This window comes from Perognathus longimembris, chromosome 3 (assembly GCF_023159225.1).
Source record: "Perognathus longimembris pacificus isolate PPM17 chromosome 3, ASM2315922v1, whole genome shotgun sequence".
NCBI classification, from domain to species: Eukaryota; Metazoa; Chordata; class Mammalia; order Rodentia; family Heteromyidae; genus Perognathus; species Perognathus longimembris.
In genome coordinates this window covers 116,924,182-117,045,542 of record NC_063163.1, presented here as the reverse complement: position 1 = coordinate 117,045,542, position 121,361 = coordinate 116,924,182, and the positions used below count along the sequence as shown (strand labels likewise).

Sequence of the window (121,361 nt, the reverse complement as noted above, 5' to 3'; positions counted from 1 at the left end):
TGCCTGTCATCCCTGTATGCAGGTGGCTAAGGCAGGAGGATTGCCAAGTGTGAGGTCCACCTGTGCTACGTAATGACATCTCCCTCTGGAAGTGGTAATGGGGAGAAGCTAAAGTAGAATCTCCTTTGGACCTTAGATGTGTTCCTTCTGTGCCTTATCACTACCTTTGCCCGATGGAACTGCCACACTGGCGGAGGGCCTCTTTTCTCCTGGTTCAGACTTCTGCAGCTCCCCAAGAAAGTTCAGCCCCCAGCAAAGGTACCTCGCCATGCAGCCAGTAGGGGTAGGGACAGAAGGAGCTGGCTGGAAATAGGTCCACGGTAGACCAATTCTGGCCCCCAACTTGGGTGGGAGGAGAGCTGTTCTGCTGAGTTCAGGAAGGCTGGCTCCTCTTGTGCCAGTGGAATGACACGCTGGCTGTGGTGTCCGTGGAAGACACATGACTCCCAGCTGACTGGAGAAAGGTCTGCCAGGGTGCAGCCAGATCACTGAGCTGGCCTTGTGTCAACAAGCAAAACATTAGTTCCCTCGGAAGTTGCTGTTGAAAAGAGTCACTCATTTCTCCTCCATCTTTCTCGCCTGAAGCGATGTGACATGATGTGTCAGCAACTTGCCAAGCCTCATCAGCTAAAACATTCAGGGACAGTTCCAGGTCCTGAACTCAAGCCCCAGAACAGGCATACACCCCCCAAATTAGTATGACTAGCCTTCTGTGTCCATGATTTCTTTATCCACAGATTCAACCAAGCACAGTTGGACAATATTTATGAAAAAAGTGTATTCATAATGATCACATACAGACTTTTCCTTGTCTTTGTTTCCTAGACAAGTCCTAGAGCACTTATTTATAGAGCATTTACATTGTATTAAGCATTCTAAGTACTTGAGATCATTTTAAGCATAGAGGAGGATGTGTGCAGGAAAACACCCACATCTATGTATATAAAGATGCCCGTGGATGTAAAGGACTTGGGTATCTGGGGGTTCAGGTGTCTAGAATTCCTGGACCCACTATCTCCTGTGGCTATCAAGGGATAGCACCATGCTAAGTAAGTCCCTTTCCTGGGACCACACAGGGTGCTGAGGACCCACCAGCCATGGCATCAAAGGAACCCAGGTCCAGATCCTGGCTGTAGACTCAGTGGCTAGAGGCCAGTGTAGAGGCAGGTAGCTTAGACTCCGTGAGCCTCAGTTTCCTTAAAGCGAGGGTGATCATTCTCCCCTCTGCTCACCAGGGGGAAGGGCCAACTATGACAAGGCATGTGAGATTCAGTATTGGGTCCAACACGTGGGGGGAAAATAAAGCCCCGGCGACTGTGGAACGACTTCTTACCTGTGTGTAATGTTTCTTTCTTCCTTCCCTTCCCGCACAGCATCCGGTTCGGCCCTCTCTCAGCTCCGATCCAAGTCACCCGCTTGAAACACGGTCTGCTGAGAGAACTCTGGAAACAGAGCCGACGCTCTGAGGAGAAAGGGCTTCGTCTTCCCTCGTCTCGGTAGTGCTGGGAGCCTGTCCTCTGTCCCCCGCCTCCTGGCTGCCCGTGGCCTCCGCCCAGGGGCTGAGGATGGAGGGTTTGGAGCCTGGCTGGAAGGCTGCGTGGCTGGGCGGGATGGGGGGAGAGTGTGAACGTGGCCTCGTCTGGCCAGGCCGACCGAGCCACCGCAGAGCCTCGGGCGCTATTCATGCGGACAGTGTTCCTGGGGGGAAAGCTCCTGGGACAGATCGCAGAGACACAAACCAACCCGTTCCCTCTGCTGAATGAGCGCCAAATAAATAGGCCGTGTGGAAACCATGCATTTTCCTGCCTTGGTCGCGGGGCACGTGGAGTTCGGGGGAGGGATTCGCGGTGGGGAAATCCTTGCCGGCTGTGGAGGAGGGTCACCCCAGGCGCCACACACCGGTCCCCCGGAAAGGCCTGGGTGCCCGCGTGAGGAGGGGCACATGAGGGCGGCTCTGGGATCTCACCTGCTAGTGCTTCTTCCTTCCCGCGGGAGCCGCGGGTGGCAGGCGCCTTGCCGGGCCTCCCCGCAGCTCCCCCTAGCGGAGCTCAGGGGCGGGGGCCTGGCGCGCGCGAGGTCCTGATGGAAGGGGTGACGTGAGCCCCTGGCTGCTCAGGAGCCTGAGATCTGAGGATCAAGGCTAGAAGCCAACCTGAGCAGGAAAGCCCTGGAGACTCAGGTCCACTTAGCCGCCAAAAAGCCAGAAGTAGAGCTGTGGCTCAAGTGGTAGAGTGCCAGTCATAAGCCAAAAAAGCTCAGTGCTGGCACCAGGCCCTGAGTTCAAGTCCTAGTTCTCTCTCTCTCTCTCTCTCTCTCTCTCTCTCTCTCTCTCTCTCTCTCACACACACACACACACACACACACAGAGCCATGCTCATGAATGACCAGAGTGAGCACTCACTGATTTAACGCCTGGTCTGTAACGTTAGGCTCCTTTACTTTTTGGCTATTATTAAGAGATTTGGTAAGTTTGATCCTAATTATGATTCTGGATTATGACTTCTAGCCTCTAGGGATCAGTCTAGACTGCTCTGGTCATCTTCCTGTGTCAGCCACTGGCCTTTTCTTATTCTCTGCATCCCTTTCTTATCACTTAGACATTCAAGGCCCAGGTAAGGGGTAAGTGGTCCTTTTTTTGGGGGGGAGGGCGGTGTTCTGATTTCTGAGCTGGTCTTAGGCGGAGCTACATTTTTTTTTTTTTTTTGCCAGTCCTGGGCCTTGGACTCAGGGCCTGAGCACTGTCCCTGGCTTCTTCTCGCTCAAGGCTAGCACTCTGCCGCTTGAGCCACAGCACCGCTTCTGGCGGTTTTCTGTATATGTGGTGCTGGGGAATCGAACCTAGGGCCTCGTGTATCCGAGGCAGGCACTCTTGCCACTAGGCCATATCCCCAGCCCCGCGGAGCTACATTTTTAATGCTGCTTTGAACTCTCCAGGCGTGAAGGCCTATTATGAACTTTCTTTTATGGATTGCCACGGAAAAGAATCCTTAGGTATTTTCTTCTTTGTTGTTGTTTCTGAGACAGGATCATGCTCTGTAATAGCTCAGGCTGGTCTGGAACCCGTGAACCCCCTGCTTCAGGGTCCAAAGTGTTGGGATTATTGGCATGCACTGTCATACCAAGCCAAATACTCTCTTTTTGTTCTTGGTTATACATGGAACACTTGTCACCTCTAAATAAAGGCGTATGTCAATGTGCACAGTATCAGGAACACATATTGGCCTGGCAAGTTGTGGTAGGGGGAAGGGAAGCACAGGCCTTTCCTAGCTGGAGTGTTCATGGAGAGGAAGTGGTTTCAGCTCTGGCCTGTTAAGTAAAATTCCACTTCCTCAAGTAGTACAGGCCCGGGAGAATTGACTTTAGGATTGAGAATGAGGCTGATCACGTGGTAGTTTCACACCTCTTGCTCTGGGTGGAAGAGAACCATTGGAATTGGAGCTGGAAGGTGGGTTGGGAGCTATCCCACAAGCCCTCGCTTTCACTTTGATGGTGGAAGTGGAGGCATGTCCAAACTTGAATGTGATTCCTTCGTTTGGAGTTGGGCTTCCATGCTGGGTTTCCAGCAGTCAGGGTGGAGGAGGAGGAGGAAGAACAAGCCTACCTTGTTTCCCGAACCCTATTTCGCCACGAAATTTCCTCTGCTACACCGGCATGGAGTTCAAGTTCAGGGTAGCATTTACAGCTGTCACATGCTAATTTTGCTAAAACCAAAGTAGTCCTTGAGGAGACCATGAGAGGGACTTCTTGTTGTTTCCTCTAGTCTCCAACTGTCAGCTAAACCCAGGAACCTGCCCACGTGTGGTGTAGGGAGGGGGCTTCAGAGTCAAATGGTTTAGTTTCAACCTGGCTCTGCCCCTTACTCTTCAGCCCTGCAGTACTGTTGCAACCTGTGGCGACCCAGGACAAGACAATAATGAACACCAGACCATGGGATTGAGGTTTGGGGCACCAGGGGCCTGAAGTCTTCCGCCAGCTTCAGGTGCCCTGGGTCCATGTCTATGTTACAAGACGTTTAGTGAGTAAGGTGCAGGGGCAGGCGTGCAGAACGTGAGGTCACAATTTTCTTGAAGTCACAAGCACCAATCACGTGGTATAATCAAGTGATACATAACTTCTTAAGAAGCAGATATAAACACCGAATAACTTAGAATTAGCATAGATTTTTGTCTATCCCCAGGTTCCTAGAAGGTTTGGTTTAGAATTAACCTATACTCAGGATAGAAATCTGAATTCTCATTCAGCCAGGACTGATTGGCCTTTTGAGGAAACTTCCAGTGTTTTGAGAGTTCATGTTGGGAGGAGGCCTTCCATCCTCCCAATCCTTTTGGGTCTCATGGCTCAGCTTTTGGGGCCTCTCACACGGTACATGTGATGTGGTGTGTGTGTGTGTGTGTGTGTGTGTGTGTGTGTGTGTGTGCTCATGAGATAGCTTTGGTAATATAGTGCCTGCTCTGAGCCTTCTGGCCTCTTTAAGTGTGTTCTCCCATTTATATTTGCATTCCTAGCTCTTGCCATTCAGAAACTGGTTATTATGTGTTTTTATGCAGTGCTACCAAGTCTGTGGCATTGTCTTAATGACAAAATTGAACAGTTTGCATGACAATATCTCCTGGAAACCCAATCCCCATCTCTTATTAATTTTTATTTTTATGGACAGAAAAATTCTTAAGCCCAAATACTCAAGTCTCTTCCAATAAAAAAAAAAAAAGAACAAGAAGAAGCAAAAGGAGAGTTAGGAACTCGGGCATGGACTTCACTCAGCAAAAGGCAAAGGTGACAGGCTGAAGGGTGTTGGAGCTCAGGTAACTGAACAAGCTTTAGTTTCGTTCCATTGCTCGGATTTTCAGCATTTTAAAATCCTAGAACACCGGATGCTCCTAGGTTCAGAAGTACACAGGCTCTGGCCAAGAGAAAGCCCTAGAGCAGAGATAGTGGGGCTCACCGTGAACGATGGGGAGTCTAGCAGCTCTGCACCTGCCAATAGGAAGTGGACTAGTCGATGACCCTCTTTCTAGAAGGCTGTGGGTTCTTTGTTCTCTTGTTCTTCCTCACATATTAATATTGGCAATTTTCTTAGAACATCTAACAAGTGTGTGTGTGTGTGTGTGTGTGTGTGTGTGTGTGTGTGTGTGTGTGTGTTTGGAGGAGTCAACTGACACTAGATTGCCTCAGTTTCTGCAGTCTTAGCTTTAAAGTAAGTTGTATTCCAGCACAGACCCGCGATCCTGTCCCTAAGCATAGAGGAAGTTATGGAGGAAGTGTCTTAAGACCACTGACGTGACTAGCTGCTTTGCAGATGGGGTTTAGGCTTCTTCAAGAGAGGTCAATCTACGGCCACTTCTGTAAAGTCCAATTCACAGGACACTTCTTTATTTTATTTTTTAAAAAAGGAACTCAAGTTTCTCACAAAGAGAGGACATAGTGAGAACTATGGTGCTTTTCTGGAACCTTCAAAGGCACCATATTATATATTTGTATTTGTCTGAGTTTGGCATCATCTTGTCTATCTATATCCTCACTGTTTTATTTTTTGCCAGTCCTGGGGTTTGGGACTCAGGGCCTGAGCACTGTCCCTGGCTTCTTCTTGCTCAAGGCTAGCACTCTGCCACTTGAGCCACAGCGCCACTTCTGGCCATTTTCTATATATGTGGTGCTGGGGAATCGAACCGAGAGCTTCATGTATAGGAGGCGAGCGCTCTTGCCCCTAGGCCATATTCCCAGCCCATCCTCACTGTTTTATTTTTTTATTTTTTTTTTTTTATTTTTTGCCAGTCCTGGGCCTTGGACTCAGGGCCTGAGCACTGGTCCCTGGCTTCTCTTTGCTCAAGGCTAGCACTCTGCCACTTGAGCCACAGCGCCACTTCTGGCCGTTTTCTGTATATGTGGTGCTGGGGAATCGAACCTAGGGCCTCGTGTATCCGAGGCAGGCACTCTTGCCGCTAGGCTATATCCCCAGCCCAATCCTCACTGTTTTAAATAACAGGAACCTTCTGCCTCACATGTCCTTGTCTTTCCTGCTTCCCAGCTTTGCTTTAGTGAGTCTTTGCCTGGATATCCTTTCCCTTCTTGCCTGCCCAAATCCATATTCTTTCAAGACCTGTGTAAATCTTGCCTGGTGATGTAGAACTTAATTCTTCCTAGAGGTGTCCGCACTTGACCAAAGTTTGTCACCTGTGTGTCCAAGCATGGCTCTGCTTTCGATGTTTTCAGTAGCGTTCCCATCTCTGGCCCCTTGGGATGGCTCCCCCACCCTGTGGAATGGAATTCCTAGGGGGTGGGGTGAGCAGCTTGCTGGGGGCATCACTGGCCTGGCCTGGGCCAGAGGCCACGTCCGCCTCCCCGCCACACCCCGGCCCGATGAGGTCAAGCTGACTCCGGATTCCAGCCAGGGCTTTCTGCTCCTTTCCTGGATGTGACATAGACGTTGACTCATTCTCCTCGGCTCGAGGACCAATAGAGGCTCAGGACGCCCTCGGGGGATGACACGGTCTACTCCAAGAGCTACAGTCTAGTGGGAACTAGAGTTTCATGAATAAATAATGACGCGGCTCTCAGTGCTCTTAGCATGGAGATGCAGCCAGAGCGGGACACTTTGGCTCCCATACCACCAGCCGTCGGGTAGCTTGTGCGCACGTGACGTGAATGTTTATCTCTCGGTGTGGAACTGGAGCCCTCAAAGGCAGCTGCGCCTCATCAGTGCTAGCACACAGGGCCGTGATTTTTCTTTCTGTGCTTAGCCACAGTCAACTGCAGTGGACATTATTATATGGAAAATTCTAAAAATGAATAATCCATAAGAGTTGTTCCCCCCCCCACCCCTTTCAGTCAGTTGTGGGGTTTGAACTCAAGGCCTGGGTGCTTTTTTTTTTTTTTTTTACTTAAAACAAGTGCCTACTACTTGAGTCACAGCTCCCCTTCCTGCTTTTTGATGGTTAATTGGAGATAAGAGTCTCACGGACTTTTCTGCCTGGGCTGGCTTGGAACCACAGTCCTCAGATCTCAGCCTCCTGAGCAGCTAGGACTACAGGCGGGGGCCACCGGCACCCAGCTGATTCCTAAGTTTTGCATTGAGTAGCATGATGAAAGCTGTGTCTTCCTGCGTCTTCTCAGACAGTTGTATGGATTGGTGTCATTGGTCCCTTGCACCCATGTTGTACGTGGCACCTACCTGCCCCCAGACCCGTTGGAGCTGTATCTGTTACCAGTCAAGCTTGTGGGATGGCTACCAGAACTGATGGTGTGCACCGCAGTGGAGTTGCCCTACAACACTTAACAGATCAGAAGCAAGGCTACTCCCAGGAGGAGGCGCCCAGAAAGGACAGTGCTCCCGCCTCGCCCTTGGGTTCCACGTTTGCGATGTCTCAGAAAAGAAAAAGCATGCTTAAGACACATCAAGATAAGAGAGGAAGCAAGTTTATTAGTTATAAAGCAAAGGGGAGGGAAGATAGGAAGATAATACACAACCCAGTTGTGGTTCGCGGCCCATCTGATAGCGGGTGCCTTGGGTGCTCTACCACCACGGGTGTTTAGGATGAAAAAGTAGGTTGGTGCTTAAGATAAGGACTTCCCTTTGACCTGGCATCTGGTACATTCTGTCGTGTTTACCATTGCACTGTTTGTTTGTTTTTTTATCAATCGGGCCCTGAGATCTTGAGGTTGAGCTGCTCACTAAACTTGGTGTCATGGACATTGGAGCATCTTCAAACAAAGAATGGGTTTCGCCACATACTCCTGTCATGACAGGAATCCCCCTTTGACATGGTTATCTTTTTCATGTGGTGTGTGTGTGTGTGTGTGTGTGCCCAGAAGAGTCATTTTCCCAAGCATTTTTTTCTCCCCTAAGATAAATGACTTTCTTTACTACATCATTGCTCAGTTCTCAGGGTACAGTAATTGGTTGGGACAAGCTGACAAGGTCAGAGGGAGAGAGAGAGAGACGCTCTCCCTGCTCTTTAAAAAACTGAATGCTGCAGATTATGAGGGAGTGGAAAGCAAAGAAAATAGTGTTTATGTATTTTGTTTTATTTCCTTTTTTACTTGCTGGATTTTTTTTAAATGTAGGAAAACATAATAGTGCAAAGACCAGTGTGGTTTCTAGTATTTTGCTTATGTATTTTAAATCAAGCTATTCGTAATCAGTGTTTGCATCAGAAGGAGCATGGCATAAGGTAATAAGAAGAATAAAAATAAGTGTAACTCATTGAAATGGAGTGAGAAGTTCATTTGCAGAAGAGGAAGGGTGTGATTCTAGTCCTGCCTTCCACTCAAAGCTGGGTTTTGCCTGGACATAATCGAGCCTCTGTGAGAGGCTCCCCTTCTAGGGGAGAGGGACCAACTCTAGGGAGAGGGACCAACTCCAGGGAGAGGGACCAACTCCAGGGAGAGGGACCAACTCCAGGGAGAGGGACCAACTCCTGGAAGCCAGAATTTACAGTATTTACATTTGCCTCCCCCCCGCCCCCGCTGAGAATCTCATGTGGTATTCTGTGTGAAATGAATCCCTATCTTGTAACTCTTGAGCAGGCCACTGTGTATGACCTGCAGATCAACGGGAACTGGTGTTTAGTCCAAGGCTTGTTCTCCCCCGAGCCCCCAAACTTGGCTTCTTATTGCCTCTTGCAAGCCTTTTAATATGTGTTGAAGCTGATACGTCTCAAACTTCAACATGCCCGCGAATCACCCGGAAGTCTTGTTTAAAAAATGTAGGTTCTGGGGCTGGGGATATGTCCTAGTGGCAAGAGTGCCTGCCTCATATACATGAGGCCCTGGGTTCGATTCCCCAGCACCACATATACAGAAAATGGCCAGAAGGGGCGCTGTGGCTCAAGTGGCAGAGTGCTAGCCTTGAGCAAAAAGAAGCCAGGGACAGTGCTCAGGCCCAGAGTCCAAGCCCCAGGACTGGCCAAAAAAAAAAAAAAAAAAAAAGTAGGTTCTGCAATAATAACAGCAACGATAAAATAGTAGAGAGAACCATGGCTACGTCGAACACTGAGGAAAGGGAACCAAGCATCTCATGGGTGGGATTGGGAAGGAAGGAATGAAGGAAGGAGGGAATGGATGTTCCTAAACAAAAGAAACGTAAAGTACTTATCATTGGAAATGGCGAAAGCGGCTGTATTGTTAAAGACTGTATTGTTATAGACTTCATAAGCTATGTAGAGTAGAACGACAATTTTCATCATTGTGAATGTCAAAATGTATACTGTGAAATATATGTAATAACTCCCCCCAAAAGAAAAGAAATGTTAAAAAAAAGAGAAATGTACTTGCCTTACATATGAAACTGTAACCCCTCACTTCGACACTAAAGAAGGGGGAAAAAAATGTAGGTTCTGGGCCTGGTCCAGCAGCACATACCTATAACCTCAGCTTCTCAGGAGGCAAAAGTATGAGATCCTACTTCAAAGACAACTAAAGCAAAGAGGACTCGGGGTGTGGTAAAATGCCTACTAGAGAGGGGAGGCCATCAATTCAAACCTCAGTACCACCCAGAACAAATAAATGAATAAAATGCAGATTCTGGTCCCGTGGGCTTGGGCCGGGCCCTGTGACTCTTTATTTCTAGAGTTCCCGGACGTCAGCGGGGGGTGCTGGGGTGGGGATGGGGCGCCCCCTGTGTCTCCACAGTCACGCTCAGAGGCAAACATCTGGACATCAACTGGGCCATCCAAAGGCAAAAGGCAGCTGCTCTCCCTTGGATGATTTGTGGCTGTGCTTTTCGCAGCAGGGTCGGTAATTGAGTGCGGTCCAATACAATCTCCAGTGATAAAAGACACCAGGAAGCAATGCCAAAACCACAAGGCTTCACTCCTCCCCTGGAAAACAGGTGATCCTGGTGTCTTCAGCCTTCGAAACACCTCTTGACATTCCTGCTTCCCAGATTCACTAGCTCCTAGGAAAGGCTCAGTGTTTGGAAAGCCAGGTGGGCTACAGGGGGGTTCTCAAGCACTCTCCCCCGGTGTCTGCTGGACCCCTCCTCGGGCCCTCAATGGCTCCCACGGGCCCTGGGTCCTGGGAGTCTGGGTGGGGCTGGGGCAATTCTAAGTCTCCCTACTTCATTTCTCTGAGCCACACTCTGGAGAGAAGCATTAAGAACTTCTGGCCTCGTTTCTTGGCTCAAGTAACTACAAAATAGAAGCTTCTTGACGTAGGATGAGGGCAACTGAGCAAGGAAAGCAAGCCTCCCTCCTTCAGGAGCGCTTGACTGCCTTCAGCAAAAAGAAGAGGAGGCGGCGACAGCAAACCAAAAATCTCTGGTGCGCGCACTGGGCTGAGAAGTGTCTGCGGCAGCCGGGGCTGGCGCTTTTGCGGGGCTGCCGGGGTGGTGGAGACGGGGACCTGTGAGCCGCGGTCAGCGGAGGGCCCCTCCGGGCTGGGGAGGACACAGCTGGCTTGGCGAATCCTTCCCCGGGGTCTGCACCTTCTGTGGAGCAGCAGTCCCCAGCCAGAGCCTCCTGAAGGGAGAGACCCCTGGGGGTGATCTGTGCGGACTTGGGGGTGATCTGTGCGGATCTGGGGAGGGGACACGCAGGGGCCCTTAGCCCCGAGCCCTCGGTCCCCTGGCTCATCCCTGCCTACATGACTTTGCTCTCCCTGTCTCTTCCCCTTCCCTGTCCAGTGCCTCCGTTGCTCTGGGTGCCTCCTTGCAGTCTGTCACCCTCCCCCCAGCCCCCCCCCCCCCCGTGTTTGCTCTCAGCCAGGCACTGTGTGGGACCCCACATCCTCTCTCTGCACCTTCCTTTCGGCCATCAAACTGGGGGTCTTGTGGGGGGGGGCATTCCTGGTCTCCCGGTCTGGGTGGTGAGTGACGGAACGGGGAACGGGAGGAACACAGCTTCTCACGGCGATTCCAGCGCGGTTCCAGGCCCTCCGGGGTGGACATGGGAAAGTGGGGTGGTTTAACCCTGGGAGCGTCCAGTTCATCCTTGGCATTTCAAAAAGAAAGGCAGGAAGCTGGATCCTGGTAGCTCAAGCTTGTCAGGAGACAAAGCTCTGAGGACCTGGGTTCAAAGCCAACCCCGGGCAGGAAAATCCATGAGACTGTTATCCAACTAACTACTATAAAAAAAAAAAAAGTGGAGCTGTGGCTCAAAGTGGTAGAGCAGTGAGTGAAAGAGCTCAGGGACGGCACCCAGGCCCTGAGTTCAAGCCCCACAACTGACAAAAAAAAAAAAAAAAGAAAAGAAAGAAAGAAAAGAAAAGGTAGGAAGGAAAGGAAAAGGGGAACAGAAGGAAGGACAGAAGTCGACCCCAGGGTTAAGATTAAATTGAGATATCGGGCTGGGAATATGGCCTAGTGGCAAAAGTGCTTGCCTCGTATACATGAGGCCCTGGGTTCGATTCCTCAGCACCACATATATAGAAAATGGCCAGAAGTGGTGCTGTGGCTCAAGTGGTAGAGTGCTAGCCTTGAGCAAAAAGAAGCCAGGGACAGTGCTCAGGCCCTGAGTCCAAGCCCCAGGACTGGCCAAAAAAAATAAATAAATAAATTGAGATATCATGCCTGAATCCTAGCTTCTCAGGAGGCTGAGACAGAGAATCTCTTTGTTTGAAGCCAGTCTAAGTAGATACATTTTATCTCTCATAAATAAGCAAAAAGCCAGAAGCAGAGGTGTGGCTCAGTGGTAGAGTGCCAGCCCCGAGTTCAAAGCTCCTGTGTAAGCATTACACAAACACACAGAGTGAAAAGAAGTAACAGTAGACACTGCATGGGAACTAACTGCACAGAGTTAACGCCCCCTGAAGTATTGGTTGCTCCACAGGGAATCCCTGGCCCTTCCCAAACTCATGAGAACCCCCTGTTTTACTGGTGATACCACTTCCTACTCCACCTTTCTTCTTCTTCTTCTTCTTCTTCTTCTTCTTCTTCTTCTTCTTCTTCTTCTTCTTCTTCTTCTTCTTCTTCCTCCTCCTCCTCCTCCTCCTCCTCCTCCTCCTCCCCCTCCCCCCCTCCCCTCCCCCTCCCCCTCCCCTCCCCCTCCCCCTTCTCCTCCCCCTCTTTCTCCCCCTCCTCCTCCTCCTCCTCCTCTTCTTGTTTTTGTTGCTGGAATATTTTAAAGCAAACTTTGTATATCTTATCATTTCCTGCCTGGGCTGGTTTTGAACCATGATCCTCAGATCTTAACCTTCTGAGTAGCTGGGATTACAGGCGTGAGCTACCAGCGCCAACCTAGGGTGGTGTTAGAACTTCCCTGTTGCAGCAGCTTTGAAATAAATGGATTCCTCTAACAGTTATTTGAAATCCAAAAGCGATTCCAAGTGCGGTGGAAAGGCAAGATTTGAGTGAGTTCTTATTTCAGAGGGCAAAAATACGGCAACTTAGTTCTTTCCAGAAAGACTTTTCATGCCCTCCCACCTACTTTTTGAAATCCACTAACCACAATATTTCCTCCATCCCCCTCTTTTTCCCTCTCCTCTCTCTCCCTTACACACCCCCCCTCCACCTCTCTTTTTAGCAGCCACAGATAAGTCGGCCATATTAGAGAGATGGAAATAAAGCTTCCTTAATGTTGTGCATTTATCTCTGAAGTACACCTGTGCATTTTCTTTTTTTTTTTTTTAGCATCCACCCCTCCTCTCCCAGGTCCCGGGTCCCGGGTCTGTCACTCACCCTCTCCCCTGCCCGCCCTCCGTCTCTGAAAATGCCCAGGGACGCCTGGCTCCCTGGCCCCGCCGTCGGCCTCACGGGGCTCAGTCTCTTTTTCACTTTGGGTAAGTGACACCCGCGTCTGCATGCTGGCCCGCGGGCCGCAGCTGGGGGGGGGGGGGGAGGCGACCGAGCAGCCCTCCCGGTGCCCTTGGGGAGGGAGGGGCCGGACGCGGGGTCGGGGGGCTGTGATCCCGGGAGGGGAGTTTGCCGTGGGTTCCCCCCGCGTGGACCGGCGCGGGGTGGGGCGCGGCGCAGGGTGGGCTGCCCACAGAGCCTGGTGGAGGGTTTATTTTTGTTAGTTTTTAGCTGTCGTGGAGGTGGGACCTGGGGGCTAACTGCTTCTTCACAACAACCCCCTCCCCTTTCCTCCCCCCCCCCAAACCCCAACCACAAAAGCTTCTACCAGATTCTTGGGATCTGGTGGGTTGGCAGCCTCGCGTGGGGCGCTGGGTCGGCTTCTGGAGGCTCCGCTGGGCTGGGTGGTTGGGGTTTGTGGGTGCAGGCGGGGAGCCGGCTGAGGGGGAGTCTCTGAGGTGGGGTGGGGGGGACTTTGGGAGCTGGGCCTCGTGGCGAAAACACCCTTGAGTTGGGTTAGATGCAGCGGAGGAGGAGGACAGGGGTGGAGGGATCCAGGAGCACATCCCACCCCTGGGCTGCAGGAGGTGGTGGCCCCTAAAACCAGCCCCGAAGAGGGCCCCCCATGTCAGCTTCACAGTTGATCATTTAGAGGCTTGCCCCAGGGGCATTGGGTCAAGAAAGTTGTCTTTAAGCTTGCTTTATAGATAGTTTCATTCTTGCTCCTAAACGGATTCATTCCTGGGCAAGGGAGAGAGGGTCGCAGCCAAGGATTGTGGGTGGGAAAATAGGACAAGTCTGTCTGTCTGTCTGTCTGTCTGTCTGTCTGTCTGTCTCTAGTGGGTATTGGACAGAAGTACCAAACAGAGACCTGCAGGGCTTCTGGCCGCCCGCATAAACCTTTGCTGACTTATTTAGCATCTTGAACAACAGAATGGGAATGTTGGAATTGGACCTGGGTTTAAAGCCTCATTTGTCGCCTCCTTAACAGCGGTGGGCAAGTTACTGAGCTCTGCTCACTGGGGGTTGTCACCTGTCTGGTGTTCTCGTGACCTGACCCAGAGTGAGGACCAAGTGTGGGTCACCTTTCTACATGCTTTGCACCAACCAGGAAAACATGTCTGTTAGTCCTCGGCTTCTTGATTAAAATCGAACAGTAGGTGTCACGATTATTAGTGTGGCAGGAAGGAAGCAGCCACGGGGCAGTGACGACCGCAGGACTAGCCGAAGGCAAGCTGAGATTCGAACATCCCCATGCCTGATTTCGGCATGCTGTCTCAAACATGGGGCTCTACTGCCCCCAATGTTCTAGAAATGGAACGGCTGCGCTCGTGGTCATTGACCCAACCAAGCCTGGTACGGGTCGGAAGGGGGGAGGTGAGCGGCCTACTTGGAAGGAGCCAGAGCTGGAAACCGGGTCCCTTCCTTTCGGTGCTGGGGTGGGGGGCACCCTGGGGGAGGAAGCTGAAGCTTCGACAGACCTGAGGGAGGGAGGTGCAGGGATGGAGACCTTGCCCTTGAACTGTGACGTCACCTGCTCCTGGCCCTCAAGGCTAAAGGTTTCCTGGATGGGGTGGGGGGTGTGGGGGGGAACTTGGGTGGTTGTCATAGTATTGATCACCAAGATAGAAAGAAGTCTTAAATGCTGGGGGGTGTGTGTGTGAAGGGAAAAGGCGGGGGGGGGGGGCAGACGGCTGTGTCCATGACAGAGAGACTAGATTTTAGTTCGCAGTGCTCTGGATGCTCCCGAGTCTTTCTCAGGACCACTGGCTCTGCGGTCCGTGGCCTGGTCGCGGGTCCTGGGTGGTGTCTGGAACGTGGAACCCCGCGCCCTTCATCCCGGGCCACACTGCCGAGGGGGCACGGTTACAGGCAGCAAGCGAGAAATACCTGCCTTTCTGGCAACAGAATCCTACCAGGCACTTAGCGTGCGCCGTGTACCGTTCCACGTGCCAAGGATACCAGCTGAGCAAGAACGCGTTCCCCAGAGCCTCGGGAGGCCCACGGGCATGCGCACAGACAACAGCGATGCAACGCTGGAAGAGCCACAGTGACGCCGTGACAACGGTGATCAGAGCAACCAGCTTCTGCCAGGGACTGTGCGAGCTCTCTCTCCGCAGGAGGCCCTTCCCCCCCCACCCCCCCGCCGCAGCCCTCCGGCTGAAGTCCAGTTGTCCCTCGCCTTATAGATAAGGACGCTGAGGTGCGGGAAAGTTGGCTCTCTTGCCAAACATCCTAGAGCCCCGGTCTTGATCACCTGGCCATTCTATATGGAAGAGCTAGAAACCAGGCTGGGAGAGGACGGGGTGAGAATCACGTCTTTGGGGTCGCTACAGCCGGCGTCGAGGCCGCGGTGTGGGCTGCTCTGAGTCAGCCAAAGGGTCGAAAGCCACCTCTAGGAATGGGCCTTGGTCCTGACAGCAGAAGAGGGAGCCCCTGGAGTGGGGAACGGGGGGGGGGGGGCTGGGCAGGGAGGACTGAATGGCCAGACAGGCAGGGCAGGCCTTTCCTAGGAAGATGGGGAGGGACGTGGCTCCCCTGGGGGGCGGGGCGGTTCCAGGTACTGCCTAGGTAGAATCTTCAGCAAGAATAAAAGCAGTCTACCTTGTCGATTGCTGTAAGGTTGGAAAGAACTGAGGAGAATTAACTTCTGGTGTCTGCAAGTCGTAGTGTGGGTCAGAAGAGCCAATTTTCAGGATCTCTGCAAGATGGGCCAGTTGGAACAGCCTGTGGCGGGGTGGGGGGTGGGGGTGGGGTGCCTTGGAGAAGAGGGGCTGAGCTCGCACATGATACACGGAGCTCAGACCAGAAGCACGTCCTCTCGGCCTCTCTGTGGTCAGCGTTTCCTTCCTGTGAGTTCGGAGCCACAGATCCTGGTCTGGTCTCAGTTCGGGTCCAGGGAGGATTTTAGGAAGATGGCGGCTCCCCCATAAGGGGGATCCCTGCACGGAAAGAGGGGAGAGCTGGCAGACACGGGGCTGGACCTGCCTACGGGCCGCAGGAGACCTTGTTTCCTTTGATATCTTGAAATGACACCCGCTCTCCCCCAGCTTAGACCCTTCAGTCCTGTCTGGAAGCCAGGCAGCAGTTCAAATTCTAGCCTTTCTTTTCACTTACCAGCTGGGGACTTGGGCTGTTGGTTTGATTCCTTTGTACTCTATTTCCTCATCGGGGAAGGGTTGTTGTTAAAGGAGGTAACGTGGGCCTGAATTCACCTTCCCGAAGCAGCAGAACTTACCAAGAGACCAGGATTATGCTCAGAGCTCTGACCTTGAGCAATGTTTCCTGATTTAAATTTATTACTATTATTATTATTATTATTATTATTATTGGTTGTGGGGTTTGAATCAAGGCCTGGGCACTATCCCTGAGTTCTTTTGCTCAAGGCTAGCACTCTGCCACCGTGAGCCACAGCCCCACTTCTGGTTTTCTGGAGATTCATTGGAGATAAGAGTCTCACAGACTTCCCTGCCCAGGCTGGCTTTGAACGGTGATCCTCAGGTCTAGCCTCTTGAGTAGGTAGGATTAGAAGTGTGAACTACCTGCGTCTGCATCCTGATTTTTTTTTAAATGAGAGCCTAGACAGCTGGAAGGCCCGCGGCCTCCCTCCTGAGCCCCCGAGCCTCTGCTTGGGCTATAGGCTGAATCTTGGACTAACAGCCAGAAACTGTTACTGTGGTGTCAGCTTGGCCATATTCTTGGTGTCTCTCTTATGGCCCCTCTCAGTAGGTCTACAGCACCGGCTTCCTTTACTTTGCGGATCCCTTTCCTCTCTCTGCAGATGGGACGTGATGTTTGACCTCTACCACCACTAGAGGGCACACGTGTCCCTCCTGGTCCTCTGCAGGGCCGCATTGCACCTGCCGCTGGCTGGTCAAAAAGGGACTCCCAGTGCTCTTCCCTCTGACCCGGCAGAGCGCCAGCTGCTTCAAGATGAAGTGAATTATGTGTGGTGGGGGTGGGATGGGGGGTAGGGTCAAATCCAAACGGGGTGCTGCCCAGGGTTGCCGAGGTGGGCCCGAATCCCAGGGAAAGTAGAATGCAGAACGCTCTGAACCAGCCAGTGTTCACAGCGCGCTTTGATTTGGGGAAGAGGGCCTGGGGGCAGGGGGGAGGGCCTGGCAGGGGAAGGGGCTGGAAAGGCAGGGCCTTGCTGGGGCCGAAGGTAAGCTCAGGACACAGCTCTGCGAGCGCGCCTTCCCTCAGCCCTCTCGGCCTCTGCAGAGTGGGCGGCGCTGTGCCCCTCCTCCCGGCCTGGTGCTGTGCCAGGTGCTCTCAGACGGGATCTGAGAGAGCGGGGAAGGGAACTGGGCTTTGTTCCTCCTGGGGGGGGGAGGGCAGCCTTCCTGACGGGTGCTGCTCTCATGAACACTTGCAATATATAACTGGGGGCCTTGGCCCTGCAGGTCTGCACCCCCTGTCCTTCCAGGCGGGCTCAGAGCCCTTCAGAGCATCTCCGGGCCTGAATGCGTGCTCCTTGCTCTGGCCCCTCACCCACCGGGATGGGCCGGGCAGGAGGAGGCGCTGAGCAGGCTCTGCTTCCTCGGCTCCCAGGCTTGCGGGGCTGCTGCTTCCGGGTGGGGCCAGCAGCCTTGGGCAACCATGACGCTTGCAAACCAGGGGCCCTGCACGCCCCTCCCCGGGTCAGAGCCAGGGGGGTTGTGAGGCGTTGCTTGAGGGTCCCGGGTCCAAGGTGCCTTGAGGCCCCGAGACTCCCCCACCTCTCCTCCCCAACCCTGCCTGTTCCCAAGGAGAATTTAGGGTAACAGCAGACACCACTTGCTGAACATATTCTGCTTATTATAGTTATCCTACCAGCCCAGAGATGGGTGTCATCAGCTGCGTGTCGCGGAAGAGGAGGCTGAGGCTTGGAGAGGTGAAGGAGCTTCAGCCCACGTCCTCCCAGCTGACTGAGGTTGGGCTGAGCTGGAACCCAAGCGGCAGGAGGCTTCCTGCTGGCCTCCACCTCCATTCCCTTGTGGGCAGCCCTCATCCTCCCGGGCCGCCCGGCCCGCAGGCCCCCCCTCCCCCCCCCGGGGGGGATTCTGTATCCCACTTGGAAGAGCGCATCCAGCTCTGTGGTTTGGCCTTGTGGCCTGGTCCCTGCCTCCCTCTGACCTCCTCAGATGTCTGAAGGTCATTCCAACCTAGGGAGCTGGGCCGGTCGTGTTCCTGTTGTCTTGGAACCGGATTCTTTCAAGACTCTGAATGGCTTCCTCCCTCGCTTGGGCGCTGCCTGAATGCCATCCTCTGGGATTATCTTCCCCGGCCGCCCTGAGAACAGCAACTCCCGACAGGCCAACGGGAACCCTCCTAGCTACCTTCCTTCCTCTTCTTTGTTGCTGTCTGTCCTCCTCACCAAAATACAAGCCCCACCATGCAGTGACTCTATGTCATGGCCAACCCTCATGGTGACTACAGGGCTCGGACACAGTGCCTGGCACTGAGTGTCTGGTGGATGCTGTTCCTAGACTGGGGATAGAACTCAGCACCTCCTTCCTGCCTGGCACCCCCAGCCCGGTTGATCTTAAATTCATCTTTGGGGACGAGAACCTTGGAGTCAAGCCTAGAAATAGGGTCAGGAAGTGAGGTTGCCTGGTGGAACATTTAAGAAGGGGTTTTCCTGGCCCTGAAAATAGCTCATCCTTAAATGCCATGTCCTGTGCCCCCGCCTTCCTCCTCTAGACTCTGCCCCGCCTTACATTGAGGAAGACCTCTTGGTCTCCCCCAGTTCCGGCACCTGGGCCGGGGCTCACATCGGCCCCTCATCCAGGATTCCACGGAGCCTTTGGAGTCAGGTTCTTTGCTGTGGTGTTTCCAGGCCTGGAGGCTCCAGGATGTTCTCTGTCCTCACAGCTAATCAGTGGGTCCTGGGAGTGGTGCCTTTCCCAGGGCACCCTGCCCCTCTTACTGCTTGCCTACCCTCTTTCCTGCCCATCAGAGCAGGAAATGAAGGGGCTGGGCTCGTTATTAAAGACTTCTGATGGAGGGTTTTGGCCTAGCAAGGATGATTGGCAGTGGTAGAGAGTGGGGAAACTGAGGCACGCACCATGACGCCCCCTCGTTCGGTTGGCAAGTGGCCCTGACAGGACAGGGGCGAGGTCGACAGGATGCCCGGCCGGCTCTGTGGTCATCCGATTTGATCTCTCTCCACTCACATCTGTTCTTCATTCTCCTTGACCACGCCTGGCTCCCGATTTGCTCTGCTTCCCTGCCCACACCTCCTGACTAACTGCAGATGGGGGGGACCCAGCCCTGCGCTGCCTCCCTCCCTCCCTCCCTCCCTCCCTCGCGCCCTCCCTCCTCAGCTCATGGCTCTGTCTGCAGTGCCGTCCGGCCGGAGCATGGAAGTCACGGTCCCCACCACCCTCAGCATCATGAATGGCTCCGACGCGCGCCTGCCCTGCACCTTCAACTCCTGCTACACCGTGAACCACAAGCAGTTCTCCCTGAACTGGACTTACCAGGAGTGTAGTAACTGCTCTGAGGAGATGGTGAGTCCTGGTGTGTGTGTGTGGGGGGGGGGGACCGGAGCTCTGCAGCATCAAGTCCACCTTCCCCTCTCCTGTTCTGTCCTGGACACAGCCCCAGAGGACTCTGGGTAGGCTGCCTGCTCCAGAGACCCTTTGGTACCCAGGGTGTGCCTGGGTAGGCCTGGGTAGCCCTTCTAGGGGTAACTGCCTCTTGCTGGGTGAGAGGGCTTACGGGAGGATGTGTCCCCACGTGCTTTTAGCAGCTGCTTCCTCCTCCTCCTCCTCCTCCTCCTCCTCCTCCTCCTCCTCCTCCTCCTCCTCCTCCTCCTCCTCCTCCTCCTCCTCCTCCTCCTCCTCCTCCTCCTCCTCCTCCTCCTCCTCCTCCTCCTCCTCCTCCTCCTCCTCCTCCTCCTCCTCCTCCTCCTCCTCTGGCTGTTGTTGGTCATGAGGCTTGAACTCAAGGCATGGGCGCTGTCCCTGAGCTCCGTTTGCTCTGAGCCACAGCACCATTTCCACGTTTCTGGTGGCTGATTGGAGATGAGTCTCCCGCACTTTCCTGCCTGGGGCAGGCTTTGAGGCAAGAGCCTCGCATCTCAGCCTCCTGGGGAGGGAGGATTACAGGTGTGAGCCACTAGCCCTCGGCCCCTGTCGCTTCTGGGGCATCCAAACACCTTTCTTGTCCTCTGCTCTCCCCCAGTTTCTCCAGTTCCGAATGAAGATCATTAACTTGAAGCTGGACCGTTTCCAAGGCCGTCTGGAGTTCTCGGGGAACCCCAGCAAGTACGACGTGTCAGTGACGCTGAGAAGCGTGAGGCTGGAGGACGAGGGCATCTACAACTGCTATGTCATGAACCCTCCCGACCGGCACCGGGGCCACGGCAAGATCAACCTGCAGGTCCTCCTGGAAGGTGAGGGCCGGGGGCCGGGCTGAGGGGTCCCTGGACGTCCCCCACCTGGCCGGCCCGCTCAGGGCCGGGACGGAGGCAGGTGGAGCTGGGTCTTTCCTCGGGTCCTGAGGGTCCTTGGAATGGTCTGACTCTCGCGCGCCATCTTGGTCGTGGTACCGCGGCTTCTGCTGTCTGGGCGCTTACCCTAGCTCAGGCACGGGGCTGAGCACTCCGTGTGCCTTAACGCACTTTATCCTCTTCAACGCGCCCTCAGGGAGATACCGTGATTAGCCTCATTTGACAGATGAGGAAACCGAGGTGAGGGAGAAGCGGCTTGAGGTCGCGTGGTTCCGAACTCGCGTCGTCAGGACTCACACTTGGGTCTCTTTGGTCTTCAGAGGCCGTGCTGTTAACTGCTCCATCCTGCCGTCTCCTCCAGTGGTACTGGGGGGCGGGGGGTGCACTAGAGGCAGCTTGCTCGCTTGTCTTTTATTTTGTTGCTTGTTTCGGTTTTATTTTGGTGCCAGTACTGGGCCTTGAACTCAAGGCCTCACGTTCTCCCTTAGCTTTTCTTGCTCAAGGCTGGTGCTCGTCGGAGCCACACATCCATGTCTGGCTTTCTGATGATGATTAGCTGGAGCTAAGAGTCTTGCAGACGTTCCTCCATAAGCTGGCTTTGAACCGCAGTCCTCAGAGCTCAGCCTCCGAAGTAGCCAGGGTTACAGGTGGGGGCCGGCGGCGCCCGGCCTGGGTTTTGGTTCTGACTGGAGAAGAATCACGTCGGGACCTCTTCTAGTGTGGAAAAAGGGGGGTCACTTTCCCCACCTCCCGCGCTCAGGGTGGGGGTCCGCTTCTTTCCCCTCTCCAGCGCCCCCACAGCGGGACTCCACCGTGGCGGTGATCGTGGGGGCCTCCGTGGGGGGATTCCTGGCCGTGGTCATCCTGGTACTGATGGTGGTCAAGTGTGTGAGGAGGAAAAAAGAGCAGAAGCTGAGCACGGACGACCTGAAGACGGAGGAGGAGGGCAAGACGGACGGCGAGGGCAACGCGGACGACGGTGCCAAGTAACGGGCGCCCCCCCCCCGCGGCCCCTCCCCGTGCCCCGCCCCCGCCCCGCCCTGTACAGCGCCACCCTGCCTGCCCGCTCTCGGTGTGCTCATCTCCACACGGGGCTCAGGACCGACCCGGGGCCTCCGGAACCCCTCACTTTATGTCTCCCACCCTACACCAAGAGCGACCACCTCGTCCATCTGACAACTGCCATGGCACTCGTGGGGCCCTGGGGAGAGGAGAGGGGGCCCCCAGTCCCGGAGGGGAGGCGGGGGAGGGGGGCTCCCACAAAGACAGCGGGGGAGGGGGAGGCGTGGCGGGGGGAGGGGTCAGCCACGCAGCCTGTGCAGGGCTTGGTCTGGTGGTGGTTCTGGGGGGGTCCCGTGCTGAGGGGGGGGGGGGTCTGGAGCTGCCTGGGACGGCCTTGCTCTGGCCTCGCTGATCTCCTCTGGCTCCTCCAGGCCTACGTGGCGGGCGGGGCTGAGGCTGGCTGCCTGTCCTGCGTGGGGCGTGATCAAAGCCCGCCTGCGTTCCCGGAGCCCTGGAGGAAGGCGAGGGCTGTCACAGAGCTAGGCCCGAGCCTCGGGCACGGAGCCTAGCCATTCCCCTAGGAGGGTCGTGGTTTGCGGTTGGCTACTCATCACTCGGGATGTTGGGGGGCAGGACTGGGGGCGGGGGTGCCTCACCCCAGGGACTGTTCCAAAGTGGCTCAGGGACGGAGGGCTGGGAGTGTGGCCTCGTGCTATACCTTCTTCCACTGCTGGCCCCTCAGCCTGGGCCAAGATGGCCGAGGTTGAGCGTGCAGAGGTGGGGGGACCCAGGCTGGGCGGACCTGTGCGGCTGCCCTCAGCCCAGCGTCCGTGGAGGGAAGAAAGGCCGAGGGAAGTGTGAAAGGCACAGCGCCCTGGCTCCCTGGGTCCCTCCCCCCCCCCCCCGCATCCTGCCCCTGGCTCTCTTTGAGGGACAGAAAGCAGCCCTTGAGGGGAGCCAACGTTCACTGCCATTTTACTTACATTCAATTGTTGAAGCCCGGAGAGAAGGGGAAAGACAGGGACAGAAACTGCCAACTCGGAGAACATGACCTTGGAAGGCCCTCAGAGGTCAGTAGCCAAGTCCCATGCGTCCTAGGTGGGGAAACTGAGGCTCCAAGTGGCAGAGGCTGAGGGTCCTGCCCCCTTCCTAGGTCTCAAGCCATAGCTTTCCTCTTAGAAGGGCTTCCCAGGCCCAGTGGGTGAAGGAGGAAGATGGAGGGCGCTCTGGGAGCTCCACCCTTCCAGGCTCAGGGAGTCAGGTGTCTGGGCAGAGAGTGGGGTTTGGGGAGAAGAGGGTGGGGGCAGGACGGTGACCCTCTCAGAGACCGATCCCAGCCCCCGCCCATAAGATGGCCAACGCGGGGAGGGAATCCTCGCATACCGGGAAAGAGGGCACCACTGAGCTCGCTTCAGCAACCATTGACCGAGTATCTGCTCGGTGCCAGGCTCTGTGCCCGGTGCCAGGGATGCACATAAAGCCATAACAGAGTTGGAGGCCTGCCTGCCGGGTTGGCACTGTAGGACCAAGCTAAAGTTTTTGGTGCATCTACTCCCCCGTCTCCTCACCGCCATTGCTTCCAGGATGAGAGCAGGGGGAGAAGGAAGGGACCGCGGAATGTGAACCTGGGGAAGGGGAGAAAGGAAGTGTGGGGCAGAGTCCCGGGTGTGGAGAGTCAGGCAAGGTACGCACCGCCAGCTAGAGAACCCCGGGAACGGTGAATCGAGCCCTTGGGGAGCTCGAAGTTCATTCGCTCAGTATCTAACTGCCAATCAACACACTGCCAATGGGTGGGAGCTAAGCCTGCAGGATGGGGGGGACACTGCCCATGGGTGGGAGCTAAGCCTGCAGGGTGGAGGACACGGGGGGGACACTGCCCATGGGTGGGAGCTAAGCCTGCAGGGTGGAGGACACGGGGGGACACTGCCCATGGGTGGGAGCTAAGACTGCAGGGTGGAGGACACGGGGGGACACTGCCCATGGGTGGGAGCTAAGCCTGCAGGGTGGAGGACACGGGGGGACACTGCCCGTTCTTCAAGCCAGCCAGCTGGGACCGACAGCGTGCACGGCCCACACGTGCTCTCCTCCCTTCAGGGTGAGCGAGGATCTGGCCTGGAAACCTCGCGGGGTTCCCCCGCCCCCCCCGCCCTCCAGAACTCAAAATATTTAGGTGGATGATTTGCGAGATTCCCTAGGGTCATCCCCGGAGGTCCCGAATCTCCTTCGGGAAGCTGAAGACTCCTGGAGTCTTTTCCTTCCCGGGGGAAGCCATGCCTTCCCATTGGGGTCCAGCAGCCCAAGCCAGACGGGGCTGGGTCAGGAGCCATCTCTACCGCAGGTGCTTGAATTCACACGCACTTTTCTTCTCAAGCCGTTTAGCCCCTCCTCAGGGCCAGGGAGGGTGGGAGCGACGCGAGGCGTCTGTGGGTGGACGTGGGAAGGCGGCGAGGCGTTTCCACAGCAGCTCACCGTGGCCCCAGCCCCACTTCCGGCTGCCTGCTCCCGCCACGCCGCTGCTGGTTCCGTCTGCTGCGTTCTCGGCTGCTCTCCTAGCACCCCCCGCCCCCCCCCCCCATCCATCCGTCTGTCCCTCATAATGAAGAGCCGCCGCAAGGGGAGGGGGGCTGGCTCGCCTAAGAGAGTCCGCTTATAAGAATGAAGCACATGTTGTTTTCAGGACTGAAATGCCTTGAGGTGCCTTGGAGCTGGCGTTGGAAATGGCTCTTTCTGCCCCTCTAGCAACGCACTCATCAGTGATTCCCAGGATATATAGGAAAAGCTGTTTGGGTCCCTGTTTCTTTGTGTGAGCCTCCTTAGGGCAATTAGGCTGGTAAATGTGAACAAGGTCAGGTGAAGCAGGTAGACCAATGGAAATAGCGGCCAAAAGAAAAATAAAACAACAGTTCCAGGTGACACAGAATGGCTTGGTGGAGTGAGGATGGGTAGTAAATGAGGAAATCTTTTTCTTCCTACTTGTGTCTTACGGATAGACAGCCTGTCCCCTTGCTGGTGTCTTCCTTTAATGGAGCTTGCTGATGCATTTGTACATAGCTTTTCTGTATAGGGATAGATATATTATATATACAAATATAAAACATCTCACTACACCCACCCCAAAATTACGTTGCTGGGGGACGGTGTGACCGTTTCTCAGTGTTTTGAGTTGATTCACCAAAGGCAAATTCTGGAATGTTCTTTCTGCTCTCCATGCGTGTGGAGGGGGAAACCCAGCTGCTTCACGGGCCCGAGGCACGGATGCTGGGCCAGCTCCCCCGACACGGTGGTGGCCGGCAGGGGTGAGCGGAAGGACAGAGAAGCGGAAGCGGTCCTCCAGGACCCGGCTGCTGGGCTGTGCCTACTCCTGGGAAAAGACTGAGTGTCTTGAGCAGTGTGTCCAATTGCTTGGATCTGTTGGCTACAATAAACACATGGTCTCCCCCGAACACCTCTCCATTGTGGCTTCTTTTTAAGGGGTGCAGAGCAGAGTAGGTGGAGACTTTGCTGCTGGGGAGCCCTGATGGGTGGTGGTGGCCCCATGCACTCCGCCACAGTGTTGAGGAGCTCAGAGTTCATGCCTGGTAAGGACCAGGTCCTTCATGCTGATTAAACAAACCAACCACCTTGGCAGGGCTGCGTGCAGGCCCAACCCCGGGCCTTGGGAGTGCCCGGCCAATGTGCGCCCCTGAGCCCTGAGACCTCTGCAGCTCCCCCCGGAAGCCCGCTGGGGCGCCCTGTGCCTGAACACTGCCTTCCAGGAGAGCTCCGGGGGTTGGTGAAGACAGCCCGTGGGTGTCAAAGCTCGGGCGTTCAGGCTCACGGTGGTGCGGGTGGTACTTATTCTTTCCGTGACCCGCCGGGTCGTCTTTCCTGCTCCCCGCGTCTCGTCCGCCTGACTAGGCAGACAGCTCTGTGCTGGCTATGGACTCCAAAAAAAAAAAAAAAAAAAATAGAGAACAGCTGGCCAGCGTCTGCCCTCCTGCAGCGCCAGGGAGGAGGGCGGCAGGTGGGGAGAGTCAGGTGGTGCCGGTCCCACCTCCATCCGCCCTGCTGTTCCCTATGGAGAGCGTGTGCAGAGAGCGCGAGACCAAGCTAACCTACCGGGAGGGGCCTCTGCCACCCCAAAGCCGCCCTGATCTTTTTCTCTCTTACTCCCTGTTCTTACAGTTTCTGCAACTCATTTTACACACACACACACACACACACACACACACACACACACACACACACACACCCTTCCTTGTCTAGGAGGCTTGACAGACAAGCGACACTGCAAGTTGCTAAATGGCAAAGAATCCCTAAGTCATTCGTTTCTACCCATTGGTCCCTGTGGCCCGGAGACCCGGCTAGGGGCCAGCGGGGAGGAATGTTCTTGGTGTGCAGCTTTGGGTGCTCGTCTCTCGTGTGCCTCCGTCGAGGGGAGGGAAATCACTGCTCTTCCCTGTCCTGCTGCGACAGCCGTGGAGGAACAGAAATCTGGGCTAAATGGAACCGGGTCCTCAGAGACAGGAGGACGCTATGGATCCCGGTCAAGCCTCTTCGCTGTCCAGAAGGGGAAACTGAGGATCAGAACTTGCTTAGGGTCACAGGCCGAGGTAAGTTCAAAGGCAGGCTCCTGCAGTGGGCTCCAGTCCCGCAGTTCTTCCCGCACCCCCCATCTGGCGCTGGGCCGGGCGCCGGGCTCTGCCAGCCCGGCCCTGGCTCTGGCCAGTGGCTTGAGTTGATCTCCAGGAGGTTCACCCTTTCCTGAGGGCTCAGTTTTCCAAGCTGAGGTTCAGAGGGGTCAAAGGATTTGTCCAAAGCCCCACAGTTAGCTAATGGCTGACCAGGGAATGAAAGCCGAGTCTTTCTTCCCAGGTGAAGGCAGGAAGAGTCCTGTCTTTCAGCGAGTGGGTAAGAACTCTTTTCAGAGCGCCCTGACGGCTCTTCTTCCCCTGTCCTGCGTCCTCACCCCCAAGCCCACCAGGTGTCCGTGAGTCCTGCCTTCCCGCTGATGTCCGCCTCTCAGGCGAGGCTCTGGCTGTTCCAGGGACCCTCAGCGGAGACCCATTTCCTGCTTCCTGGGACTGGGTAGGGAGGGTCGGGCTAGGACCCCAGGGCCCTGGCCAGGGAGGGTGGAGGTGAGGAGAGCAAAGTGGCCGAGGGGGAGTGACTCAGCCACTCCTCTCCTCTGCCAACCATGACCTTGAGGGCCCGGGTGGTTCTGGAGGAGGGGGGAGGGGGGGTGGACACTGGGCGCTCTGCTTGGCTACGTGGGATTCCCGAGGGGGCCTTTCCCTCCCGGCCCCTGGCAAAGTCCCCTCTACCCCAGCCACAGCCGCCTGGGCTTTGCCCCTGGGGCGGAGTCCTTGGAAACAGGTGGCCAAGGCACCGGAACTTCTCGCCTTCCGCAGTGGAGAAGCCTCCTGAGGGCTGGGGGGCATGGCAGCCAGGAGGGGAAGCAGGCAGCAACGCTGTTGGCCAACCCAGTGGCCCTCACCGTGGCCACAGGGGAGAGGGAGTAGCTTCGCCCCATTCTGTGCCAAGGCGGACATTAAGACTGGCTGGCAGCGGAAGGTATTGATCTCATGCAAGTCAGGTTGGGTTTCTTGAGGTAATGAGACCCCCATCCCGGAAGGTATTCAAGCATAGCCTGGAGGAGGTGTTGAGAAGATTCATATATCAGAGCCTACTTTTAGATGGCCTTTCAGACAACTGGAAGGACCTCTCAAGCCCCCATCTTCAGGCTCAAATGATAGAAGCAGGATCAACTCTGTTTGCCTAAACACAACCATGACTCATGCCTGTCCCTTTGCCATCTTACGCACTCATAGTTCCCAGTCCCTTCCCTCCCCCGCCCCCCCCTCCCCCGGCCATCTCGGTGCCTGTATCTAACTTTTCTTTACCTGGTTAGAATTGGTGAGAGTCAGGGTGTTGACAAACCCCTACATTCAGCAAGGAATTGGCTCTGAGAGAGTGGGGGGGCGGGGTTGAAGCTGGGTGCCAGAAGGGAGCGTCCTTCCAAAGATCAAGCCAAGTCTAACTTGTCCAGCCCGGGCAGGTAAGACTACCTGCGAAACCAAAAGCCCTGCAGGATGGCTGGCGGCTCAGGCCTGTCATCTTAGCTCCTCGGGAGGCTGAGGATTGGAGTCTGAGCCCCCGAAAAAGCTGGAAACGGAGCTATGGCTCAGATGGTAGAACCTTCTTAGCCTTGCGCGCAAAAGCTCAGGGACAGTGCCCTGGATTCCAGCTCCAAAACTGGCGCCCATGAGTGAATAAATGAATGAGCGAACAAGTAGATGACTAGCTAGATAAGTAACTCGGCGTCCTCTCTGTCTGCCACCTTCTCTTTGAGCTCTTCCAGCTTTGTTACCCCACCCCACCCCTCCCCCTCCCAGGCCACGCCATAGCGTATGACCCCTCACTTGAAAGGGCCTGAATGACAGTTGAGTAGACCAGAAGGAATAGCCATTATCTAGTCAAGCGCCTGCCCAGTGCCTGGCAGTAAGCTAGGCATTCTATCAGTTTACTTAATCCTCAAGACAGACCTCCCCCACCCCCCAACCCCTCACATACCCCAGGTATACTCTTCTCAGTACCAGGGATTGAACACCAGGTCCTCATGCACTAGGCAAGCACTCTGCGATGGAGCCGCAGGCCAGCCCTCTCTCTCCGTCCCCTTGGAAAGCGAGGTTCTGCAGTAACACGCGCATGAGGTACGACCAAGGTGACACAGCCAGAAACTGGAGAGCTGAGCTGAGACCCAGCGCCATGCGAGGCCCAAACCATCACTTCCCGCCGGGAGAAAAGATGGTGCGCTGGACTCCTGAAGGCCGAAGAAGGACTGAGGGGCGGGTGAGGGACAGGCAGCTCGGTCCCACTTGGAAAGCGACCGTGGACTGCCACGGAAGGGTGGGAGTATCCTGAAGCAGAGGGCTGCTTTCCTTGTGGTCCTCTGCTGTCCCATCGCTGCCTGGCCCGGCCCGTTGGGCTCTGGGTCCACAGCCTGCTCCCCTGACACCCACCTCCTCTTCCTTCTTGTTGACAGCCTGAGAATCCTCTGCCTCTCCTGCCGCAAGTTCCTGCCTGGGCCACCTCTCCTCCCCAGCCCAGTCACGCTCCAACTTCCAGAAGTTTCCTTCTCCTCTGGGAAGACTCCCTCTGCACCCATTCTTCTCTCATTGGCTCCTCTCTGCCTCTCCTTCCCTCTGTGGCCGTAGGGTATGACTCCTCCCTTGCTCTACACTGCCCCCTCACTTTGTAAGACACCCCCCTTCCCATGCTGACATGTTCACGGAGACTCAGGGGACCAGAATAGTTGGGGAGTCCTGCCTTGTACTCCATACTTCAGGGGCAGGACCGGATCTAGGGTTCCAGAAGGACAGCTGGCCATTTTTTTTTCTGGACCCCAGGCCGTAATGAGCGACCCATCTCCCCGTACCCCCAGCTGAACTGAGACCCTCCTGAGCCCCGACCCCTCGCAGTGACCCCCCCCCCGACCCCGAGACAAAGAGGAAAGGACTCTGGGGCATTGGGCAGGACGGTCCAGATCCTGCCCAGGAGGGCTTCCAAGCCCACCCCAAGGGGGCCCCCAAACAAGATGCCCAGGACTCACCCCGGCTCTGAGCTGCAGCCCGGGACCCGTGGGCCCGCTTCTGGAAGTGGGCACACCCCCTGTCCGGCCTGGGACTGTCCTCAGAGCACGTCTCTGGTTGGGATGCTTCTGATCCCTCCTCCCTCTGCTCTCCTCCTGCCAATGAGCTCATCTGTCTGGGGCTCCCCATCCCCCCCCCCCCCTTTGCCTGAAAGGATCTTTGGACAGAACCTGGCAGAAAACAGCAAGAGAGGAAGGATGGATGAAGAGGCGATGCCTACCTGCCTGTGCCCAGAGCCCCTAGAAAGTGGAGATGGGCGCGAGGAGATGAAGTCTTTGCTGTGGGTCAGGAGGATTTATCTTTCCACTAACTTGCCGGTGCCCCAGAGGCTCTGGGGAGCCAGGAGGGAGGCTGTAGTAGCCCCAGGCAGCACCCCCCCCCCCAACCCGGCTGAACTGCCAGCCACGTGTCTGTCCTGCGGTTGGTTTGGTGCATGCTGGCTTGTTAACCCCCTCGGCACCTGCCGACCGTCCACGGCCGCGGTGCGGGAGAGCGTGGCGGGCAGGAAGGGGCAGGGAGCCGATGGAGGTGCGCAGGGAGGAGGCACCCAAACACTGGGCGGGGGGAGCGGGGGGGGGGCTGCCCCGCCCCGAGGCTGAGCGGCGGCTTTAATGCAGAGAACCTCATGCTTGAAGTCCCCTCATCCTGGGGACCTGTTTGCAAGCGGAAGGGGAGGTCGGGGGACCCGTGCAGCTCTTGGTGCTGACCCCAGGTCCCCAGGAGCCGTGCGGTGTGGGTGAGGGGCGTGGCGCCTGCAGAGCCCAAGTTCTGGGGCTCCCAGAGCCGAGTCAGCGCAGCTGAAGCTGCCTCCGTAGGTTACCTGCAGTGCCCTGGCAGGAGCGCGAGGGTTTCTGGGAGAGGAGGGGGTAGAGGGAGGAGGCTGGCAAGGGCATTAGGGGAGGGGGGGGAGGGGGGAGGCTCCCTGCCAGGCTCCCATGCTTAAGAGGAACTCCTCTTAAAATAGCCCGGGAGACCTCAGCCGGCCCTCCCGTTCCCTTCCTCCCCCCTGCGTGGGGTCTGGGCTGGCTGGCTGGGGACAGACAGCAGAAGCAGCCGTCCATCTTCCCGTCTTGGTCACCTACAGGTCACCTACCCACCCCCCGCGTGGAGGCCTGCTGGTGGGAGGCTGAGCTTCCCCCCCCCCCCCCAGTGCTGCCGTCCCTCTTTCCTGACTCATGGCCGTCTCTCTCCTTCCTAGCTTTGGGCACTTACAGCAAGGAAGTCCTCTGCTTGATCTGGGAGAAGACGGTTGGGTTAACCGCTTCCAAGAGGACGCGGCTTCCCCCCTCTTAAACCTAGACTCCGTCTGTCTGCGCCAGCCCGGGGCTGGGACCCATCTGACAGCCCCGCGGCCAAGGCCCACACCGCCTCTGCACCCCTCCAAACCCGCTCTTCCGTGCATGGCTGAGCTGGGCCCACTCGACCTGAGGGCATTACCCTCTCCCCAGGGATCAGGCCAGTGGGGACAGGGGCAGGTGGGGGCGAGGGTGGAGCTCTGTCTTCTGACACTACCCCTGCCCTTCCTGTAGGGATGCCCAGCGGGGAAAGGGACAAGATCCAAGGCTCTGCCCGGTCCCCCACGTCCTCTGGAAACAAGGGCCACCTGACCAGTGCAAGGAGCGAAACTCCAGAGCAGAACGCTGACCTTGGGCCCTGGCGCCCTTGGCATCCCCACGGGAGCCACTCCGCTCCACCACTGGCCTGGGTTTCTGAGAATTTGCGAAGAAAATGCTCTATAAATGTGGACGTGCTCTAGCCGCGAATGCGGTCCGCAAGCGCTCTTTCTGCCCTGCGGTGGAGCCCAGAAGGCTGCGAGTGGGGGGCGGGGGGGGGGAGAAGTTCCAGCCCTGGCTTTACCCGTCACTTTCTGGGTGACCTTGGCTCTGCCTTCCCCCTTCTCTGGCCCATCTCCCTCCGTGAGTTTCTTCTAGACGCTTCTAGTTTAAAAGTCCGTGAGAAGAGAGAGAGTGGGGAGGGAGGACAGGGACCAGGAGGGACCTGGGCAACTTGGGTGACCAGAGTCTAAAGATAAACCCTGGAGCTCTGCTCCCCTCCCTCCCTTCTCTGAACTGGGGTCACTTCCGTCCGTCCCTCTGGCTTACCTCCTCTCTCACCTCGGTCTACTGCTTGTGGAAATATGACCCGCTATAAAAATAAAGCCAGCTGTGTGGGGCTTTGAGTGGGGGGTGGGGAGTTCTCAGGGGGGTGCAGAGGCCAAACCGTAGGCCTGGAGATGGGCTCGACTTGGGGGTCATGGGCCCACGTGCAAGGTGGGCTCTAATGTGCGAGGGGCTCACACCTGAGTTCCTAGCTACTCAGAAGGCTAAGAAGGCTGAGGATGGTGGTTCAAAGCTAGCCCGGGCTGGAAAGTCTATGAGACGCTAACCTCCAGCTAAACAGCAAAAATCTGTGGCTCAAGAGGTAGGGCACCAGCCTTGAGTGGCAAAGCTAAGGGACAGAGGCCCAGGCCTTGACCGCAAGCCCCAGGAACAGCACAAAAACAAACGTAAACAAACAGAGCCCACGGTGCAGTGCTCCTCCGGTCCCTAGCACCGGCTAAACCTGTAAACAATAGTAACCTCATTGCATCCGCCAAGCTCCTGCCCGAGAGGCCTGAAGCCAGAGTGAAAACGGAAACGAATATATAGATCCTAAACCAGGCTCGGTTGTTTAAATGTGCCTTTTGTCCTGTCTTTGATTGATTTTCTCTTATGATGTCCTGAAAGACCAGATCCAAAATGGGGACCCCCCCCACTTTCTCCTCCAGTCCTGCCCAGAGGGGCTCTGGCTCCAGCTGAACCCACCACCCGGTGCTCCACTTTCAGATAGGCTGAGAGGTCTGGATGCTCTGAGCAGGGAATTCCAGCCTCCTGGATGTCCCCTGGGGTCTAGGAGGCGAGGGGGTGCCTGCCTGGGAGGGGCAGGGGGGGCCCCCTCGAATCAAGAGCTCGAGCCCCTTTTAGGTGTGAGGGGGAGAGGGCACTGTTGGCTCTTGGCAACACTGGAGAAACCTGGGGGTGGGGTGGGAGGTTTGGGGGGGACTCGGGTCGGGTGGCTCTGGGGAGGCTTTTGGAGGACAGTGGCTGTGGGGAGGGGTGGGAAAACGATAAGTTGGGGTGCTGCGGGGGGGGGGCGAGGTGGGGGCTGTGGCCACAGGCCAGCTTCCTCCCCGGGCCGTGGTGGTTTTCAAGAGGCGGGGGGGGGGGTGCGCAGAAGGCAGAGGCCGCTGGCTGCGGGCTGCGCGCCCCGCACTGGGGACCAGCCGGCCCACGCCCGCTGCGGACGGTGCGGGGTGGGGGTGGGGGTCCCCCGGGGCGCTCCCGAGGCGCGGGGGGGGCGGCCCTGCCCGCGTCCTCCGGGCGGAACCAGGCATCTTCCCACGCCCCGCCCGCACGGTGCCGCTCGTGGGCGCTCGTTGGCGGCTCCGCGCCCGGGGCGCTGCGCACGGCTGCGGGCCGGCTCCGCAGTGCCCAGCCGCAGGCGCCCGGCCCGGCTGCGGAGGGGCCGGGGGAGCCCAGCCCGAGCCCGGGGGTGGGGTGGGGGTGGGGGTGCAGGGCCGCGGGGCGCGCGGGGCTCGGCGGCGGCCACCGCCCCTCCTGCGGCTGGAGCGCGTCCCGAGCGCGGCGCGGCCTCCCCCTCCCTCCCCTCCCCGCCCTCCGCCCCGCTCCCGCGCGCTCCCCGCCCCGCCGCCCGGCCTCGCGCTCTCCCCGCGAACTTTCCCGGGGTGCAGAGCTCCCCGGCGGCGGCGGGCGGGGCCGACTCCCCGACCTCGGGCGGGCGGAGCGCGCGCGCGGCGGCGCCCAGTTCCCCATCGCCGCGCTCCGCGGAGAGCTGGACATGTCCGGGGCCGGGGGCCGAGGCGCAGCGCCGGCGACATGGCTGGGCGCCGGGCTCTTGGGTAAGGCAGCCCCGGCTGGGTCTCCCCGGGCGCCCCCCACCCCGCCGTCAAGGAGGGGAGCGCGGGGAGAGGGGGGTGCTTTGGGGCAGGCTGGGCGCGGGAGTCCCCCGACCTCCCGCCGCTGGACACCCAGCTGGCCGGCTGCGTTCCCGGGGGGCCCGGTGTGACCCCCACTCCAGCCCGCCAGCCTCCCCCGCCCGCCTGCCCGGAGTTGGCTTTTTGTTCTGCAGTCTTGGGGCTGCAGCCGGGGCTCTGCAGACTTCGGGAGTGGGGGTGCGGGGTGCGCCTTGGGGGTCGGGGTGCCAAACGGGTTGCACGTGTGATTGCGGGGGGGGGGCGGGGGAGGCGGCTTCCACCCCGGTCCGGAACTGTTGGCTGTTTGCTGGGCATCTGGGGGGGGGGTAGGAGACCCCCCCCCCTTCCTCGGGCACCTTTTCTGCTAGCTTCCTCTGCCTTCTGCCTTCCCCCTTCTGCCTTCCCCCTTTCCCCTTCTGCCTTCCCTGCAGCTCCAAACGCTGGAAGGGCTTGGGGGTCTTGAAGACCACCCGAAAGCCACGTTTTAGGGAGAGCCTTGTCTCTTCAGAGATATCTGAATGGAGGACCTGTTTGACCTGCTCTTGGCTCTTCATTTTGGGGGTGACGGTGAGGACCCCGAAGCCATGTCTTCAGTGCCCAGAGGAGAGAACTGAGTCGTATTACTATCTATCCGTCCGACCGCGGTCATGCTGAGTGTCAGAGTCTAAGATTAGGGAATAATATTTTATTAGTCCAGAATATAATCTCATAAATCACAGCCGGACTTCATTGTAAGCCGACTCCCGGGCTGGCACCGTGCTGCTCCTGGTGGATGTTGGGTAGCGTTGGCTTTTGGCAGCAAGCAGCCTTCGCTGGTCAGGCACAGGGCAGAGGGCATTGTGCTGAATGTGGGAACCCCAGGCCTGTGGAGCCCCAGCAGGAGGTGTGGGGGGGCCCTGCCTGCCCCCCAGCCACTGGGTTCATTAACATTCCTGCAGCGAGGTGGAGTGCAAGTGTGGGTGCCGTTCGCAGTGACCCTGAAGGAGTGGGGCGCGCCGAGGCCCCCCGGCTCCTCTTGGTGGGATGTGCGTGGAGCCGCTGGGCACCGCTCCCCTCTCCCCTCAGCCCTGGGCCCCACTGTGGACACAGCGAGGGGAAACGGGGTCACTCCACAGGGCGGGCTGCTTCTACCACTGTGCTGGGCGGGCTGGTGCCATGCCAGGCCCTGGGCTGTTCGAATATCCACGATGCCAGGCTTCGGTGAGCAGCCACGCGGGCCCCGGGCACGGGGACCGTGGCAGAGCAGGGCACAAGGGGTCTTGGTAGTTTCTCCAGGAGGGCACCCCTCCATTTCCTGTTCTGCTGGGCGTATCAAGTAGAACTGGGACCCCCTTTGGGTCAGGCTAGGAGAAGACGGAGCAGCTCCACACTGGCTCTCCAGTCCCCCCTCCCCATCCTCCCCGGAAGCCACTTGTGGAGCACTCCCAGAGGCCCGGTGCCAAGCTTGGGACACCGCTGACATTTTTGACTGTCTAACGGAAGACACAAGAGGACAGTACAACTAGCTGACCATGTGGGGGGGGGCAGGGTGGACAGGGACTTGGGAAACCATGTCCCAGAGCTGTCCAGCGGATGAGGAGCCCTGTGCGGAGAAGGAAGGCGACTTCCGAGGCCAGGCCTCCCGGGCCCCGCCTCCTAGCTCCACAGTCCAGTCAGACTTAGGGCTGGAGGATGAGTAAGGTTTGGGGGGACATGACATGGATGTTTGGGGGTGCCAGAGCTGATGTCTTTGCAGCTGGGGAGACCGGGCCCCCAGAGTCCTTTTGCCCTACACCATATCAAACCCAGTCTCCTAGGCCGAGGCCATAGAGATGTTTGATAACCAACCGAGATCCCCCTTTCCCGGACTGCAGGAGCACTTTGCGAAGCTGCCCCCCAAGTTCAGGCCGGCCGGCCGGGGTTCCTCCCTGTTCGTGCAACTGGCACCGCCTCTGCCCTGCCCACCCCCTCCTTGTTCCCCGATTTGTTTAATTGCTGTGATCTGTGTTTAATTACCACTTGTGAGGGTGTCGTGTTGCACAACCAGCTTTCCCTTGGTGTGTATTTATTAAGGGCTTGTTTAATGAGAGTGCAATTAAGGAAGAGGGTGTTCAGTTCCACACAGAGGAAGCAACCAGCCAGGGTGAATGAATCAGGAGTTCCTGAAGGAGAGGGTGGGGGGAGGGAGCCGTCGAGGGAGAGGGCGGGTTTGGATCTGGAAATGATGATTATTTGTTTTTTTGTGTTATTTTTTCATTTTTCGGAGTCTTGCTGGAGGCAGGCCTGTGGGGACAGAGAAGGCTGAGTCCTTGAGTCCTGATGGCGGGTTCTGCACCATCTTTCGCCTTGGCCATCACCACTGGGCACTGAGTGGCCGGTGGGAGGAGGGCCAGGCGTGTTGTTTGGGCTCGTTTGCACAGCTGTGTCCTTGGGGCAGTGTCTCGGGGGCATGCTTCCACCCCAGCAAAGCTCCTGGGGGTGGGCAGGAAGCAGGCAGGTTGCCTAGGGTGAGGAAGCTGCAATCTTTCCTTTCGTCTCCGGGGCCCAGGGGCCCTGCGTGGCCCCAGCCCTGCCTCCCACGGCCCCCTGGGCTCCCGTCCCAGGAGGGGTCTGGTCCTGCTGTTCTCGGCCCACTTTCTGCCTCCCAGCTCTCAATCTGAGCCTCCCTGACTCCCTGGGGCCAGAAGGTCTCAGCTGAATTTGCCTGCTTGCCATGCCAGAAGCTCTGAGAGCTAAACTTAGCGTTGAGGACCTTCCTGCCCTGGTTCTTCCCGCTGCTCAGAGGAGGATGAGACTGATTCCTGGTTGTGGGGAAAAGATGGAGGACTCTTCCCTGCCTGGCCTTGACCTTGGAGTATATGACAGTTATGGTCAGATTCCCGCTGGTGTGAATAGTTAATAACAGTCGCCTTGGGCTGAACGCTTCTCCCCCTTCTCTTTTCTTACTTTAATACAACTTGAGAAGCTGGGGTGCATCTATCCTTAGTCGGGTGGCAGAGGGCTGGAGGCTTCCGAGGGTGGCAAGGGAGATGGTTGGAGAGGTTGGCACGGCTGTGAGACTTAGGACGGAAGATCTTGGGGCCACACGAACGTAGAGGACCAACCTCATGGTGCCACCACGAGGCCCCACTCCCAAACACGCATGCCCACACGGCTGTCCCGAGGATGCACGCTCGGGGCGGAGCAGGCCCTTCCCTGAGGGAGGCAGCCCCGTGGACACCATCCAAGCTGTGGTACCGGGTGAGAGTGTAAATCAATGTGTGAGCGGCCCGGAGACGCTCCCGGCTGGCACTGGTCACGGTGACATCCACGCCCGCGCCCCCGCTGGAAAGCTCGTTCTCTTCTCCCCCCCAGAAGCCCTTCTTGGGTTGTACTGTCTGGGGTGTGTTTGGCTTCCCACCAAGCTGAGGGAGGCGGGGAAGGTTTCAGCCATCCCCGTGCCGCGTGGGACTGGGCATGCCGGTGGAGCATCTCTGACTCTGTCAAGGTCAGCGGGCAGCGTGGGGCCCTGCCTGGTGCCTTGCTCACAAGTCCGCTTCTGGCGTGGCCGTCCTGCTGAAGCAGCCGGGGGTGGGGTGGATCCCATGCCCCGGGCTCCCTCTCCTTCCTGAAGCACAGCCGTACAGGTGAGAGCTCAGGAGGCGGGCCCTTGGGCTTCCCTGTGCGCAGGACTTCCTGACCGCCGTCTAGGCGGGCTGGGCAGTGGAGCAGCCCGGCTCCTCGGCTGTCCCCTCGGCTGCAGGCTCTGTGGAAACCATTGCTGCATTTCCCTTGAGCGCCTCCAGGCTACGGAGAACATAGCAGTGGTTCCTTCAGAGAGTCCCGCGTGTATTAGAGCCAAGTCATCCACGCCAGGCAGAAATGCAGCACACCGCGCTGTAAGCTAGACTGGAGAGAAATAGTGCTCTCTCTTCTGGACCCTTCCTTTGTGTTTTTCTTTTGTTTGTTTCTACCTAGGTAAAGCGATAAAAAGCATTTTTTTTGATGTGCATCTTTTGTGTCTTATTTTGGTTGGATTTTTGAATTGTGTGTATGTTGCACGTGTGTGCATGCACGCACGTGTGCCAGTACCGGGGCTTGGACTCAGGCCCTGGGACTGTCCCTTAGCTTTCTTGCTCAAGGTTAGTTCCCTATCGCTGGAGCTACAGTCTCATTTTCTGCCTTCTGGGGATTAATTAGAGATGGGTTTCATGGACTTTCCTGCCCAGGCTGGCTTTGAACCGGGATTCTCAGATCTCAACATCCTGAGTAGCTAGGATGAACGGTGTGAGCCACCAGTGCCTGGCATGAAGTTTTATTTATTTATTTTTGAGGCTAGGTTTTGCTAAGTAGCCCTAGGCCGCCCTTGAACTTGAGACGCTCCTTGAGATGCACACATGCTTACATGCTGCTCCTGGAGCTTGAACTCAGGGCCTGGGCACTGTCCTTGAGTGTTTTTGCTCAAGGCTGGCACTCTACCACTTGAGCCACAGCACCTGTCTCTCTTTTTGGTGGTTAATTAAAGATAGAAGTGTCACAGACTCTCCTGCCTGGGTTGGCTTTGAACGGTGATCTTCAGCTCTCAGCCTCCTGAGTAGCTAGGATTCAGCCACCCAGCCGAATCTATTTAGGATGTTCAGAGGAGTCCCTTGCTCGGGGACTATGGGATACTGAACGGCTTCTCTTGTTGACGGTAGACACGTTCCCTAACCTCTAAGCCCAATCCTTTCATCTCTACTGAAGACTTGCACTAGTGCACGGCTCACAGGGTAGGTGTGAGGAGAAAACAGGCCGGCACACGGTAAACGCCCTGTAAATGCCAGCCGTTACCACTCTTCCTGACACTGGCAGGGCGTCGCGATTGGGTTTCTTGTGCTTTCTGAGTGGGGTGCTGGTGGTAGAGTATGAGCTCTTCACTTTCCAGGCAGCAGCAAAGGGGAGGGGAAGGCCAGGAGCCCCCCCCCCCCCCCAAGAACAGGACCAGGCCGCCCACATTCCTGGGCGCCTCCTCTCTGGCGTTTAGAGCACATTGTGTGGAAGCAACTGCATCATCGTGGTCTCCTATGGGCAAAGCAAGAGGAAACCAGTTTGCGACGGTGCAGGAGGGAATTAAGCGAGACCAGAGAGCCTTCCTTGGGAGCAGGTTTCCATTTCCCCCAGGGGCAAGGAGTTCACATACAATCCGACGCCCTTTCTCCAGTGACCGTGGGGCAAATGGGGTTTCCTGGAGGAACGTGGGGGACCTGGTGGCCGAGGCCCAGGTGTCACGTCAGTGATGCAGGAGGATGGAGGGGAGTCGAGGCTGGGCACGGAGATGCACTGTGATGACACCCCACGTGGGGAGTCGGGGAGGGAGAGGCTGGAGCCCCAGGGGCCTCCCGTGGAGGCCAGGAGGGGACCGGGAGCCGCCCAGCGCCACCCTGCGAGGGTCTCACACAGCCTCCTGCGTTCCCCTCCGTGCTTGCCTTGCTGGCTTCGCCCAGCCTGAAGGCGCCCCTCTGCCCCTCTGCCCTCCTGCCCCCCGTCCCTCTGCCCCCCCCCACCCGGGCAGGCAGGGCTGGGTGAGGAGAGGCCCAGGGATGATGCATGGCCGTCCTTTCCTTCTTTCGTCTCAGGGACCCCACTTCCCCTCCCTCCCCCACCCGTAAACTTTGGGAGTGTGCACCGTCCTAGGGGAAGCGCTCACCCATGAGAAGGGGACCCCCCCCCCCCCCCGCCTGCCTGCACTGCTCCGATGGGGTGCGGTGGGGGGAGATTGCCAACCGCCAGGGCCTCCGTTCCCTGGACGCGGGCGCCCTCTAGTGGTCACCTTGGGTGCCACAAGGGCTGTGAAGCAGCCTAGAATTCCATCCCTTCCAGGCCAAAGGGTGGAAGAAGAGAGTTTGGGGTGGGGGGGGGGGGGGGGGTTGGGTGGGGCAGGATGGAGGGGCTGAGTGCCCCGGGTGGTGTCAGGGAGAGCCGCACACCCGAAGTGGACATTGAAGGGGACAGAGGTGTCCCTGCCTGGCCTGAGCGCCTCCTTCCAGCTCTCCCGCGGGCTTCCGCCCCTCGCAGGCCTCTTCCTGCTCCTCCCCGCGTCCCTGTCGCTGGAGGTGTCCGTGGGGAAGGCCACCACCATCTACGCGGTCAACGACTCCGGGGTGCTGCTGCCCTGCACCTTCTCCAGCTGCTTCGGCTTCGAGGACCTGCACTTCTGGTGGACTTACAACCACAGTGACACCTACAAGATCGTAAGTCCCCCAGGAGGGCCGTCGGGGCCGCCCACCCTGGGCGCTGCCCCTTCCGGATGCCCTCCTTGCCACCACCCCCAGAACCCACCGTTTGCTCCCCTTCCCCCACCCCCCACCGTATTCCTTCCAGACAGACCCGCAGGGGGAGGCGTGCATGGATGGTCTTGCCAGCATGGGGGGGGGTGTCCTTTGGACTCCCCGGTTAGAGTCCTCTGTCTGGCTTTAAGGAAAGCCTGGAATTTGGGTTGCTTGTGCAACACATAGTTTAACAGCCACCTATGGGGGGTGTGTGTGCGTGCCATCCCAGCTACTTGGAGGCCAGAAATATGGCCTTGGCTGGTCAGGGCAAACACTCCAGATTATATCTTTAAAAATTAAAAAAAAAATCCAACAACAGGGGCTGGGAATGTGGCTTAGCGGTAGAGTGCTTCCCCAGCGCGCAGGAAGCCCTGGGTTCAATTCCTCAGCACCACATAGACCGGAAAAACTGGCATGGCGTGGTGGCTCAAGTGGCAGAGTGCTAGCCTTGAGCAAGAAGGAGCCAGGGACAGTGCTCAGGCCCTGAGTCCAAGCTCCAGGACTGGCAAAAACAAAACAACAACAACAACAAGCAAAAAGGGGCTTGGGTGTGGCGTGCGTGGTAGCGTACTTGTCTAGCAAGTGTGAGGTCCTCACAGAGGCTGAGAGAGCGGGAGTGAGAAAAGTCCCAGTGAAGGAGAGCTGGACGCTGGAGTTGGAAGGAAGGGGGAGAAGGAGCTGGGGGGGGGGGGGGCAGAGTGTTTACAGAGTTGTCTGCAAGGTGGCCAGGCAGTCCACCTCCAAGCTAACCCTGAGCCTCCACAAGCGTCCAGTGCCTGGGCCCCGGTCTCGATGGAGGGTGGGAGGTGCAGGGGGGGAGGAAGGGGCGGGGCTGGAGGAGGTCATGACCCCCGACCACCCATCCCCCGCATTTCAGCTCATCGATGGCATCGTGAAGAACGAGAAGTCTGACCCCAGGGTGAGGTTCAAGGACGATGCTCGTCTCCTTCTGGTGGGCAGCACCAAGAACAAGATGAACAACATTTCCATTCAGCTGAGTAACCTGGAATTCAGCGACACAGGCAAATACACCTGCCACGTGAAGAACCCCAAGGAGAAGAACCTGGAACACAGCGCCACCATCTTCCTCCAAGTCGTGGACAAACGTAGGCAGGAGGAGGGTGGGGTGCATGGCTGGCAGGGGTGGGAGGAACGATGCGGGGGGAGGGGGGGCCTTGCTGAGCCTGGAGTCTGGTCCTCTGGCTGGCATTTGGGGTTCCTCTGTCCCCCCTTGTCCAGATTCTTCTCGCTGCCTTTGGGCTCAGCCAGGGATGGGTGGAGCCCTTTCTGGAAGTCTGGCCTTGAGGTGGAACTCTTCACCTTGGCTCCTTGGCTCTCCCAGAACGCCCGGGCGGGTGGATTTGTGTGGTGGTGTTACAGTCTTTTGTTCCCTCGCCCAACACTCATTTCTTGAGCAACTACTTAGTGGTGGGTGTTGTTCTAGATGCTTAGAGACAGCAGCATGCGGGAGACAGACCCAATCCTGCTCCTCAAGGAGGCTGCCCGCTCCCCCTTCCAGTCCGGGGGTGTGGGGGGGAGTGATATCATTAAGCCAAGGAATCATATTGGGTGTGAACATGGGGTTCTGGGCAGAAGAAAGCAAGCCGCGAAGGAAGCTGGTGTTTGCGGGCTGGCCTGGGGAGAGCTGGTTGGCAAAGGTGGTGAAGAAGGCAAGACAGGAAGTCCTGAGGGGTTCTTTGGTTTGTTTTTGTGGGTCTTGGGGCTTGAACTCTGGGCCGGGGCGCTGCCCCTGAGCTCTTCAGCTCAAGGCGAGCGCTCTACCACTCTGAGCCACAGCGCCCCTTTCGGTTTTCTGGTGGTTCATTGGAGATAAGAGCCTCAAGGACTTTCCTGCCTGGGCTGGCTTTGAACCTCCATCCTCAGATCTCAGCCCCCTGGGTAGCTAGGATGACAGGCGTGAGCCCCTGGCCCCCGGCTCCCTAGGGTTTGTTTTGCCTAGAAAGCTGCAATCAATGCTCCCATGGCAGCTTGAGAGCCTAGTGATGGCTCTGGGCTCCTCTCCTGCACCATTGCCAGCTTGCATCGGAGTCTTTGGGAGGCGGGGGGAGAAGCTAAGCCCCGGGGGACACCGTGTTCCCGTTCCTCCCGTGGCCGTGGGCCTGGGAGGGGCTGGTGGCCCGGTGCTGGCTCCTGGTGACTGTCCTGTCCTCCCCCCCCCCCCCGCCCCGCGGGCAGTGGAGGTCGTGGATAACACGGTGACACTCATCATCCTGGCCGTGGTGGGCGGAGTCATCGGCCTCCTCATCTTCATCCTGCTGTTGAAGAAGCTCATCACCTTCATCATCAAGAAGACGCAGGAGAAGAAGTGAGTCCGCTTCCCCTCTGCGCCGCCAATCTCCCCGCCCCCTCGTTCTGCCTTGGCCTGTCCCCCTCGGCCCCCGGCAAGATCGGCTTATTGATGCTTTTGCTTTCCTTTGTCGTACTGGTGTTGGAACACAGAGCCTCCTACCTGCCCAGTTTGTGTTCTGCCGCTTGAGTCACGCCTCCAACCCTGCTTTTTGCTCGTTAGTTTGGGATAGATTCTAGTTGGCTTTTCTACCCAGGGCGGGCTTTGGGTCTCTGTCCTCTGGATCTCGGCCTCCGGAGTAGTGAGGATGACAGGTGTAAGCCTCCAGCACCGGGTTTGCATGGGTTATTTTTTATTTTATTTTATTTTTTGTCAGTCGTGGAGCTTGAACTCTGGGCCTGGGCAATGTCCCCAAACTCTTCAGCTCAAGGCTAGTGCTCTACCACTTTGAGGCACAGCGCCACTTCTGGTTTTCTGGTGGGTCATTGGAGTTAAGAGTCTCGTGGACTTTCCTGCCGGGCTGGCTCTGAGCCTTGATCCTCAGCTCTCAGCCTCCTGGGACACATGGGTTATTTTTGAAGAAGGGTGTCACTTTTTGTCTGGGCTGTGATTTTCCCTGTGTCTCTGAGAATGGCATTGTCACTGTGGTGACATGTGGCATGGTCACTGTGTCCAGCCATTGGTTGGGATGGAGTTTTGCAAGTTTCCCTTGGTCTGAGTTGGCTTCAAACTGTGAGTCCCCCAACCTCCAGCACCCAAGTAGCTAGGATTACAGACTTGAGCTGAGGAGCCCAGCGACTGAATATGTAGAGTTAAGTTCATAAATACCATCCGTTTATTCTTCCTCTTACTGCTGTCTTCCTTCCAATCCTATGTCCATCCTCTCCCTTTTCATTTGCACTATATACCTGCTGAAAGATCTACTAAAGTGTTTAGGAAGCTTGATCCCTGCTTTTTTTTTTGTTTGTTTGTTTGTTTGTGCTGTTCCTGGGGCTTGAACTCGGGGCCTGGGCACTGTCCCTGAGCGCCAAGCTCAAGGCCAGTGCTCTGCCACTTGAGCCACAATGCCACTTCTGGCTTGCTTGGTAGTTTATTGGAGATAAGAGTCTCACAGACTTTCCTGCTCGGGCTGGCTTTGAACTGAGATCCTCAGATCTCAGCTTCCTGAGTAGCTAGGCTGACAGTCATGAGCCACTGGTGCCCGGCACAAGAGACGGTTTCCGTGAGCAAGGTCCTTCCCATCTGGGCACTGCCCTGGAAGAGGGACACGCTGACGTTGGAGCCCACCCAGCCTGGGCAGTGGGGCGGGGGGGGGGGCGTTGGTTCCCAGGAGGTGCCGGCTCCCCGCGGGTGCCCTCCACCGTGACTGGGTGTCATTCCTCTGCTTCTGCCTGCCCCCCTCCCCCTCCCCCAGGGCTCTCACTGTTCTTCTGGCCCCAGAGGTCCGGGAGGGAGGAACCCATGGGCTCTACTCCTTCTTGGCCCTGGGGTGGCATAGCCTGGATGTGACCCCTGGACCCAGGACCCAGCCCTGGTCGGCCTCCATCACGAGGAGTCAAGCTGGGGCCAACGAGGCCGCTACCACCCTTCCAAGCACCCCTACTCCTGGGAGGAAGGGGGGCTGCCTTGCACATGAGGCGGGAGAGGCCCGGAGGGCTCAGCTGCCTTCGCCTTTTGCTCTCTCCGCTCTCAGAAGCCCGGGCACCGGGCGGGCGGGGGGGGGGGGCCAACAGCGCCCCCCCTCCCGGTCACCGCTTCTCTCCTGGTGATGTCCCCTGTCCCCCTCCGCAGGAAGGAGTGCCTGGTGAGCTCTTCTGGGAACGACAACACCGAGAACGGCTTGCCCGGCTCCAAGGCGGAGGAGAAGCCACCTACCAAAGTGTGAGGCCCTGCCCGGGCCGGTGGCGCGGGGAGCCCCGCTTTCTGACGGCCACATCGACGCTTGAGCCCCGACAGTAGAACCCACGTGCCTGAGCTCTCTGCTGCTTGGCTCAAACTGTAGTCTCTCTGGGCAGGAAGGGAGGGGCTCCTTTCCCCGCCCCAGCTTTCCAGGGACAGGGCTGGCCAGTGGAAGGGAGAAAGGGAAGGGGGGGGGCTTGTGGTGTGAAGGGGCTGGTCCCCAACACCTAGGAAGACGGAGTCTCCTACCTGAGTGACCAGGCCGTCGGCTTTCCTCCTGATGGACGTTTTTCGCCACCCATTGGGACCTGGGCGGGTCAGCGAGGCACCGCGCACAGGCTGGAGCTTGCAGATGGGTTGAAGGAAGAGCCCCGCGTGGAGAGCAAACCCTTCTGATGGTGGAAGCCAGCCGGAGGACCCTGGAGCAGGGCTGGAAGGGTGTGGGGTCACCTCAGAAGCCAACTGGGCTTTTCGAGACACCTGGTCTTTCCAGCCTCCCCCCCCCCCCCCATGGGGAACTTCCCTTCCCTCCCGTGGTGGGGGGGGGTGTCGGCCTTGTCCTGGCCTCCCGCCCCACGCCCTGCTCTGAGTTGCTAACCCTGCTGCTGGCGTCCGGAAGGAACTCAGCTCGCCCTGTCTTGCCCTCTGCCCTTGGGGTTGCTCAGGGGTTCGGGGAGGAGGCCATTGGGGTGTGGACCCCAGCCCTCCAATGCCGGCAGACCTCCCCCCCCCCGGCATTGGAGGACCACGGCCACCCAGGCGCTCCTGGGCCCAGCTCACCCTGGAAACGGCAGGGGTGTCACCTTGCCCCAAGGGCGACCCCCCCCCCCCCAGCCTCCTGTCCATCCAGCGTCGTCCCTCGGGCCCCGGGGCCTCCATTCCACAGCCCTGGGTTCATCTGCGCCTCAGGGACTCTCTTCTTACGACGAAGGAGCCCCCGGGTTTCCCGGCTGCTTCCCGCTCAGCTGGGCCTCCTGTGCTCCCAGCCCGGGGCTGAGGAAGGGCAGGGGGAGGCTGGATCCGCTTTCCTTCCGCTTTCTACACCGCTGGTTTGCACACCCCTTGATCGTGGGGCTGGACCGTGCCTTAGCTCCCCGAGTCCTGGCTTTTCCCCTCGCCTTCTCCTTCACCCCCCAGCCCAGCCCTGACCTAACTGTACAGTTCCGCGTCCCCCGCATGGCGGAGGAGGCTGGAGGCGCGTGGGCAGTGCCCGGTGGCTGGCCACTGGGGCCTGGAGACACCCGTGGAGGTGCTCCTCAGAACCCTGGTGGGTCTTCCGATGGGTCTGCCTGCAGGGCCCCAGTGAGGGGGACCCAGGAGGGGTGCGGATGGGCCCCCCCTTTGCTTCCTCCCCTCCTCCTCTCCCCTGTGTCCTCCAGGTCCTAGGGGAATCTATAAAGCAGCAGCTTTTTTTCTAGAAGGTGAGGACCGCCTCAGGCTCTGCCACAGGCTCCCCGTGGTGAAATGGGGGGGGGGAGCAGCACCCACAGGGGGCCTGTGGGCGTGGCCAGCATCCCCCCTCCCCCCAAGTCGAGTCCCCTCTGCTCCACCTCCTCCGCCCACAGACCCTGGTGGGCTCAGGTTCAGATCTCCCGGGTCTTGGAAGCAGCCAGACCAGAGCCGTGAGCCATTCAGGAAACTTCCAGCTGCCTTCATGCTCGGCCCCGCTGTCTTCTCTTTCTCCCCCTGCGGGAGGGAGGGGCGGGGGCTTCGGGGCTCCCTGTGTCTCCCCATCCTGCAGCCCCCCTCCCAGTCTTCTCCACCTGTGCGATGGGCGTCGTAACTTACCTACCTCACAGGTCTGCGGTGAGGCGTGGCGAGTTTGGGTCTTCACATCGCGTTCTGGCTTGGGAAAGGCCTCTGGGAAGCAGGTTTTATACGTGGAGGGATTGTTCCAAGTCTGTCTGGCCCTCATCCCGTGAACACAGTCCCCCTCTCGGTCCCTTCCTCTGTCCCCCCCCTCCTCCCCTTTGCCGCTCTTCTGTCTTTGTCGTCTTCGCAACACCAACTCCGGTGGACGCTGCGGGTGTCTCGCCCGTGGCTTCTTCGTGGGGTGGTTTTCAGCAGAGGGGATTGGCCCTGAGGGTGGGGAAGGGACGGTTCCGGTCGTGCCGGTGTCTGGGGCTCTCCTGGCACTGGGTGGGTGGCACTAAGCCTGTGAGGTGTCATCTTTGCAACACAGAAGGTCATGTCGCGGAGCCGGCCCTGTGCCCCCGGAGAATCATCGTCTCGGGTGTGCAATCGTGTCTGAAGAGGTAAAGCTGCTTTCCCAAGCAGAGCCCCCCCCCCCGGGCGTGGCAGTCCCCATGGGTGGTCCCCAGGACCGGTGGGCTGACCCGGAGGAGAACCGGGCATGCGTGCTGACAGTGATGTCCATGAGAGGCAGTTCCGGCTCTGAGCTCCTGGCCCTTGAGCTCGGCACACGACATCCTTCCTGGAGCCCCCCCCCCCCCCCTCCCCGTGTGTGGGGTTGAACAGAGAGCAGCCAGGACGAAATTGCGAGGCCGAGAGAGGAGGGAGGGGGCGCTGCACAGGCCGGGAGCCATCTTCCCCAGCTCGAGTTGGAAACTGAGGAAGCGTAAGAGGTGGGCCCAGCTGCGCCCCTAGATTCCATCTGTCTGCACCCCCATCTTGTCTGTGGTGAGGCAGCGGCCGGCGGAGGGGTGGGGGGAATGGGGTTCTGGCTGCACTCTGACCCTCCCACCTCCGCGGGATCCGCAGTGCTGCTGACTAGCTTATGCATGGTTTACTCCTCTGGCTTGGAGAACAATACTCATAGTCAACTTTCCTATAGAACTATAGATCTAAGGACACAGTGACAGGCCCGGGGCGGGGGCTCTGGGAGGCGCAGGTATGCAGCCCCCCCACCCCCCGTCCCCCCAGCACCGACTCCCGGTTCAAGCACAGAATGAATCTGATCAGACTGTTCTGCTTCTACAAGCGATGTGCATTGTAGAACTGTACTTAGCTTTGCTTTGGATGAAATAAAGACTATTTTGAATACGTTGTGAGGTCCGTGTTTCCGTGTGGGGCTGGCCGGGAGCTACTCGGGGCGGGGGGCGGCCCGGGCAGGTGGGCTCCTCCCGGGGTGGGAGTTGGGGCTCCTGAGTGCTGAGCTTTGGAGTTTGGTTGGAGGAGGAGGAGGAGCACTGGGGAGGAAGGACGCCGAGGTGAGCAAGGCGCAGCGATGCCTTCTACGTCAAGGTAGCCCCAGAACGGAGTGAGTGGTCACCCGGGGGGGGGGGGGGCCCGTGTAGTCCAGCAGAGTGAGCTGGGATGGCCGGGTTGGGGGGGGGGCAGAAGCTGGGTTCCGGAGTGTGGACGAGCCGGCGGGGGAGGGGAGAGGCAGCAGCACCTAAGGCCGGGGCTCCGAGTTCAAGTTAGCTCCAGTTCGGTACTGAAGCAAACGAACAAGCTACACAGAGGTGTTTTTAGGTTGGAAAACAAACAAACAAACAAACAACTTTTGTTTTCTATCATCCAACCCCAGAAACAACCTCATTATCCTTGGGCGGGTAAGTGGGCGTATTAGATTGTTTCACGTTGTTGGAACAAACCCCTCGGGACGGAGGAGTGCTCTATGCGGAACAGGGTTTAAGGTGTTCCTGGTGCAGGAGGCCTAAGGGCGGGGCATCTGCGCACCTGCTCTGGGGCTGCCCCTGGTGGACGGGGCCACAGCGGCCGGAACTCGGGGGGGGGGGGGGTGGCCTCACTTCCGGAATCACGCTTGAGGTACTGCTCTGTGGCTCCCAGGCAAGGCTTGGTGACGGGAGGGCCGAGCTCCATGGCCTAATTACCCCTCCTCTCAAAGGGCGCCCAGCACTGGGGCTCTGGCTATGCTAGGCCCTTCCAGCCCAGCCGCTATTCCTCAAGGCCGGGTTTTCCGATTCTGTCCATCTCCTTAGCTCTTTCTGCTACAAGCTAGATGGCCATCTTGCTATCTTATAGTTCTCTCCCTCTCTCTACTATTTGTTTGAATTCAGGGCCTCCTTGCACTTTCTCAGTTTGTATGCTCAAATGGCGCTCTGCCATTTGAACCATGGCTCAAGCCTGACTTTTTGCAGTTGTTTCTGGAGATGGAGTCTCGTGGACTTTCCCGGCTGGATTGGCTTTGCACCTGGATCCCGCTTCCTGAGTAGCTAGGACCACAGGCATGAGACGTCGGTGCCTAACTCATTTCTTATCTCTTAATCTGTGTGTGAAATGATATTTATACCGTCCACTCCGTTTTTCGTTTTCACGATCACAGTATTTTACTTCTAAGAGTGGTATCGGGTTTTACTTGGAGTCTCCCTGTCCTGTTTTCTGATTATGAGAACACATCTTTTAACAGTGTGGTGCAAGTGTTGGTGAGATTTAAATTCTCGTGGACTGTTGATAGACAAAAAGCCCACGGTAAAATGGCGGGTAACAGTAGTGGCTACAGAGACGGGGTGATGAAGTTTACATGACAACCGGTTTCTTGCTCCAGTGGGCTTCGGAATGGGTGAAGAAGGGGGCCGGTCAGACTTCTCTCCTCCACTCCGCCCTTGCTGACCCGGGCTCCCAGGAAGAGTCCATGCCCATTCCGTAGAGAGGAAGTGTCTCTTCCTGGCCTGCCACGCGGTCTGCGGGCTGCAGGGAGCTCTGGGCTCTGGGATCCGGGGAGGCTGGGTTCACACAGTTCACACCGCTGCCTTCCGCAGGGAGCTCTGGGCTCCGGAGGCCCCTCACCGCAGCGGAGGCCCTTCGCGGCTCCGGGAAGTGCGGGGCTCCGTGACGTGCAAGAGGTGTGCCCAACGGGGGGCTCTGGCTCTGTGTCTGACTTCCGAGGGTTCTGGGGGCGCGGGGCAAGGAAGTGGGGACGCATCTCAGTACGGACCGAGGGTCAGCGGCTTTACATCTCAGACTAGAATTAAAAGAAAGCAATGGAGATGAAGTCTGACGATTTGCAGCTGGATCAAGTGGTAACAAGGGGCAAATTATCTTCATTTTAGGAGGTCTTTGTTCTCTCTCTCTCCCTCTCTCTCTCTCTCTCTCTCTCTCTCTCTCTCTCTCTCTCTCTCTCTCCCCTCTCTCTCTCTCTCTCTCTCCTCTAGGGGCTGGGAAGTCTCAGCCCCCTTTTCACCCTCTTCCTTATCACAAGCTTCTCTCCGGAAATTTTTTTTTTTTTTTTTTTTGGCCAGTCCTGGGCCTTGGACTCAGGGCCTGAGCACTGTCCCTGGCTTCTTCCCGCTCAAGGCTAGCACTCCGCCACTTGAGCCACAGCGGCGCCGCTTCTGGCCGTTTTCTGTATATGTGGTGCTGGGGAATCGAACCTAGGGCCTCGTGTATCCGAGGCAGGCACTCTTGCCACTAGGCTATATCCCCAGCCCCTCCGGAAAAAATTTGATATCTCATTCTGATAGAAAAGTGAGAATGATAAAGCTTGCTGTTGCGAACCTGCAGTTAACAGAAATGTCCACCCTAAATTAAATTTGGCCTTCACCAGGGGATCTCAGGCGCTTGGCTTCCTGGGAGGGAAAGTGATTGGGGGTGTGCAGGGCTGTTAGAGCCACTGCAATGGAAGCAAAGGGTGGATTGTGTCCTCCTGGTGAAGGGAGGGAGGGAGGGAGGGAGAGAGGGACGGAGGGACAGAGGGACGGAGGGTAGGTAGCAGGGGTAGGTGGGGCCAAACACTCACCTTCCGGACGGTGTAGATCCAGTCAAGATAGGCTGTGACCTTGGTGTACACTCCTGGGGTGCTGGGACCCCCGCAGCCATGGCCCCAGCTCACGATGCCCACCACCTGCCACTGGTCAGACTGGTACATCAAGGGCCCCCCACTGTCACCCTGTGAGAGGCCAGAGCAGGGGCTGCTGGGAAGGGAAGGCGGGGCAGGGGTGGCCCCTCCCCTCTCCAAGCTGAACTGGGAAAGGACCTGCCCTCGCCTCCCTGGTCATTTTGGTCAATGCTCTTTCTCCCTGGGGCCAATGGGGGGTCCATCTGTGGTCAAGAAAAGAGTTGGTGCTGTTAGCACCTTCTCCGTTCCCAAGTTTCCTTAGCAGCTCCGGGGAATGCCTATTTTTGTGCCAGTTACCATCTGGGTAACTGAGATTTGGTTCCTTTGGGGAAAGAGAGAAAGATTCTTGTGCTCAGAAAGTTTAGAATCATAAGGGGCGGGGGATCACTAAACAAATAACAAAAGAAGAGAGCATCATCATTGCAAATGCACTTGCTGGGTGCCTCAGTAAAGCAAAAGAATGGCCGTGTGTGTGGCCCCTCATCTTGAGTGAGGGCTTTCATGGCTGCGAGTTGGGGAGTAGGCTTAAGAATCTTCAGATAAGCTGGGCACTGGTGGCTCATGCTGTAACCCTAGCTACTCAGGAGGCTGAGATCCGAGGATCATGGTTCAAAGCCAGCCCGGGCAGGAAAGTCTGTAAGACTCCTATCTCCAATTAACCACCTGGAAACTGGAAGCAGAGCTGTGGCTCAAAGTGGTAGAGTTCTAGCCTTGAGCAGAGACTGCTCAGGGACAGAGCCCAGGCCCCAAGTTTAAGCCCCATGACCACAACAGAAAAGAATCTTCAAACAAAGGGTTCTCCAGACCGCCCCCCCGAAGCCTGGTGGTGGGGTGTGCACAGACCACGGAGCAGTCCTATGACCGTGTGCCACGGCTCAGCTAGCATGAGATTTCCCCTGTTCTCAAGCAGGACAGCGGCTTAGGGATAACCACAGTGATAAGAGCCCTGACACACCTGTCCCGAAGGGGGTCACAGTCCTGTGCGTGATGAGGGAGGGGAGAGGTGATAGAAGGCAGAAGGTGAGCAGTGTCATCTTTGTATGTGAAATGGACATGTATAATCTTTCTGCTTGTCTAGACCCAGCCCTCCACCCATTGATCCATCATTTCCATGGATCCATCCACGACCCTTCATCCATCCATCCATCCATCCATCCATCCATCCATCCATCCATTGATCCACCCATCCATGACCCACCCATCCATCCATACACCCATCCATCCATCCACCCATCCACCCATCCACCCATCCATCCATCCACCCATCCACCCATCCATCCACCCATTCACCCATCCATCCATCCATCCATCCATCCATCCATCCATCCATCCATCCATCCATCCATCCACCCATCCACCCATCCCTCTACCCATCCACCCATTCACCCATCCATCCATCCATCTATCCACCCATCTACCCATCCATCCATCCACCCATTCACCCATCCATCCATCCATCCATCCATCCATCCATCCATCCATCCACCCACCCACCCATCCATCCACCCATCCACCCACCCATCCATCCATCCATCTACCCATCCACCTGCTGGGCTAAATCTATCCTCTCCTTTGTGGAGAGACCAAGCCTTTTATTCCCTTATGTGTTCCCTATCATTCTCTCCCTTGGCCACCTGACCTGCAGGTGATCCAAGGTGGAATGGGGCCACAGGTAGCCTTGGCTGGTGTGTGGCTGCGAGAATGCCCTCCCCCTCCCTATACTCGCCAAGGAAGACAGGTAAGCGTGGGCTCTCGGAGAAGCTTCAAGAGCTTTCTGTTTATTCAAGGGAGGGGCAATCAAACTTATAGCAGTAATGACAAGGGAAGGAGAGGGACTGACCAGGTGCTAACGACAGGCTAATGAGCATGTCCATCACAGTGATGTCACGGAACTTCCCACAGAGGCGGAGGCCACAGTCCCCCAAGGCCCGGCCTCTTGGCTCAGCCGGCGCCGTGGTGGCACACGTGCTCACAGACGAGTGGCGGAGGCTGGTATGGCTGCCTCTTCCGGTTTCGGACCCGGAAGGAGGTGGGAGTGGCTAGCGGTCAACAGTCCCAAGTCTTAAAGGCATAGCCATCCCCTACATCCACCCATCCACGATCCATCCATCCACGATCCATCTACCCACGACCCATCCATCCATCCATCCACCCATCCACCCATCCACCCATCCATCCACCCATCCATCCACGATCCATCCACCCATCCACCCACCCATCCATCCATCCATCCATCCACCCATCCACCCATCCACGATCCATCCACCCATGATCCATCCATCCACCCATCCACCCACCCATCCACCCATCCATCCACCCACCCATCCACCTTCTCATTTGTCCGTCTACCTACTATTCATTCTTCACTTGATCTTAGCCAAAAGGCTGAGAAGCAGTCCATTTTTTTTTCCAGTCAGAAAAGAGTTTATTGGGGGAAGAGCCAACTGCTGGCCCACACAAGATGGAGGCGCATGGAGACAGAGGGGAAGGAAGAAGAGAGAAAGAGAGCGAGCGAGGGAGGACTGGTATGGAGCCGGATTGTATAGGGAATGGTGGGACCACCAGCGGAGGGTGGACCCCAGCGGATACGGAGGTGATCTCGGAGCCCAGGGACCCTCTCACTGCCTGAGGAAGGTGTGACCAGGGCGGTTCAGGATGTGGCCTCACGGACAAGGAAGTGACCTCAGAGTCTGGGGTGCTTTGCTGACTCACAGTCAGGTGGTAATCCATTTCTTAAATGATATCCTTTTGTTTTGTACCCAAATAGTGCTTGAGCTCAGGGTTTTATACTTGCTCAGCTTGCTGGCTCAGCTGGCACTCAACCACGTGAACCACGCCTCCAGCCGAGTTTTGTTTTTTACTTTAATACTGGTTATTCTGGAGATGGAGTCTAGCGGACTTTTCTGCTCAGGCTGGCTTTGAATCGGGATCCTTGGATATCAGCCTCCCTTCTAAGTAGCTAGGGTTACGGGCATGAGCCACCTGTGCCCCGCCCGTCCTCTGTATCTTTATCTGACTCTATTCCTTCTTGTCTTCCCTGTCTTCCTTCATCACACAGTGAGTGCCCACTCTACGTGAGGTTTCGGGTAGGGCAGCCAGCTTCTAGGTTTTCACATCTCTCTAGGACCTCCATCCCTGTTGACGGAGTTTCCCATGATCCTTGGAGGACCCACCTGGCAGGTGTCCACGCCGCCATCTGGGAGGCCTGCGCACAGCATCTGCTGGTTCACTTCCCCCTGGTAGGCGTCCTCCGCATTGCACCGGGCGCTGTCAATCACCTGGACGGTGGCCTGCAGCAGCGTGCTGGACATCTCTGGGTGGAGGGAAACATAGCCGCTCTCGTTCTTGCCTCCAGCCTCATCTGGGTTAAATTCTCTAGGTCATCAAACTCTTGGCTGCTGTTGAACCTTGGATCATTGAGCTTCCCATCATCTCTGAGAGCTTTCTCCCTCACACCAGGACGTCTGTCGCCCTGTAGTCCTGAGCCCAGGACTTACCTCCATTCTGCTCTGTAAAGCCCCATCCAATGACCCAGAGTGGGGTGGCTGGAGGGAGCTCTTCATCAAAGAAGGGTAAGCAGATGGGCCAGACTGTAGCTGTCAGGAGCGGGGTGGGGAGGGGGGTGGGGAGGGAGGGAGAGAGAGAGAGAGAGAGAGAGAGAGAGAGAGAGAGGGAGGGAGAGAGAGACATGTTGTATTAGTGATTGGTTTTTTATTTTAAGTATTTTATGATGCTTTGACATGTTGGGGATCTTGCTGGTCTAGGAATGACTGGGTTATTTAATTCCTAGAGATAATAATTATAATGATAACTCCATACCTCAACCACCTTCTTTATCTAGCTCTCACATCAAGTTAAAATTTGTTCCCTGTCCTAAATGACCTCAGGGGCAATTATTAGACCAACTTGAGACCAACTTCTATAGCCCAGAGGCTCATTCACACTCTCCAGCCTCAAACATGCTCAAGCTTGCCTGTCCAACCTGGCCCCTGGCTTTCTGTGGCCCCAAGGTGGAACCCCGGTTGTTTCCCCTCCCTCTTGTCTGCTGATGGAGCCAGTGACCCCCACGGGGCCCCGTGTGAAGTGAGGACTCTGAGGAGTAAATACTTCCGTCAAAGATTGCCGTTTCTGTGACTGCCACCTCGACAAACCTCCTTAAAACAAGTGTCAGGATCAAGGCTCAGGAGAGCCTCCGCTAAGCCCTCCCAAGATCCTACCAGCATTTCTATGACATTTCTTTTGTGGGACGCAAATAGACATGACATGAAAAAAAAAAAAAAGGATCCTGTGGTTCTGTGGTCAAATAACTTTACAAAACAGCTTCTTTAAAAGCTTCTCTTCTCAATAGATTATTGTGTTTCAAGAAGGAAACTGTCCTATAAAAATGTTTCCCAAATGTATCTGATAGTAAAACGCTCTCTTCCCTAAAGGATCTCGTGGAACTCACTGTTGGAAATGCTCTACCCAAAAATTATTCAGTATAAACCTAGCCTATCTAATAGAGTTATTCAAAGAGTCTACGGGCTGCCGTAGAAGTAATGAGTTCCCCATCACTGGAAGAAAGCAAGCAGGGGCACAATGCTCAAGTCGGCTGGGCCTTGGTCGGGGCTGGGGAATAAACTGGGTGGTTGTCATGAAGGGCTTGCACCTCCAAGACTGAGCTCATCTCTGGTCCTCACTTGAGGACCAGGCTTGGAAGGATTTCCGGGAGGTTGGCCTGTGGGGTGAGCCGGCGGCTGGAGGGGGCCCGTGACATTGGGCTCATTGGTGAGCTGGAGACAAACAGGCAAGCTGAGGTGGTAAGGTCAAGGTCCCTTAGCGAGTGGAAGGCGGGATAAGGTAGGAGGCCCCAGGAGCCTCTACTCACCTGAGAACGTGAGTGGTTGCTGCAGCTTTACGAGCGCGATGTCCTTCTCCTTGGGGTACAAGGGGTTGTGTTCAGTGACGAAGATCTTGGCCACGGGCAGGGATGGGAAGCTGCCCAGCTGGTGGGAGCCCGCCCTGACCTTCCAGTTGGACACATCCAGGTACTTCCTGGGAGCAGAGATGCGTTCAGGCCCGACCCGAGTGGGCGGAAGCTTTGGCCAAGGGTCAGGTTCTTAGAGGCCGGGGATTGGGGTGGTGGTGGGGTGCTATTGCCTTAGGAGGCGATAAGATGTTGGAGGATGGGGGTGGCAGAGAAGAAAGTCTGAAAAACCACCTTTCAGAAGACAGACTCTCAAAGGGAATCTGGGCCTGGCGTTGGCGGTTCACGCCTGCCATCCTAGCTACTCAGGAGAGCTGAGATCCGAGGATCGCGGTTCAAAGCCAGCCTGGGCAGGAAAGTCTTCGAGACTCTCATCTCCAATGAACCAGCAGAAAACAACAACCCAGAAGTTGGAGCTGTGGGCCAAGTGGTAGAGCACCAGCCAGAGTGACAAAGCTAAGGGACAGTGCCCAGGCCCGAAGTTCAAGCACACACCAAAAAAGGGGGAGGGGAATGAAACGTTCTCTCTTCTCCTCAGTGAACCTGGCATCGGTGTGTGCAGATTTACAGGTCTTGACAGAAGCTTGGAGAAGACGCCCTGGCCTAGACCCTCTGCGCCGTAAAGGAGGTGGCGGGACCCGGCAGACCGTTCATCCGGGCACGGCTTCGCTCTTGTTCCTAGCAGCGCTCATTAGAAGGCATGGGAATGAATGCATGAATGGGTGAATGAATGAATGGAAGCGGAAAGGGCCTGCCTGGAGCTCTTCCCAGGGACATGACCGGGCGTCCATCTTCTGGACTGAAAGGGACTCGCTGCCCTGACCACTGTCTGCAGAGAATAAGGGAGTGTCGGGGACCCAGGGGCCGACTCCCGGAAGACAGGCCGGCAAGGAGGAAAGGCTTTGTGGAGTGCATGGAACAGAGCGGGTGGGGGTGGGGACGTTGGGAGGTCAGACATGGTGACCGGCACCTGACTGTGGTGCCCAGGGCCTGGCAGGGGCTGGCATCAGAAACGGAGCCCCTCCTGGAGTTCTGCCCGCCCCCCCCACCCCCCGTCCCCCGTCCCCCGTCCCCCCCTCCCGGCCTGCAGCGGGGTCTCACCGGAAGCAGTGGGCGGCGGTGAGGATCCAGTGGGCGTCGAGGACGCTCCCGCCGCAGACGTGCTGGTGCTTGTACTGCAGGCTCACCTGCCACGGCCAGGACTCCACCGAGGCCTCCTCCCCGCCCACCACCCGCGGGCTCTTCAGGCTCCTCCCGCACGCTGGACTCCGGGGGAGGAAGGGAGGACGAGGCGGTGAGGCCCTTGGGGGAGGGGCTGCCGCTCCCAGAGCCCCCACACTGTGGTCTGTCCCCCCCCGTCCCCCCCTCCCCCCGCAGGGCCCTGCGTGGAGAGGCCCTGGCCAGGCCTGAACGGTTCCTGGGAGATCACACCGCCCGGCTCTGGCTTCGGGCACGTCTGGGATCTCACCCACGGGTGTGTCTAGGGTGCTAGGGGTCTGTGACCGGCTAACCCACTGGGGATGCAGCATCGCCAGAGCCTGGCCCCTGAGAAGACTTCCCGGCTGCTCCCACGGAGTGACAGGAAGCGGATGCCTGCAAGCCACGTGGGCACCCGGAAGTGGGAGGAAAGTTCTAGAAACTGGATTTCCCCAGCCCGGGTGACTTCTTCCTGCTCAGGGAGGCTCCTCACTGGCCGTTTTGTTTTTCCTTCGACCTGGTTTTTACATTTGACCCTTGAACTCTTCTTGAATACCTCCAATCCCACTTCCCTTGCCATTCAGTCCTTTGGGCAACCCTCATTCTCCCTCTCCCCCCAGTAGCCCTTCCCAGGGGAGAGGCTGCTACCCTCTCCTGCCCGCCTAGCCCTGGGCCAGGGAGGGGCCTTCCGGACACCAGCTGACTTCCAGCTCTTCTTGCTGCGTGCCACTCAAAGCCCCTTTGCCGGCCGGGTAGGGTCCTTCCCGCTTCCCGCGGCCTCTGGCTGTCCGGTCAGCTGACCTGTGTGTGGCTTCTGGCAATGGTCTGTGTATTGCTGCACTGTGATCCCCAAAGGGCTGTGTGTGTGAGCCTGGGAACACCCCAGAGGTGGGGCCTGGTGGCTCCTAGGGCACTGAAGAGCTGAGGTGGTCCTCATGGGGTCCCAAGGCCTTGTGACGGGGGTTGTTTCAAGGCCGAGGCGGGGCCTGGCATTGCTCTCGGGCTTCCTGCTGTTCCTCTGGCTTCCTGACCTTTTGCTCTCGCTCCTGCCTCTGCTAGTGTGCTCACCAGCCCATCCTCCATGCCGCCCTCACCAGAAACCAGAACCGATGCAGCTGCCTGACTGTGAACTTTCAGCCGCAGACGGAGATCACTCAACCTCTTTTCTTGACAACGTTAACCTGCCCTCCGTGTCTTGTTACAGTAATAAAAACAAGTCTATTCATGTCATGGGCTGTGATGTGAGCAGGTGGTAGAAGGAAGTTCGACCATGGGAAGGATACTGACCTACAAGCCCAAGGGCCAAAGGGAGTCTGGGAGATGAAAATCTCCCTGCTTAGGGCTGTCCCATACCCCAAACCCTCAGGAATAGAGTATACTCACCCAGGCATTGCAGAGAAACCAGGGAGCCTGAGACACAGGGTCTGGAAGAGAAACCCAGGGCTCTGTAGGTGTTGCTTTTCCCTTGGCTGGGAGGCAGGGGCTCAGGCCTTCTGGTGCCAACTCAAGTCCCCTCCCAATGCCCGAGACAGCTGCCTCCTGAGGCCGATAGAGAGACAGGTGCAACTGGAGATGATTTAGCCCCATTATTGAGCCCCTTTCAAGTGGGCTGGTTCCTGCTCATTTCAAAGCCCTTCCTGCAGCTGGAGAAGGAAGACGGCGGAGGCCAAAGCAGAGTCTCCTACACTGCGGCCTTTCCAAATTCAAGGAGAGCAGGCTTTTGCCGGAATTTCAGGCAAACCATCATTCTCCCATCAGCCCTGTCTTTTTTGAAATTTACTGCATTGAGTAGGCAGCCCTCCACCGCATCGCTGAATGCTAAAAAGTCAGCATCACGGAGCCTCTTAGCTGCAGTGTGGCCGATTTCCGATAGCTGCCCGGCTCTGATGCGGGAGTGCAGTCTCCCTGGGGAATGGGAAGTGGGTTGTCCCCGCTGGGCCTGGACCACCTGGCACAGGGGTGGTGAAGGACAAATTGACTTTGAGGGTCTTGCCTGTTGGGAATCTAAAGGAATAGCACAAATGCACCTGGCATCCCTCTGCGAGTTGACAGAAAGGTGGTGTTATTAGCCTCCCTGCCTTTGGGTAGGACGGCACCATGGCCCAGCCCGCTACCGTATTAAGGAAAAGGTTGGTGGGACCTGGGAGGTGTTGATGGTTCATGCCTGTCATCCTAGCTATTCAGGAGGCAGGCTGAGAGCTGAGGGTCATGGTTTGAATTCAGTCCATGAGACTCCTATTTCTAATCACACACACACACGCGCACACACACACACACACACACACACACACACAGGAAGAGCTGTGTATCAAGTGGTAGAGCACTTTGACCAAAAACATTTAAGGGATAACCCTGAGTTCAAGCCCTAGTATTGGCATTTTAAAACAATTAACAGAAAACCTCTCAGGACTGCAATTCTCTAACTGGGTATTTAGTGGTCTGCCTGGCTAGTTCCTCCTGCTGTCTAGCTTGCTTTGGGGCAGCTACCGAAGCCCCTAGGTGTCAGTGGACCTTTGTGAGATGACCGTGTCTTCTCGCTTACCCACTTGAGTTCTGGACCTGAAGTCCCTGGTTGTTTTCTGTAACTGGAAGAACAATCAGGTTCTGGCCCGGCCTGATCTCCACTGCTCTGAAAGATGGTTGGCTGCAGTAGAGAGAGAAGGAGGAGCTGGGGAGGAGGCTGGAACAAGATGGCCGGAGCAGCCCCCACTCCAGGAGATGATGGCTGAGAGGGTGGGGAGAGGGGAGGCAGGAGAGCGCGGGGGTGGGGGTGGGGTGGTGGGGGGAGGTCTTGGTTAGTGGGCAGGGCCTGGTGGGCTATAGGATAAGGTACGTTTCCTTGGCAATCTAGGACTCAGCCCTGGGCACAAAGCCGCTCTTCTAGAACCTGGCGTTCTGGAGAAATCGAGATCCTCTTTCCTGACACCCAGCTCTGTCCTTGTTTCAAAAGTCCCAGAATTCTCCTCTGGCTCCCTCATGGGGAAGGAGAGACAGAAGGGGTGAAGAACTCGAATGCAGTAACCGGTTCTGCACAAGAGGCAGCTGGCCTGCTTTTGACCATGGCCCCCCGGGAGGCAGGACGGGCCGGGGCCTGTCCTTAGATGAATGCACACAAATATGATCCTAACTTGGACTGTTCTCTTCTTTCCTTTCTGTCAATCTGTGTTTTCTTTCACGCCCAGGAGTAGTCTTCCTTCCTCCAGGAAGCCTTCCCTGATCATTCCAGTCCTTATGACTCTTCCTTTACTGGACCTGCCTCTTGTAGCTCATTCTCTTCTTCCCTACCCCATCCTGCAGGGATAAGGTCGGCCCAGAGGGCCAGGGTCAATCCGTGGCCCTTGCCGAGTGACTCATGCTCAGGTAGGAATGTGAGCACCCCTGGGGGGGGGGCCCAGGTACATGGAGACTCTTGGGCCCAAGAGGACCAGCCTCTGCTTAAAGAGCGCTTGTGACCTGAGTCCTTCTGCTGGCTGTGACCCCGGGCAGGCCTCATTCCTCCCCTGGGGCTGCGTGAGCCTCAGTTTTCACCCCTAAAGTCATGCATGGACCAGACCGTCCCTGGGGTTGCTCCCACGGGGATCATCTAGGCCTGGAGCCCCGGGGGCAAGAAGGGCCTGCAAGCCGGGAGGAGGAAGGAAGAGGAATCAGTTCCAGAGGAGGGACAGAGCGGGAAATGGACACGCCCAGGAAAGCTAACCTCGGCCCACCAACTCTAACCAACTGGAATCCTGCATGATTCTAATGAATTTCGCTTCTGCAGAGCACAAGGAGCCGGGGGGTCAGGGCCTCTGTGATCTCAGAGGGGTGGAGATTACAGGAGGCACCTGGTGCCTGGCCGAGCTTCAGCTGCTACACAGTGCTGGGCCCAGCTGAGGCGAGATGGGGCAGGGCTGGGGCAGCCGGAGGGCAGGGCAGCATGTATCCGGGTGCCCTTCTGCTCCACTTGCCAGGGTCCTTTCTAGAAGGGTCTGGGAGTTGCCCATCTCCCCTCCCCTGAGGGTGAACAACAGCAGAAAGCTCATCCTCAGAGCAGCTGGGAGCAGACGGGTTGGTGATGGATTGGTGATGGCCGCCCGGAGCAAACCTCTGAAGCCCTTATGGCATCTACGTGGGAGGGTTCTGTGATTGGCTGGTGATGTCTGCCTGGGGCAGGTCATTGCTGCCTTGGCTCTGGGCCCAGTTTCTTCGACTCCCGAAGGGGTTTGGGCCCAGCAAGAAGGGGTTATCCCACCCTGCAGCAGAAACCGCAGGTTCTGTCCCACCTTTTCCAGGTAGGTTCTTAGAGTGATCACTCTCCCTCCCGTATAGATAAAGCCCTGGATTCGAGAGAATTACTCAATGCACAGAAGACGGAGACCAGGGCTCTCAGCCCCAGCTAGGCTTTCCTTCTAGCCCTCTACCTCCAGCTTCTTTCTACCTTAGCAACTTAGGAACTTTCTCTGAGCCTACTTGTAACACAGAGGTAATAATAGCTGCACTTTGGGTTTTCTGCCAAGATCAAATGAATATAAATACAGATCATGCTAATTACCCCTCATATAATTATATACCTTCCACCCACTCCAGATTTGGAACTGCATTTGCAATTTGCTGAGAGCTGGCCTTGAGAACACTGGGCCGGGACGAAGGCAGGCTCGTCTCCACTGGTTTCAACCAATGGGACATGGCGTAAGTAAATCAGGCTGCTGTCCCTCTGGTCTGGGCCAGGATGGAGTGAGGGCGGAGGAGAGCGCTTCAGAGGGGCTGGACGTGTGTGTGTGTGTGTGTGTGTGTGTGTGTGTGTGTGTGTGTGTGTGTGTGGTGTTATTACCCCCCCCCCCCACAATATGTAGTTGACATTGTTACCCCCAGTTAACTCTTGGTTTCTTTTGAACTTAGGGCCTAGCACTCACTAGGGGGCGCTCTACCACTTGAGCCATGCCCCCAGCTCTTTTTACTTCAGTTATTTTTTCAAATAAGGGCTAATGGTTTTGCTCAGGGCCGGCTTCAGAACTCCCTGTGACCTCTGGGCAGCAAGGATAATAGGGGTAGACCACCGCTTGTGGCTTTTGTTTGAGATGGAGTCTCCATGACTTTGTGCTCCGACTGGCCTCCAACTCGCCTGTCCCAATTTCTGCCTTCCACGTAGCTACGATTACAGATGTAAGTCACTGGGCTTCCAGTTCACTCTTGAGGAAGCCGGAAGAGGAAGATTTAACTCCACATTGCTTGTACATAAAAATGATGGGGAGGAAGGGGAGCAAAGAGGAAGGAAAGAAAGAGGGAAGAGACCGCTGTGGGGGTGGGGGGGGGTGGGCATGAGGGCCTCCCGTGGCCTGGCTGGGTACCTGTGATAGCCCATCTGTCCACAGGCTGTCTTGGCCAGTGCTTTCGTGAAGTTGTCAAAACAGGCGGAGGCCCAGTTCCCCGTGCCTGGGTCCAGTACTTGTAGGGTCGATCGATCCTTGGAGAGGCGCACTGGGGGTGGGGGTGGGGTGGGAGGAGGGGGAGGAGAGGAGTCAGTTGGAGGGTAGAACCCTTTGGGCCCAGCCCTTAAGAACTCATCATGAACCCAGGCTTCCTCAACCCCACCCCGGGGCCCTGACACTTTGAATATCAAGGGAAGTTCCGCCATTTGACTTAGTCTGTTTGAGCCTCTTTTTCCTTCTTTTTTTATTTTTTTTTATTTTTATAAAGTCCGTGGGGCCTGAACTCAGGGCCTGGGTGCTGTCCCTGAGCTTTTGTGCTCACGGCTAGCTAGTGCCCTTCCACTTGGAGCCGCAGAGCTGCTTCCTGTTTTCTGGTGGTTATAATTGGCGGTAAGAGTCTCACCAACTTTTCTGCCCAGGTTGGTTTCAAACCACACTCCTTAGATCTCAGCCTTCTAAGCAGCTACGATCACAGGCTGGAGCCTCTTTCTGAATGGTGGCTAAGTGGAGCAAGTGTCCTGGGGTCAGTCTCCATGTGACCTATTGACCTGGCACCCCTTTTGGGTCCTATGGGTACCTAGTATGTCGTCAATCACCCCACCTATGGCTCACCTGGCTTGCCAGGCTGAGCTACTTCTTGGCCAGGGATGGGGGTGTTTCTCCACGTAAGGTCAGAGGGAGGGGAGGGGTGATGGACCCTGCTGACATTAAGATGGCAGTGCCCTGAGGTATTAGACTTGAATCAGTAAAGGCTCCATCACTGGTCTCCGGAGCCCTTTCTCCTCAGAGCCCAAGGTCGAGGTGGATCAAGCCTTGATAGCCTAGTCCAGGAAGGAAGAAGATGGCGTCGATGCTCAGCGCATCTTCCTTCTTGGAAGGACCGCTGACTGGCTAAGCGGACTTTTCTAGAACCTTTGAACCAAGAGTTTTCAGAAGAAGGGGGACCTCTCCGAGGCTGTCCCCAAGGTCTAGCTCTCTCTCTCATGGAACCAAGCAGCATTCGGCAGGCTCCGTTAGGACTCCCTGTGCCTCGGGGCCCGCCTCTGTCCCTGGGTGTCCCTGCTCTCCCGAAGCTTGTCTGGCTGGGGTGGGCAGATGCCACTGTGACCCCGATGGTTGGTGCCACGCGGGTGTCCCGCGGTGCCCGCCCCTGTGGTCCCTCAAGCCCTGGGCTCACCTGCCACCGCGGGCCTCTCGGGGAAGTCCTTGACGCAGTCTGCCTCGTCCTCTCCCCGGGCGCAGTCGGGCTGCCCATCACACAGCTGCTTCCTCGGGACGAAGGTCAGGGGGCCGTGGCAGATGAAGTAGTATTTACTCAGGATCACCTTGACTGGAAGGCAGAGGGCAGGGCCCGGTGGGGAGGGCCGGGGTCAAGGGGGCCAGCCTGGGGCAGGGCTGCACTGGGAGAGGGACAGGCTGGGTTCTGTGGCCCAGGCCCTCTGCCTGCTTCCGGGCCTCGGCTCCCGAGCTGCAGCAGCTGGCCCCGTACGTACGAGGTGGCAGAGGAGTCGAGTGCGAATGGTGGTACTGGGGCGCGGAGGACCAGGCCCTGCCAGCCTTTTCTCCCCACACGCTGACTTGGGACCCTTTGGTTACCGACGGAGAGGCAGAAAGGGGACTTGGGTCCCAAGGTCTGGTTCCGAGTCTTAGCTCCGCCACTTACTGAACAACTTTCCACCACTCACTCGCCCCTGCGGGGCCTCCGTGTCCTCCTCTGTACAATGGGACTTTCCTATCTACCTCGCAGGCTGTTGGGAACAGGCTCTGGGCTGGCTGTTGTCAAAGTGTCTTATCATGGTGGGTGTATACGTCTAGAGGCTGGGGGTTTGATCTGAGATTGAAGACACAAAGGTGTGGTTTTCGTTTTGAGTTGTTTGTTTCCTTCCTTTCTTTTCTTTTCTTTTCCTTCCTTCCTTCCTTCCTTCCTTCCTTCCTTCCTTCCTTCCTTCCTTCCTTCCTTCCTTCTTTCCTTCCTCCCTCCCTCCCTCCCTCCCTCCCTCCCTCCCTCCCTCCCTCTCCCCCTCTCTCTCTTTCTTGTGCTTGTGGCTCAGGATTCTGGGGAGTCGCCTTCAACTTCTGTTGTTCTTTTGCTGTCTTGGGTCAGTGGGAATGTCTCTGGTCTTCCTAGTGCCTCAGCAAACAGGCAGTTCAAGTGGTTTCTTGGGTGATCACTCTCACCCAAATATGCCTGGGAAAGAAAGTCCTCTTTCCCAAGTCACTCCAGCCAATATCATGCCTAAGAGCAGTGGCGCGAAGTCAGCAATGGTCCCAGCCTGTCAGTATTCTAGCGCTTTCTGCACTGTTCCTCATGGCTCATGGCAGCAAGCTTAGGAGACAGGTGTCGTGGCTAACTCCATTACCGACAGGGAAACGAGGTAGAAAAGGTGGGCTTTCTGTCCCAATGGTTCCCCGTGCACAGATGGTACAATCGGTACCTATCTACCTTCCAGAAGAAGCCCATGGGGCAGCTGGCTGGCCTAGGGGGTCACAGCTGGAGTGGGGCCAGGGAGGAGGAGGGCAGGTGTTTCCTAGACCTTCCATGTGTTCAGGAGCCAGAGGACAGCAGGGTCTCCTTCGCTCTCTGGGACAAAGACGGGCGACATGGTCACCGGACAAGAGCTCCAGAAGTCAGAAGGTTGGTATAGCCTGGTCCACGGCTGCGGGTTCCAGGTGGAATGGTGGGTGGCAGTGAGGTCATTGGGGGCGTGGCCCGGTGAAGGGGATTGTGGGATCCCAGTCCCTTCCTCGCTTTTGCTTTCTGGCTCACGCTGTGTTGTTTCTAGGCCTTAAAATAGCAGAGCCAACGGATCCTAGCCTGCAGCCTCCAACCCTGCCAGCGGTGCAGGTAGAGAGAGGCTCCCGGAAGGCCGGCCATCTCCAGGCTGATGCACGCCCCAATGCCCACTTCGGACCAACTTGGTTTTTATCTAGGTCTTCCTTTGTGCGTGCGAGTTCCCTGGTGCTCACAATGCTCGCAGAGACACAGAGCAGTTTACGGGGGCTGGCAGAGCCCGGATCCCCCTCCTAGAGGTCCTGATTCGGAGTTAGGGCCCCCAGGCACGGACTCAGTCCCAGGTATGGAGAGGAAGAAGACGGCGGGAACCGTTGCAAACTCAGTGTTCATCTTCTCTGTCACAGAGTGGGCTGCTGACTGCCCCGCCCCCCCCCCCCTCGCGACCTCGGGCTGAGGTGGGGAGGGGGTGCCGTCCCCCCCACCCCGGGGCTCCCTGTGCTTCCCAGCCATCCCTCAGCTGTCACTCTGCAGAAGGAGGAGGGGAGAGGAGGAGGAGGAGGGGGGGGGAGCGGGCGCCCCTGCAATTGCCCGCGTGGGTTTGTGCCGTGCGTGTCGACGCCATCTGGGGTGGAAGCCATGGCGGGGGGGGGAGGGAGGGAGGCTGAGTTCACCTCCCCCCTTCTCTCCTTCAGAGCACGGGTGCCTACACCGCGCTTCTCCTCCCCTCTGGAAACTTCTGCACATGCCCTGCCTTTTCCCGTGGGCCGGCGGGGGCGGGGCTGTCACTCACTGAGATCCCGAGGGAGGAGGAGGAGGCCGCCACACCCCGGGGTGATGGCGGGGGGGGGGGGGGGCGGGGGGAGGGCTGTCACTTACTGAGGACGGCCACGATGACGACGGTTACCAGGCTGAGCAGCGCCGCGATGGTGGGGACCCCCACCCGTTTGAAGGTCTCCAGGCGGGTGCGGGGCTTGCGCCGGGGGGCGGCGTCTGTGTGGAGGTTCACTGTGCCGGGAAGGGCTCGTGGCGGCCCGGGTCTGGGCCCGGCCCCACCCTGGCTCCCGGCCGCCCTCTCCCGACGCCCTGGGGGCGCGTTGGGCCACCGCTGGGTGGGCCGGGCATCGGCGGCAGGTGGCCCCTGCGCCTCCTTTTTGCTTTCGTCAGGCCTGGCCGTCTTTCGTGAGTGCACATGAGCTTGTGGCCCATGCCAACGCGGCTCGTCTTGCCCTAGCAGGTTCTAGCACATTCTGCCCTGGGCCTGTTTGACTGGCACCTGTCACGCAAGAGGCCCAAGCCACACGGACAGTGCTGGGGTTCACACCAAGGTGTTGTGCCCTTGTGAATCGTTTTCTTGACTTCCCGACTTAACCTTATTTCTAAGGATATGCTTTGATTTTTAAAGAGCACTTAGTGATGGTACGCATCATGGGGTACCCCGTGCCATTTGCATGTATCATTGCTTTGTGGTGGGAGACGTCAAAATCCCCTCACTAGTCGTGTGTGTGTGTGTGTGTGTGTGTGTGTGTGTGTGTGTGTGCGTGCCGCTACTAGGGCTTGAACTCAGGGCCCAGGACTGGCATACATGTGCATATACACACAATAGTAATAACAATATAAAAATGCAACATTCCAACACTTCTCAGCCTCCTTTCTCACTTTCTTTTTTCCCCAAAGCACTCGTCCTCTCTAACATTGGCTGCATGTTAGGTTTTCTCTACTGCATTTAACATGTCTGTTTTCTTTATTTTTTTTTTTTTTCATCCTGATCTCGGAGCTCAAGCTCAGGGCCTTGCTCTCCCTTGGACTTGGCTTTTTCACTCACAGCTGACACTACCCATAGAGCCACACCTCTACGCCGGGCTTTGTTGTTGTTGTTTTTTGTAATAGGAAATAAGACTCTTGGGTTCCAATGGGGTCCTCAGATCTCCGCCTCCCGAGTAGCTAGGATCGCAGGTGTGAGCCACTGACCCCTGGCTTTGTCTGTTTTCCGCCTTTTCCATTCCCTCCTTGGAATGAAACCAGCAGGGAGAGAACTTTGTGTTTGGGGCACAGGGCTGCGGTCCTGCCCATTCCATTGCGGAAGGAGTAATTGTCCAGTGAACAAAGCGCTCGCTCTTGGCCCCGCTCTGCTGAAGCACATCCCACCACTCGGAGTGAACGGAGCCACGGGTCTAAGCTCTGGCCCTGTCCTCTGCTCTTCAGAAGCAGAGAAAGGCATCCCGCCAGAGCCTGGTGTCTCCCGAGTGCTGAGAGCCAGGCCTCTGCCCATAAGGGACGGCTGACAGCTTTCTCTACCTGGCAGAGGCCAGGCAGAGGGGCGTGGGCTGGAGGTGGCGCTACCAGCTGTCAGGACCTGGTACAGAGCAGGCCCTCAGGACTCCCAGCCCATGCGGCCTAAAGCTCCGGCAGCCTGTCTTTAGATGTGCCCAGGGACATGAAGATATTTGGTTCACGGGGCAGCACATAGCGTGGGGTGGAGCCGGTGCCGACAATGGGGTGGGGGGGGGAGTAGGGGGGACTTGGGAGTGGAAACCCAGAGGCTGGGGGAGGCAGAGTGAAGCTGGGCCCGCGCTTACCATGGCTGTTCAGGGGCTGGTCACTGTCAGGGTCCTGCAATGAAGGAATAAGCCGTTGAGGGGGAAGCTTCCGGGTGGGGTGGGGGGAGGGCGGGCAGACGTGTCGTTCTGGTCTGCACTCCCTTGTCCCGGCCACACTGGACAGTTTCGAAATGCAAAATATAGTCATGTACCTATCTGACCTGGTTCAACTCATTTGGCTCATTGTAGCAACCAGTGAGCAATTGTAGGAATGACTAGTTGTTCAGTGTGTGTGGTGTGTGTGGTATACGTGTGTGTGTGTATGTGTGGTGTGTTGACGAATTCTCCAGATCCTTCTACTCTACTGTGTGTTTTTGTTCATCTAGCTGGTTTTATCAGGTAACTATATTTCTGTAAAAAATGGGAGTAGAAGCTGGGCACCTGTGGCTCATGCCTTTAACTCTAGCTACTCGGGAGAGTGAAATGTGAGGATCATGGCTCGAAGCCAGCCTGGGCAGAAAAGTCCCTATTAGACTCTTGTCTCCAATTAAACCATTCAAAAACTGGAAGTGGCGCTGTGGCTCAAAGTGGTAGAGCACTAGCCTTGAGCAAAAGAGCTCAGGGACAGCGCCCAGGTCCCGAGTTCAAGCCCCATGACTGACAAACACAAAGCAAGACAAAAAATGAAACCCGAGAAGACACTTCACCCAAGTGACTAATATGGACCCAAAGACGGGCATCTTTTTGGTGGTGCTGAGGTTTGAACTCAGGGCCTTGTACTTGCTAGGCAGGTACTGTTCCACTAAGCCACACCCCCAGTGAGAGGAACACCTTCATTCACCATTATGCATCAGGAAAATGCAAATTCAAGCCCCGATGAAATAGTTCTACTGAGACCTCAGTGTGGCTAAAGTAGAAAGACTGGCAATACTAAGTGTTGGTGAGAACATGGAGCAACCCCACCCCTCATAGATTGTTAGTGGGAGAAGACCAAAAAAAAGTGGGGGGGGGAGGGCATCAAAAATGCTTGGCTAAATCTACTGATCGTAAACACATGACTATTTTATGATTTGACACCACAGAGAAGGGAATGCTTCTGTCTAACGAGAACCCTGCTCGTCAGCTCATTGTTTTTCACGGAGTCTACTTGTGCATACCTGTGTGCATTCACTGCGTTCAGTGAGTCAAGTCTAGTTTGTTTATTATTAATTCCATGAACATTAGCCACACCCTCTGGGGGACCAGAAATCGTGCCGCCAGCAGAGACACAAAGGGAACAAAGGAAGCTTCCAGAGTGTACCTCCCCCGGGCCTTGGTGCGTAACCCCATACGAGAGGTCCACGGAGCAGTGGACGGGGAAAATACCCCCACGCCCTTTGTAAACAAGAGAGAAAGAGAGCAAGGAAGAAACTCAGGCATGCCTGAGTGCATTACGTCGTGACACGGCTATCACCTTTAGTCCTCGAGACAACCCTTAGACGTGATCTGCATTTTCCAGAAGGGGAGATGAAGACTTGCCTACGGGAAGTGACGGGGATGGCTTTGGAGCCAGAACAGAGTCGGCTCTTGGGGGCCGGCCTCTAGGGAATGTTGTTTCTCGTGTCCCGGAAGTTTCTGGCACCTATCTGGCCAAGAGTCATTAGCAAGGTCCGAGGTCCGGGTCCTTGGGATGTTTTGGTTCTCTGCAGTGCGGTCTGGCTGCACCCGGCGAGCAGGAAATGAACAGGGAGACCCCTCCCCACCCCTGAGTCTCCCCACCCCCTCTCCTTCCCTCCACTCGTTTCTAGGTTTGGCCAACTCAGAGCAGCCACAGGGGACGTCTTTCAGCAAAGGGGCCTGGTGGGCATTTCTTGATCTCCGCCGCCCTCTTCCCTCTTCGACCGTGTGTACCTGGGCCTTTCCTCGCGGAGCTTGCTCCTGATCCCTGCCCCCATCCCCGCTACCTTTTGGATCCTGGAGAAAGTAAAGTCCTGGGCTACTTGACTCAGCCACAAAATGGCACATGGCCACCTCGCAATCTTGGTTCCCTTACAGCCCCGAGGTCGAGAACTCAGATACCAGGCAACGCTTGTTGCTCAGTGCGGGAAGATGGACTGTGATGTAGGGCGGCCACCCAGAGTTATCTTTTGGCTTTGGGGAGACTGCTCACCCCTCGGATCCTGTCAGGTAGTTAGGCACTCTTTCAGAAACGGCGGAACAGGTGAAAGAGGGAATACTGGCTTTACAAGGCGAGGCCCCTGGTGAGGCCAAGAGGCAGCCGCTCCAGCAAGTCACAGGGGCGGGACTGGCGGCAGCTTTGCCAGAGCCTGCCCTGGGCCTGGCCCCTGGCTCCGCGCGGCCTTATTCTGGAAGAGTCGGCAGAGGCAGAGCTGGAAGGATCGCCCGTGGTTGGAGGAGGATCGCCGGTCGTTTCCCGGCCCTGCCCCGGGTTGGTGGCATTTTCAGGCTCTCCTGGGGCCCCAGGCCCTGACTTCCCGTGATCCCCAAGGGGAAGCCCGGAGCCAGAGATGCCGCGGTTGCTAGGTGACGGGATAAACAGGTCCTCGGTGGCTCTGGCAAGGCGGCGGGTGAAGCCCAGGGGCAGGGTGGGGCACCCAGGCCGCTCGCCGCCCTTCCAGAGACCGGGGCTCGGCCCCCAGTGCTCCCAGATCCGCACCCCATCCTCCCTCTTGGTGGTCAGCTGCAGAGCGCCCCTCCCTGACGCGGGGACGGGCACTCGGGTGGCTTCCCCAGGCTGGTCAGGGGACCCCGCCTCACCGGCGCCTCAGCCATGACAGGTACGGGGACGCGGAGGGGCCGGGAAGGGGGAGGGGGGCTGCGTCTCCCAGGGTGTGGCCCCAGCGCTCACACCTGGAAGATTCCGGAAGCAGCCTTGCGAACTCTGCCTCGCAGCCGCACGCTTCCCTTCCGTCCACCCTCAGCGTCGGCTGCTGCATCAGAAAGCGCGCTCGGTGCCGCCTGGAGCCGCTCGGTGCTGACCCGCGGGCCATCGGGGCCAGCGCCCGGGCTCCAGGGCGGGGCCTGGGGCAGCTGCGGGGAGTCTCGGGGCTCTGCTCTCTCTCCTCACGCCGTGCCGCTGGACGGGGGGGGCGGGGAAGAGGGGGAGGGCCCTCGCTCCCGGGTGGTGTCAGCAAGCTTGTTTCTAGCATCTTCTCTCAGCCTCTTCCCTTGTTCTGCATGGGGAGGGGGGCGGCAGGGAGAGGGAGAAGGACAGTCCATTCCCTCCTGCCTTTCTGCATTCTGGACTTTTCTATGGTGTGTAGCTTTGTGTTGGCCCCAGGTTGCGGGTCTGCCAGAGTGTAGCTTCCCCCCCCCCACTCTCTGTCCCCCCGCCCCCCCATGGGAGCATGCTGCTGGGAGGGGAGGTGCATCCACCGCTGCATTCCTGAGGACAATGCCTGGCCAGCCAGGGCCCTCCGGAAAGCCAGCAGGCCACCCCGGTTTCCGGCCACACAGGAGCCTTGGGGCTCCCCGCGACTGGGAAACACGGATGCGCGGTAAAGCTTAGAGGGATATGGCCGTGGTCCCTGGACATTGCGAAGTCCTCTCAACCAGGGAGCTGACATGGATGAGGAAGCCTTCGTGTTTAGTGAAGGATCGCACACAGCTGAGGAGGCTGGCTTTGGAAAAAATACCCACACTCCCTTGCGTGTGTCTCCCAATCTCACCCACTTTAAGGGGTGGGGGGAATGGTGGGGAGAGGGTTTCTGGCAGGAGAGGGTCTGGCTCTTCTATGCACCTGCTGACCAAGCTGTGTGAATCACTTGCGCCTTCCTGGGACTCGGTTTCCCCCTTTGTCAAGTGGACGTGACACGTCCGACTTCTGAGGTGACAGACAGTGAGAAAAGCTCCATGGGCCTTGTCAAGCTTCACCCTCCCCACCCCCCCGAACTATGTCTGCTTCTCCCTGGATCCTACACTTCTTCCTGGTCCCCTTGCTTGGTCTTTGTGGGTCTGGGGTCTCGGCTGCCCTGGTTGAGGGGCTCAACAGGGGAGGTTGCTCCCTTCCCTACTCTTCCTGAGATGCTGGTCTGAATCAGGCCCTGAGGCCTGGACGACCTGGTGAGGTTTTCTGAGCCTCAGTTTCCTTATCTGTGAAATAGAGAGCGTGCAGTGTGCTCTGCAGAGAGCTCTTGGTGAGAAGTAAATGGGAGGCGCTCACAGCCTTCCTGGCCCGGGCTTTGAACAGAGGAGTTCCGCGAGCCGACATCGGAGCCTCTGCTCCAGTTTTCTCCGAGACTAAGGAGGACGCCTCCTCCTGTTCAAGGAGGTCTGCCCTGGGGCTCGGTACAGAGGCAGGGATGGCCTCTCCCTTGTTCCGGGTGCTTCGGCGATACCCAGCCACTGTGGGCCATTTGGTTGCCGCATCCAGTCTCCTGGCAAAGGTCTTAGGGGCTTCTTGACGGCTTTCCTGAGAACTCTGAGCTCACGATCCCATGAATAGCGCTCCCCGGGTGTTCCAGAACCTCTGTGCTTGACGACTTCCCGGGCCTTGGTGCACGATCACTTCCGGGATCCCTGTGCATGATGACATTGTGGTTGCCCAACTGGGGTTCCGCTCCCACTTTCCTCCACTCTTGCACAATGCTGAGAATGCTAGCTAGGCGAGACCTTGAATGGAGCCCAGGCCCTGCCGTTACAGAACAACTGAGCGGACTTCATGTATGTATAAGAGAGACAGGAGACAGAGAAACAGAGACAGAGGAGCAGAGAGAGACGCACTGAGAAGACGCAGAGACCTGGGGATAGACGCACCGATGGAGACAGAAATGGAGAGACAGACACAATGACAGACATGAGGCAAAGCACAACTCAGTGAGACACAGAAAAATCCATTACGTCTTCCTCCTCAGGAGTCCCAAATATGCAGAGCATATATAGCACATGACCCGGTGCAGAGTCATCACAGAAGCTGTGCTAATAACGACTATTACTACTAGCACTCGATTCACCCAGTGAGGTGCTGTTGGAGGTCTACACACCATCAGTGACGATGACCCAAAGTTTTGGGGGCCAACGAAGCAGAGATCCCATTATTGTCTTGAATAATTAATAACATTATTGAGCTAGAACCTGGCCAGTACTTGACATAGTAGATACTCAAAACGTATCCATTATTAATGGGGAAGAGCTTCACAGAAGGCCTGGCGGGGACCGGTGGGGGGGGGGGGGGGATGAACGGATGGGAGCTATTTTGGTGATTTCATAGGCCAAGGGGCCTGACATCAGGAGGGAGGGTATGGACTGAGGGCATCTGAGGAGAGTGACCAGGGCCGCGGAGGGGGACCCAGAGTGATGTCACGTGACCCGTGCAAACACTCTCCGAAGAGAGGGCAGAGGAAGCGATGAGCCAGAGACCAATGCAAAGGCAAGGACAAAGGCAGTCCTTGAAGACGGATATAGTATCCTGCAGGATGAAGCCAAAGAACACTCTGAGTCCAACGGTAGAGGGTGGAGAGGGGGCACAGCTGGGTGGGGGTTGCCGGGGGGTGGGGGAAGGAGTTACAGGGCTTTCTAGAAAAGAGAGGTATGTGAGGAGAAGCTGGACTGAACGTTTCTGCAGCAGATGGGGCCAGTCCCAGGCCCCCACCCACCCAGTTGGGGGTTGGGTGGGTGAAGAGGCAGAGCAAGAGTGGGCGTGGCCTCAGGAAGCGAGGGGGTGGGGCAAGAGTGGGCGTGGCCTCAGCCCTTTCAAACCAAATGCACTGGGTGAAACTGGCAAGGTTCTTCCCATGGTCTGTGACCCAGAGCCCTGTCTGATGAGACCGGTTGGAGACACAATTCACTGACAATTCTCTCTCTCTCTCTCAAGGAAAAAAAAAAATCAGCCAGATGCTGGTGGCTCATGCTTATCATGCCAGCTACTCAGGAGGCTGAGATCTGAGGATCAGGGTTCAAAGCCAGCCCGGATAGGAAAGTCCATGAGACTCCTATCTTCAATAAACGACTCAGAAAAAGCCAGAAGTGGCGCTGTGGCTCAAAGTGGTCGAGCGCTAGCCTTGCGCAAAGAGAGCTCAGGGACAGCTCCTGAGTTTCAGGCCTACAATGGACCGAAAACAAAATTTTTTAAAAATCCTTAATCTCATGGCAACTTGGGTATGAAAGTTTGTCTCAGCCTTCTTCAAAGTCTAAGTTAACTGTACCCACTGCGCTCCTTTTATCTGTGTGTTTGCTTCCTGCTTTGTGCCCTGTTTCCTTTTCTTTTTTTTTTTGTGCCAGTCCTGGGGCTTGAACTCAAGGCCTGGGTACTGTCCCTGAGGACTCCAGGCTGACACTGACACTGTGAGCTGCGGCTCCACTTCCAGCTTTGGCAGTTCATTGGAGATGAGAGTCTTTCTTTCCTGGCTTGGCTTTGAACCATGATCCTCAGACAGCATCCCGGGTAGCTAGGGTAACAGGTGTGAGCCACCGGCACGAGGCCCACTTTGTGACCTCTTAATTGGTGAGGGATGGAGTTTTCTGGCGGAAACCACCTTATCTTCCCTTCACCTTGTGGTGCCAGGCGGGTTCGATCTTCACTCAAGCCTCGTTCTGGTCTGAAAGCTACCAGTTTCAAGGGAGAAAAGTGGAGTGCCTTGGTCCTGCACCTGCTAGGGAAATTCCCTGCTCTCGCTATGGAGCACTGGAACTGAGGGCTGAAAAATGTCACATTCTTCTTTGAATCTCCTGGTATCTTGCCAGTACCCAGTTCATGCTAGATGCTCAGGAGCCAATATGGAATAATGAGCGAAGGCATATGGTAGCCAGTGGATTTCGGCCAGAGGACAATTTAGACCACAGGAAATGCCCCAAGCAGTGGGTGAAACCCAGCCTGGCTGATAGACAGAATGCTTCATGACTAAAGATGCTGCCACTGTTCCTGGTCAGGGGCTAGCTCAGTCTCTCTCCCTCTTCCTCCCTCTTCCTTCCACCTGTTACCTGGAAGAGTTTCAGGTTGCGCCTGGATTACGCCAGCCAGCCAGCCAGCTGGGAGCTGGTGAGCTCCGTGGTAGGGGAGTGGTGCTCTGGCTTTCGGTCTTGTTTACCCCGTTGCTGCTGTCTGTGATGGTTAGTCAGGGTGGCAGCCTGGGGGCGGGGTTACACAGGGCCACGGGCAGCCCCACTGGCTCGGCTCGACTCTCCCTTTTCCTGCTGATAGGGTTTCTAGCATGCTCAGGCCTGCCACTGCCTCAACCCAGCCCCTGTGTTCTGGGATGAAAATAAACAGAGATGTGACTACATTGGGATTGGGTTTTTGTTTGTTTGTTTTGTGTTTTGATTTCGTGACACTTTGAGTGTCCTATAGATCGGAAGCTGGTTATGTGGGTGTTTCGTTTTAGATCGTTTTTCCTGCCCAGCCATTCATTCCTGCACGTTCATCGAGTGCCTGTACTGTATCCGGGGCTAAAGGGTGGAGGACACATAACTCCGGTCCGCAGGAAACTCAGTGAGGCCTGGTGTGGGCCATTCACTTCTGTCACCCCAGCGATTCAGGAGTCTGAGCGTCACGGCTCAAAGCCAGCCTGGGCCGGAAAGTCTGCGAGGCTTGTGTCTCCAAGTATCCAGCGAAAAGCCAGACGCGGCGCTGTGGCTCAGGTGGCGTAGCATCCACCTTGAGTGGAAAAGCTAAGGGACGGCGCCTGGACGCTGAGTCCAATTCCTCGTTCTGACACGCACACGCACACACACACGCACACACGCACACGAAATAAGAAAGACGGGTTTGAAGGGGAGAGACGCTCCCTGCCGGGAATCATTGGACACTTGAAGTGTTCTACGGGGGTTGGCGCTTTCTTCTGGACAAGATGGCGGGCTGTGAGCGGAAGAGGTGCCTAGGACACTGGAGGCGGGGGGGGGGCCGTTCCGAGGTGCAGCCGGGCCCCCACTCAGCCTCCCCAGGCCCATGGTACCGTCTCCCAGCTCCCCAGCTTGCATTAGTTCATGGCCCGGGTTGATTCCGCAGGAGCAGGAGCGGCGTGGCTACCGGATGACTCTCTCTCCCCTCCCCACCTGCCACTCCCTCCAGATCCCCAGCTCTTCTAGAGCAGGCCCAGGGAGCCTTGCTCTCACGTAGGAGTGTGTCTCTGGTGCCTGGCACACACCATGCGTGCCACCCTTGGTACGGTGAGAGGGCGGAGTTGATGTATGGTGGGGAAGATGGCGTACGCTCAGCTGGGGCCCGAGCACAAGGAGGACCCGGAACCTGAGCTCGTTCGTGGTGGGGGAAGGGGCCGCGAGACCCTATCGTGGGACCAGCCCCCACCCTCTCTGTTCCTTGGGCGCCTGGCTTCAGCCACAGCTGCTGCCTCTTGTCCCTACCATGCCACTCTGTCTTACCAGCCACAGGCTGTCCCCTGTGTCCCAAACACCTTCCTGCTTCTCCGCCTGGAGAAGGGGCTCCTCCTTCCAGTTCCTGTGAAAGCACTTTCTCTTCTGGGGAGAAGGGGCCGGGGGGGGGGGGCTTGCCTCTTACCCCAGGGAGGATCTGCCTTCTTGGCCCCAGGGTGGCACCTGTGGTCACCCTGGGTTATGCCCATCACTGTTTTGGGTGCCTCCAAGGAGGGAACGAGACATTGCTCCCTGCTTCCCCATCCATCTGCTGGCTAGTGGCGCTGGCTGCCCAGTAAGTAGCAGCCAGGGTTTCTTTGGGAGCTACAGTGATACCAGGCAGCGATCCAGGAATGCAGGCTCCTCTCTGATTGAACTCAGGGCCTGGGTACTGTTCTTGAGATTCCTTTTCTCATGGCTTCTACTCTACCATTTGAGCAACAGTATCACTTTGTTTTGTGTTCTCTGAGTAATCTACTGGAGATAAGAGTCCTGCAGACTTTCCTGCCTGGGGTGTCTTTGAACCATGATCCTCAGATCTCAGCCTCCTGAATAGCTAGGATTGCAGGAGTGAACCCCCCAGCCCTGGCTCTCTCGATAGCCTTCACAGGGCTGCAGAGTCCGGCCTGGCACCTTCCAGATGTAGGTGTCTTGAGTCTGAGGGGGCCCTGTTGACTTGCTGCATTCTTCTCGCCCCTGCTAAGCCCTGCTAAACCCTTTGGGTGAGCGACCAGGTGGCAAGGAAGAGAGACAGTGAGAGGTTCCCCCCACCATCAGAAACGAGTTCTTCTAGCCAGGATGGCCAAGCAGAGGTCCCCAATTTCCCTCAGGCCTCAGGATGGAGTAACAGGACACAGGCCCCCAGGGGCAGACAAGGGGCTCTGACTTTCACCCAGGTTGGGTCCCCAGCACCGGCTCTCCAAACAGGCTCAAGGCAAAGCCATCGAAGACTGCGCCCCATAGAAGGGAGGAGGCAGGGAGGGGAGAGGCCAGGAGGGCTGACCAAACCTCTTCCCCACCCTCTTCCCAGGGCCGGGAGCTATGCTTGTCCTGGCCTCATTAGTGAGAAAGGACAGGTCATTAGGCACAGGTCATTAGTGGCTTGCTCAGGGCTGGATGTTCCTTTGATCCTGCCCTGAGGACTGGCCCCGCTGCCGCCTTCCCTCCCGGAAGGCCTGGGCCCATGGCCCAGCTCCTGCTCTGCGGGGCAGAGGGAGACAGGGTGAGGCTCTGCAGTGGATTCCCCTTTGGGCATCCATTCTGCGTCTTTCTCACGTCTGCACGGGGGTTCTTGGTTTACAGAGCCCATTCATGCGTACTAGCTCGCTAAATCTCTCCGCTCACCCACGTGTGTGCCCTGGGGAGTGTCGTTAAAGTCTCAAGAGCACGCAGGGCGCCCGTCTCCCGGTTCACGTGGCACCGTATTTGGCCCTGAAATTTGCCTTAGAAACGGGTCCCTTAAGGGGTCTTCCAGTCTCCTCCGCAGGGCCAGGCAGGTTCCGCCCTCCCCCTGGCTACCCAGGGATGGAGCTGGTCTGCACACGAGCTTCTGAGATGCCTCCTGGGGCAGAGGGTTGGTTTTTCCAAGCAGGAGAGGCCCTCCCTCGGTCTGCTCTCAGCCCAGACAGTCTTTCCACCAGAGGATCACAGCAAGTCTGAGGGCTGGAGTGAGGAGCCGGCCACTCGAGGGCCCCTCCAGTCACCCCTCTCCCCCTGGGACAGTCCCTTTCCTTCCCCTCTCCTGGCCCTTTGGCTGCTGAACCGTGGCTGCTACATCTCAGCCGAGGATTGGAGAATGACCGTCGGAATCACAGTAGACGGGGGAAGTGACGGGGACATGAAGAATAATCATCGCGAAGAGGGTCCGACTCAAAAGATTAAAACAGAACCAGGAAGTGAGGACTGAAAAACCAGAGCGGCGGGCCCTCCTCCCATCTCCTCCTCTCCGATGTCAAAGGGGAAGACCGGGGGGGACAGGCAGGGGCCGCCCACCCGCGTCTGCCTTCTCCTCTGAGGCGCTCAGAAGCTGCCGACGCTCTCCATGGGGAAGGAGAAAGCAAATCGGGGGGCGCGCCCGGCTGGGGGAAGTCCGGAGGCTCTCACCTCGTCATGGCCCTTGCCACGGAACCCGTCACGTGTCGCGATGAGGGATGGCTAGCGTGACCACGCCGCTGGCCCCGGCCCCGTCGCAGGAAGTGTGAAGACCCCCAGCCAAGAAGCACGCTTTAGAGCCGGCACACCTATTTCCTGTGTGGGGCTCGGGACCTATGTGTCCCCTCCCCTTTCCTTGTCTCTCTTTATGTTCTCTTTATATTCTTTTCCTAAAATAGCCCCTTGTCAAAGCTCCCACCTTGGGAGAGTCTCCCTTTCACGAGACACCTTGAGCTGCTTTTCAGCGGGGATCCCCCTGGTCTTCTGTCCCTTGCCCTTGAAAGGTGGGGTGCATCTCTGTGCCCCAAGACAAGCCCTGGGAGGAGCAGGAGTGAATCAGGAGTCCGTGCGTAAGAATGCTGGGTTACTTTGGGGATGTCTACACTGTTTTCTCGGAAAAGAAAAGTCATTTTCCCCCCAGGAAGGGTGGAGAGGTACCTGGCGCCAGAGCAGCCATGGCCTTGGAGACACAACGCCCTGCGGGAGCAGACAGGACTCAGGAGGGACCGACTGCCGGCATAGCCCGGCTCTGTGCCCAGCTTCTCCGGCTGTTTGGTGGGGGGGAGCACCCCACCCTCGGCACTCACCATGCTGCCTCGCCGATCCTCCCGCCGTCCAGAACGGAGGTCTGCCACCGCCGCAGGAAGAGAAGGGGTCCGAACCGCCCCGGTCAGCACTGACCGGAGGAGGCCTCAGTGCAGGGCCCCCCTTGGCTCCCGCCGGCCAGCATCTTCTCTCTCCAGCCAGCTGTAGTCCACGGGTGACGTGGTGGCGATTGTGGGGAGACTTGACTCAAGCAACCCCACAGGTGAAGTTGTCAAACTGGAATGATTATGTGTCTTGTAACCCAACGCCCGTCCCAGGGGCTGGCACGACACCCAGAGTCATTCCTGGGCCCTCCAGCCTCAGCGCAGGTGACACACCTAAAATGTTACCCAAGTCTGCCCCGCCCCTCGCTCCAGTGGCATCCACCAGCCGGGCGTTGTCCCGCGCTAGGTCATGGCGGATGACTCTCTCCTTGCTCTCTGCGTGTGGGTGCTGTGTGGGTGCTGGGTGCTTTTGTGGGGGGTTGCAGGGGCTGGAGGAGTTGGAGTCAGGAGACGGAGCTTCCTGCTCTATAAAAAGGGCTGATGAGGCGATGTATGGAGCGGCAGACTCGAGAGCTCTTGAGAAAGAGCGGGCCGCCTCCTTCTGGGGGCCTGGAAGACCTGCTGTTGCATTTTCCGGGCCCCAGAGTGCAGGGGTGAGGCCGAGGGCGCACGGGGAGCCTACTGGCCAGGGTCCCTGCTCTGTCCCAGCATGCACTGGACGATTTGATGTACACGATTTAGTTGTACAAAGGAGTTTCACGGTGGTGGTTACATCCACGTGATGTCCTTTGCATGCATCCATGCGATGCAAATTTGTATCCTAAATGTACAAATAACCCAATCGATGTGAATCTTTTAAGTCCTCTTTCTACACATCCCCCTCTTTGAAAAACAGTTTTTAGTAGATTTCATTGTGCTATTTTTGTACACACATACACACTCACGCACATATATACATAATATAACTTTCATCATAGTCACTACCCCAACCGATCCCGTTACCTTTTCCTTCCCTACAACCTCTTGTTCTCTTCCCAAACAGTCCACTTTTTACAATAGGTCATCGTTATTATTACTAATTGTGATCATTATTTATTTTTAAAATTGTTTTTGTTGGTCATGGGCCTCAAACACAGGGCCTAGGCACTGCCCCTGAACTCTTTGACTTGTGGCTAGCATTCTACCACTTTGAACCACAGCACCACTTCTGGTTTCCTGATGGTTATTTGGAGATAAGAGTCTCATGGACTTTCCTGCCCAGGCTGGCATCAAACCCTGATCCTCAGATCTCAGCCTCCGGAGTAGCTAGGATTACAGGTGTGAGCCACCAGTGCCCAGAATTTTTATATTATTATTATTGTTGTTGTTGTTGCTGTTGGGCTAGATTCTGCATTTGAGTGAGAATATGTGGTATAGTTGTCTTTCTGAGTTGGTTTGGTTTTTAAAATATTTTTTATTGTCAAGGTGATGTACAGAGGGGTTACAGTTACACAGTAAGGTAGTGAGTACAATTCTTGTCACACTTGTTACCTCCTTCCTCATTTTTCTCCCACAATGTGTTTTGTGTTATCCATTTTCCTGCAAAAGACATGCATGTCACTCTCTTTTTACTGCTGAATAATGATCCACTGTGTTTATGTTCCACACTTTCTTTATCTGCTCTTGGGTTGTGGGGCACCTGGATTGATAGATGATAGCACTGCTATACCCAGGGGTGTGCGAGTTTCTCTATTGAAAATTGGTGTACATCCCTTTAGATGCGTGCCCGGGAGTGGAACGGGTTATCGTCCTGCTATGTCTTCTGGTTTTATTTCTGTAGGCATTTTATTTAATCCTCCTGAAGTCCATCTTCCTCATCTATAAAGAGAGTAGTGATAATACTTTCTTCATCAGGTAGTTATAAGGATTAAGTGAGATAATCCATGGGACGTAGTTGGTATCTAAAAGAGCCTTTGTGAATAGGGCTGCCATTCATATCCACTTCCCTGTGCGTTTACTGAACTAGCAGCACCTCTTTTCACCCAGCACAGACGATTAGGAGTGAAAAGACCCGGGCCCTGAATAGATACAGCAAAATATATTGGAGGAGATAAGACATAAATCTCGCAAAGTGTAAAACACGGCTCCAGTAGAGACAAAAGGAGAACTCTTTGGGGGCTTGGAGAACCTTTCCTACCTCTCCTCATCTGTGAGAGGGACTAAGAGCAGGACCTGTGTTGTAGGATTGTGGTGAAGACGCGGTGACTTTGCCTTGTGCCGAGGGCTCACAGTGGTGCCGAAGGGATGTCAGCGAAGTGAAAATGATGATGATTTTAGCCACAGGTTAAACGAGCCATCACCGTCACAATGGATGTGCCCATCACTGTGTGTATGCGTGTATGCATCATACGTTCTTCACACATCATTAGTTCCCCCATGGCTTCCTTGCGAGCAGGCATGTGTGTTTGATTCACCTTCCAGATGTTTCTTCCCAGCTGTGGGGGAAGGGGCAGGACCCTCTTTTCTTTGGAGCGTTAGTAACCTCTGTAGTTAAGTAGCTGCCCGGCTGACCCTTCGTGGGCTGGCGCGATGGGATGTTCCTCCTGCCGTCCCCTTCCCCTTGGGATGCAGAGGAAAAGGACCGTGCTGGACAGAGTACGGACGGCAGGAGGAGCTCACTTCTTTTGGGTTCGTGACGGGGTGAACTGAGGAGGCCTGCCGTGGCCCGGCACCCTGCTCTGGGTTTGCGGACCTTCTCTGACTCCCGTTGGTCCGGTTGCGTGCCCCCTTCGTTCTGCATCTAGGCCCATCGCGCGTGTTTCTGGGCGCTTTGCAGTTCCGTCTCTGCCAGAGGAGAGGGTGTGCCAGGCAGAGCCTACCTAACAAGACAACACAGTCAAGTCCCTGTGGTCCGGCCTCTCGCGGGGGCTGTGGAGGAGTCCCGAGTCATCCAATGATCAGCTTCGGCCTTCTGCGGGGAGTACTTGGAAATGGGTGCTGAGGAGATCAGGGCAGTCTCCCTTGTTGCCCAGGTGACGTGTAGAGCGCATCCTCACAGAAGCCGTGGGTGCCCTAGCCGGCATGTGCAGGGAGCGGGTCTACTGCCCCGGGCAGAAGTGCCTCACGGCTCCGGACAGCGCCGTACCGCACAAAGCTCTTTTCTCATTGCACTCTCACGACAATCCTGTATAGTCATGCAGAGGCTCAGAGAAACGGAGGGCTTGGTCCAGCGTTTCCTGGTTATCTGCCTGGAACTGACCAGTCCCAGGACTCTTCTCATGGTAGTTCACTCTGCCTTTTATTGGCAACTTGGCACAAAGCCTTGTGCTGGGTGGTGGGTGCGGGTGTGGGCTGGTGGTCGTCTCCATGACTGGGACCTTCAGAATGTCACTTTATTGGGAAATCAGGTCCCTGAAGGCATGACCGGTGAGGGTTTGGCCAGGCTGGAGTAGCATGAACCCCTCATCTAATGTGAGTGGTCTTATCAGATGAAGAGAGGAGACACGGAGACAAACACATGAAGGTAGAAGATGATGTGTAGACACGCAGGGAGATGGCCACGTGACTACAGAGACCAACACGGACCCTCTGTGGCCGCTGGGAGCTAGAAGAGGCCAGGAAGAAAGCTGCCCGCAGGTCACGTGCATCAGCGTAGCAGCTACTTCATCTGGGCTCAGGAGCAGAGTAATGCGGACACCGCGGGGATGGGTTCATCACCGTAGGAGGGGGCCGTTAACAAAAGGGTGGCGCCAGTCACATCCTTTCTCTGTCTCCCTTGCACACGCCCCTCTTCTGCCAGGTGACACAGCTCCAAGACCCTCAGCACAGGCTGGCAGCCGGCTTTTGGACATCTTGTTCTCCAGAACTGTGAGACACAAATGTCTTTAAAGAATCCCCAGTGCGGTGGCCGAGAGAGGTGTCCTCCACAGGCCCTGTGACCTCCGGCCCGTGACCCCATGGGGAGGCGCTAGGAATCTTCAGCAGTGAGGCTCGGTCTGTGGTCGTGTTGGAGCATGGCCTTGAAGGGCGGTGGGCCCATGGTTGCTTCTCTTTCTCTGCTTCCTGGCCACCATGAGGTGAGCAGTTCTGCTCCACCGTGCACTGCTGCTATGACGCACTGCCTCGTCACAGACCCGAAGGCCACAGGGCCAGTCAACTACGGATGGAAACCTCCGGAACGACAAGCTAACCCCTTCCCTCTGCCCCCTACTAAAGGAAAGGAAAACCTTCTCCTTCTCCACGCCGGTTGGTTATCTCAGGTATTTGGCCACAGTGATGGAATGACAGGCACACCCAGTTTCAGGTATTCCACCGGAGGAAGACACACCAGACGAGTCAGACCCTCCCCTAGATAGGAGAGGCGGCGAGGCTGTACTGACGCCCGGCAGCACACTGTTGGCCCCCCACTCTGTGAGGGGGCGCACACCCAGCCGTGGCGCTGTCTTCCCGCGGTGCCCAGAGCAGTGCCCGTGTCTCATACTCCTCTGTGTTCTCTCTCTCTTCCCGCACTCCCATGCCCCCTTCCCCTTTCCTACGCAGAGCAGCATGCAAGTCCCAGGTGAGTGATTATCTTAGTCCGTTTTGTGACAAGACAGAAGTTTATTGGCTTCTGAGGGCTGAGAATCCCAACATCAGGTCGCTAGCATGTAGTGAGAGCCTTCTTATCGCTTGCTTCCGTGATGGGAAGTGGGTGGATTCGTTGGTTTTTCTCCCCACTTACTTTGGTGGCCCAAAATACCTGAGTGATCAATGGAAAGGGAGAAATATTTGTTTTTATGCTGGTCCTGGGACTTGAACTCAGGGCCTGGGCGCTATCCCTGAGCTTCTTTGCTCAAGGCAGTGTTCTAACACTTGAGCCACAGCTCTATTTCCCCCTTTTAGTGGTTACGTGGGGATAAGAATTTTAGACTTTCCTATCTGGGCTGGCTTTGAATTGTTATCCTCCGATTTCAACCTCCTGAGTAGCTAGGATTATAGGTGTGAGCCACCAGCACCAGGAGAAAGATTTATTTTTGCTTTCTTTATTTTGAGGCGTCAGTTCATGATCACTTGGCTCTGTGTTTCTGGCCCCCTGGGAGCACATTATGGTAGCAGGAGAGTGAGGAGGAGGAGGAGGCCATTCTCATGGAGGACAGGAAGCAGGGAACCAGGAAGTAACCACCCCTTCCAGCAAGGCCCACCTCCAAAAATGTCTCCCATGCCCTCCAGAGAGTTCCACCGGCTGGAGACCCAGCATTCAAAGCCATGAGAATCTGTGGGGGGATGTTTCATGTACAAATCATAGCTGGGTGGAAAAGGTAGAGGGTGAGAGAGAGAGAGGGCGAGAGCGAGAGAGAGAGCGCCATGGTAATGGCATTCATTAATCCATTCTCTCAGTCCTCACAGGCTAATCACCTTTAATTAGACCCCATTTCCTGAAACTATTTTTATTGGCAATCCCATTTCCAGCACATGCATTTGGGGGGGCGGGGGTGGGGGTGTGGAGACACGGCTAAGCCAGGCTCTTGAGTATCTCTGGCACTCCGGGCTGAGCTCCCTGGAAGAGACCGCTTTCATCATTTTGTCTGTGGCATCTGCATAGTGCTTGGCACCCAGAAGGTGCTTCAATGTTGGCCATGTAAATGTAATTGAAAGCCCAAGTCCTGACACAGGAGGACAACAACTCAGTCGGGTAGGGAAAGGCACAGATGCCAGGTAGGAGGCGGCCGGGCAGTTGAGGTGAACAATGACAAGGTGCGTGCGAAGAGGCATGGCCCCCAGGGAGGAGGGAGAGAGGAACAAGGAGAGGAATGTCTTCCCTGCGGTTTGCTCTGGTGATGTGGGAGGCGACCCCACTGGAGGAGAGGTCTTAGAGGGTCGATGACCAGGCTTTAGCTTACGCTGCAATGATCATTTATTGATAACGCCGGTGCCTCGGGCTGGACTGAGTGCTTTTGGCTGCAGCGCAGTGCTTGGGGAGGAGACTGCCGGCTCCTGGAGGCCCCGTGGCCTGCGCAGGATTGACAGCAACGCAGACACAGTGCCGCCGCCGGGTCTCCAAAGCTCCTTTCCTCCACCGGGGGCCCATCTTTCCAAGGAGCTGTCATCTCCAGCCCAGAGGCCTGCGGAGAGCTGGGCCGCGTGAGGCCGACACAGCCGTTGGGGACACGCGGGACAGCACCCTCCCTCGTCCTCTGCCACCTCAGCACCTAGACTGCTGCAGAGCCACGCGTTCCAGGCCTGGATTCTCTTGTGTGTTCTGGGGTTGAACTCAGAGCCAGGGCGCCGCCCCCATGCTTTCCCACTCAAGGCTGGTGTACGACGTGAGCCACAGCTCCCATTCTAACTTTTCACTGGTTAATTGGAGAGAAGAGTCTCTTAGATTTGTCTGCCCAGTCTGGCTTTGAACCGTGATCCTCAGTTCTCAGCCTCCTGAGTGGCTAGGATTATAGGCGTGAGCCACCAGTGCAGGCTTCAAAGAAGCGTGGGGACCACATCTCTAGGCAATGAGCAGCCAGCTAGAGATGCCTGAGTAGGATAGTGTCTTGTTGGTGCCTGTTTGGTTTGTGTTGCAAGAGCCCCTGGCGCTGTATGGAGCAAGACACTGGGGCAGAGGGCATGGCAGAGACCAGGGCAGGAGCGCAGGTGAGAGATAACGAGGCACAGCCCCAGCCTAGGGTAGGGGAGCCAGGAGAGCAGAGAGAGATTCACAGATGAGGCATCCTGGGTGACTAACTCGATTCAGAACACCCAGGGTGTGTGGGGGGAGTGGGAAATCTAGGGTGATTTTCTGAGCAGCCAGAAAAATACCAGTACTGGACAACAGAGGTGGGGGTGGGTGGGTTTAGGGAGGAAGATGACTGGTCATAAAGGTGGGGGAGCACTGGGCAGAGTCACCCGCCCTGGGGATGTCTTAGGGCTGGTTTCGGTGGGGACCCGGCAGGTGGTGGTCATGACAGCTCTTTTTTTTTTTTGCCAGTCCTGGGCCTTGGACTCTGGGCCTGAGCACTGTCCCTGGCTTCTTCCCGCTCAAGGCTAGCACTCTGCCACTTGAGCCACAGCGCCGCTTCTGGCCGTTTTCTGTATATGTGGCACTGGGGAATCGAACCTAGGGCCTCGTGTATCCGAGGCAGGCACTCTTGCCACTAGGCTATATCCCCAGCCCATGACAGCTCTTGAACAAAGTAAGTAAAGGGGCAGCAAGGAGGGTCCCCATCCAGATCCCCTTCCCAACGCCGCAAGTGTGGGTACCCCCTTATCTTCCTGCTCTTCTTCCTATCTCCTTGGAGATAGGATCCAGCGACTTACCTTCCAGGCCCAGGGCCAAAACCATTGGGAAATCCCAAGAGGACTGGGAGTGTCCTCATTGTCAAAGTCAGAGCGGAGATAAGAGAAATGAAAGGCCCAGCAGCGGGTGGGGGTGGCAGGGTTTTGGGGTGCCCGGGCTCCCCAAAGCTGGGCAGGGATAGAAGTTTCACCAGGAAGGAGGACTCCCCTGGGTTGGGCTCTGCCTGCTCATTCCTTCTGGTTACTCCTCAGCTGTGGTGTCTGGGCCGTGGGGTGTGCTTGGCCGGGGTCCGTCGGGGGGAGGGGGCTTGACCTGGACAAGGGCAGCGTTTACTGTCACTGACCAGCACCGCCGTCCTTGCCTTCTGCCGGGGTTTGTGGGTCTGTGCGTCCTTTTCTTTGGAAAGGAGAAAGAGAATGCGATAAACCCGGGAACAGTGGGGACTCATGCCCTCCATTAATCTCAGCTATTCAAGAGGTTGCGATCTGGACGATGATCCTGGTTCAAAGCCAGCCCAGACAGAAAAGTCCACGAGACTCCATCTCCAGTTAGCCTGCAAGACGCTTGGCTGGGGGCGTGGCTCAGGTGGCAGAGCACCAGCCATAGTAAGAAAGCTTTAGTGAGCATGAGGACTTGAGTTCAAGCTTGATACTGGCAATAATAATAATAATAATAATAATAATACAGATAGGAACAAAGATGCAAATGAAGACAAATGAGAAAGAGGAGACATAAAACAGATTAGAAGCATAAGGAGAAAACAAGAAGTGGAACACAAAGAAGACAAGAATTAAGATGTAGAAAAGGTGGCCACACAGGTCCTAGCTACATAGGAGGCCATAGATAAGAGGATCTTGGTTGAGGCTTGGCTAGACAAAAATTGTGGGAGGCTTCCTGACAAATAACTAGAACAAGCCAGATGCCGGTGGCTCACGCTTGTAATCCTAGCTACTCAGGAGGCTGAGATCTGAGGGTTGCAGTTCAAAGCCAGCCCGGGCAGGAAAGTCTGTGAGACTCTTATCTCCAATTAACTACTAGAAAACCTAAAGTGGCACCGTGACTCAGGTGGGAGAGCGCTAGCCTTGAAGCAGAGATAGTGCCCAGGCCCCGAGTTCAAGCCCCATGACTGACAAAAAAATAACGAAAGCAAAAAGTGTTGGGGGTCATGGCTCAAATGGTAGAGCACCGGCCTAGCAAGCCCTGGCAGGCTCCTGTTGGTGGAGAAAGGCCCCAGAGGCCCTTTTCATTCCTGTTTAGGTAGGGATGGAGGAGGGGGTCTGGGTGGCAAATTGGGGGTCAAGTGGCTGGTTTGAGAGCTGCGGCATTGGGTTGATGGCGAGGAGCCGGGTGCCAACTGACCCACCTGCCACCCCCCACCCCAAGCCCACACCCAGATGCGCCTCCACCTTGCCCCACCCACACAGGTGGGCCTGCAGGTTTACCTGCCTCCCCCGGCTCCCAGCCCCTCCCAAGTTCAGGCCCAGGAGACAGAAACGCTAATCAACATGTTTCCAGAACTTAGGGTTAGTCAGCCCTGGTTGCCACCTCTCGGTCCCTAGCCAGCCCCGAGCCACCAGGGCTGAGAGCCTCACCTAAGCCCCCCACCCGGGAGCCCCCAACAGCACCCCAGGGTCTCCTTGGGGCCCAGGGTGAGGTGGGGTGGAAGGAATCTGCACTCCTTTTACAGTGAGGTAGCCACAGAGTAGAAGGTGGGTCACCTTGGAGATGCCCCCCCCCACCAGCCCCCGGCACTCAAAACGCTACCATTTGCTTCTCTTGTCAGTGGATCCCACTCTTTCCCCATGTTTTTATTTTTATTTTTATTTTATTTATTTTTTTGTCAGTCCTGGGCCTTGGACTCAGGGCCTGAGCACTGTCCCTGGCTTCTTTTTTGCTCAAGGCTAGCACTCTGCCACGTGAGCCACAGCGCCACTTCTGGCCGTTTCCTATATATGTGGTGCTGGGGAATCGAACCCAGGGCTTCACATATACGAGGCAAGCTCTCTTGCCACTAGGCCATATCCCCACTCTTGGCCGGTGTTTTTAATCATGACAGCCAGTGTCCAACATCTGTGGCCGCTGGTGACATTCTTCAGCAGGTGACGTCCCGGTGGACCCGCAGGCTCTCTGGGGTGGGTTATGAAAGGTCACAGTGTTCCAACCACTCCTGCCCTCATCTAGGTGCTGTGGCAAGATACTTCCTGGGTACACAGAGATCCACACGCCTCTCGGGTTATGACTTCTGTGGGGGAGGGCCACGATGGCGTCCAACCTGGCTCCTGCCGCTCCTTACGGGACCGCACAGGTGCCTGGATGAGCCTGGAGAGTTAGACAGGAGCTCTGCCCAGACATCCAAGGGTGGAGTCCCGGACAGGACTGGCCTGGGTCAGCCGCGCCCATCCCAGCCACCCCGTCCCCATGGAGACTCGTTCCTTCCGCCCCCTGGTGGCCACACTCTTGCTTTGCTTCTCTGCAGAGCACTATGCTTATGGGGTGTGTGTGTGTGTGTGTGTGTGTGTGTGTGTCTGTGTGTGTGTGTGTGTGTGCGCGCGCGCGCACGCATGCGCGTGTGTGTTCTGACATGGCGGTCTTTGCCCACTGTCCAGGCTGCATTCCCCCTCCCTCATGGGCCCACCTCTAGCTCTGGAAGCTTCTCCATACCCCTCCACGGAGTGAACACTGAGCGCCTGAGATTGGCCTACAGGGGAGAGGCAGACAGGAAGAGGGGCCGCGAATGGCTCTGGGCACCACAGGAAGTCCGCAGAGGGAAGTAGAACCCAAAATGCACCCCGGTGACCCCTCTGCTTCAGCCGGTACCCTCGGGAGCCAGAGCAGACCGAGAGAAACATCTAGATGCGTGTAGTGTGGCGTGTAGAAAGCGGCCTGTATCCAGCCGGAAGGTGGCAGCCCTGTGGGACTCAGGACGGAGGCTGTTGGAATGGAGTCGGCGGTGGGTCCCTCAGCAAGCCAGAGCGGGCATGGCTGTGGCGGGGACCCCTGCAGGATGGGGTCTCCAGAGCTTGTGGTTGGGTCACAAGTCCAGGGGTTTGGAGGCCCCGAGAGGTGACGGTCCCACCCAGAGGCTGCCGGACTGGCCCTGGAAACCACAGACAGGAGGCAGGGAGGGCCAGGAGGCGGGTGGAGGCCATGGTGTCCTGGGAACGGGGGGGAGGGGGGGAATCTTGGGGCCAGAGTGGGGTAGATCCTTTTAGCTCTGTCCAGGCAACGCGCCCATGGGAACTAGCGATTACACTGAATAAGTAAGCCGTCCTGGGGAGTCAGAGAGCCGGGTGGGACGTCCCAGGACCGGGTAATGAGGCACCTTAGCCACTAGAGGGCACGCTCACGCCAGGAATGATTCTCAGGATTGAAGGGGAGGAGGGAGAGGAGGAGGGAGAGGAGGAGGGGGTGGAAGAGGGAAAGGGGGAGAGGGAGGGGGAGGAAGAGGGGGAGAGAGAGGACAAAGGGAGGAAGAACAGGAGAAGGGGGGAGGAGGGGGGGGATTCGTGGTCTTCCACGGTGCCCCACCTGGCACAAGTGTCTAAGTAAGGAGCGCACTGAAGAGTCAGAGCAAAGGCCGGCAGGGGACCCCACGAAGCCAGGGCCCGGAGCCCAGAACCCAGAGTCTGTCTGGACAGGAGGATGCCCAGGCCGTCGCCCTGCTTTCCGGGTCACTGGAACCTGGAGTAGTTGGGGTTCAGCCTGAGTACTGTCCCTAAGCTTTTCATTCAAGGCTGGCGCTCTACCACTTGAGCCACAGCTCCACTTCAGGCTTTTTGCTGGGTAATTGGCGATAAGAGTCTCACAGAGACTCCTGCCTGGACTGGCTTCAAAGCGTGATCCCCAGATCTCAGCTTCCCGAGTAGCTGGGATTACAGGCGTGAGCCACCAGCGCCTGGCAACCGGTGGAGATCTGTGTGGGCCTTGTGGCTTAGCGCCAGGCCAGTTTTTATCCTGAGGATCAAAGGCTGCCGATGGTTCATGAAAAGCTGCCAACGCTCTTCTGTTGTTCAAGAAAATTTCGCTCAAAGTGGAGGAAGGGAACGTATTGACTATGTACCGTGTGCCAAGAATTCCACCTATCTTCTTTACACACACACACACACACACACACACACACACACACACACACCTCACTTAATCTTGGCCATAACTTTGTGAAGTTAATATTTTAATCTCTATTTCAACATAGGACAGGGTTGGAACTTGATCTTGTCCCAAGTGACAATGCTGGCTTGGTTCCAGATGGCCTGGCCCCAATTCTCTTTCCACAATCACATGCTGCTACAGTGAGCATTCCTGTAGCCAAGAGTTAGAGCCGCCCACTGCTTCATGGAAACGAAGACTCAGAGATAGGGTTTGAACTCAGAGCCTGATTGCTTGTCTGGTGCTCTACCACTTGAGTCATGCTTCCAGTCTGGCTTTTTGCTGGTTAATTGGAGATAGAGTATCACAGACTTTTCTGCCCAGGCTGACCTCGAATCATGACCCTCCAGATCTAAGCTTCCCAGCTCTGTAGATGTGATTTTCAAAGTCGTGTCAGTATGGTGTATTATTATATTCTTTGATTTTAGAGTGTCCAGCCAATCTTACACCCCTGGGTGAAAAGCTTGGTCATGGTATAGAATTATTTTTAGATAGTATAGATTCTTTCTAGACTTGGCTTGCTAGTATTTTGCTGAAGATGCTTGTATCCACATGTGTAAGAGGTAGTTGCCTTGTGATTTTCTTTGGCTAGTTATTTGGCTATGCTATTAGGGTAACACTTGATGATTTGTTTGGAAGAGTTTGTGAAGAACAGGCATCAGTTCAGTGTGAAGAATATCTAGGTTTGAATTTCTCTTTGTGGTTAGGGATTTTTTTGTTGTTGTTGTTTTGTAGTACTGAGGATTGAACTCGGGGCCTCGTACAGATTCTCTACGACCTAAGCCACACCCCCAACTCCTTTTGCTTTTAGTCTATTTCTCAAATAGGGTCTGGAGCTAACTTTGCCCCAATTGACTTCACATCACAATCTTCCTACTAATGCCTCGTAAGTAGGTGGGATTACAGGTGTGGATAACCACAGGTGATTTGTTTTCAAGATAGAGTCTTGGGGCTGGGGATATGGCCTAGTGGCAAGAGTGCCTGCCTCATATACATGAGGCCCTGGGTTCGATTCCCCAGAACCACATATACAGAAAATGGCCAGAAGTGGTGCTGTGGCTCAAGTGGCAGAGTGCTGGCCTTGAGCAAGAAGAAGCTAGGGACAGTGCTCAGGCCCAGAGTCCAAGCCCCAGGACTGGCCAAAAAACAAAACAAAACAAATCAAGATAGAGTCTTGTTAACTTTTGACTGGCCTAGCTTCAAACAATTATCCTCTGGGTCTGCCTTCCAAGTAGCTGGGGATTACTGGTTAGTTTTTAAATCACTAATTCAGTCTCTTAACTTCCTAAGCCTGCTTTCATATTCCTTCCTGAGTCATATTTTATAGTTTGTATGCTTCTAAGAACCACCCACTTCATCTACGTTATCTATTGTGTATGTGTGTGTGTGTGTGTGTGTGTGTGTGTGTGTGTGGTGTTCCTAGGATTCCTTTATATCTTTTAAATAAATTCAATAGTACATTTAGTAGTACTTAGCTCCTTTCATCTCTGATTCTAGTAATTTGAGTCTTCTCTCTTTTCTTGGTTAATCTAGTTAATGGTTGGTTTGTCAATCTTGTTGATCTTTTCAAAGAACTGGTATTTGGTTTTGCTGATGTTCTCTATTGCTTTTCTGCTCATTGAACGCCTACTGTAGCATAGATAGATAGATAGTGTGTGTGTGTGTGTGTGTGTGTGTGTGTGTGTGTATTGGTAGTGGGGGCTTGAACGCAGGACTCCACCTCTTGTTTGGCATTTATTTATTTATTATTTATGATCAAGGCTGGCACACTAGCCCTTGAGCCATACTTCCAGTGTTTTGGTGGTTAATTGGAGATAAGAAGCTCACTGACTTTCCTGCCCAGGTTGGCTTTGAACCAGGATCCTCAGATCTCAGCCACCCGAGGAGCTAAGACTATAAGCGTGAGCCATTGACTGCCGGCAACCTGTTATTTCTGTTTTAAGACTGAGTTTCTTGTTCAACGACACACTGTACGTAAATGGTAGAGCTGAGCACGGAGTGCAGATCTGCCTGGCATAAACACCCAAACTCCTCATGGCTGCTCTTCCTTTCCATGGCCTCAGACCATGTGTGGGATTCCCTGCCCTGGGACTTGTCTCCTGAAAGTCTATGAGTCTCAGGAGGTTTTTCTGGAGAAAGGGAGCCCCTCTCTCCTCTCTTATCAAGAGATCATTAACCGAAATCTGAAGTGAGCATTTGTGTGGGTGACTGGCCGTGTTGATTTTACAAGGACATTGTCAGGAAGTTAAATAAAAGATCTACCACAACAGAAAAAAACAAAACCCTTTGCCTCCAGTTTCATAAGGAAATAAGAAAGTGCTCAGAGGTTTAGCAAATCTAAACCTCATTTAAAACCATTACCTTCAAAAGCCTTAAATTTGGAAAAATGCTTGTTAAAGGACTTTGACTCAAATAGAAGGGTCGATTTAAAAATATACTGCATTGGCGAAGTTTGGGTGGGAAAAGTGAGTGAAAGTACACACCTCAACTAACAAACAGGAGGCGTTGTTTAGCTCCACAGTCCTGGGGTAACAGCTCCTCTGCTCTGTGCTCTTACAGGTCTGGGGCTGCCCCTAATGAGGCCAGACCTCCTGGGCTCTTCCAGAACAGGAAGAGATTTGTCCATCAAGTAGAATGCCCCGGGCTTCAGGAAGGAGGTCCAGCTCCGAGCTCTTAATAGAGGTCTGTGAGCTCGCCCTAGTGGCTGCAATCCTAGCTCCTCAGGAGGCTGAGATCTGAGGACCAGGGTTCAAAGCCAGCCTGGGCAGGAAAGTCTGTGAGACTCTGATCTCTAATTAAGCACCAGAAGACTGGAAGTGGAGCTGTGGTTCAAAGTGGTAAAGCACTGGTCTGAGCAAAAGAGCTCAGAGACAGCGCCCAGGCCCCGAGTTCAGGCTGCAGAAGGACACACACACACACACACACACACACACACACACACACACACACGCCCTGTGAGTTCGAGTTAACCGGCTCACTGGAACCGTACCATCAATCCCAGCAGCACCGGGCTGAGTTAGCCCGATCAGATGGCGACTCGGGGCACTGACGGGGGTTGGGGGGGGTCACCGTGCGGGCCACAGAAGGCTCAGGACGCCAGGTGTCTCCGCAGGGGAGGACTCCGTCAGCACCCTGGGCCTGATTCTCGGCGTGGGCCTGTCGCTGCTGCTTGTCTCTATCCTGGGCTACAGCCTGGCCAAGTGGTACCAGCGCGGCTACTGCTGGGAGGGTGAGTGAGCCCCCGGTCCCGGGCTGTCCCTTCACCCACACCCCCAAACCTTTCAGCACGGCGGGATGCGAAAACCTCTCCAGGGGTGGCGGCTGTGTGGCGGATCTGAGGGGGAAGCTGAGCAGCTGAAGTGGTTTGGGTATGGAGGTGGGATTGTTACCCAGAGAAAGGGGTTCCTTTCACCCCAGGGACCTCCAGGCCCCGCCTCCCGCCCCCCACCCTCCACACACACGTAGGCGTTCAAGGCCAGGGGCGAGGACTTGAGCTCTGGATAGTTCCCGTCTGCCGCCTCCGGCCTCTCCACCTCTGTCTGTGGCCTTGGGCCTTTTCTGGCTTCCTGGTCTCTCCGCGGATTGGCTGTGGTGTTCTTGACCCAGAGGCACGGGTGAGTTCTTCATAGGAGCCTGGGGCAAGGGGCAATGCCTAGGGGCAGAGCCCGGCCACAGGGCAGTGACCTGCAGCAGACACGCATGTGTCCTAGCACACGATTGAACGCGTGTACTTCAGCCTCATTCAGGTGTCTCGAAAATTCCAGCCAAGGAAGGATTGCAGCCCGTAGTTTTTTTGTTTGTTTCTTTTTGAGGCAGGTTCTCACTATGGTAGCTCAGGCAGATCTCAAATTCCTGACCCTCCTGCCACAGCCCGTAGTAGCTGCTGGAACTGCAGATGTGTACCACCACGCCTGGCCACCGGCTCCCTAGCTGACGGAAGCTAAAGCCACAGGGCTGGGACGTGGCCAAGCCTAGACTCAGGCCTTGGTCTGGCTCTCTGAAGTTCTTGGTTGTGACCAGGATTTCTAGTGGGAAGGCCCCGGAGAACCCCGAGAGCCTCTCAGTCACCCACTCTTCTGGAATGGGTAAGGGAACACTGGATGTTTCCGGAAGGGTGACAGCAGCTATCTTGGGTGGTACTAACACTTTTCTTGGGTTGTTTTCCAGGGCCTAATTTTGTCTTCAATTTGTACCAAATTCGGTGAGTAGATTTAGGGCAGATCTGGGTGGGATGGGGAGTGGAGTTAAATATGTTAAAGAATCTACACAGAGCCATCTGCCCACCCATGTATCCACCCACCCACTCTTTTATCAACTCAGCCACTCATCCACCCACCTACTTACCCATCCATCCATCCATCCACCCACCTCCCAGCCATCCACCCACCCATCCATCCACCTGTCCATCCATCCACTTATCTGTCCATCCATCCACCCATCCATCCATTTATCTGTCCATCCATCCATCCACTTATCTGTCCATCCATCCATCTATCCATCCAATTTTTACCCATCTATCCACTCATCATTTGTTCAGTAAGGCTGTACTGTCTCCAGTGCTGTGGAATTTATTTCTGGGAGATCGGGAGTGAGAAAGTCCTCTTGGGAGAACCCTCTCATCTACTCTCTGCCACGGGGCAGGCTCCTCCTCAGGCCCCGAGGAATGGGCTGAGTCCTCCTGTGGAAGACGAGTCAGGGAGGCTGTGACCTGAGTCCCCTCTCAGCCTGGAGTAGCCTCTGAGTCCTAGTCCCCGGAGGCGGGGCGAGGGGAGGGGCTGGCTCCCAGTGCAGGCGTGTCATTGGACGATCTTCCTCAGGAACCTGAAGGACTTGGAGGTGGGGCCACCGTTCACCATCAGCGGCCACATCGGTGGTCCGGATGGGGGCTACATGAAGTTCTCCAATGGGCTAGGCTGATGGGGGAGCCTAGCCCAGCTTTGCGGGCCTGGGAGAGGTGAGTGGAAAGGCCTGAGGGATTCTGAACAAATCTGGTGTCCAAAGAAGGTCCTAAGAGGCTGGGTGCCCGTGGCTCACGCCTGTCATCCTGGCTACTCAGAAGGCTGAGATCTGAGGATCGAAGTTTGAAGCCAGCCTGGGCAGAAAAGTCCTCATGAGACTCATATCTCCAATTAACTACTCAAAAAAAAAAAAAAAAAGCTGGAAATGGCGCTGTGGCTTGAGTGGTAGAGTGCTAGCCTTGAGCACAAAGAGGCTAGGGACAGTGCTCAGGCCCTGAGTCCAAGCCCTAGGACTTGAAGGAAGAAAGAAAGAGGGAGGGAGGAGAAAGAAAAGAAAAGAAAAGAAATAAGAAGGTCTTAAGAGGATCTGAGTGTGCAAGCCTTTCACCAAGGACCAGTCAGAAGCCCACGATGGTTCTGTTCCTTCTCTCCTGCTGGCTCCCCTCCCCCGTCCCCTCCCCTCTCCCCTCCCCACCCCTCATCCCTCCCCTCTGCAGGAGGAGGCTCCTGGGCCAGCAGCAGCTCCCAAGCATTCCTGAGATGCACCCCCTCTTCTGGGGCCCAAGGCCTGACCTGGCCCCTCCCCCATGAACCACACCAGCCCGCTCTGTTGGTGGGGGGGGGGAGGCAGTCAGGCCTCTAGGGATGGGAGTGGCTGGGACCCCCATGGGTGGCCCCTCCCCCAGGAGAAGGCCTGCATTCAGGAGGCCCCCAACCTGCAGGTAGAGCTAAGCTGGCCCAGGGCCAGTGCAGGCTCAGGGTGGGCAGAGCCCCAGGACTCCCCAGCAGGCTCTCCATGGGGACCCCCAGTCCCTGCTCCAAGCAGAGCTGGCAGCCTGGGCTGTGCGCTTGGTTCTGGCACTTTCCATGCCGCCCCCCCCACCTCCTTTCCAGTTCCTTCCTCCTCTCTCTGTGACAGGCCTCCATGCCTCCCAATATTGATGGAGAGTTCTGAGAGTAGTCTAGAAATCCACCCCTATTGGGGCTCTGGTGCTGGGGTGGGCGACTGTCTCCCCGTGCATGCATTGCCTTTCCTGGGTAAAGCCTGCCCCGGGAGGCAGAAAGGGGATGGGAGCTGGTGGAAGAGCAAGCCGGGCTGAGCGGAGTGGATACAGGGCGGGGCGGCAGACCCATGGCTTCCGGGGCGGGCCCAGCTTAGCAGGTGCTTAGCTATTAAGCTTCCTGCTATGGATCCACCCCAGGAGGCCAAAGCCTTGGGGCAGCTGTGGAGAGGGAGGTGTGGGCAGGAGGGGGCCCCTGCCAGCCTCATACCTCCAGGCTGATGGATGCAGGGATGAAGGAGATGGACGCGGGATGGAGGAGGAGGGCTGTCCTCCTTCGTTCTTGGTGCAGGCTCAGAGATAGGAGAGGAAGGAAGGCGAGAGATCTGGTCAGCCTCTCCCCTCCTTTCCTGCCAGTGGTGGGGCCTTCCCCCCCCCCCCCCGCCCCGCCACAGCCTGGCTCAGACTTGATAAGCTGAGTCTCTGGGCATGGAGTTAGCAGCTGGGACTTCTGGCCCCCAGAGGTGGGAGGAGGGCCCAGCCCTTCACGGAGTGGGAAACCTGCCAGCTATGGCTTTCTTCTTTAACTCTGAGGACTTGCCCCTGCCCCTTCCTTTTTGCGCTGGTCCTGAGGCTCGAACTCAGAGCCTGGGCACTGTCCCTGAGCTTTTTCTTTACTCAAGGCTAGCGTTCTACCAACCACTTGCCCTACAGTTCTCCTTCTGGCTTTTTGGTAGTTAGCTGGACTCAGAGTCTCAGATCTCAGCCCCCCGAGTACCCAGGATTACAGGCACGAGCTAGCAGCCCCCAGCTTGAGCCCCCTTTTCTAGCCCTCGAGGTGCTCATTCTCAGTAGGATTTTCCCCTGTACCCTGGTTGGTGTGGATCCCGGGCCCCAGGTGAGGACTCCGGGCGGGCAGCTGCGGAGGGCTGGGAGAAGGGAGGGGATTCCCCCCCCACGGGGAAGGGAACTGAGAGTAAACTGCTTCCTCTTTGGGGGTTCTCTGACGCGCACCCCGCCCCTCTCTGCCTCCCCCATGTTTTCCTTACTTCCTTGGGTTCTCAGGCTGGGACAGCGGGGCCAGGCCCCAGCCCCCCCCCCCTAGGCCCCGGGGCCCTCTCGCTAGGCCTCGGTGCGGCTGTGGGCAGATCCACAGGGTAGATTCCAGTGCATTCTGAAATGGCTAAGGGGCAGAGGTCTGGACGTGGGCTCCCCCCCTCTCCCTCCCCCCCCCCCCCCCCCGCCCCACGGAGCTAGGCCCCTTCACCCTTCTTTATCCCTCTGGTGCTGCCAGGCAGGAGGCAGACCCCAAAGCCTTGCAGCGGCCTGGCCGCCCCTCTGGGTCCTCTCGAGCCCAGTTCCCCCTTGTGTCTCACCAGGTCTGAGTTCACCCCCGCCCCCCAGCCACGGCCAAGCAGGGTGCAAGTCCTGCCTTTCCTGCAACTTCCCTGAGGACCTTAGGATTCACCCGATTCCCATTGTCCATGGCCACGTGACTTCCCTGGCCCTGGCCCTCAACCAAGTTAGAGCTCCCATAACTCCTCCCACGAAAGCGCCCTCGGTGTACTTAATCACTCCCTCGTAGTAGGGGATGAACACCCGGAGTAGCCCGGGAGGGGGCCCAGACTGCTTGCCCGGCGCGTGGAGCATTGCCACATATGCTACTGCGTCCCGAGTCCCGTGGCCACTCAGTGAGTGACACGGGGATTTACCTAGGGAGAGGTTCAGAGACATGGCACACCCACGCTCTGCCCCCCGGTGCCCTGGAGCCTGAGCAGTCTGCAGCGTCCAGAGAAGGCCAGAGTTCAAGACCCAGCCTGTAGCTGTGTGGGCCGGTAGCCACGCTGCACTTCAGCCCCAGGAACTCTAGATGAAGCCTCCTCCTAGCTCCGACTTTGTTTTACGTGTCTCTGTCTTGTGTTTAGCCTGTGGCACCTAGTCGGTGATCAATAAACAATTAAAAGATGCAACCACACAGTGTAGTCCTAACTCTTAAGAGGTGCGTGGTCGAGGTTTCTAACTTCTACCCAGTCTTTTAGATCTAGCCAAGATCCAAGGCTAGACCACCTCTCTCTTTCTCTGTCTCCCTCCCTCTCCCCTTCTGCGTGTGTGGTCATCCTGGTTCTTGAACTCAGGGCCTGGATGCTATTGAGCTCTTTTGCTTAAGGATAGCACCTCTACCACGTAGAGCCACAGCTTCACTCCTGGCTTTTTGGTGGTTGATTGGAAGGAAGCGTCTCACAGGCTTTCCTGGCCTGGCTGGCTTTGAACTCCGATCCTCAGATCTCAGCCTCCAGAGTAGTTAGGGTTACAGGTGGGAGCCACTGGCTCCCGGCTCCACTTCCAGTCCACTACTCTTTGCCTGGGTGGGTGAATGAACATGGTAGCACAGGGCTGGGGCCCCATGAGCACGGTCTCACTGCAAGCTCGTAGCGTGTAGGTGAGGAAACAGAGGCCCGGAGAGCCGTGAAATGATTGCCGAAGACCTGGCAGAGCATGCTTCCCTATAATCCATTGCCACCCACTCCTAGGCTCGGCTTCAGTTGCTATCCTAGGATCTTTGCCCTCCAAGAAACCACTCCTCTCCCCTCGGTCTCGATCCTCTTTCAGGGTTCCCTGGTAGGAGGCGTAGTGGTTTCAGGATCCAGGCCTCCCCGGGCCCCATCTTCAGCACCGAGCTTCTCACTCCCCCACTCCCCATTCCTCTTTCACTTTGTATCCCCTCCTTTGGCCTCCCGAAGTTTGCACGCTGCCCACTCTTCATGCAACCCAAATTCCACTTCTTCAGGGAGCCTTCTCCAACACCTACGGCCTCTTCTGATTTTAATTACAAATAGTCATGGCTCCCATAACTTAGTTATTATTTTTATCCATCCATCCATCCATCCATCCATCCTCCATCCATCCACTAATCTACCCCTGATGACCCCAGTGTCTCTAGAGGTTAGTCTTGCCCTTTCTTATTTGATGGGTACTTCCTGGCAGCACAGGAAGTAGGAGCTCTCCAAGGTGCCCTGTTGGGATCTGGGTAGGCATGAATCATGAAATTAGGCGGAAGGGTTCCTCAGGTTCTGCACTTCCTGGGCCCCCCCTCCTCCCACCTGTTGGAGATCAGATATGCTTCTGGAGAAAGGGCAGGGGGGCGGTGAGGTGTCTACCCCAGGCACAGCCTACAAGATGGTGAACGCCATGAGCAGACTTCTCCTCCTCCCGTGTCCGTGGCTCTGCCCCGCGTGGGTGTCAGCGCTGGGGGCCGGAGGACAGGGCTTGGAGTTGGCCTAGGACGCCGCCGCCTTCTGTGCTTCAGGGCTCTGAGAAACTCAAAAGTGGGAACAGATGGGAGTATCATTATTACATCGTAAAAAACTGCTTAGTGATCAAAAACCCATCGAGAAGCAGTGATATTTGAACAGATCGGGTACAAACAGGAAACTAGTGGTGGGGTGAATTTTCACCCTTGGGGACCAGAAATAAAAATATTCTGCCTGCCTGGGGGAGCAACAGGCCAACAAAAACAACAGGTGGGGCGGCACGGGGGAGGCCAAGGCCCGGCTGGACCCCCTGGGTGTTCACCTGCAGGGCGCTGCTGGGCTTGCCAGGAGTGGCCTGGCTAGGCCATCCCAACGCCATCCGAAGCGGCGCCTCGGGTGTGGGCAGGTTGGTGAAGCACGGAGGTGACAGGGGCTGTGTCCAGGTGGGTGATTTCAGGGCGACAACACCGGGCTCCCGTGTGGCAAGTGCAGCCCCACAATAGCGGGGTGATAGCCCAGGACTGGCCCGGTGCCTCGGAGTGGAAACTGCTCTTCCCAAGAGCTGGATTCAGAAAGTGGCCAGGAAGTTTCTAGAACCCTTGGCTCATCTTCTCCATGCACCCCCCCCTCCCAGAGTGCTGCAGCCTGTAACCCTGGCCCCAGGGAGGGCAGATGAAGGGAAGGGCACTTCCGTGCTCAGAGCCTCGAGGCTCCGGCCTCCTTCCTCCTGTGGGCCGGCGTCCCTCCGACCACATTCAATACTGGTGGCCGTGGCTCGTGGGATGTTTACCTTTATAACCCCGTGGCCAACCCCACGAGACCAGGGCCCCTTTGTCCCCAGGAGTGAGCACACACCTAGCACAGAGTAGGTGCTTGTTAAAGGAACGGAGCGCTCCCATTCAGGTCCCAGCCTCCTGCCCGGGAGTGACATCTTCCACTTTGGTCTGAGTCATCTTTTTGGAGCATGAGCTCCATTGGCCCAGCCTCTGGTCATTGGAGTGTTTTCTGGGTACGATTACCCTTTTCACAGGGTGAGATTAAAGTGAAGATGGATCTGATAGTGGGGAAAGACACTGCGGGCCATTAATAACAATGCACTTGATTCTTTACACTGTGGGTTGGCTTCAAAAGAAACCCTCAAGCTCATCAATACAACAGGAAATGGGTGAGTCAAACTTCCCAGCACCCAGAGTCCTCTAAGGTGGGTTTGATAACATCGGCCCTAAAGGGGGGGGGCCTGCGTATCTGTCGCAGTTCGAAGTGCTGTCCCTCCCATGGGGGCTCAGCCCGCACCCGCCTTTCCCGCTCACATGCAGGCTCAGAGAACCCCATGCAGTGTAGACACCATGGCCAGGGAGGGGGGTGATCTGAGGGGGAGTAGAGGCATTTCGGAGAGAACGAGTAGTCTTCGTTAACAGCTAGTTACCAATCTGGGAAAATACAGTTCAACAGAATTTCCTCTTCTGTCCACTCTGGCCCGTTTCCCCCTCTCTCTTACCAAGAGGAAGTTCCCTTAGCTCACAGAAACATACCATCACACATTCCCCAGCCTGGGAACCCCCCCACCCCCCCGAACCCCCTCCCAGGATATGGCTCAGCTGAGGAACAGCCCAGACCTTCAGTTGGGGGACTTTAATTCCAGAGAAGCATGGATGTGTCTCATTGGCCCTGCTGCCTAGAAGAACTTTCTGGATTTTCCCTACAGCAGCATGGAGTCAAGCTCATTGTATTCAAGGTAAACAGCCCAGCCTCTGTCTGTCCCGCAGGCTGCTCCTCACGGGTGTGTATGTATATGCATGTACCTATATCCACACGCACATACATATTCAAGTTGGCTGCCATGTTTTCTGAGCCTTTACCTCCACCCTGCGGTCAGGCCTCATCACGCCTGCCTCAGGATCACTCGCATGAGGAAGAAGCCAGCTCCCACACCCCACGTCCAGAGGAGAGTGACCTCGCCATTTCTCTTTCCAGTCGCAGCCCCAAGGCGTCTGGAGGGGAAGTAAGAGCTGGTCCACCCCGGTGCGTGCTGATCTGTGGTTTGGGGTGGCCTGGGTGCACCCCAGAGTGACGGCGAGCAAGCGAGACGAGGTGTCCCGGTCACCTCCTTGGGGGATGCAGGCTGGCACACGGGAGCCCAGGGGTCCAGAGACCCTGGGCTGGCTGCACCCGCCGGGGTGAGCTCAGGGAGAGATGGAAACCCGCCTGCGGCTTTTAGAGGATGACCCCGTGGCTTCCACGCTTAGCAGAAGCGTCCAGGACCCCCTCCGGGCGAGGCCGGCAGGTGCTGTCCGTCCGTCCGTCCAAGGAGGGCTTCCCACCTGCAGGCAGGATGCGTGTGCAAAGCCCCGAGATGTACTTTCTCCATTTCCTGCTAAGGTTTCCACGTTCACCCAAGTTTCTCCAAGGAAAACGATTTCCCTTCAGATCCTGCACAGCCAACGACAGGCCTTGGCTAGGGAACCCCATCTGCCTGGCACCCGGTTAAACTCTCTCAATCTCATCCAAACGTCACCACCTCTCAGGCTGAATTCCATCCCATTACCAACTGGAATCAGAAGCTCTGAGGATGAGTAATCTTCCCGAGGTCACAAGCAAAGCGGGCGACGCTAGCACGGCTGGGTCTGCTTCCGCTCCAGTTCCTCCCCTTCCCCCCCTTACGTGTTAGCATATCATTAGCATAGTCAATGACCAGCAACTAACATTAGCATATCATTAGATTATCCAACCACCGCAGCGGTGGTACCATCGGAAACCACATTGTTTTCACAGGATTCCGGGCAATTTATTGGAATTAACACACACACATACACACACACACACACACACACGTACATTACTCATTCACAATCTGTTCAAAGCAACACTTGACATGCGCTTGCTCAAGGAAAGTGCATGTTCCTATTAGGCAAGTCACACATTCTTTCCAGATGAACAGATCTGGAAACTGGCTCAAAGAGGGGGAAAAAAAAAAAAGACCGATCCAAGACTGTACAACGAGGAAGAGTATGGTAGAGCCTAGAGCTCCAAGACGCCCGGAGAGAACCTGGAGTCTTTGCCTGGGCCTCCTTGGCCCTTCAATAAATAAATAAATAAATAAACTTCCCCGAGGAAGCCTCTGGGCTTCCTGGCAGAGGGGCAGGGGTTCCGTCTGGGTCCCTGAGCCCGAAGGCCCGCTTTCCAAACACTGCAGTGAGGTTGGAGGCCAGCGAGGGCGTGGTGCGGGCGGGCGTCCTTGCGCAGAAGCTGGGCGCCGCCTTTGTGTGGAGACGGATTCCCAACCGGGCCTTGGGGAAGCGAGGTCCACGCTTGCTCCCTCGGGGCCCCAAGACTGGCCCACCCTCCTGGTGCCGCCCCAGACGCCCCGCTATGTCGCTTGGAACCGACGGGGGCAGAGTCCACGTCCTCCCAGCGTTGGGTCCGGCCGGGCAGGGCTCTGAGACAGTGCTCTTCCTGGGCTCTGGCGCCAATGCAGCCGACACCCAGCGCGGGGAGCCCCTTCGAGGTGAGTGCACCTCACAGATGGGGAAACGGAATTCTTCTGAGAAGCGAGTGGCCACAAGCCGAGGCTGCCCGGGGCGCTGAGCTCTGACCCACACAGATAGCCGCCGCGTCTCAGGTACTGGGGGCAAGATGGTGGTGAACTGTGAAGGCTGGGGGCTGCAAATGACTGTGGTCATTGGTCCCGTGCGGGGCAGGAGGCACGGGTTCTGAGCCGGAGTCGTTGGGTGGACTGATGCGTTGACTGGCTGACTGACTGCCCAGGGCAGATAAAGCTTAAGATCTTCTGGTGATGACTTCAGATCATCTTCCCGTGACAAGCCTGCTCCCCGAGTGGGCGTGTTCTCTCCCTATTATCATTGCCCCAGAGCTCCCACTAGAATCAACCCCCACGAGCGTGGTCCCCGGGTCTCGTCACCAGGCTGGCTGAGGAGGTGCCTGTGCCGAGCCCACTTCAGCCCGGCAGCTCCCCGGCTCCAGAAGCCCCTGCGGCTGCCCCCGGCAGAGGGCAGGAAAGAGCTCACGGGAGGGGCTGTCCTTCCCTATGCCAGAACCTGCAGGGCCCCGCTGGGCAGTCCAGCCGTCTAGGACGGATGCACCCAGCGCGGCCTGGTCCCCGTGGCTTGCAGCGCACAGGCGGGCCCGGCGCTGGGATCTCAGCCTCCTTCTGCCCCGGTCACTCTTTACAGTGCAGGCTGGAGACCAGCGGCAGGGCCAGGTCCGAGTCAAAGCTGCTCAGGAGGCTGCCCGGGCTCGCCTTCCAGTCCAGAGCGGCAAGGTCGCAGGTCCAACTCCAGCCAGGTGTTCCCAGGTCCCCGCAGCTGGCGAAGGCCAGGAGCGGCCATTCCTCGGCCAGCTGGCTCCACTGGTCTGCGGGGGCCTCCAGGGGAGCCCCCGCCGTGCTGGGAGAGTCCTGTTTCATGTAGCCCTTGGCCAGCGCCGGCGGGGGCCGGCCCGCCTCGGCCTCCAGGCACACGGTCAGCTCTGGGCTGAGGCCGTCCGTCGAGAAGGTCTCTTTCTCCGGGCAGCCCTCCGTGACTGCCGGCTCCTCTGTACGTCTGGCCTGTTTCAGGTAGCCCTGGAACGCCTTCACGGCCGAGTCTGTTTCCTGTGGGGCCTCAGGCCCCAGGAGACGGGTGTGGCCCGAGGCTGGGCCGTTTGGGGCATCCCTGGAGTCTCCTGAGCTCTGGATGAGGCTCACCCCGCTGTCCTCCTGGCTGCGGCGGCCCGGACTCTCATCCTGAGGCCTCCAGGCAGGCCTGGGGCTGGGGTGCAGGCCGGGCTCCCCAAGGCAGATCCCGCTGTCCGTGCTGTCACCGCTGCCGTTACTACGGCTGTCCTGCAGCTCAGCGGGCCCCTCGTCTCCCGGAGTCTTGAGGGCCGGCGAGTCGGGGCCAGCGAGGAGGAAGGGGGGCGCTCCCATCCGCGGGGACGGCTCGTGACCGCCAAAGCCGCCGTCGGCGCCGGCGCCGTGCAGGCCCGAGGCCCCGCGCCCCGGGAAGGCCTCCTCGTCCAGCGGGTGGATGGTGTCCCGCGGCCCTGCGCAGGGGAGCCGGCCGGGGGGGACAGAGGGGCCGGGCTGCTTGAAGACCTGGGGAGGAGGACACAGAGAGAGACAGGGTCGCCCGTGGGCCCCGGAACAAACAAAGCGCTGGCTGGCTGACTGAGTTGCACCCTGCCCTCCTTTCCTTGGTAGTGGATGGCTATCGCACACGCCATGAAGGGCGTGGGCTCTGGAGCGGGCCTTGTGGGTTCAAACCCGGCGCTGCCTCCTATCAGCCTTGCCACTCAGGCCGAGTCACCTGTCTTCTTTGTGCTCTGTTCCTCGCCCGGAACCGGAGTTCACGGTGACATGGGTCTTGCCGGGTTGCGGGTAGCTCATGAAGCACCCCACGCGACCCGTGGAAGACACGCAGACACCGGAGGCTTTGACGGAAGCCTCCCATGGCTCTGTAGGGGAAGTAGTCCTCGAGCTAGTCCCCGGGGGAGGAACCTGCGGCTCAGAGAAGTGCAGTGATTTGCCCTAAGTGACAGCGCAGGGAGGAGCACGCCTGCATGCGTACTCAGCCGTCCTGACTTGAGGTCCCCGCTCGTCCAATCGGGAAGATCAGAGTCACGTGAGCGCACACGTGAGAACCCGCCACCAAGGTGAAAACGCACGGTGCGGTCCAGGGCTCGGCCCCAAGCCAGCGGGAGCTGGGGTCACAGCAGAAGGGACTCAGGCTGTGTGTGCGCTCCAGAGAAAATCCTTCCTGGGCAAGTCAACCCCGTGCCCAGAGGTTGGGAAGGAACGTCCCGGCCGCTGCCCGACGTCTCTCGCGGCTTTCCACCGCGGTGGCTGCTCCTCCGCCTTGGCCTTGCGTGAGAGCCACGGGGCCTCATCGTGGCTGCACTCAGCCCCCGGGGACCGGGCACGGCTTTCCAGGTAAGCGCTCCCTGACCGGCTCCGTGGCCGCTCACTTGCGTCTCTCCGGAACCCCAGGTAGGCATCTCCCATCCGGGCCCGGCCTCCCCAGTGCCTGCTTTCTAGCGATGGAGTCCCTGTCTCTCAGCCCTAGGTCACCCTCGAGTGGGGGTCCAGCCGCCCCCATCTGGGCTCCAGGCCCAGCTTGCAACACGCACTCGACGTGCGGTGAAACAGGCCAACGGGGACCCAGATCTCCCAAGAATGGGGAAAGAACCACCAAGACACACTTCAGCTAGACCCGTGGAGGAACTTTCAACCCCTTGCGGGTTATCAGAGCTGCTGGCCTCGTATCCTCCTCATACTGTTCACTCAGGCTGCTGAGCGGGGGGCCCGGTTCTTTCTTGGCTGGGCAAAGGCTCTCCCAATGTCAGGCTGCCTCCATCTCCCGCTACCCCATCTCCTCCCCACAGTTCTTACTCAAAACCACCTCATGGAGCCTTTGTGTCTCCTCTTGGTTTTCTGACACAGCCTGATCTCTCTGGAAGTTTCCCTGCCTCCTCATGTGGGCATCCCGGAGCCCCCGCCTCCCTGACCGAGTTGGGGTCTTGACAGCTGACCCTGTGTCTGTCCACACTGGGGGCGGGGGCTGGGGGCCCGGCACCCAGGCCAGGGGTGGGCTCAGGTTTGGGAAGGGCTGCTTGGCTCTCACGAGTTGGATCTGAGGGCTGGCTGACCTCACGGGGGTCCCCCCCCCGGAAGGTGTAGGGGGCGGGGCCTCGGTGGCCTCCATGAACCCCCTTTTCTCTAGTGTCACCTCTCCCATCTGCTCGCTCCTTCCCTCCGGGACGGCCTCAGCCCTCCTTTGGAAGGGGGACATTCACCTCTCACGGCCACCGGGTAGGGAGCGGGCTCCCTCCTGACCTCCTGGCTGGGTGACCCTCTGTCCCCATGGTGACGTGACAGGAATGGCCCAGATGCACAGGCCTGGCCCGTGACGGCTGGACCACTAGGAGGCGACGCTCCAGGACGGGGCTTTGCGTGTGCTGCTTCCCCCTGCACCGGTGGTGGGGCGTGAGGGCTCCCCGATAATGTCAGCGCTGAGGACCTGCCAGGGTGGAGGCCGGGGTACGTGTGGGACCCGGGGGAGCCCGGGAGGGATGGGCAGAGACTCACCAGGGCGGAGGGCAGCTTCCCCGGGCGCCGCACGTAGAGCCGGAGGACCAGGCAGAAGCCCAGGCCTGCGCAGAGCAGCAGGACGAAGGCGAAGAAGAGGATCACGTGGGTCACGGTGAGATCTGCGGGTGGGGAGGGGGGCAGGGGTCACCCCGGCATCGGGGTGTGGGGGGGGAGGGGCTCCAGAGATCCTCCAGCCACCCTCGAAAGCAACTCGGGAAGCACCTCTCCAGGGGTGTCTGTGAATCCCTGCCAGTCTCCCCCCTACCGGCCCGGGCTCTTTCCTAACTCAGCGACCATCGTAACCACCTTAGGAGGCGCACGCCCCGTCACCCCCGTTTGTTCGGTTACGGGTCCTGAGGCACGGAGGAGTTAAGGCACTAAGCTCCAGTCAGGTACCCCGTTGGCGGGAGAGCTGAGATTAGAGCTAGCTATTGCTTGTATCAATAACCGAAGCTCACGGGGCGCCGGTGGCTTCCGCCTCTAATCCTCAGGAGGCTGAGATCCGAGGATGGTTGTTCAATACCAGCCCAGGCAGGAAAGCCTCTCAGGCCCAATTGAAGACTCCTGTGCCCGATTAATTACCTCCCCCCACCCCGCAAAAAAAGCCAGAAGTGGGACTGTGGCTAAAGTAGTAGAGCACTCGCCTGAAGCACAGAACTCGGGAACAGCATCCAGGCCCGAGTTCAAGTCCAGGACTTTCCACAAAATGAATGAATGAATGAATGAAGCTCTTCGGGCTACCAGATGCACTGAAGAGTGTCCCCCCCGCAGGGGCGCCCACAGAGGGCCCCCTCAGTGTCCTCATGTGCCGAGAGGTGCCACACAGCTGTAGGAAGCACTGTGGTGTGCACGGGACCCTCCCACCTGCCACAGAACGCTGCCACGGAACTCTCACAGCTGGCATGATCCGGGCACCTGCGCCACGGCTGCCTGCGGCCTTCGGTCTCTCCCAGTTGGACTACAAGACCGGCCGGGGGCCACCCAGGTCCCGTGTGCCCGGCACTCCCCCCTCCTCCCACCCCTCCCCCCGCTGAGGCCTGGGGCCCGGATTTGCTGAGTTGTGTAATCTTTCCAGACGCCAGCTCACTTCTGCTTCCTTGGAGGAGAAGGGGGGGGGGGGCGGGCGGAGTTATTGCACCCTGTGCCAAGGAAGAGAGCCAGCGCCCGCAACACACTGGCCATTCGAGGAGGGGTCCTGGGAGGCCCCGGGGAAGCCCCCCCTCCCCTCCCCAGGATCAGGGGACCCCAGGAAGCAGCTTGCCAAACCCCGCTGCCCTCCCTCCTCTCTAAGATGCAGATCATAGACGGTGGGAGGAAGAGTGCCCAGCACAGAGACCCGCCCCAGCAGTCCTGAGCCATGCTTTCTGAATTGTGCCAGCCCCGCCAGGGCCCCCCATCCCCGGGGACGCAGGCCACGCTCACGTACACTGCCTGCTCAGCGTGATGCACTGCTCCCGGGACCAGAGACCCTTGTTCACGCGGGAGTCGACGAAGGGCTTCACCTTGACACACAGCGTCCCCACCTCTCCCGCCTGGAGGCTGAAGTGCTCGCTGTCCACCACCATCTTTGGGAAGTGAAGCACAAACAACAGCATCAATAAGCATTGGACGCAGGGCCCAGAGAAGCTGAGGTCTGGGGGGGGGCGTGTTTGGTTTTTTTTGTTTGGTTGGTTCGGGGTGTTGGGGATGAACCAGGGCCTCACAGCATCCCAGGCGAGTGATCTATCACTGAAGCACAGTCCCCAGCTCTCCAGTGTTAGAACAAACCCTGTGGTTATCAATGCAGCCTGATAGCATTTACCAGAGCTCTGTGTGTGTGTGCGCGTGCGTGCGTGCGTGTGTGTGTGTACCGGGATTTTTTTCCACTCAAGGCTGACACTCTACCACTTGAGTCACAGCTCAACTTCCAGCTTTTTGTTGGTCAACTGGAGGTAAAAGTCTCAAGGACATTGCTGCCCAGGCTGGCTCCGAACCTTGCTGATCAGGTCTCCGCCTCCTCAGTAGCTAGGATTACAGACGTGAGCTAGTCTGATTTTAATAAAGATTTTTTTTTAAATAGGCTTATTTTTAATAGGACCCGCGATCTTTACAGAAGGGCCTGGAATGATTCGGGATAGGAAGGAAAATGAATGGGTTCTGCAGATTCCAGATTGCAGGGGTGGGGCTGGGAATATGGCCTAGTGGTAAAGTGCTCGCCTCGTATACATGAAGCCCTGGGTTCGATTCCTCAGCAACCACATATATAGAAAAAAGCCAGAAGTGGAGCTGTGGCTCAAGAGGTAGAGAGCTATCTAGCCTTGAGCAAAAAGAAGCCAGGGACAGTGCTCAGGCCCTGAGTCCATGCCCCAGGACTGGCAACAAAAACAAAACAAATAAACAGATTGCAGAAACAAATAAACAGATTGCAGGGGTGACGTTGGGCAGGTCAACGATAACACGGGTAACACAACCCCTTCGGAGGGGCAGGGAGAGAGTAGCTGTCATGTGCCGGCCCTCCGGAGCCCGGGCTGCAGATGGCTTGAACACTCTCCTCCGTGCCCCGGCCCTCCCTCGCCTGGGTGCACACCGAGGCCCACAGAGACCATGGCTGCCCAGGGAGCCCCATACCGTGTAGTTTCCCGGCGGCTTGCGGACGGCAATCTCGTACTTGCGGAATAAGTTGAAGATGCTTTCGTATGTGTCACCTACGGGAGCCACCTGGGGCCGAGAGGGCTGGATTGTCCCGTGAATGAGGCCATTGTGCATCTCCAGCTTCACACTACCAACGGTGAGAACCACTGAGTTGGGGAGAGGCAAAGCCATGAGGCTGAGGGCTGGGGGGGTGGGGGGACCCCTGGGGATGGCACCCATGACCGCCTCCAGGCTCAAGCTTCACCTGCCTGAAAACCCAGCCCACAGGTTTCCCAGCCCCACCCAACAAGAGAACTTCTTGGGGAGCATGTTAAAAATGCAGACGCCTTAGGCCCATGCAGGACTTAGGGAATCTGAATTGCTCAAGGTGAGTCTTGGAAATTAAACATACTCCCTAGCGAAGGTGTCTATGATCTATTGAGTGCACATACAAGGGCTACCCCCAACCCCTCGTGGAAGGGAAGAATCTCGCCGTGTCCAGGGCTTATCTTTCCCTGTTACCTCTTCAGGGGGATCCCCTCCTTCCCACAATCCCAGGGAGCTTGCCTCCAGAGAGGAGAGGGCCTCATTCAGTCGGCCTGATGCTTGTGGCCTGTAAGTTCTTCCTCTCCCCAAATCTAATGTTCCCAGGCTTGGCCTGGGCCTCGCAACTCAGCCTGCACCCAAAGATCTCTCTTCTAGAGGGTGAGCAACTCCATTTCCCTTTTTAATCTCCAAGCATTTTAGCTCTTTTTGATTGATCTTTCCCAAAGTACCGACCCAGCCCTGTTTGTGCCCCTGGCTTCCAGATTGGGAAGCCTGGCCCAATGGGATGAGCTATGGGCACTGAGAGAAACGTCCCAGGCTAGAGTTTCTGGCTGGCAGGAAGCCCCAAAGTCACGGCCAGGGGAAGAAGAAAGCACCTTCATCCATGGTGAAGCGGGGACTGGCCAGGGTCCAGTTGGAGAGCCGGCAGCCGTCCAGGGCTCGGACTTTGGCCCTGTAGCCACTGTTGTGGTACAGGTCCAGGGTGGCCATGGTGATGTCACAGGACAGAGCCAGGACCGGGCTACAGCTGGGGAGAAGGTTCCAGTGCTCGTCTCCATACCTCTGCAGCATCACTTCATAGGAGGTATTTGGGGAGTGATTTGGGATGGGCGTCCAGCGGAGGATATGCTTGAAGAACCGTGCTTCAAACCACACTGAAGAAGGGCTGGGCAGTTCTGTCCCTGGGGAGAAGAGCGTCAGCACCAGAGCTGTTTGTGCCAGTCTCCGGGGACGAGGGGGGGGGAGGGGGAGGGGTGCAGGGGCTGCCACTCATGTACTGCGTGCTTCACGATGAACTCCGCCTCTGCTAAATTCTTTGTAAATGTTTCATTTAGTGAGCACAACCACCGCCCTGCATGCCCAGCACCCCACAGAAAAGGCAGGGTGTGCAGGACAGAAGCTCTCAAAGCGCTTGGCCCGTCGGGTGCCGGTGGCTCACGCCTAGCTACCCAGGAGTCTGAGATGTCAAGACTGAAGTTTGAAGCCAGTGTAGGCAGGAAGCTCTGTGAGACTCTCTTCACCAATGAACCACCACCCACAAAGCTGGAAGTGGAGTCGAGGCTCAAGTGGTAGAGTACCAGCCTTGAGAAAAAAAAAAAAGCTAAGGGCCAGTGCCCAGGCCTTGAATTCAAACAGAAGTACCAGGGCATGCGTGCGTGCGCACATGCGCGTGCACAAAGACAGACACACACACACACGCTTGTCCCTGGGTTTTCTCCCTGTCCTTACTCCCCTACCTTAGGCTCCCCAAGTTGAGGGCTTACCCTCGCTTCTGGGAAAGCTTTACCTGGACTCAGGGGCTCCTCCTCCCTGGCGAGGTGACCACAAACACTGAGCTGGACTATGTGAAGATAGCTCCATAAAGACCTGGCCACCTTCCCCATGCCCCCAGCCTGGACATACACCGGTCTCCATGGAAGAGCCATCTCCAGGAGCCTCCACCTCCATCTCCACCCACAGCCTCTGTGAGGGCATTGGGCAGATTATCTTGACAGAGCCTGGTCTCTCTTCTATAAGAACCCAATACTCACTCCTACTTTAAATCCTGCTGATCACCCATTGGGTGAAGAACGTGAGGGCCAAAGGCAGGTGACGCCCCCGTCCCCACTTCTAGGTCCCTTAAGGTGTCTCCTCCTCACAACTGCTGAAATCCTGCCTCTTTAGTGACGCTCATTCTCACTTAGAAAATCTACCTGTCCCTTGCATTCTTTCACAAACCGTCTTGGGCTCTTAAGCCTGTGTTTTCGTTGGAAAACATCAGATGCCAAGTGGAAAATGCAACCTGTCTTCTCAACTTTCTTTAGGACTGCTCTGTTTGTGTGCTTGGTTTGGCTGTCCTGGGCTTTGAACTCAGGGTCTCCACCACTTAAGCCACTTCCCCAGCCCTCCCAGTTCAGCTTTCCATCACATGACGGGCTGCGGGTTTGACCTCATGTGTAGTGGTGGCTTGGGAGATGTGTTTCTGGTTCTTGTTCTCCCTGCCTCTGGTCTTGGTTCCTCAATCTCGGGACTCTTGGGGCTTCTCTGGGGAACTTGGCCCGCATTCGCATTCTGGGGCAGTGATCGGGGAAAAGGGGAGGAGACGGCAATGGGAGTGAGTTGGGGATTCCAGGCAGGGATGACCAGCGGCCGGGAGGGGGCAAGGAGGGAGGGCAAGAAGGGGGTCAGAACCACCTCCCAGCCGGGCACAGACAGCCAGGGTGAAATGTATGACCGTTGCCACCCCCCCACCCCCCACCCCCACCTCCCCCGCCACCCTCAGCTTCTGCCCCTCCCACCGCAGGGGAGCCCGGCGCCCACTCCTGCCCCGGCCAGGGGGCCGGGAGGCCAGCGGTGCCTCTCCCCCAAGAGGGGCCACCCCAACGCGGTTCTCCACGGGGCCGTGGTGGATTGGGCAGGGCTGGGCCCCGAGACTTACCCTGTACACCCCAGCCCAGGCGCAGGCTGAGCAGCAGCAGCAGCGGCGGCAGCACCATCCTAGGCGACCCGCATCGTCCCAGTGGCTGGGACTGACTGACTCCTCCGCGGGCAGACCGGAGCCACGCCCCGGGGCCCTGACGTCACTGGGCGGGGCTTCACTAGGCCACGCCTCCGAGCCCCGCCCCGCCTCTTCCAGTCCTGGCTCAGGCCAGCTCAGCTCTTCTCCAAGCTTGGCTTCCAGTGACCTGTGGTCCGAGGTCTGAGTACCTGGGCATGGAGTGTGTGTGTGTGTGTGTGTGTGTGTGTGTGTGTGTGTGTGTGTGTGTGTGTGTGGTACGGGTAGCAAGGACACAGATTTTATACAAGGTAGTATGAAGCCTGGCACTGGTGGCTCAGTCCTGTCGTCCTGGCTACTCAGGAGGCTGAGATCTGAGGATCCGTTCAAAGGCAGCTTGGGCAGGAAAGTCCATGAGACTTTTATTTCCAATGGACCAGAAAAAAACAAAAAAGCCGACAGTGGAGCTGTGGCTCAAACAGTAGAGCACTGGCCTTGAACCAGTCGTGCTCAAGTACACGCATCCTTAGTCACTAACACTTCTGCGTCACTAAATATAGCCACGAGTTTTGGTACGAGACACACAACTGTCCACTCTTTTTTATTGGGGGGGGGGGTGAAATCTGCTACCGTGTGTGTGTGTGTGTGTGTGTGTGTGTGTGTGTGTGTACATGCGCTTGCACTCAGATGATTTACAGCAATGCACCTGGGTTTGAGTTCGCTTGTGGAGTTAGTTGAGCATGCGCTGTGGACCTCTCTGCCAGGTGCATGTACATGGCTGTCCTGAGCGCCCTGCTCTTGCTCTCCGATGACACAGGGACCGAAGAAAGGTGGACGGAACATTTTCAGGCCAAAGCTAGGGTCACCAAGCTCTCCTTGCCCCTGAGAAGTTTCGCTGGCAGTGCCCACTCGTGCACTGACTTGGGTATCCCCCTGCTGGTAGCTTCTAAGAAAGGGGCCCCAACATTGGGCCGTATGTCCTGTGCCCTATGCATAATTGGGGCCACTGGTGATGCGTCATCCCCTCAGCTTGTGAATGTGACTCCTGTCTGAATAGTGGGGGCAGGAGGGGGTGGCAGAGCAGTCTCTCTGCCCAGTGGCCTGGCCTGACAGTGTGCCAAATGGGCTGGGGGTGGAATTGGGGGGGGGGGCCATCGTATGCCTGAGTGCATTGGGACTGGAAAGAGCCCACATGGATGGTGGAGAGTGCTACCCACAGCACATCAGGACTCGTGATCACGGCTGTCCCTTGGGAAACGGCGCTGCTCCTGCACTCTCAGCTCTGCTGGGCAGCTCTAGGGTTTGTTTGTTTTTAATGTGCGAGGATGCATTTTCCCTCCATTCTGTTGCTCAGCTAAGACTTAAGGATGACATGGCTCGGGAGTACCCGGGCATGATGCAAGAGGAGTGGCTGCCTTCGGAAATGACTTCTTAGTTCCTGTAAACCTCTCCAAGAGGGCGGCGCTGTGGGGCTGTTTCCTCCTCTCGTTTTTTTTACTTTTAGTTTTCGGTTGGCTTATAAGAATTTGAAAGTCTTACCCCACCACTGTTTTGAAGGAGGATGGGGATTTTTTTGCTCATGGGTGAGCTAGATCTTGTGCTGTTCAGATGGACACAGAGATCAAACCATCTAGCTAGAGACAAAGAGCAGAGATTTTTGTCTACCTGTGCTGGTACCGGGGTTTGAACTCAGGGCCTTGTGCTCTTGTTTGGCTTTGCTGATATTCTACTATTTGAGCCACAGCTTGGCTTCCAGCTTTTTGGTGGTTAATTGGAGATAGAAGTCCCATGGATTTTCTTCCTACCTTGACTGGCTTTGAACCTCAATCCTCAGATCTCTGTCCTCTGAGTAGTTAGGATTATAGACGTGTGCCAATGACACCTGACGAAAGCAGAGAGTTTAATTAATCTACCACTTTAATAAGGGGGAGTGTTCCAGGAAGGCAAGTGTAGGCTAACACGAGGACACCGGGAACTGGCACTTGACCCCACATGGCAGAGAGGATCGAGGCTTCCTGGAGGAGGTGACAGGTAAGTAGAGACGTGAGGGCCATGTAGGCAGGGGCTGAGTGAATACTGGGTAGGAAGGGTATTGTAGACAGGGCCCTGGGTATTTGGAGATGGGAGAACTGAGTACCTCCTGTGAAGTAAGATGAGGAAAACACAGTAGCTGATATAGCTTACTGCCTCACGCAGGGCAGAGCCAGCTTCTTGGAATGCAGGATCTTCAACGTTCTCACAGAGAACATCTAGGGTAGGAATTATACCAGGCATAGAATTATCATTAGCAAAAAGAAAAATGCAAAGAAATTCATACGCTTGTTAGGCTTTGGGGGGGCGGGGGAGTATTTCTTCCGCTTTATATTACATCTCTGTTTATACACACACACACACACATATACATACATAATGTTCATATATATGTAGCTTTGTATGTTTTGTGTTCATTCATTCATATGATTTGGTAAGTCTATCCTGAGGTTCTATGGCTTCTAGATCAGAAATGGGACAGGCAACAGGAAGTAATTGTAAACATAGCTTCGGTTGGTTGAGTTCTTACAATGTACTGGGTAGTCTGCTAAACACCTGTTGTAGCAGAGACTTGTCCAGATGCTGACTCATTCCTGTTCCTCCTCCTGGCCACACAGACAACTTTAGATCCTAGTCCTGCTTGCAGTTGGTGGAATGTGTGACGGAGGTTTTTTGTTTGTTTGTTTATTAATTGAACACAAATTTTTTGACAAGGTGTTGTGCAAAAAGGGTACAGTTACATAGTAGGGCAGAGTGTACATTTCTTGTGATATCTTACGTCCTGTTTTTCTATCCCTTCTCTAGGTCAGGTAGACACATATACAATATACAATGTATCAAGAACATATACAGTATTCACAGACTTGGTCTCTACTGTCTCTCCGTCTCCCTTTGTTAACAGTCATATATCAGGGAGACCATGCCCCTTTGTTTTCTGTGTTCTAGGCCTGTCTCGCTCAACATTATTTGTTCGAGTTCTGACCATTTCCCTGCGAATAACAATATTTCACCATTCCTAATTGCTATGTAGTATTCCATTGTGTATAAGTACCATATTTTTTGGATCCATTCGTGTGACGGAGTTTTAACTGATGTGACATGCTATGTCTAGGCCTGACCTCAGACTCGGGGCGATTCCGTCGGAGAGCGTCGGTGGAGGACTCCCAGGGAGTGGAAGGATTTGATGTCCTAAGTCAGCTTTTGAGGGAGAGCTGTGGAGGAGAGCCAGTGCATCCTCATTACTCTATTAAATAGGTGGGGAATGAACCTTTGTTATGTAATTACAGAGGCTTGGGGATTATTTTCCTTATAGTAGCTCTTGTTACCTACCCTGACTCATTCATAAATACCCCCAGTGGAAGGGACCTCACTGTGTTCCGCAGCTGGGAAGGTGAGGGCAGACACCAAGTTGCTTTTCTTTGTGACAGGAAGCGGCCCAGCTGAGCTCAGTTGGGACAGCCTCACTCCAGAGCTAATGTTTCCCTCACCTTGCTAACGGTGACCTTCCTAACCTTGGGAGGGTTTCAAGAGAGAACTACCAAGTGAGTTAAAAGGAAATGAGAGGGCTGGGGATATAGCCTAGTGGCAAGAGTGCCTGCCTTGGATACACGAGGCCCTAGGTTCGATTCCCCAGCACCACATATACAGAAAACGGCCAGAAGCGGCGCTGTGGCTCAAGTGGCAGAGGGCTAGCCTTGAGTGGGAAGAAGCCAGGGACAGTGCTCAGGCCCTGAGTCCAAGGCCCAGGACTGGCAAAAAAAAAAAAAAAAAAAGGAAATGAGAGGGCCAGACTGGAGGCTCACGTCTGTAATCCCAGCTACTCAGGGGGCTGAGGTCTGAGGACTGCAATTCGAAGCCAGCCAGGGGCAGGAAAGTCCATGAGACACTGTCTCCAATAAACCACCAGAAAACCAGCAAGTGGAGATAGAGCACTGGCCCTTGAGCAGACATGCTCAAAGATACTGCCCCAGCCCTGAGTTCAAACCCCGTGACTGACAAGAAAAACAAAAAAAGTGTGGGGAGAAGGAGAGTGTTGGGGTGAGAGCAGGAGAGACTGGTGTTGAAATGAGTTGGGGAGCCTGCAGGCAGAGCCGTCAGGGAAGTCCCAGCTGGTGTGTTCACCATGCTGCAGCTGCACACACAGGGACAGACCCACAGGGAACTGGCCCTGAGAGGGAGACAGAAAGAAGGAAGCTGTCTGGGGGAAACTTGGCAGTCCTTGACACAAGCAGGATTGTGGCAGTAAAGGGAGGGCCTGCTCTGCCCAGCCCCAGCCCCCAGAAGAGCCTTTGGACTGTTGTCTGTAAGACCGAATTCATGCTCCCAGTGCTTCACCACCTGCTGACCCCTTCCTAAGGATAAGAGCAAGGATAAGAGCAATCACCAGGGATGAACCCACGTCTCAGTGAAGAGTTGCTTGAAGGGTTTAGGCCAGGAGGTGAATTGGGTAGATTTACGTTTGATTTCCAGTTAGTTTATTGTGTCAGTACTAGGACTAGGACTCGAACTCAAGACCTAGGTATTGTCCTTTGGCTGTGTCTCTACCACTTGAGGTGCTCTACCACTTGAGCAGCAGCTCTACTTCTGGCTTTTTGGTGACTGGCTAGAGCTAAGAGTCTCAAGAACTTTTCTGCCCTGGGTGGCTTTGAACAATGATTCTCAAATCGCAGCTTCCTGAACAGCTTGTGAGCCACAGCACCCAGCTAGATGATTTGCATTTGAAATAGAAAAGACCAGAACAGGGATGTGAATTGTTAGGGTGACTCACTTAGCAGTAAAATCAAAACCCTGGTCTCCAGATTAAAGTTCAACCCTGCTTGTCATGCAGGGAAATCTGGTTCTAATTCCAGTCTCCCCATTATCAGCTTTGTGGCCTTAGACCAGATCCTTGACTTCTCCTCGCCATTGGCAAGGCAAGAATCCCTGTAGCCCTGCTGGGCTGTGGGAAGGAAGGTTGCCACTGACAAAGGTTGATAGCCCAGAGAAGTACCCAGCAGGAAGCTTGCTGACCAAGGGAGCTAGCTCCTTTCCCCACGCCCCTGGATTTATTGATCTTGTTCTTACCTGTATTCTATCTTGCACTCTACTGCACCAGCCCAGAAAGAGCTTGTGTGTGTGTGTGTGTGTGTGTGTGTGTGTGTGTGTGTGTGTGTGTGTGTGTGTGTATGCCAGTCCTGGGACTTTAAACTCAGGGCTTGGGCTCTGAGCTTTTGTATTCAAGACTAACTCTCCGGGCTGGGGATATGGCCTAGTGGGTAGAGTGCTTGCCTTGCATACATGAAGCCCTGGGTTCAATTCCTCCGCATCACATATACAGAAAATGGCCAGAATTGGCGCTGTGGCTCAAGTGGCAGAGTGCTAGCCTTGAGCAAAAAGAAGCCAGGGACAGTGCTCAGGCCCTGAGTCCAAGCCCCAGGACTGGCAAAAAACACAACTAACTCTCCACCATACTACTACTTGAGTCACAGCTTCACTTCCGGCTTTTTGGTGGTTAATTGGAGGTAAGAGTCTCATGGACTTTCCTGCTCAGGGTGGCTTCAAACCACGATCGATCGTCAGACCTCAGCCTTCTGAGTAGCTGGGATTATAGGCGAGAGCCACTGGGCTCAGCTCACCATGGTGGTTTTTAAGTCAACTTGCTTTGTGATCTTGGGATTTAAGAGGTTAAGGACAGAGTAGACACAGAAACATCCCAGGCCATTCCAACCATTAGCTGTGTCTTCTTTCTTAACTGCTGATGGGCTTGACTTGCCCAGTTGTTGAGGACGTCAGTTCCTCTTATTCCTAAAACAAGTCTGAACCCCCATCTCATGAACACAGGAAGTCCGTCTGTGCTTGTGGGCTACGGCCCATCCTTTGCTGGCTCAGGACAGCAGTGCCTCCCTTCAAGCTTGGACACGGACTGAGTCATTGCTTGGAAATGCTGTGGGACATTTGCAAGTAACACAAGTCCCTAGGCTTGTCATCTGCAGTGGCGTTCCCAGAATCCACCAGTGCAGCGGCCTTTCCCAGCACCCACCGGTGCAGTGGCTTTCCCAGAATCCACCAGTGCATCAGCCTTTCCCAGCATCCACCAGTGCAGCTCCATGCTTTGTCCCTCAGCCACGTGCCTGGCAATCTCTGTGCTAGTGAGACCAGCGCAAAGATGTCTGCATCAAGGAAAGCGTGGAGAAGAGAAGCTGAGGATTCCGACAGCCAAGGGTGAATTGTAGCCAAATCCCCGACGTGTAGATATTGTACCGTGCCTATCCTGTTGCCAGCGCACTCGCAGTGCCCGTTCCCAGGCGTGCCCGCACCCATTTCCGGCATTGTCCTATCCTTTGCTTTGCTCTACTAATAAGCTTCCCTGGTCTCTACCTCGATGTGTTCTAAAATTCTCTTTGGTTTTATGTCAGTGGTGGGGCTTGAACGTGGGACCTGGCTGCTGTCCTTGCGCTCTTGTACTCAAGGCTAGCACTCTACCACTTGGAGCCACGGCACCACTTCCAGTTTTTGAGTGACTAATTGGAGAGAAGAGTCTCATGGCTGCCTTGGGCTGGCTTTGAACCGTGATCCTCAGATCTCCGCCTCCTGAGTAGCTAGGATGACAGGCGGGAGCCACTGGCGCCTGGCTCTAAAGTTCTTTTTCTTATGACAGTACTATGAACCCAGCCCCCCAGGGCCAGATCAGGCCTGCTCCCTTTCTGAGAGCTCCTTGGAGCCTCGCTGATGGCAGCGGCTGGAGGCGAGCCTGGCTGATTGTTACACGCAGCCGTCCCGGGCTCTTCCAATGCCTTTTCACCCTGGGAGGAGGAGCAGCCTTTTTTTTCCTGCTCAATTCAAGGTGAGGTGGGCCATTGCCATCCTTCAAGAGAGAGTCCCTGCTGTAACTCCAGGGTGTGACTGGTTCTGGTGGCCCACCTGGGGTTCACTTCTTTTTTAAATTCCAACCTGTGGGGCTGGGGATATGGCCTAGTGGCAAGAGAGCTTGCCTCGTATACATGAGGCCCTGGGTTTGATTCCCCATCAGCACATATACAGAAAACAGCCAGAAGTGGCGCTGTGGCTCAAGTGGCAGAGTGCTAGCCTTGAGCAAAAAGGAAGCCAGGGACAGTGCTCAGGCCCTGAGTCCAAGGCCCAGGACTGGCCAAAAAAACAAACAAACAAACAAAATAAATTCCAACCTGCAGTAACGAAGGTTCATAGGCTCTGGGAAGGAGCAGCGTAGACGGAAAGCACTGTGCGTGTGAAGGGCAGCGCGGCTGTGCTGGGTTGTCTGTCTGTCTGTCTGGGTTGGATCTTCTCCTGGCTGGAGTCCTCCCTTCGTGGGCCTGCTCATCCACAGCCCCGCGCTTACCCGGTCCTGCCTTTGCCCTAGGGCATTTCGAAGGTCACCATGATTAGGATAAGTTTTCCTTTTCCCCAGAGTGAACAACGATCTAAGAAATGGTAACCGGAGGGCAGCGTGGGGGTGTGTGGGGGGGTGTGGGGGGGAACCTGGCATGGGAGCGGGGAGAGGGAAGCTGCTGTCCAGGGTGGACGCGAAGCTCTCAAGTAGAAGAGCAGCCTCCAGACAGTGGGGTTCTCACCTCACCCCCGCATTCTCCCTGCGGTGACCTGACCTTTGGGGACAGAAGAACTTGTCAGCCACAGGACCTCTGGGTGACGTTGGAGGGCTTTGGGGGTCTCTGCCGGCATCTCTCCTGCTTTGGGGGCCTCCTCAGACTCTTTCCTAAGGCAGGAAGATCATGACTTCAAGGACAGCCTAAAATACATAGCAAGACCATGTCTCAAGGGCAAATAAAGATTTAGCAGGCACCAGGCCCTGGGATCAATTTCTAGTATTGGAAAGAAAATAAAGGAAGAAAAAAAAAACTTAGGAGAACAAGCATTCATCACCCACGAGGAGCCCTCTGACCAAGTTACTAAGTGCTGTGAAATCGGTGGGATTGCCGTCCATAGCATGCAGCTTCCCAGCTCCAGTGGAGGGCGCTAAGTCGTGGGGAAGTGGAAATCGGTGGCTGTTCTGAGGCGCAAGGTGTTCGTACGAGCAGTCGCTCTGTGGGCCTCATTTATGTCGCGGAAGGGAGTCTGCGCAGTTACACGTCCACTCTTGCTCCTTAGACGAGCTCCCTGGCCAGCCACTATTTTATTTCTGCCCCGTAGGGTGTCTGGTGTAACGAGGGATCTCTGCTAGCTCGGGGTGAGGCCTCTAAACTTCAGTTAACAACAGCAATGTAAGGGCTGAGAGCGTTGGCCTTGGGAACCTGCCACTCTGTGCCGCTCTGTGCCTCACTCCCCGTTCAGGAGCTCTGGGGAACCACGTCACCCGAATGGGGGTGCCCCATGCCAGTCACAGCTCGTCAGGAGGTGAGAGATAGAGGAGAGGCGTGTCTCGGGAGCATGGATGCATCTGACCTTCTCCGCTTCCCTTTGGGAATGTTTAACACGGTCTAGAGAGAATCCTCCTTGATTCACACGAGCCATTCTAATCTTCTAGAATGTTCCACGTTGATCAGCCATCTTCATCTACGTCGTTGTTCATTGGCCACTATTATTCGGTATCTCTATTTGGGGTGTGTGTGTGTGTGTGTGTGTGTGTGTGTGTGTGTGTGTGTGTGCCCACACGCTACGCCTGGAGTTTGAACTCAGGGTTTGGGCACTGTCCCTGAGCTTTTGTATTCAAGGTTAGCTTTCTACCACTTGAGCCACGGCTCCATCTCTGGCTTTTTTGATAGTTAGTTGGAGAGAAGAGTCTGTTGGGCTTTTCTGCCCTGGCTGGTTTTGAACCAGGATCCTCAGATCTTAGCCTGCTGAGTAACTCGGATTGCAGGCACGGGCCACCAGTGCCTGGCTTGCTTTTGTGTTCTTCTGGTCTTCGTCAACCCATCTCGTGTAAAAAATGGCAAGGAAGAGGCAGAGGACATGGCCACTGACTCCCTAGACTGTGTTTGGTAAGTCGCTTCCCCCCTAGCCTCGTTGTCCACTATACACGGAGATACACTGCACTGGATTCCTGTAGGGATTTGGAGGAAATCCCGCGAGACTCTGCATCACGGTGGCCTGCATGAGGCTTCGAGCTGCTGCGGAGAGGGAAACCTTGAGCGGTGAGCGGTGGAACTCTAGCCTCGTGAAGCCCTACCAAGTCCAGAGGCTGGGGTGGGGACCGCCCGGTTAACGGTCCAGGGCGACTTGCAACTCTTGGGCGCGCTTCCTGCCCTCTCACCTTTTTGCTCCTGGGTGGGGGATTTTGCTCAAGGTGTGAACGGGGCCTCTGGATGTCTCGGGCACACTCAAGTGTGAGCGTTGCACTTGCCTGGGGTGGAGGTGCTATGGGGGCTGCTACGGTGGTCAGGGGCTTGCCGTCTGGGGCTGAGCATTCAGGCCCCCTTGGGAAATCCTGGGGCTAGATTCTGGGCGTGGGGGGGGGGGTCCGCAGCAGACCTGCTTCCTATTCAAGCAGGCCCAGCTGGGAGGGAGAGGCTGACCGACCGCAGAGCTGGGTGGAGAAACGTGATGAAGAGGAGGCAGGCCAGAAGAAGAGCTCACATCAGCGCCACGTCCGGATGGACAAAGGGGCTCAGGAGATTCGCTCCAGTGTTCACGGCATCTATGCCAGGCACCCACACGGATATAGAGGAGCTCGTGTGGGTCTCCCAGCCTTAGTTTTTTAATGCAAGAAAGGGGTGCAGTAGTACTGGCTTCACAGGGTTCTTGCAAGGATTAGGGGAACTAAAATAATGGAAGACGCTTCACAACAGTGCATGGTAGCAAAGAAGCATCTACCAAGAGGAACTTAGACATTGCTTTAAAAAAAAAATCTTCTTGAGATGGTATCCTTGTGTTTGTGTGTTGGAACTGGGGCTTGAACTTGGGGCCTGGGAACTGTCCCTAAGCTCTTTTGCTCAAGGCTGGCATGCTACCATGTAAGCCATAGCTCCACTTCCAGCATTTTGGTCGTTAAGGAGAAATAAGAATCTCACCGAATATTCTTCCCAGGCTGGCTTTGAATCCACGAGCCTCAGATCTCAGCCTCCTGAGTAGCTAGGATTATAGGCACGAGCCACTGGTTCCTGGCAATTTTTTATTTTAATATCTGTAGAATCTGTAGACCCATGTCCCATTATTCAAAAACCTTGTACTGGCGATTTGCGTTTCCTCTGGTTTTGTCTTAATCTAGCTAGAGGTTTACTAAGTCTATGGATCTTCTCCTAGGACCAGCTTTTGGTATCATTTTCTCTATTTTTGATTTATTTTATTTTCAATTTCTCCTTTAATCACTATTGTTTTCTTTGCATAGGGTTAACTATTGGTTTGTTTCCTCTCTCCCTTTATTCCTTCTCGCCTTCTTTTCTTCTTTCCTTTCTTTTTTTTTCTAGCTTCCTAAGGTGGAAGATGATTCTATCTGCTTAATAATTCTTCTGTAAAAAGACACCCAATACTCCGAATTTCCCCTTAAGTTCTGCTTAGAAGCAACCCACACATTCTCATATGGTATGCTTTCGTTTTCCTTCGTTTCGAACTACTTTGTCATTTCCTTTTCGGTTTCTTCGTTGACAATGGGTTATGTAAAAGTAGAGGATTCAGGTTCCAGACATTTGGGGATTTTTTTTTCTTTAGCTATCTTTCTGATATTAATTTCTAATTTTGTCCCACTGTGGTTGAAGAACCTACTTTGCATGACTGGAATCCTTTGGAGTTTATTTAGACTGGTTTTAGGGCGCAGAACAGATCATAGTAAAGTCTCTGTGTGCCCTGGGGGGGGGGGGGAGTGTATTTTGCCATTAGGTGAAACGTTCTATAAATGTCAGTCAGGTCAAGTTGGTTGATTTCCTTTTCTTTCCCTTTTTCTTCTGGAGACACTAGGGTTTTAACTCAGGGCCTTGTACTTGCTAGGCAGATACTCTTCCGCCTGAGCCACACCCCAGCCTATTTCTGCTTTAGCTATTTTTTTTTTTTCAGATAGGATCTCATGTTTTTGGTCAGGACTGGCTTCAGATCATAACTCTCCAAGGGATCATAGGCACGCGCTACCATGTTCAGCTTTATTGATTGAGATGGGATTCCCCCCCGCCCCCCATCTTTCCCCCCAAGCTGGCCTCCAGCCACGATCCTTCCAACCTCTACCTCCTGAGTAGCTGG

At 56.5% G+C, this 121,361-nt stretch overlaps 5 protein-coding genes across 6 annotated transcripts; 3 read left to right on the top strand and 2 right to left on the bottom strand.

The window, feature by feature from the left end:
- Positions 1-12,448: 12,448 nt before the first annotated feature.
- Scn2b (sodium voltage-gated channel beta subunit 2) lies at positions 12,449-21,376 on the top strand. The gene is made up of 4 exons (XM_048343919.1): positions 12,449-12,711; positions 19,052-19,218; positions 19,895-20,105; positions 20,953-21,376. Exons 1-4 carry the CDS (start codon positions 12,642-12,644, stop codon positions 21,150-21,152), a joined length of 648 nt encoding a protein of 215 aa, XP_048199876.1. The 5' UTR covers positions 12,449-12,641; the 3' UTR covers positions 21,153-21,376.
- An 11,139-nt stretch (positions 21,377-32,515) lies between these two features.
- Scn4b (sodium voltage-gated channel beta subunit 4) lies at positions 32,516-46,247 on the top strand. The gene is made up of 5 exons (XM_048343918.1): positions 32,516-32,693; positions 38,781-38,956; positions 39,912-40,140; positions 41,231-41,360; positions 43,134-46,247. Exons 1-5 carry the CDS (start codon positions 32,633-32,635, stop codon positions 43,225-43,227), a joined length of 690 nt encoding a protein of 229 aa, XP_048199875.1. The 5' UTR covers positions 32,516-32,632; the 3' UTR covers positions 43,228-46,247.
- Positions 46,248-48,023: 1,776 nt separating this feature from the next.
- Tmprss4 (transmembrane serine protease 4) lies at positions 48,024-64,513 on the bottom strand. Its single transcript, XM_048340757.1, is given in 13 exon segments — positions 48,024-48,129; positions 48,904-49,053; positions 52,176-52,315; positions 53,154-53,156; positions 53,870-54,036; positions 55,070-55,229; positions 56,549-56,589; positions 57,708-57,809; positions 60,493-60,622; positions 61,751-61,903; positions 64,184-64,253; positions 64,256-64,297; positions 64,361-64,513. Coding segments are annotated over 13 exon segments (1,323 nt in total). The 3' UTR covers positions 48,024-48,117.
- A 21,885-nt stretch (positions 64,514-86,398) lies between these two features.
- On the top strand, positions 86,399-93,782 carry Smim35 (small integral membrane protein 35). The gene is made up of 6 exons (XM_048340756.1): positions 86,399-86,443; positions 88,373-88,427; positions 91,397-91,513; positions 92,452-92,485; positions 93,102-93,238; positions 93,740-93,782. Exons 1-5 carry the CDS (start codon positions 86,399-86,401, stop codon positions 93,199-93,201), a joined length of 351 nt encoding a protein of 116 aa, XP_048196713.1. The 3' UTR covers positions 93,202-93,238; positions 93,740-93,782.
- Positions 93,783-101,599: 7,817 nt separating this feature from the next.
- On the bottom strand, positions 101,600-110,297 carry Il10ra (interleukin 10 receptor subunit alpha). Of its 2 annotated transcripts, none has more exons than XM_048343916.1 (6): positions 110,154-110,297; positions 108,112-108,417; positions 107,186-107,355; positions 106,005-106,143; positions 104,576-104,697; positions 101,600-102,586 (listed from the first exon to the last, which is right to left on the bottom strand). In XM_048343916.1, the coding sequence occupies exons 1-6, from the start codon at positions 110,209-110,211 to the stop codon at positions 101,672-101,674; spliced, it is 1,710 nt and encodes a 569-aa protein (XP_048199873.1). In that variant the 5' UTR covers positions 110,212-110,297; the 3' UTR covers positions 101,600-101,671. The 2 variants fall into 2 exon arrangements, with proteins under 2 accessions (XP_048199873.1, XP_048199874.1); XM_048343917.1 differs by having other exon boundaries at positions 106,005-106,144; positions 107,184-107,355; positions 108,112-108,257; positions 110,154-110,240.
- Positions 110,298-121,361: the final 11,064 nt, after the last annotated feature.

Excerpts from the sequence above, each read along its gene's own strand:
- Smim35 (XM_048340756.1), top strand. The coding sequence starts at position 86,399 with ATGGCGTCCAACCTGGCTCCTGCCGCTCCTTACGGGACCGCACAG. Across the intron at positions 86,444-88,372 it reads CTCCTTACGGGACCGCACAG|CTTGGTTCCAGATGGCCTGG; the intron begins GTGCCTGGATGA and ends TGACAATGCTGG. Across the intron at positions 92,486-93,101 it reads TTCAATTTGTACCAAATTCG|GAACCTGAAGGACTTGGAGG; the intron begins GTGAGTAGATTT and ends GATCTTCCTCAG.
- Scn2b (XM_048343919.1), top strand. The coding sequence starts at position 12,642 with ATGCCCAGGGACGCCTGGCTCCCTGGCCCCGCCGTCGGCCTCACGGGG. Across the intron at positions 12,712-19,051 it reads CAGTCTCTTTTTCACTTTGG|TGCCGTCCGGCCGGAGCATG; the intron begins GTAAGTGACACC and ends CTCTGTCTGCAG. Across the intron at positions 20,106-20,952 it reads CCTGCAGGTCCTCCTGGAAG|CGCCCCCACAGCGGGACTCC; the intron begins GTGAGGGCCGGG and ends TCCCCTCTCCAG.
- Il10ra (XM_048343916.1), bottom strand. The coding sequence starts at position 110,211 with ATGGTGCTGCCGCCGCTGCTGCTGCTGCTCAGCCTGCGCCTGGGCTGG. Across the intron at positions 108,418-110,153 it reads CCTGGGCTGGGGTGTACAGG|GGACAGAACTGCCCAGCCCT; the intron begins GTAAGTCTCGGG and ends TCTTCTCCCCAG. Across the intron at positions 104,698-106,004 it reads CATCACGCTGAGCAGGCAGT|ATCTCACCGTGACCCACGTG; the intron begins GTACGTGAGCGT and ends CCCCACCCGCAG.
- Scn4b (XM_048343918.1), top strand. The coding sequence starts at position 32,633 with ATGTCCGGGGCCGGGGGCCGAGGCGCAGCGCCGGCGACATGGCTGGGC. Across the intron at positions 38,957-39,911 it reads ACAGTGACACCTACAAGATC|CTCATCGATGGCATCGTGAA; the intron begins GTAAGTCCCCCA and ends CCCGCATTTCAG. Across the intron at positions 40,141-41,230 it reads CCTCCAAGTCGTGGACAAAC|TGGAGGTCGTGGATAACACG; the intron begins GTAGGCAGGAGG and ends CCCCGCGGGCAG.